The 144,179-nt window shown below is 37.8% G+C and overlaps 1 protein-coding gene across 1 annotated transcript; it reads right to left on the bottom strand.

Annotated features, from left to right (window-relative positions):
* Positions 1 to 28,744: 28,744 nt before the first annotated feature.
* LOC140171035 (uncharacterized) lies at positions 28,745 to 137,739 on the bottom strand. Its single transcript, XM_072194216.1, has 28 exons — positions 137,665 to 137,739; positions 121,241 to 121,537; positions 120,447 to 120,468; positions 107,704 to 107,766; positions 69,821 to 69,996; positions 67,180 to 67,464; positions 65,673 to 65,770; positions 46,965 to 47,057; positions 45,830 to 46,130; positions 45,254 to 45,538; positions 44,484 to 44,729; positions 43,013 to 43,381; positions 42,508 to 42,680; positions 39,175 to 39,310; positions 37,846 to 38,009; positions 37,563 to 37,692; positions 37,194 to 37,357; positions 36,911 to 37,040; positions 36,114 to 36,277; positions 35,417 to 35,543; positions 34,312 to 34,475; positions 33,928 to 34,057; positions 33,305 to 33,468; positions 33,029 to 33,158; positions 32,228 to 32,388; positions 31,527 to 31,656; positions 30,740 to 30,903; positions 28,745 to 28,756 (listed from the first exon to the last, which is right to left on the bottom strand). Exons 2-28 carry the CDS (start codon positions 121,530 to 121,532, stop codon positions 28,745 to 28,747), a joined length of 4,473 nt encoding a protein of 1,490 aa, XP_072050317.1. The 5' UTR covers positions 121,533 to 121,537; positions 137,665 to 137,739.
* Between the last annotated feature and the right edge of the window lie 6,440 nt (positions 137,740 to 144,179).

The raw sequence follows: 144,179 nt of genomic DNA, 5'->3' as shown, positions 1-144,179 counted from the left end.
TTCTAGCCAAAATAACCGGCCGATTTTTTTTTAACTTTGACTGTTGACTAGCAAATTTGCCAAAGATTCCAAAACTATTTTCCTTTTTGAAAAACTTGCATGCAAGTTCAATGGAGTTATATACAGCAAGTCCTGTAAAGCGCAGATATACTGTTGAGCCATCAACAACGTATCATATTTAGATAGTCTGTCGCTCTCATTATACGACGGCACCTTTTGACGGAGTTCGTTAAATGCTGTGTTGATCTTCTTCATTCGACATCTTTCGCGAGCATTTGCCGCCTTCCTCCGTTTCTTCTGTAGGCCTACGTATGGCTTGTACGTGGACGACACTGAGGCTGTGGTTACTGCATGCTTCAAACTAAGTGCAGATAATTGGAGTTTGGACAATTTCTTCCGACATCTTTGGAATCCGTTTCTATGGTTAATATTTGAAGTCCAGATTTGATCAGCAGTTTGAGATGAAATGTAGCAATCAGCGGAGGAAAGCACATCATGATGTGACTCAGAAATATCTATTTCTTTCCAACCATCAATAAGCAAGTACTTGTCGAAAGTCATCGTTTTACTTTTGGTAGCAATATTTTGATGAGGTGTCCCAACGACCGGTTGCAAAGTAGAAATACCACTGTCCTCGTCATTTCTTGAAAGTTTTATAGCGCCGTGAAATTTTTGACGAATCTATGATCTCATCAGGTGGTATTTACAAATGATATTGATGATTTGATCAACTGGCGAGTTTATATAATACTATTTAGGAGTCATGCATGTATTGGTGGTATCGAATTTCAAAAGTATGTTTACTCAGTCATTGAAAGCTATTGAAGATTCATCATTGCGTTAGATTGACTGATAACCAGCCCCCAGCCCTCCATGGTGTTTTATTATTAAAAGCGCGAAACAGTTGCTTTGCCTATCGGCTACAATCCACCTGTTCATCATCACTACTGCGCATGCGCTTGCTTCAAATTAACACTTCTCCTGCACGTGACATGGTATTTAAAGATGTTCATTGACGCACTCACTGGTCCTGCTAATTGTTTAACTATAATCTCATCATCATTTCATTTGGATCTTTTTAGTTAACCCTTTTAGTGCTAATTGCGTGAGATTTTTTCGGGACTACGGACGATAATAAGTAAAAATTTGTTTATGATTATTTTCTTTTGAAAATAGAAACATATTTTTTTTACATATTTGTGAGTAGACACTACGAATGAGCCGTAAACTCGGCAAATTGTACTTTGAGTTACAGTGTAAAATGTGCGTGAAGGTCGTATTCATAGGTATCTCAATTCGTTGCGACAAGCATCTCATCAGACACTGTTTAAACCAATCAATAATCCTATTGCGAAAGAGGATAATAAGCTTCTACCTATTTCTATAGAATCTTTAAATAGTTCTTGTCTTTGTTTGCTTTGGCTGTTGATGAATTAGTGTAGCTATCTACTGCTGATATTGGTATTGATGAAGTAGTGTAGCTAGCTACTGCTGATATTGGTGTTGATGAAGTCGTGTAGCTATTTACTGATGATATTGGTGTTGATGAAGTAGTGTACCTATCTACTGCTGATATTGGTGTTGATGAAGTAGTGTAGCTATCTACTGCTGATATTGGTGTTGATGAAGTAGTGTAGCTATCTACTGCTGATATGGTGTTGATGAAGTAGTGTAGCTATCTACTGCTGATATTGGTGTTGATGAAGTAATGTAGCTATTTACTGATGATATTGGTGTTGAAGTACTATATATCTACTGCTAATATTGGTGTTGATGGTTGGTGTTGATGACGAACTGTAGCTATCTACAGCTGATATTGGTGTTGATGAAGTAGTGTAGCTATCTACTGCTGATATTGGTGTTGATGAAGTAGATGAAGTAGAGTAGCTATCTACTGCTGATATTGGTGTTGATGAAGTAGTGTAGCTATCTACTGCTGATATTGGGGTTGATGAAGTAGTGTAGCTATCTACTGCTGATATTGGTGTTGATGAAGTAGTATAGCTATCTACTGCTGAGATCTACTGCTGATATTGGTGTTAATGAAGTAGTGTAGCTATCTACTGCTGATATTGGTGTTGATGAAGTAGTATAGCTATCTACTGCTGAGATCTACTGCTGATATTGGTGTTAATGAAGTACTGTAGCTATCTACTGCTGATATTGGTGTTGATGAAGTAGTGTAGCTATCTACTGCTGATATTGGTGTTGATGAAGTATAGTGTAGCTAACTACTGCTGATATTGATGAAGTAGTGTAGCTATCTACTGCTGCTATTGGTGTTGACGAAGTAGTGTAGATATCTACTGCTGATATTGGTGTTGATGAAGCAATGTAGCTATCTTCTGCTGATATTGGTGTTAATGAAGTAGTGAAGCTATCTACTGCTGATATTGGTGCTGGTAAGTAGTGTAGCTATCTACTGCTGATATTGGTGTTAATGAAGTAGTGTAGCCATCTACTGCTGATATTGGTGGTGATGAAGTAGTGTAGCTATCTACTGCTGATATGGTGTTGATGAAGTAGTGTGGCTATCTACTGCTGATATTGGTGTTGATGAAGTAATGTAGCTATTTACTGATGGTATTGGTGTTGAAGTACTGTAGCTATCTACTGCTAATATTGGTGTTGATGGTTGGTGTTGATGAAGAACTGTAGCTATTTACAGCTGATATTGGTGTTGATGAAGTAGTGTAGCTATCTACTGCTGATATTGGGGTTGATGAAGTAGTGTAGCTATCTACTGCTGATATTGGTGTTGATGAAGTAGTGTAGCTATCTGCTGTTGATATTGGTGTTGATGAAGTAGTGTAGCTATCTACTGCTGATATTGGTGTTAATGAAGTAGTGTAGCTATCTACTGCTGAAATTGGTGTTGATGAAGTAGTGTAGCTATCTACTGCTGATATTGGTGTTGATGAAGTAGTGTAGCTATCTACTGCTGATATTGGTGTTGATGAAGTATAGTGTAGCTAACTACTGCTGATATTGATGAAGTAGTGTAGCTATCTACTGCTGCTATTGGTGTTGACGAAGTAGTGTAGATATCTACTGCTGATATTGGTGTTGATGAAGCAATGTAGCTATCTTCTGCTGATATTGGTGTTAAAGAAGTAGTGAATCTATCTACTGCTGATATTGGTGCTGGTAAGTAGTGTAGCTATCTACTGCTGATATTGGTGTTAATGAAGTAGTGTAGCCATCTACTGCTGATATTGGTGGTGATGAAGTAGTGTAGCTATCTACTGCTGATATGGTGTTGATGAAGTAGTGTGGCTATCTTCTGCTGATATTGGTGTTGATGAAGTAATGTAGCTATTTACTGATGATATTGGTGTTGATGAAGTACTGTAGCTATCTACTGCTAATATTGGTGTTGATGGTTGGTGTTGATGAAGAACTTTAGCTATCTACAGCTGATATTGGTGTTGATGAAGTAGTGTAGCTATCTACTGCTGATATTGGTGTTGATGAAGTAGTGTAGCTATCTACTGCTGATATTGGTGTTGATGAAGTAGTGTAGCTATCTACTGCTGATATTGGTGTTGATGAAGTAGCTATCTACTGCTGATATTGGGGTTGAAGTAGTGTAGCTATCTACTGCTGATATTGGTGTTGATGAAGTAGTGTAGCCATCTGCTGTTGATATTGGTGTTGATGAAGTAGTGTAGCTATCTACTGCTAATATTGGTGTTAATGAAGTAGTGTAGTTATCTACTGCTGATATCGATGTTGATGAAGTACTGTAGTTATCTACTGCTGATATTGGTGGTGATGAAGTGTAGCTATCTACTGCTGAAATTGGTGTTGATGAAGTAGTGTAGCTATCTACTGCTGATATTGGTGTTGATGAAGTATAGTGTAGCTACCCTACTGCTGATATTGATGAAGTAGTGTAGCTATCTACTGCTGCTATTGGTGTTGATGAAGTAGTGTAGATATCTACTGCTGATATTGGTGTTGATGAAGTAGTGAAGCTATCTACTGCTGATATTGGTGTTGATGGTTGGTGTTGATGAAGAACTTTAGCTATCTACAGCTGATATTGGTGTTGATGAAGTAGTGTAGCTATCTACTGCTGATATTGATGAAGTAGTGTAGCTATCTACTGCTGCTATTGGTGTTGATGAAGTAGTGTAGATATCTACTGCTGATATTGGTGTTGATGAAGTACTGTAGCTATCTACTGCTAATATTGGTGTTGATGGTTGGTGTTGATGAAGAACTTTAGCTATCTACAGCTGATATTGGTGTTGATGAAGTAGTGTAGCTATCTACTGCTGATATTGGTGTTGATGAAGTAGTGTAGCTATCTACTGCTGATATTGGTGTTGATGAAGTAGTGTAGCTATCTACTGCTGATATTGGTGTTGATGAAGTAGTGTAGCTATCTACTGCTGATATTGGGGTTGAAGTAGTGTAGCTATCTACTGCTGATATTGGTGTTGATGAAGTAGTGTAGCCATCTGCTGTTGATATTGGTGTTGATGAAGTAGTGTAGCTATCTACTGCTAATATTGGTGTTAATGAAGTAGTGTAGTTATCTACTGCTGATATCGATGTTGATGAAGTACTGTAGTTATCTACTGCTGATATTGGTGGTGATGAAGTGTAGCTATCTACTGCTGAAATTGGTGTTGATGAAGTAGTGTAGCTATCTACTGCTGATATTGGTGTTGATGAAGTATAGTGTAGCTACCCTACTGCTGATATTGATGAAGTAGTGTAGCTATCTTCTGCTGATATTGGTGTTGATGAAGTAATGTAGCTATTTACTGATGATATTGGTGTTGATGAAGTACTGTAGCTATCTACTGCTAATATTGGTGTTGATGGTTGGTGTTGATGAAGAACTTTAGCTATCTACAGCTGATATTGGTGTTGATGAAGTAGTGTAGCTATCTACTGCTGATATTGGTGTTGATGAAGTAGTGTAGCTATCTACTGCTGATATTGGTGTTGATGAAGTAGTGTAGCTATCTACTGCTGATATTGGTGTTGATGAAGTAGTGTAGCTATCTACTGCTGATATTGGGGTTGAAGTAGTGTAGCTATCTACTGCTGATATTGGTGTTGATGAAGTAGTGTAGCCATCTGCTGTTGATATTGGTGTTGATGAAGTAGTGTAGCTATCTACTGCTAATATTGGTGTTAATGAAGTAGTGTAGTTATCTACTGCTGATATCGATGTTGATGAAGTACTGTAGTTATCTACTGCTGATATTGGTGGTGATGAAGTGTAGCTATCTACTGCTGAAATTGGTGTTGATGAAGTAGTGTAGCTATCTACTGCTGATATTGGTGTTGATGAAGTATAGTGTAGCTACCCTACTGCTGATATTGATGAAGTAGTGTAGCTATCTACTGCTGCTATTGGTGTTGATGAAGTAGTGTAGATATCTACTGCTGATATTGGTGTTGATGAAGTAGTGAAGCTATCTACTGCTGATATTGGTGGTGATGAAGTAGTGTAGCTATCTACTGCTGATATTGGTGCTGGTGAAGTACTGTAGCTATCTACTGCCGATATTGGTGTTGATGAAGTAGTGTAGCTATCTACTGCTGATATTGGTGATGATGAAGTAGTGTAGATATCTACTGCTGATATTGGTGTTAATGAAGTAGTGTAGCTATCTACTGCTGATATTGGTGGTGATGAAGTAGTGTAGCTATCTACTGCTGATATTGGTGTTAATGAAGTAGTGTAGATATCTACTGCTGATATTGGTGTTGATGAAGTAACGTAGTTATCTACTGCAGATATTGGTGTTGATGAAGTACCGGTAGTGTAGCTATCTATTGCTGATATTGGTGTTGATGAAGTATTGTAGCTATTTACGGCTGATATTGGTGTTGATGAAGTAGTGTATCTATCTACTGCTGATATTTAATTGTGTTTGATGAAGTAGTAGCCTATAGCTATAAATAAACATATTTTTTCACCAGGTTCGCCGTCACAAATAATAAAGGAGACAAGCAGAAAAAGTGATCCCAATCAGGAATCGAACCCAGGACCTCAGGACCTGTGCCTTAACCACTTGGCCACGGGAGCCTCGCGATTAGGCTGGTTGAAATTAGAACCTAGCGGCCACTTATCTCCTCCCCGCAAGTAGCTCATAGTAGTTCTAAATCTAATCTAAGTACAATCTAAATGCGGATAGGTGTGCGCCGTTCGGCAGCAACCTAGTTGATGCGATCTGATTGTGATGATTCACCATTGCAGCGAAATTACAGCGCTTTGAGTCCATCTAAGATCTGGAGAAAGGCGCTTTATAAATCCAAAATTTATTTATTATTATTATTATTTATAGTTAGGGCCGTAAATGCGAGAAATAAGTTGTAATCCTCCCTGAAGAAATATAACATGACCATGCCACTGTTTTACTATGTAGTAGCCTATAGCTATCTTCTGCTGCTATCGGTGTTGATGAAGTAGTAGCTATCTACTTCTGATATCGGTGTTTGAAGTATGCTGATATTGGTGTTGATGAAGTGGTATAGCTATCTACTGCTGATATTGGTGTTGATAAAGTAGTATAGCTATCTACTGCTGATATTGGTGTTGATGAAGTAGTAGGCCTATAGCTATATACTGCTGATATCAGTGTTTGATGGAAGGGTCTGTCATGCAAGGCCAAGGCTATGACCAGTTCAAGGCCAAGACTTTGACCATCAAGGCGCAGGCCCAGGCTTTGACCCTTAAGGCTCAGGCCCAGGCTTTGACCCTCAAGACGCAGGCCCAGGCTTTAACCCTTAAGGCCCAGGCCCAGACTTTGACCATCAAGGCGCAGGCCCAGGCTTTGACCATCAAGGCGCAGGCCCAGGCTTTGACCTTCAAGGCCTAAGCCTTGACCCTCAAGTTCAAGGCCCTATGACCGGTTATCATAGACGTATAATCCATGGGTGATGTTGGATATTCAAGGATGTTATGCAAGTTTGTATGCGTTTGAACAAATTTAGCTTTCATATTTTAAACATTTTAGCTTTAAATATGCAAATTTTTAATGAAAGGAGGTTAAACAGTTTTCATTTGTGATTGATAAAATTTTCCACCCACTCGCACCAAGGTTTTTCTTTCTGGTCACTCCCTTATAGAGGCATGATGCCACAACCTTTTATTCGAGTCTTCTCAATTCTTCCAATCAATCACAATATTCGATATAATTGTATAAGCCCCTTTCACTGTCTGGCTAATTACTACCTGTACAATTATGTGTAATGCTGCCCTCTAATGACTAGTAAGTTAACAAAAACGTATGCGATCTCTTGAGGGCGTCAAGTCTATTCCACATCCAGACAAACGAGTATTTTGTCTGGGATTCCATACAAACATAATGGGGAGCTTTTGTATCCATTATAAAATCTTACTCAGTCCAGGGATTCTAAAAACGTCCATGTATAATTAGATTCCCAAAATAGGCTACCACAGCTCTGAATATAATAGTCGTGAGACGTAAGTTAAAACTTTCTTATACTATAGAGAATAAATGAATTCCTGATATGCCAAAACAAACTTGAGTTATTAACGTAAAATTATTGTGGGGCATGTAACACTGCACAACTTCACCAAAACCAAGATCAGCAGTATATAAAGAATAAAACCAAAATAACTGCCCATTTGGATTTGTTGCTATATTTCAAAAAGTGTGTCTTCAATTGAAAAGATTTTTGACATGCATCATCAGCAGACTCATAGCACCAAAGACACCAATTTTATACCTGTAGTTGACTTCATGGTTGAATGAGCACACATTAAATGAAAGAGTTCACTGATTCAAAAGTTGCAAAAGTTAATTATAATGCACGTTTTCCTGATAATCCATGTGTACTTGCTAATAATGGTTCAAGTGCCCGATTATAATGCACGTTTTCCTGATACCAGGTGCTCGATTATAATCCATGTGCACTTGTTAATAATGGTTCAAGTGCCCGATTATAATGCACGTTTTCCTGATACCGGGTGCCTGATTATAATGCCAGTGCCCGATTGCAATTGCCCTATTCTGGTGAGATTGGCGGGGCATGATATCAAATTGAGAATCACTGGTAATGATTAGAATGCAGACAAGATACTGTAAATGGATACTCATTTCTGTGACTTCTGAAATCAGCAATCTCTCCATTCATGTGTGATTACTCACAGACACCTGTGGGATTAGAACCACTGAGTATGAATATGCTATGAGTCTGTAGATGATGCATGTTTAAAACATTTTCAATTGAAGACATGCTTTTTGAAATATAGAAACAAACCCAAAAGGGGTAGTTATTTTTGTTTTACGGTAATAGCTGCATCACTTCATCAACACTGATTTCATCAGTAGATAGCTACACTACTTCATTAACACCAATATCAGCAGTAGATAGCTACATTACTTCATCAACACCAATATCAGCAGTAGATAGCTACACTACTTCATTAACACCAATAGCAGCAGAAAATAAGGGGGGAAAATGACAAAAAGTTCTGGGAATGCACTAAACAACATTTCAAGTTCCATTGCATCAACCTCTAAATATATCTTATAGGACAATGTCTTTGAAGGTAAATAAGATGGTTCTGAATTTTATCACAGCATGGGCCCAAGGGGAGGTCGAGGTTGGTCTTTATAGTCTTGTTCTTAGGCTAATTTGAATTCCAGAAAATTGGTATAGGCCTAACTTAATTTGGATTTCTTTTTTGTCAAACAAAAGCTCATATTGAAGGAAACAGTGTAAATTATAGAAAAATGCTTATTTGGGCAGTTTATAATGACTTGTGATTTCTGAAGGTCATAGTCCAAACAACATGTCACAGAAAAGAGTCAGCACTGATATTTTTTGGTACACTCAAAATATACTTTGTATTAAAAATCATGGCTTATTAAATCATGGAAGAAAGTCCAGTTTTAGAAGCAGGAGGAAAGCGGAGAACCCGGAGAAAATATGCGGCAACGAGAATGGACTGAAAACCAAATGCACATAAGGTCATCACTCATCAGGAACGACTGGGGATTGAACCGGTACCTCAAAATGGTCTTCACTATTTGGCACAGTATTTTCAATGTAATGGGTATCAAAACACCATACAGTACATTATATTACATCCATTAACTTTGCACTTGGAGAGTGGAAGAGCATCATATAAACGAAATTGTGGAAAATAGACTTTAAGTATTTCACCCTATTTGTCTGTCCAAATAACTTAGACACCCGGTTTTTAAGATATATTTCGAAAAGTTTTCACTTTGGCAAAAAGTCATGAAAGAAAAGTTGCTAAACACGGTCAGACCTAACATAAATTATTAGTAAAGCGATGAAAAAATATTCTTCCTTGTCTACTTTTATTCAATTTTGACCGATTTACAGCAAGATATCTGGGTCCAGCCGAATATTCCTAATGACTTGAAACTTTTGATGGGATAATCTATTTACAGTAAGGGTGTTTGAACATTGTAATCATGCATATTGATCAGTGATTCCGCCCTTTTTTCATTGATCCTTTTACTAATTCACAATAATGGCGGTCTACTCAAATGCATTCAACAAAAGCATGTTTGCAATCTATCGCGAGAGGTCGTCTCACACACATAACAAATACACTATCGATGACAATATTTGATTGAATGGACTGCACTGTGCCATGATTTCGGTGAAGGACAACGGTTCAAATCCTTTGTTTGGAGCCAATCAATAATTTCATGCACAACCTCTGTAACTCAAAAATGTAACAGTTGGTGCATTATAACAAATGATAGGGCAAGTTACTATGCGTCTGGAGTGTATTGTGAATTATACTCCTCACCAATAACATCAGAACATTTATAGGGCATACAAATTGTATTTTCTTAGAATTGGGCCAAGCCAAAAGCATGCACAGAAGAAGTTTCATACCGCGCCGAATTGTTGTAATTGGTTGAGGGACAGCTGGGATCACTTATAGTTAATACACTCAGAATAAATATGCCAATTAGAAACACTGTCTGCATTTTATGAACTGAATTATATTTTTCATTTTTATACAATGTTTTTGGTGAGGAGTATAATTAATTTACTATTCATCCATTCACTATCCAAAATCACCATACCTACAAATCTGTATAATGAGACCTTCCAAAATAATGGTACCCAACTTCTACCGGATTATTTTTAAAGTGTTGAGAAAAACCTTCCAATTTCAATAGAATTTCTGGTAAACTCTCACTCAATGCTTTGGAAACACAAAAATCCCGTTAGGTCTCAGCGAATGTTAACACTTTTCTTTCATGACTTTCTTTAAAAGTGGATATTTTTTCAAATAAGTAACAAAAACTGGGTGTCTAAGTTAATTGGACAGACAATAGTATTAATTAAAATACATAGACACATGGATTTTTTTAAATCTTTCAAAGCCTGTGAGGGTCTTTATTATTATTTGTTGTAACACACAAAAAACATTACATATAAATGCAATACCAAATACTATAAAAAAGTAAAACAACTTTACATTACTTATAATTTCATGAACATAGCATAAAAGACACACAAGTTGACACAACCATGCCGGAATATTACAAAAACAATTTTGATGACATCTTTTGAACAAATCCTATCTTTAGATAGGTTCCCATTTCTTTACATGATAACCATATCCGTCTCTATTTTGCACAATGTTCTTTTCAACCTTTTCAATGAAAATGACCCAGTTTTTAAAATCATTAAAAGATACGGAGTATTTCTTGAACCCTGAGTATTTGCCATCATAAATACCAAAACATATTTCCCAACAGAAAATATTTACAGTAATATTTACATCAACCAGTGTGGTCTTTGCGGTGATTAGGCATGTTAGGGGGTAGAACCTCCAAATACCAAATGAGATGGTTTGCTACCTCAAGCACCCCATCCCCCCAAAAAAGAAAATTTCAACCCCCTAAAACACCCCTCCCAAATGTCAATGTTGGCCTGGTAAACACACAATTTTAAATTTTGAGTCAAAATAAATTCTGCTTCACACGCAACGATCACAGCACCAAAATGATGCCCACCTGGATTTGTTTGTCTTTGCCCCCTCAGACAACTGACCCTGATACACCAATTAAAATACTTGGACCCCCCCCCCCCCTCAAAATAAAGCCCACATTGCTCTCAACCAACCAAAAATATCACAGTGTTGAAAACAAATTTACATGACCAGATGGTTTCTTTTTTAGGGAACAAACCAGAAGTTTGATGACGTCCTATTAAAGAAAAAGTCCTTTCGTTAGGGGGGAAAAGGGGTCAAAAAGTCTTGATTGTGTTTGTACAAAAAACTAGCTGAAATATCGGTCAAAGTTGATCTTTTGGGTTGGAATTTTCAACATTTCAAACTTATGTTAGACGGAGGGAGGGGTTCAGTCTCCTAACAAAAGCATGCAGTTACTAATAAAAACTACAGAAAGCAGTCAAGTAGACTGTAAAGGACGTCATCGAACTTTTGATTTGTTCACTTACATTCATCAATTTGATAAAGAAAATTATTAGTTGGAAGCATTCTATATGATTAAAACGAATTGTGAATAGTGTGTTTTGGTATCAAGTGTACACTTATATATATGGCATAGCATAAATCAAATTCCAATTCATTTCATTAAGGGGTCTTTTAGCAACCTTTGGTAAGAGCCCATAAACCGATGTTTGTCACCCAACAAGTGACAAATTGCAGCTTTGGTTTGTTACGTAGTGTATTTTTTTAATGCAAAATTCGGTATCAACCAAAATACACAGGATGAGTGAACTGAACGAAATGCAGATATAATCTGTTCTTAGGAATTGCCGACCATGAGATATAAATATTGGCCATGCCATTGTGAAAAATGGTTCTTAATGTGAGTACAAACTACAAACCGATAGAAAACAGTAAATTGGGGGACCAAATCAAAGTGGAACAGTAATTCGTGAAAATCACTGGTACTAAAACCATACATAATTAATGTCCAGATTGTTTCTGACATTCTCCTTAAAGACATAATATACGATTTTATCATATGTATTTGCTTAAATTTTTTTAAACCTGATTTTTTGGCATATTTGAAATGTTTACTTAGGTCCCATCTTAAACCTAAATGGAATCTGCCAAATTTGTTGTGTTTGTAGGTCAAACAGGCTAATTTTGACATAAAATCATAATTATGACTTTAAGTAGGCATACACCATAGAACTCTGTGTTAAATGGCCAAAATAGCCAGTGGGGTTTCTTTCACTTTACCTTGTTATTTCAGTTTAAAATGGGTAGGAACCCTTCCTTCCCGGCAGTTATTACAAATATTATTTCAGCATTTTAGGTAAAGAATAACAAAATTAAAACTTGATGGAAATCGTACATTATGGCTTTAATGAAAAATGTGCAAATACTGATTTTTCTCCACTTTGCCACAAAAACCTTACCAGATATAACAAAAAGTTCATAAACAATAACATATTTGACATGAAACTGACCCATGCCATTTCTCACACATGATAGTTGGTCTTTTAGGTTAAGTTTACTTTTCAACAGAGGCTAATTTGAAAAAGGTCGATATGAGACCCCTTAAGGCCTGCTGCATACTTTGTATTGGCATAGAATAAGAGTGGTACATGAAAAGGGTCACTATGAGACCCCTTAAGGCCTGCTGCATACTTTGTATTGGTGCAGAATAAGACTGGTAGGCCTATATGCTATTTCAACTTGTCTTGATATTTGAGCTATTTCTGTTGAAATCCATACACCCCTAAAGGAAGACATGACTTTAATATTCCACACAGGGATTGTGAACCTGAATGGATGACTCCATTTGAAATGTACACCCCCCTGTATACATGGTATAGGGTATTAAGGCCACGTCTTCTACAGGGGGTGTATGTGAATTTCAAATTTGGTTACCTGAATGGATGACTTCATTTGAAATCTACACCCACTGTGTACATGGTGTAGGATATTAAGACCATGTCTTCCATATGGTGTATGGATTTTAACCGAAATAGCCAAATATCAAAACAAAATTACATGTACCAAGCCAACATATTTTATATAAAAGTTGTTTTAAACTCATTATATGTCATAAAACGTCGGTTCCCAATCCTTAAATCCGAAAACAATTGACAACTTTTGTAATCAAGGAAAAAAACAGTTTCTAATTAACCTTTATATTTGAGTTACACCATAAAACTTTATCAGTAATTGGGCTATTCCAGAAATTGCCCCGACGACACTGGAATTCCCACACCTTTCCCTCTGAAATGAAAATCCCATTTCATTTCACATTCAGATGGACACCCCAGAATGAGTAACATATTCTCATAGCTTTTAGGTGTACATGTATTATTATACAGACATGCCAAATAGTATGGTAAAAACGGTAGTACAGTCAACTCCGAAATACGGTATTCGATAATCTTGACCAAAATAATAATAGTCATGCCTCAAAAAGATAAACGGCTGCAGGAATAGACTACCAACTGAATTACTGACATCGTTTGACCACATCCCTGGTCTGTTAAAATTGTTGCCTACATTGTTTTTCTCCCCCACTAATTAGGTGCACGCACATTAATATTTTCATTAACCATCTAACTGCTACACATGCTATGTCTTCTGAAGATGTGGTGCAAGGGATATGTAAATGAAAATTTAAACACCTTGCAGTGTTTAAAAAGTGTTAGAGAAACCCTAAACACTTGGATTTACAGTGTATGTTTTATACGAAATGTTGGGTATTAAAGCCATATTATAACATTTGCTGAGGAGAACGCCCTCAAAAAATTTTAAATTCTGGTTTTTACACGAGTGCTGTAGTTTTGTCAAAATCCGAGATTTTGAATAAAAAGATGGAACTGGCGTTTTATTATTACGATGGAAATATTAGTCGAACACATATGCACAGTACGTACACGGCATGCGGGATACACATACACACACAATCCGAGGATCGTGACCAGTATTACAACAAGGAGTAACATGCGTGGCGCTAGTAGTAAATTCCAATTTTCTATGCTTTACCTCACTTGTTCGGCTCAAAATTAAAAGGGGCATATCTAACATTTTATGGAAAATAAATACTAATCTATTTTTACAGAAATGTTATAAAATGACTTTAAATGGGTTTGTGTTATATAAACATGGCTTGAAGTGGAAGTAAATAAGTTATATACTGTAAGAACACTTTTTAGTAAAACACTTTAACACAGAAATTGTACTTCGTATGATTTTATTTGGTGGAAAAATATAACTTTCATATGTACATTGTAACAATATTAGTTGCTTGCAAAAATAAGTCTGTGTTGTTACATGAAATCTGGTTTGGCAGACGGTCACTATGGCCATACGTAACTCAGAAGATCTGTTGAAGTTATACAAGACATACCATTATATTTTAAGGGAAACATGAAATTGTAATCTGGCAAGTCAAGAGTTTGCTCCTATATTGCACACAAAAGACACCCTATATTTGGTAATGCCCCGTCACGTTTCACTAAGGACACTAGTCAAATTGTAAAATGACATGTTGTTTCGTTTTGTAATAGTGCAAACTCTTTGAATTCACGGAATAACCCCCTGCACCATTTCCTGTAGCCCTCACCATACACGAAGAGCAATCGTGTCAAATATCATACACCAATCTACCCCGTGTGCCGTTTTCTGAAGCCCTCGCCATAGATAAACGAATGTCACTATGGCCATTACGTAACTCGAAAGACCTGCCCAATTTATAAAAGACATATCATTATATTTTTAGGGAAACATAAAATTGTAATCTGGCAAGTCAAGAGTTTGCTCCTATATATTACACACAAAAGACACCCTAAATTTGGTAATGGCCCGTCAAGTTTCACTAAGGACACTAGTCAGTTTGTAAAATGGCGTGTTATTTCGTTTTTAATAGTGCAAACTTTTTCAATTGACGGAATAATATAGTATAACCCCTTCAAATTCTGATGGTCAATCCTTACACGCCTAGTTGGCCTCCACTTTTAACAGACAGTTCATACATACTACAAACCGGCGAACCTTGTACAGACTGTTAGAAAGACTACCGATGTTTAATCTCTTTCTCAGTCATGTACTGCCATACAAAACAAATTCATACCAAATACAGAGTGTTCCTGCGCCTAACCTACAATTTTGTTAACATGGTTAAGGTGCCCGATCGTATTTAGAGCTCGATTATCGCATATATTATGAATGGTGTATTAACAAACATGACAAAAGTTGGGGCATATGACCAAATCGTATGTAAGTCAATTCGGTGAAATTAAATACTGAAGCATCGCCCGGGGGCGCTGCTTCAAAAATAGTAAACTATAAATTGCGAATTAATATAAAATTATTTTACAATAAAATATGTGCATGTAAGGTGAGTTTATATAGCGAATTAACTAAAACCTGCAGTGTATTTGTGACGTGGTATATCGAAAGCAGACACTTTTGGGCAGAATCGTAAATGGGGAAATATCTAAAAATCTGCCCGGGGGTGATTTTTTCACGATTTGGGAATATTAACTGCCATCTTGTATTTTTGAGACGTTTTTCAAGGTAATTCCTACTCTCAACATTGTCAATAATATTTTTAAAGGCCGATATCTCAATTTCCAATTTCATAATATCATCACTTACTAATTCAATATCTTCGCTTTAGAATGTCCGATTTCATTGGGGAAAACGGCGTTGTGGAGCTCTTTATGTAAAAACCTCAAAATTGATAAACTGCCCAAAAGTGACTGTTTTTGACATGATACGTCACATACTCACAATTCTTAAAATTAATAATAAGCATGGGTATAAGCATGTTTACATGTTCTAATCGTTGATGGTTTGGTGGACTGTCATGTAACATGGATGTAAGCGTGATCCTAAAAATGCCTTTCACATTTACCAAAACTAATTACAAGACCTCTTCTACAATGAGGCTGGCTTTCCCTTTTAAAGGGAATTTTTATCATTCATTATTTCCAACAAAGCCCAATTTCAGAGTACTGACTCCAAGCAAACTCACAAGTACTCCTCATATGCTCAAGGAAATTAGCCAAAAGACAGTTTATTATTTAACCCCTGTTCCATATCCAAAATTGCCTCCACATTTCAATGTCTCTTTCACAGTAAATTCCATTCAATTTGTCCTTCAGTCAATACAACAAAATGCAATTATATTGGATTGTAAGTTGATTTAACAAAACTCTAATCGCATCTTAAAACCTTCTCTGTTATGATATCTTTATTTGATTCAAACAGATCAGACATTTCATTACTATCCACTCTCACCTTTTATAACATGCTCCATCTGTTAATAAGATTATCCAAAACAATACATGCAGTACTTTATTTTAATTTATTATTATGTACGCCCCTCGTTTCTTACTAAATCGAATTTGTTATAGATGCAAACCATGTATTTTCATAATTTACTTTATAATTTATCTTCATTCTCATAATTAAATTTACCAATTCCAAACCACCATTTTGAATTTACCAGTCAATTAACAACACTAAATTCACATAACTGCAGTAGTAACTACAATTACACACAAATATAACTTTTATAAGCCACTTTGAAACTGGAGATAAAGTTCAGTTTGACCACCCTTAAAATAATACAAAATGAATCACAATTAATTTCATCAACAAATATCCAGCTTCTTTTACACATTTCCACTTTTACATTTAATGCTGTTTAACAACTAATCACATATTTGTTTCATTTTTACAGGACCAACGCCGTTCAAATATCACGAACTCCAATGCAAAATCCAACTCAAACACCCGATGCATCATCTTCCACTCAAAAGCAATCCTGTACCAAACAACCAGATATTGCAGGAATAGAAAAAAACATCCAGCTCTACTTCAATCTTAACAAAATTGATAACATTGAAACTTATGCCACTAAAAAATTAATGTTGCCTACTTTGCAATTCCTGCACAGTACGACAGCAACTTCGTGACCTCTTTTGTTCGACAGAAAATTTATACGGGTTGGTGAACACGGGTTACGTAACACAATGTTGAAATTTTAGCCGCAAACGCTTTTTATCAAAATAGCTCCAGAAATGGAAGACACGGGTCGATATTGCTCCATTCATGTACCCTGACCACAGATAAGACATCAAACATTTGTGTAAAGCAACAAATAACGTGTAAAAGTTGAATTAAATGGAAAAAAAGAAGCTTGAACATGTCCAAAGTAGCTCGGAAAATGAGAAAAATTGCATGTCACGAACACAAAAATGTTCATATCATCAAGCAAGAAAAAGCGCCGGAATCAAAAATCGGTGTCATGTTATAGAATAACTTAAGTTAGCTTGCCTGAAAATTTAAGTGAATTTTGGTTGGGGTATATTCGTAGTCGTATATTGAACATGTTGAAATGTTTATCTTTGTGCGTGACTACTGTCACGCCATATATTGTACTGCCGATGTTTTTCCTGCAAAGAAACTTTCATTGTCAATTGTCCATTGTTGGTTATTTAACTTGAAAATAATACTCCCAACGTTCAAACAATTTTAAAAGTCAGCATAAAGGTTTGTGTTACATTATTTGGACGGTGTTAATTCATTCCAGAAATAGAATACACAAGTGAGGCACTGAGTGGGAATAACATTGCTATTATTGTCACCGAATTAATCATATCTTTGGTATGGCTTAGTGGTAAATACATGTATTTGGAAGTTCGATCTTGGTTCGAACCCCGCAAGCACCTCTCTTTGATTTTTGATTTGATTTTAACTCATATTTTTAAATCCTAGTTTTCATATTTTTATTAAAGCCATAATATACGATTTCGGGCAAATTTGAAGTTTTGTCATTTCAAAAATTATAACAATATTTATAATATTAGTAAATAACTGTCAGGAAGATTTTCACGTTATATTTGAAGCAGAAGTAGCGAGATAAAAATGAAAGAAAACACTTAATATCTTGACCTCTTAACTGTGGTGTTCTATGGGGGATTGGTCTAGACAACGAACTTGGCTGATTCCAATTATATTAGGTGTAATCCGAGGTGTAAGTTGAACATTGTGTAAAAATTACAAATATGCCAAAATATTAGGTTTGAAATTGTGCATCTCATGATTTGATATGTATGCATAAAAGCTCATAAAATATGTTGCCGATAGGTGATGTGTCTAGTCCAATTAAAAAATCGTGAAAATCTGTGTTGACGTTCCTTTATTTGATAGGCCTAGGCCTATATATATTCTTGAACTTTAAAAAATTACTTAAGTTTGACATGCTTTATTTGATTATATCATATTGAAAGCTACTGAACTTAAATGCATGTAGGATTAGGCTTAAACATGAACAAGAAATAAATCATGAAAAAAGTGGGCCTTCAAGCCGACATTCATTAGGCCTATATTATTAAAGACAAAAGGAGAGGAAAAAAGAAAAGAAAAAGCGAACTGAAAAATTCCACATCATCGATAAGAAGACAAGCGAATCGAGCTCTCAACCTTCGGCATTGCACACCTTCGCTCTGTCCACTAAGCCATCGCAACTTGTTCGGGCAAAAGGTATTCTTTTGCTATCTTATTTCTCGTTCAACGTGTTCAAGGATCTCACTCAACAACAATCTTTTCAAAACTGCTTGTACTTCAGTTAAATGAGATGATACTACCTTCTTTGACGACTACAATATTTTGTTACACAATAGAGTATTTTGCATTTATAAAATATATAACAATAGACGTTTTTAATTGCTATATTAAAGGGGCATTTCGTGATCCACAGCCTCATCCCCCACTTTTCTCAAAAAAAAGTTGAGATTTTTATATCACTGGAAACCTCTGGTTACATAATGTTTATGTACAAAATATTTCTTGCAGATTAATTCGTTTTTGAAAAGATATCGTGAAATTTGAATTTCGTTCTGGTGCACCAGAACGAAATTACAACGCATTGTCTATGGAGCAGTGTAATACACATAATCATGCATAACTCATAAACGCAAAATCGGAATCAACTGAAATTTTGGGAATAGGTTTTTTTCGTGGATATGTACTGAAAAATGTCATAAAAAGAGGATGCTAGGATCACGAAATCCTCCTTTAATCAATATAACATGTATAATAGACAGCGCCGGCTGGGATCCATTTCGTGAAGCATCGTGACACTTGCAACGTGCGCTTCCGGCACGAGGACTCAAACAACACAACTTTTCAACCTACGACTAGGTTGTTCCACCGCTCATTTTCGCTGAAATTTTAATACAAGCTGTGGTTAATTAATGTTTATCACAACAGAAAAGCATTAGACCGGCGTTTCCTCAAAGCTGCAGATATAACCATTTTAGTGATCGTGACATGCATTTTCTCTCATTTTTAGGCTACTTCAAGCGCACCAAAAGCATTCATTTTTTCCACAATAATTCAACTTTTACACGTTATTCTTTGCCTTATACTCATGTTTCATATCTTATCTATGGGCTCAATATGGAAATGAAGGGAGAAACGACTCGTGTATTCCATTTTTTTGATGTTTTCTAAAAAACCGTATTTGCCACCTGATTTTCAACATTGCGTTACGTAACAGCAGAGGTCACGCCAGTAAAAATTACCGGAAGTGAGCTAAGTTGCTGTCGTACTGGCATTAAACCATAGCCTAACATTTCTTGAGGTAACATCCTCAATATTTCAGGGGCTTAATGCAACAAACATGATGCTTTGGAACCAAAATAATCCTACAAATACTGGTAATACTCTGCACACAAAGGGCTATTTGCATTTAAATATGCATTTAAAATAATGGACTTCTAAAGGCTATTTACAAACCTTCCATACAGTTTTTGTATCCCATGCAATACACGAAGTCGCTGGAGTTCCAATGCAAGCAAAGCATATTGGCTATACAGTTTTGCTCAATACATCTACATGCCCATATCTAGATAGCCATTTGTTCACTCAGCCTTCAATGTCACACATTTATTCAACAATTAATGTAATGTACTTTATTAGACCTAAAAAATGTGTTTCACTGGCGTAACATACAAACAAATTAAAGTCAATAAATTGCGATCATTTCTTTCTTTTTTCCTACTTCACAAGCGATTGCATTAGATAAAAACCTTGCAACAATTTTGTCTCCTTCTTTTAACATTTAATTCAAATCCTTTTTTTTTTTTTTCATTATTTTAAATTTCAAATTCAGGGTCAAGCCTCATTTTAGGAGCATGCAGTCATGTTACGCAAATCAAACAATTTTTAGCCCTTATTATCATAATTATCACCCTGTATATTTTCAGTAATTCCATAAGGAATTAATCCTATTTACAAAAAAAATAATCACGTGCTCTTTTTGAATGTGCTTCTAACAAACCAACCTATGTTCTACAACAATTTCAAATAATTCCATTTTCCAAATATCATGTCACCTTCTTTTAAGTACAGTTACTTTATTAAACCAAAATCCTGCAAAAACATCTCCAACTTGTAGCAAATGCTTTCAGGCCTTCTCACACTGTATAAATGTCACTAATTCCATAAGGAATTTGACCAAAAAATTCATTAACAAAAAATCATGTCCCCTAACTTAAAGAACAGTAGTTATAAAGAAACCACCATGCAGAAAAAAAAACACGTCTGTACAAATCTATCATCAATATTATCATGCTCATATGCTAAACATCCTGTATACACTTCTAAATAATATTTTCAAAGTAGACATTTTACCAAATATATATATATATTTAAGATATTACTGCTCAAATACCATGCTATGTTGTTTTAATATCAGATGAATATCACACCCGGTATATTTTTTTTCAACAAGACAAAATAAAGACTTGCAGAATAACTTCCAGTTGCCAACGTTTCCTCTCTTCACAAGTCCATTCTTACTCTTAATGACCAAATAGCATTTTCCAAATAATAATTGCCCTTTTGAGACAAGCACTCATTTGATAATTACACAAACATTCAACTTTTATACATCACACTTTTACCATGCACAGAGTCCTTCCGCAGTATGTTTTCCCTACCAGACCTAAGTCCTGTTGGCAATGGAAGATAAAGACATTAGTTGACAAACAAGAACTTAATTATAGTTGACTGGAATTCAGGATCACCAGCCCCAGATGCTGTCTTAGAATTGCTGGCCTGCAAATGTCCAAGAGTCTGCAAGATGCCTGCATATATAGTTGCAATTGCCTAGTCAATGGACTGAAGTGCACCGACATGTGCAAGGTAAAAGACTGTGACAATCAAGCAGGTGATGATGATGACATTGATGGTTACAACGTTATCCGGTAGTGGAACGGTTGCATAGCAGAAGAGCCACAAGAGGAAGGCTATGATGAAAATGAAGATGACGACTTTGATATCGAGATCTGAAAATAAAGTACCAAATTTGGAGGGTTGTAATACCAGACTACCAGAGGTGTTTTATGGCTTAAAAAGGAACAAGTCTGTTTTCGGTAGGGCACAAGTATTTGTCACAGTTCATATTCTGATTTGTGCTTGACAAATAAATAAACAAAAAATGAAACAATTTTGAAAGTATGTTTCTTATGCAGACTCTATTCTTCATGTGTGCCCAGGACCTTTTTGAAACCTACAGAAAACAGACATGTTTGTTAACCTAATCAAAGTGATTTTTGCATAATACAAGAACTATGTAACAATCAGGTCAATAAGTTACACACTAAAACTGTGTTTAACATTTAAACACATTCTTGATATCAGTATTACTTTAGAAATTATTATGTTTAGGGCCTTGCAGGTCACATTCTTGTTCACCAATTCACAAAAGGGATTATGCTTCATTAACAAGAATAATATACTTTGAAAAGTGTTGACATTGTTCAACTCAGTTTTTGCAGTGTATTAAGTAAAATTTGGAAAAGTATAACTTGATCTTAAATAATGGTATATGTAGTAACATACCGTAGTAACATGTAATTATACTACAAATGAAATAGATGAAGGTTTGATATATTACATGCAGAATTTAGCATGATAAAATAACAGGGGATAATCTTCCACATTGTACCTTTTTGGTAAGGTTAGCAACTATTTTAAACTGTTGGGATTTGGTAGTTCACAGCATCTTGCGAATGGTACTGAGCTTTGGCAAAAATAACATTGATCATTTCATATTGAGCGTGTAGAAGAATTCAAATATCACAGATATACTTTTGTAGGTCCTGTGGCTCTTGAGTTATGTTGTAAAGAGGGCTGAAACAACAACACTCTTGAAAAACGTACATAACTCATTAACAACAATAAATCAAGCACGTTTTCAAAGTATATGATTTGTAGAATGAACTTTTGCAAAACATCAAAGTGTTATTTTTCAATAATACATTGATTTAAATAATGAAAATTGATTTTTTTTTGGGCTGCTCCGACCAACAATACGTCCTGTACCCTTAAGGTTGTTTACTTTTGACTTAATAACTTTGGTTTTGGTTACATGATGTCGCAAAAAAGGGTTGGTTAAATTTGTTTTAGACTATGCACGGATGGCCAATTATTACCAAAAGGTGTTCCTGTCTTAAATAACTTCCTTTTACCATTTAGACAAAATTAAGTAGCTGAGTTTAAACATGTTTCATCTAATATAATAGTTAAGTTTGTGGTATATGTAACCCATCTCCTGACAAGTTCCCCTTTTGGATATCTTTTGTCATATTTTGTAATTTCAATTACGGCAGTATCACTTTGAAATGTATCACTTTGATAGGTTTTGTAATCAAGTACACTGCAGGTCATTTTTCTGTTACAATTAATGAACATGTTTCCTGATTGAGTTTGAACATGTTGAACATACAGGCAGTGGAAGTAGGGAGAGAGACGGAAGACACTTCCCCTGTAAGTTTTTGCATCGGGGCGTCCCCCTAAAAATCCTAAAACAAGAAAAAAAAATCAATAATTGCCATGTCCATCTTCCTCTTTAGCCCAGAAAACACAGTTTAAATTTTACATGGTTCGTGCAACCTGACCCATTGAATACAGTATTCATCTTCATTTTGGGAAATAGAAATTTTTTACAGTAAACCGGCATAAAACTGCTTGCTAAATTATTAATGCTTCCACCGCTGAACATTGGCTGAACCCTGGTCCAAGAATTGAAATCATTCACCCTTGTGGACATTTTTGGAGACAATGTTTTTTGGAATCCTTACCAGAATCTGCTTGTCTGCTAAATTCTCGATGCTTGGTGAACGTGTGGGGCGCTTTATTTTTCAAAATGGCTGCCGAAATCCTATGTAACATTATAGCTTGGCCTCTAAAGCATAACGAGACATGATTCTGGTGTCTATGTCCATGTTTTCAGGGTCAAGGAATTCATATTTGATGTTATTTTGATAAATGGACCCTTTGTTTACTCTAAAAACCAAGATGGCCACCAAAATAGCAACTAAAATATGTAATTAATTATAAACTGTGGATTCAATGCAGTTTTGCAGTCTTTCTGTTTTTGTTTTTTTACTTTTTGGGAGGCTTTCAGACCAAGGGTTTCTCATCTGATGGTTTCTTCTTTACCACTTTGGTGCCAAGAAACAAAGTTCAGAAGCGATGAAATCGAAGAGTGTTTCTATCTAAGCTAGTCTTGGCTAGAAAATAGAGTCTGAAGGTATGCTGTGGAGATTTTCAGATGAAGGGTTTTACATTCGAAATCTTTATGGGTGTGGTGGAAGTCTAAGCTACAGGGAGGTCACTACGGGCACTTGTAGGCTAGCTTGAAGTTGAACTACTTCAAGGACATCTGCAAAATACAAAAGAATGTTTGAGCAGTATAAAGTTAGCCACAACAAAGCATGTATAATGGTCAGATAAACAAATATACGTGTTAAGAAAGGCATCTGCTGAAACTAGCATGTATATACACTATAAAATGGGGTCTGTCAGGGATCATTTTGGCAATCATCTTGGATTTAAGAGTTTGTTTAGGTACCAGTAGCCTTCTTCTTGCGTATGTCAGGAAGAAACAAGATATAAAAGCCAAAACAATAAATTTCATTAAATTTCAAGCCCAGTACGTATCAACCAGTCCCTGGTGGCTTTGTCGACTTCAATCAGGCCGGAGATACCATTCGGTGGTCTATGGAGATGACAGGATGAGATGATGTGGTCGGCTGTTTGTTCCTCACTACCGACTTTTCGCATGCTGGGCTTTCCTGTAAGCCCCATTGGAACAGGTTGGCATTGAAGCGTCCAACTCCACTTCTCAGGCGGTTTAATTTTGTCCAAGCAGACCTGGGTAGGTTGAAGCCTGGGATGGTGTCTGTTGGGTCTGTAACAAAGCGCTGGAGTGGTGAGGAAGTCTGAAGCCATTGGTCTTTCCATGTCTTAGCTGTCCAGTCCTTGGATGTCTGGTTGGGCTGTGTTGTCTTCATCAAGTCTATTGCTTGTTGAGCAAACGGCTTTCTAGATACCAATCTCCTGCTTTCACCCTCACTGTTCCTAGCTCTTGACAGGGTGTCATGAAGGAGGTGTCCTGGTTCTTCAGACCGGAGTGCTATAGCTACGGAGGCTGCTTTCCTTCTGATATCCGGCGGAGGGATTCCTGCTAAAACCGGAAGCTGTTCAGTTGGAGTTGGTCGCAGACATCCTGACACAGTGCGCATAGCTTCATTTAGACCCGTGTCTACCTGGTGGGTGTGGTAGCTCCTGCTCCATACTGGTGCACAGTATTCTGCTGGTGCGTATACCAAGGCCAGGGTTGATGTTCTGAGGGTCTTGGCGCTTGCTCCCCAGCTGGTGCCGGCTAGGTGACGAATCAATGCGCATCTTGCTGTGACCTTGTCCCTTAGGTTAACCAAGTGCTGCTGGTAGGTGACGGCTCTGTCCAGTTTCACTCCTAGGTACATGGGGCAAGCCTCGAAGTTCAGTCGCTTGGACTTGATGGTTACATTGAGTTCTCTGTTGGCTTCCCTGTTGTTGAGATGGAAGGCAGAGGAGACAGTCTTAGCAACACTCAGCTTGAGCCGCCATTGGTAGAGGTAAGTATCTAGGGTGTCCATGTCTAGGCTGAGCGCTCTCTCAACTGTGTCCCAAGAGTTGCCCGACTTCAGGATTGCCAGGTCATCTGCGTATCCATACTTCTTAGCAATGGTATTGGGCAGGTCATGGATGTAGATGTTGAATAAGAGAGGTGCTAGGGCGGAGCCCTGTGGCACACCGTTCCTCAGACTGCGTGGTCTGCTAGCTTGGCCGTCGCTGGTCTTAAGAATGAAGTTGCGGTTCGAGATTAGCTGCACGATGAAGGACACCATCCGTCTGTCTGGTATGAGCTTGAGGAGTTTGCATATCAGGCCTCTGTGCCACACGGTGTCGTATGCTGCTGTCAGATCTACAAAATACAGCACCAGCCTTCTGGTTCCCTTCAAAGCTGTCTTCGATGTCTTGGGTGAGGAGGGTGACCTGGTCCACTGTTGATCTACCCTGATGAAAACCGGCCTGCTCGTGAGGAAGCTGTGGGTCTACAATCCGGTTGATACGGCTATGGATCAGGCGCTCCAGTAGCTTGTAGGGGATGCATAGTAGAGAGATTGGACGGTAGCTCTTAGGGTCATCCTTTGGCTTATTAGGTTTGGGCAATGCGATGACAGTTGCCTTGCGCCAAATCTTTGGTATCTTGCATCGTTTCATACAGGATGACAGGAACTTGCATAGCCAGTTGGTTGCAGCAGAGCCAGCATGATGGAGGAATTCTGGGTGGATACTGTCTGGTCCAGGTGCCTTACCTGCTTTGAGTAGTTTCAATCTTCTACTTCCTGCATGGTGTAATCGCTGCAGAGATCGGAGGTGGATGGCATCTTCCATAGATCGGACACTTCCTTCTTAACCCGCCTGGAGTGATCACGGTCAGGGTTGGTGAAGCGGCCGTTGTTCACGAGTACACTGGCGATGGCGTTCGCAGTTACTGGACACTTTCCGGCGTTTTTGGTGTTGATCTGCCTGTCAGGCGGTTGACGGTTTGCCAGGCCCTTCTGCTTGAGTAGGTGAAGTTGATTGATTCCACAGTCTCGATCCAGCGTTCTTTGCGTTTCTCATCCAGTCTTGTGAGGAGAGTGGAAGCGCAGGAGTCAGATTCTTCCTTCGATGGGGCCGAGGTAAAGTCTTCATACAGAGCTTGGCACTCATCGTCCCAGCATGGGATGTAGCTCTTCTGGTAACCCCTTGGGATCGACAGCTTGGCTGCATCTATGAGCAAGTTACAGTAGGCTGAGTATGTGGTGTTAATATCATCACTCTCTGGTGGTGGTAGTTTGGTAACACGCTGGTCGACCTCGGCAGAGAACTTGTCCCACTTTGCTTTCCGGAAGTTCCACCGCTTTACTGGTTTACTAGCTGTTGGAGACACCAGAGCAGGTTGGTTATCAGAGATGGTCGGTGCTGAGATCTTGGGAACTTGTCCAGGATTTTACGCACAGGGAGTTGGTTTTCTTGGCTGGGTTCAGCAAATGCCAGGTCTGGGTTGGTGCCAGTATTCCACCGTCCTGAGAAGAAGCTGTCAGGTTCCTTAGGATTGAACAAGAGGGTCAGGTTGTTGGTAGAAGCCCATTCCGCGAGCAAAGTCCCATCACTATTGCAGCGAGAGTAGCCCCAGTCAGTGTGCTGGCAGTTGAAGTCTCCTGCATATACACATGGTGCTGGATAATGAGGTAGAGATGCGTTGGTCAGGCGTACTGGAGGTGGTTTGTACACATTGATGATGTTGATGCCAAGCACTTTCACAGCGATCCATTCAGTATCAGAGTCGGGTGAGGACTGGGCCTCAAGAGACCAGTCATCTGTGTCTTGGCTGATGAAGGTTGCTAGACCATGGTGTTTGCTTGGGATGTAGCCTGCCAGTGAGAAGTTAGGTAGAGTTAGCTTTTCATTGGTTTCACGGTGTGTTTCTTGGAGAAGGATCACAATGGCTTTGTTGTTGACTGCCAGCTGCTCGATGATATTCATCTTGGCAGGGGTGAGGCCTTCTACGTTCAGTTGCAACGTCGTTACACCGTAGCCTTCGACAGCAGTAGCTGTCCGTCCTGAGAAGGACGCGAAGCTGGGCTCAGGGTCACGGCGATGCTCCTGGGTAACACTGCGTTGACTAGCGATATGTCGCTTTCTTCCTTGACTCATTGTCGACGTTCGTTCTCGTTTTTAGCGAGTTAACAGGGGAGACCACGTGAAGGTCGCCGACTCCTCCCCACCAGTAGCCTAAATTGTACAAACATTAAGTCACAGACCCCTAAAAACCTATTCAATAACTATAATTACCTTCATACCTGTGTCACCGTAGCTTAAATATAAATAATTACACACTTTAGTTGCTATTTTGATGGCAATCTTGGTTTTTATAGTAAACAAAGGGTCAAATCATCAAAATAACATTAAATATGAATTCCTTGACCCTGAAAACATGGGCATAGACACCAGAATCATGTCTCTACATGCCTTAGAGGCCAAACAAAGTAGTAGGCACATACATGTATGTGACCGTTCACGGCGAATGAGCCGTAAATTCCTCCCCCGGTCAATTTTGTTTTATTGCGTGTTTAAAAAATAAACATCATAAACTTAAAAACGGTATATCATTTGACTTCAAACGATATCCAGAAGCGGGGTTATGGTTTGTTAAACTTTGCTAACAAAATTATAGCTTTTTTCGTTTCATTGTGTCTTTTATTCCACATTGCTGGCAATAAATATCAAACAGTCATAATTGGCGGTCATTTCAAATCATCCCCAAGTCAACGAGGTTTAAGAAAGTTCTCTCATTGTTAATTGTTGGTTATGCATACCTATACAAAATACAATGCCTGGCAACCCACCACTTGAACAGGATTTACAAAGACCAGAGCTATTAAAAGTTCTATAGCCATCTAAGGTAGAAGCTTATTATCCACTTCAACAATAGGATAATTGATTAGTGTTTCACTATCTAAATGAGATCGATGTCGGGCCAGCTTAAGTTACCGATGAATACAACCTTCGTACACATTTTACACCGTAACTCAGAATACAATTTAGGGAATTTACAGCTCATTTGTGCTGCCGGGTCACATATATGATGCGATCAAGCAAGATCAGTCGGAATTCAGAAATATTAATTTGGAGATATAGCCAAACAAAGAAAATATTTCCTTTTGTTTCCTGTTGTTTTGGAAGCTCTTTAATTGCTCATATCTTTGGAACTAGTTGTTCAATTTCAATTGGGTTTTCTGCAAAATGCAGCTATGTAAATGCTTCTATTCTATAAGAAATTGAAAATGTAATATTTCCGAGTTCCGATAAATTTTGCATGATGGCATAACATATGTGGTATCTTTCTGCAATTACAACAAAGTAGACTGGTGTTTTACTTTGATTTTTTAAAAGATTTGTGACAATTAAAGAAATCATAACATTTTGTTTAAAACAGTTACCGTAAGGAATTATCGTGTCTGATGGTTGACTTGAATCACTGACACCGCCCTTATTACAAGCTGCCACACGGAATTGATATTGATTGTCTGCAGTCACGTCATCACTGATGATAAGTTTGGTTTCGGTTATCTGCTTTGTAAAATGCCAAATTATCAGTACATTATTTTATTGTATCCAACATGCAGAATGTGTCATGCAGTTTAACTTTAAATTCAAATTTATTGTCATAATACCAGTCTATATAATTAGTATATATAATAATAATATAATAATAATGTTCAAGGTTTACCTTTTCTTGGACTTTGATCCATTGTTTTAAAATTTAACAAGAAATGTCTTTAAAAAAGACAATGCAATTATTGAAGGGAAAGGGCTGGATTGGACATTTATTGGGAATAACTTTAAAAAGGGGTGTTACAAACTGCACTGTAAAAAGAAAAAAGGAAGGAGATAAAGTTTGTATTATGCTTGTTGTGATTTGTTGGTTGCACTTATATATAGGGGAGACGGGGACGTGTTCGCCTTTTTTTTTCAATCTCGCTTAGAGAAGGCAATTTTCATGTTAGAAGGTTATATTTTTTACACTTTAAAGCCGTATGCTGTAGCTAAATACTACCACATTTGTAAGAACATTGAGCTTTCAGCAACGGCAGAAGGAAAATTAAGAATCACGATGCAAGGGCTGACTTAGAAACACGGGGTGAGCAAACTTGCCCCGACGACGGACACTCCCTGGTCTCCCCTATGTGACTTTGGTATGAAAAATATGTGTGAACCTGAATTGTAAAATGAAGTACTACATGTAGTGTGGTGCAGTAATAGGAATATTTGTTTTGACCGTTTAGCACAATTTTTTTGGTCATTTCTATATCTGTGAGTTCAGATTGTGGCGGGTGCCAGCCTGGCACTCGTGAGTATTTTGAAAAAAATGACCGCAAATTGACTCCAAACCTTTATACAGAGGTTAATGTATTTCAAATTATTTGTCTATGCCCATGGATCAGTAGGACATAAATTTCAGAAACTATGTGCCCAAGGTGAAGGGTCAATTTTCAGTTTGCATAGGGGTCAAATATTAGGGTTGCTTTCATTTTCGTGGAAGTTGTAACAAATTGCTGATCTTTCAAAATGAATGCAGAACGTAATAGTTTGCACTATCTACAATGTATACATGCATACAGTTACCAAGATAATAAAGGTTAAACACCATAGGTTACCTTTAATGCTATGACCTATGCATTATTTGTCTTTGTAATTCTTCATACATTGGAGCTAATGTAAGCAATTATGTTTTTCTGAACTCCTTTTGGTAGATCAACAATTTGTTACAATGATTTGATATTGCTCATAATTATGTAATTTTAACCAATATTTGGCTAAAAAGAATGCATTAATGTTCATAATTTTTGTATTTAATATTATAATTATTGGCCTTAAATGTTGTGTAAGGAACCGTTCACAAACACTTGTAGGGGGGCCTGATGCAAAAAGGGGGGGGGGCCTGAAATTTTTTGAGCCTGAAAAAAATGACCACAAATTTTCCTGGAAAAAATGAGTTTATATGCTTTTCTATGGGGTCGACCCATAATTTTCATGTCAAAAAGGGGGGCCCTGAAATTTTTGAGGTCTGTAAAGGGGGCCCCGAAAAATGTTCATGATGAATTTTTTTTGCATCAGCCCCCCAAGTGTTTGTGAACAGTCCCTAAGTGTTCCTGATGACTTTCGGATGATGGTAAGTGTTTTCTTTACGTATATTGAGACCGTTATAATAGCGTATAATGCATCCGCAGCGTGTAATAATAGTAAATTGTCATCAAGGCGATGTTGCAATATTTTGGCCAAACGCCGGAAGGCAATGTACAGCAATTGCCTTGAGGTACTACATTGTATCATGATTGTAATCTATTGAGTAAGTTCGCTCGTCTTTCTTCCATTATGTCCATGCTTACACTCAGTATATTTGGCAAATATTGTGGCATTAAGAAAATCGGGCTTCCGTTGTACTGAGAATTAATAAGATTACCGTACAATTCCGTACCATATTGCATAGCCAGCAATAAGTCTCTACTACTCCATTCATCACATGGTAATTGATAACTTACAAGTAAGAACATCAAGGCAATTGCTGTACATTGCCTTCCGACGTTCGGCCTAACTTCGTCTTGATGACAATTTGCTCTTATTACACGCTGCGGATACATTATAGAGATTTTATAAAAGATTTAATAAATAAGTAAAGAAAACACTTACCATTATTCCAACTCTATTCTTCGACTACAAAAGTACAATTCCGGATACAACACTTGTGTCATATTATGCCCAGCAAATTCAGTATTATACCCACACTGCGGGAAAAACATTGCAATTTACCAGTCTGTACAATAAATATCAACATGATCAAGACTTTACCTTTTCCTGGACTTTGGTCCATTGTTTTTGTTTGATGTCCCATTTCTCAATGATATATCCAGTGACTGGAGAACCGTTGTCACTTGTTGGTGGCAACCAAGTAATCTCAATCTTCTTCCTGTCAATGTTCCTAACTGTAGGGGTACTCGGTGCATTCGGTTTATCTATGTGAAGGTAAATTGAATTGAGTAAAACCAACTTAGTTAAGCTTTTCAGTTAGCATTTATATTATTATTTTTCACATCTACTAATAACATTGTTTGATTTTTGTATTTAAATATACAATTTTGTAGTTGTCAAATTCTTAAACCTTTAAAATTATTTCAAGAAACAAGTCTTTCTTTTACACCGTTTAGGAAAAATACAGAAATCATCTTAAACGACATAACTGTAGTTTAAGTGGAAGACTTCACTTAATGCTGGTAGAATATGAATATCTATAAACAAAGTAGTAGTCACAAAATGTGGTACCTTTCTGCAATTATAAAAAAGTTGCTTTGTTGAACTAATATCCTAGAATTAGAGGGAGTATAGACTAGGGTTTACTTCGATTTTTTTAAATTTCATGACAAATAAAGAAATTGAAGGTACGATTTATGTCAATCATTTTGACATGTCCTATTCCCCTAGTGTATATAAGGGGCATCATCATGTTTATTTAGTCGCTCTGAAGATGGCACTCACTAGAGTTCCGAAAGCTCAGCCCTCTGTAAAGGACTTCTCTAGGGAAAGATTAAATCCTACTCAAATAAAGAAATCACTACATAACATTTTGCTAAAAAGTCACCGTAAAGAATGATCATGGCTGATGGTTGACTCCAATCACTGATACCGCCCTTATTACAAGCTGCCACACGGAATTGATATTGATTGCCCACAGTCAATTCACTGACGATAAGTTTCATATCCGTTATCTCCTTTGTAGAATGCACAAATGAAAATAGCTTTTGTTAGTACATTTATTTGATAGCCAACAGAATGTGCCAGTTTAACTTTAAATTCAAATTTATAACATTACGGCCAAAACAGATGCATTTAAAAAATCTTTATTAATTTGCTTTCCAACCATGTGGTTCAATCTAAATAATAATGTTACGAATTCCCTTGTCACGTGCACATTTGCCTCATTTAAAAACAACTCAGAGCATTTTAAAACAACATTTCATAGAGCTACAGCTTCTATCACATACATGAGTTTCACTTGCATGTTATGTGCTCAAAATTGTTGCTATTTTTTCTTGTCTCTTGTGTTAAATTGTATATATTCTGTGTAAACTTATTTTGAGGTTTACTGAGTAGGGGGGCTGCACCTTTTGGCATCAATGCTTTCCTTTATGTTATTTTTTGATTTTGATGTATGTTGTCTAATGAATAAATAAACAAAAATAAATAAAATAAAATAAATGAAATGAAAAAAAAATAAAAAATTACGATTCACCAGTTTGTACAATGATTTATTATCAACATGATCAAATGACAAAGGCTTACCTTTTCTTGGACTTTGGTCCATCGGCTATGTTTCATGTCCAATTTCTCAACAATGTATCCAGTAACTGGAGATCCGTTATCACTTGATGGCAACCAAGTAATCTCAATCTTCCTGCTGCCAATGTTCCTAACTGTAGGGATATTCGGTGCATTCGGTTTATCTATGTGAAGGTGAATTGGATTGGGAGAAAGCGGCTTAGTTCAGCTATTTGTTTAGCATATATTATTTCTTGCATTTACTACATCTAACATTGTTGCTTTAAAGCATTTGATTTTTGTTAAAATACGACACACATTAATTTCAATCTTCTTGTTGTCAATGTTCCTAACTGTATGGGTACTCATGATGCATTTGGTTTATCTATGTTAAGGTGATGAATTGGGTGAAACCAACTTAGTTCAGCTTTTCGGTTAATTAGCAATTATTTTATTATTTCTGACATTCTACTAAGACTGTTTAATTTTTTGTATATTGTATATATGTTGTTTAAATACCTCTTATATAATTTTGCAGTTGTCAAATTGTTAACTTCTAAAATTATTGAAATGAAGCAAGTCGCTTTTTCGTTTAGGAAAAAATAGAAATCTTCTTAAACGAGAGAACTGTATAGTTCAAGTAGAAGACTTCACGTAATGCTGGTAGCATATGAATGTTTAAACAAAGTTGTAGTCACATATGTGGTATCTTTTTGCAATTACAACAAGCCACTTTGTTGAACTAATATCAGAGAGGGTTCTAGGATTTTACTTATATTTTATGACAAATCGAGAAATCACATATTTTGTTTAAAAAAAGATTACCGTAAGGTATTATCTTGACTGATGGTTGACTTGAATCACTGACACCGCCCTTATTACAAGCTGCCACACAGAATTGATATTGATTGCCCGCAGTCACATCACTGACGATAAGTGTGGTATCGGTAATCTCCTATAATGCAAAAGGGAAAATAGTTTGTGTCAGTATATTTATTTGATATCCAATAGAATGTGACAATTTAACTTTAAACTAAAATTTATAACATTACGATTTACCAGTCTATAAAATAAGTGTATATCAACATGATCAAGACTTACCTTTTCTTGGACTTGGATCCATTGTTTTTGTTTCATGTCCAATTTCTCAACGATATATCCAGTGACTGGAGAACCGTTATCACTTGTTGGTGGCGACCAAGTAATCTCAATCGTCTTGGTCTCAACGTTCGTAACTGTAGGGGTACTCGGTGCATTCGGTTTATCTATGTGAAGGTAAATTGAATTGGGAGAAAGCGGCTTAGTTCAGCTTTTCGGTTAGCAATTATTTTAACATTTCTCACATTTACTAACTTTGTTTGATTTTTGTATATTGTTTAAATATGACAAACATCTTATATGACTTTGTAGTTGTCAAATTGATTAACTTCTAATATGTTTCAAAGAAACAAGTTGCTTTTTCTTTTACTATGTTTAGGAAAAAATAGAAATCATCTCAGATGAGAGAACTGTATAGTTCAAGTAGAAGACTTCATTTAATGCTGGTAGAATATGAATATGTTTAAACCAAGTAGTAGTCAAATAATGTGGTACCTTTCTGCAATTACAACAAAGCTGCTTTGCTGAACTTTGCTGAAATATCAGAGAGGGTGTTGACTGGGGATTTATTTTAAACGATTTTGACAATTAACGAAATCACATAACATTTTGTTAAAAGAAATTACCGTAAGGTATTATCTTGACTGATGGTTGACTTGAATCACTGACACCGCCCTTATTAGAAGCTGCCACACGGAATTGATATTGATTGCCTGCAGTCACATCACTGACGATACGTCTTGTATCGGTTATCTCCTTTGTAAAATGCACAAATGAAAATAGGTTTTTATCAGTACATTTATTGTATCCAACAGAATGTGTCAGTTTATTTAAATTCAAATTTATTGTCATAATACCAGTCTATATAATTAGCATATATAATAATAATAATATAATAATGTTCAAGGTTTACCTTTTCTTGGACTTTGATCCATTGTTTTAAAATTTAAAAACATTACAATTTACCAGTCTATACAATAAGTATATTATCAACATGATCAAGACTTTACCTTTTCCTGGACTTTGGTCCATTGTTTTTGTTTGATGTCCAATTTCTCAACGATATATCCAGTGACTGGAGAACCATTATCACTTGTTGGTGGCGACCAAGTAATATCAATCTTCTTGCTGCCAATGTTCCTAACTGTAGGGGTACTCGGTGCATTCGGTTTATCTATGTGAAGGTGAATTGAATTGAGTAAAACCGACTTAGTTAAGCTTTTCAGTTAGCATTTATATTATTATTTCTCACATCTACTAATAACATTGTTTGATTTTTGTATTTAAATATACAATTTTGTAGTTGTCAAATTATTAAACCTTTAAAATTATTTCAAGAAACAAATCACATTTCTTTTACACCGTTTAGGGGGAAAAACAGAAATCATCTTAAACGAGAGACCTGTAGTTTAAGTGGAACTACTAATAACATTGTTTGATTTTTGTATTTAAATATACAATTTTGTAGTTGTCAAATTATTAAACCTTTAAAATTATTTCAAGAAACAAATCACATTTCTTTTACACCGTTTAGGGGGGAAAACAGAAATCATCTTAAACGAGAGAACTGTGTAGTTTAAGAGGAACTACTAATAACATTGTTTGATATTTGTATTTAAATATACAATTTTGTAGTTGTCAAATTGTTAAACCTTTAAAATTATTTCAAGAAACAAGTCACTTTTTCTTTTACACCGTTTAGGGGGAAAACAGAAGTCATCTTAAACGAGAGAACTGTAGTTTAAGTGGAAGACTTCACTTAATGCTGGTAAAATATGAATATGTTTAAACAAAGTAGTAGTCACAAAATGTGGTACCTTTCTGCAATTATAAAAAAGTTGCTTTGTTGAACTTATATCCTAGAGGGAGTATAGACTAGGGTTTTACTTCGATTTTTTTTTAAATTTCATGACAAATAAAGAAATCGAAGGTACGATTTATGTCAATCATTTTGACATGTCCTATTCCCTTAGTGTAAATAAGGCGCATCATTATGTTTATTTAGTCGCTCTGAAGATGGCACTCGCTAGTCCTCTAAAAAGGACTTCTCTAATGAAAGATTAAATCCTACTCAAATAAAGAAATCACTGCATAACATTTTGCTAAACAAGTTACCGTAAGGAATGATGGCTGATGGTTGACTCCAATCACTGATACCGCCCTTATTACAAGCTGCCACGCGGAATTGATATTGATTGCCCGCAGTCAATTCATTGACGATAAGTTTCATATCCGTTATCTCCTTTGTAGAAAGCACAAATGAAAGTAGCCTTTGTCAGTACATTTATTTGATAGCCAACAGAATGTGCCAGTTTAACTTTAAATTCAAATTTATAACATTACGGCCAAAACAGATGCATTTAAAAAATCTTTATTAATTTGCTTTCCAACCATGTGGTTCAATCTAAATAATAATGTTACGAATTCCCTTGTCACGTGCACATTTGCCTCATTTAAAAACAACTCAGAGCATTAAACAACATTTCATAGAGCTTCAGCTTCTATCACATACATGAGTTTCACTCGCACGTTATGTGCTCAAAATTGTTGCTATTTTTTCTTGTCTCTTGTGTTAAATTGTATATATTCTGTGTAAACTTATTTTGAGGTTTACTGCATGAGTAGGGGGACTGCACCTTTTGGCGTCAATGCTTTCCTTTATGTTATTTTTTGATTTTGATGTATGTTGTCTAATGAATAAATAAACAAAAATAAATAAAATAAATGAAATGAAATGAAAAAAAATAAAAATTACGATTCACCAGTTTGTACAATGATTTATTATCAACATGATCAAATGACAAAGGCTTACCTTTTCTTGGACTTTGGTCCATCGGCTATGTTTCATGTCCAATTTCTCAACAATGTATCCAGTAACTGGAGATCCGTTATCACTTGTTGATGGCAACCAAGTAATCTCAATCTTCCTGCTGCCAATGTTCCTAACTGTAGGGATATTCGGTGCATTCGGTTTATCTATGTGAAGGTGAATTGGATTGGGAGAAAGCGGCTTAGTTCAGCTATTTGTTTAGCATATATTATTTCTTGCATTTACTACATCTAACATTGTTGCTTTAAAGCATTTGATTTTTGTTAAAATACGACACACATTAATTTCAATCTTCTTGTTGTCAATGTTCCTAACTGTATGGGTACTCATGATGCATTTGGTTTATCTATGTTAAGGTGATGAATTGGGTGAAACCAACTTAGTTCAGCTTTTCGGTTAATTAGCAATTATTTTATTATTTCTGACATTCTACTAAGACTGTTTAATTTTTTGTATATTGTATGTTGTTTAAATACCTCTTATATAATTTTGCAGTTGTCAAATTGTTAACTTCTAAAATTATTGAAATGAAGCAAGTCGCTTTTTCGTTTAGGAAAAAATAGAAATCTTCTTAAACGAGAGAACTGTGTAGTTCAAGTAGAAGACTTCACGTAATGCTGGTAGCATATGAATGTTTAAACAAAGTTGTAGTCACATATGTGGTATCTTTTTGCAATTACAAGCCACTTTGTTGAACTAATATCAGAGAGGGTTCTAGGATTTTACTTATATTTTATGACAAATCGAGAAATCACATATTTTGTTTAAAAAAAGATTACCGTAAGGCATTATCTTGACTGATGGTTGACTTGAATCACTGATACCGCCCTTATTACAAGCTGCCACACGGAATTGATATTGATTGCCCGCAGTCACATCACTGACGATAAGTTTGGTATCGGTTATCTCCTTTGTAGAATGCAAAAGGGAAAATAGTTTGTGTCAGTATATTTATTTGATATCCAATAGAATGTGACAGTTTAACTCTAAACTAAAATTCATAACATTACGATTTACCAGTCTATACAATAAGTGTATATCAACATGATCATCAAGACTTACCTTTTCTTGGACTTTGATCCATTGTTTTTGTTTGATGTCCAATTTCTCAACAATATATCCAGTGACTGGAGAACAGTTATCACTTGTTGGTGGCGACCAAGTAATCTCAATCCTCTTCCTGTCAATGTTCGTAACTGTAGGTGTACTCGGCGCATTCGGTTTATCTATGTGAAAGTAAATTAAATTGGGAGAAAGCGGCTCAGTTCGACTTTTCGGTAACAATTATTTTAACATTTCTCACATTTACTAACTGCGTTTGATTTTTGTATATTGTTTAAATATGACAATATCATAGAGGGTTCTTGGGTTTTACTTATATTTTATGACAAATCGAGAAATCACATATTTTATTTGTTTAAAAAAGTTTACCGTAAGGTATTATCTTGACTGAAGGTTGACTCCAATCACTGACACCGCCCTTATTACAAGCTGCTACACGGAATTGATATTGATTGCCCACAGTCACTTCACTGACTTCAAGTTTGGTATCGGTTATCTCCTTTGTAGAATGCAAAAGGAAAAGTAGTGTTTGTCAGTATATTTATTTGATATCCAATAGAATGTGACAGTTTAACTTTAAACTAAAATTTATAACATTACAATTTACCAGTCTATAAAATTAATGTATATCAACATGATCATGAATACTTACCTTTTCTTGGACTTTGATCCATTGTTTTTGTTTCATGTCCAATTTCTCAACCATATATCCAGTGACTGGAGAACCGTTATCACTTGGTGGTGGCGGCCAAGTAATCTCAATCTTCATGGCGCCAATGTTCCTGGCTGTAGGGGATCTTGGTGCATTCAGATAATCTATGTCAGGATGAATTGAATTGGGTGAATGGTGAAACTCACTGAGGTTAGCTTTTTGGTATGTATTCATTATTTCTAACATCTCGAGGGTTGAGAGCCAGAAAGCGTTAACTCCCAAGGGATTCCTTTGTGAGTTACGGCTTTCTGGTTCTCAACAGCCTCGATATAAATATACATTAATATATATAAAACATCTTAAAAGAAAACGGCTTTGAGTAGAAAACACTTCACTTATTGCTGGTAGAATATGAACATGTTTACACAAAGTATAGGGGCTAGTGCTGACTTGGGTCAGATCGTTGGACATAACTTATTACCGAGTACTGCATAAATGCTAGTTCCTGTTGAGTAGTATGTTCTTTGTATTCATATTTTGATATTTCATTAAGATTGGGTAATATATACCCAAGCTCTCCCTTACAAAATTTTATTTAGTATATTCTCAAAACAACTCAAACTCCGTATTCAGATTCCTTGACTCATTTCCATTTCAAAATGTAAACTGTTACATGTATATACTTTGCAACTGATTAAGTCAAGCTGAATAACTTTTCAGACATTTTGAGACTGAACACCGGACACCCATGAAAGCCTCATAGTTCAAAAATAATAAATATGTTTTCACTCTAGTAGATGGTGACTTTCCGTTCTCTTGTTTCTTTTTCTTAATTATTAATTCAGTGCAGCATTTGTTCCTGGGGAAGAAGTTAAAATTCGCTTCAATTCATGACTCCTACACATGGAAACAAGTCAAAGTTGATCACTTGCTACTATATTTGTTTACATGATGCACAGAAAAATTGTTGCTCTGATGGATATCCAAAGCAGTTAGTACTTGGTTCAGTTGATGGCCCAGTCCTAAGAAATTTTGGGATCATTTCCCCCTAATTTCTTCTAATTTTATGCAGCTCCGACATCATACGTCTAGCCATCATGATGCCACCAAAGTCACATTGGGTTTGACACCCTTAACCCCATCAGCAATAATTGGCATGATATAGTTCAGTTGGTTCAGTGAACCATGCAGATTGTTTAATTAGAATATAAGTGTGACCTTCCAACCATCGGATTTTACCATGTTCTTAGTTCGGAGGAAACGCATCACATGTTTAACCTTACAATCTGGTGTGAATTTTGACTAAGAAATTACAACACAAACTCTTACCATATGGTTCTTTAGCTGTAATAACATCTGATGGTGAACTTTCCTTTCCAACACCTGCTACATTCACAGCTCGGATACGAAATTGGTACTGCCTGCCTGGAGTCAGATTCTTGATGGCACAACTGGTCTCAAACACCTGAAAATTGTATTCAATTGGGGGAAAATAGTGAGCATTGACAGTCCGATATAATCACAAGTTGAAAATATTGGATTATATGACATCAAATTTGATATTCATGCAGTAAAGCTGATACAGCATGAAATATATGACTCTTTCATTCTAAATCCATGAATTATACCAAATTTGATTAGAAGAAACAAAATGAAGCAAGATTTTCACACAGAAAGGTACCTCCTCCTTCTTATTAGACTTCTCCGTAGTCCACTTGCCATTGTGCATATTCAGAATTACCTTTGCATTTTTAAAAACTCCGATTGTGTGCACAATTGATAGATTTTCCTGATCTATTCAGTCACCGTCGCCTCTGTTAGCTTGATACCCAAGTGGACTACTGACATTCGATTGCGGTCAAAATGCTTAACACAGGCCCCTATGGCAAGAATGTCGGATTTTTGGCCTACTAAGAATAGCATGATGTAATGCATTTCATATAAATTAACCAATTGTGATGCAGCATTTGTGTAGGCGGGCCTTACCATTTTCCCGATAGTAATCAATTTCATTTGCATTATTGTGACCTCATTTTATGCTGTTCCGTGGTGTTTGGCTCTCTTGCGGTAAAACTTCAAAGTTTGTTTATATGTGATGAACCAGTGGAAGAAATACGTTCATGCACGTGTCATGTCAGTGGTACAATGTACGTGTGTGGATAAATCCTGATCGGGTAAATAACTTCAAAAGTGTGTCTCTACCGCTGTAAAATATACCTAAATTAATTTATAAACATAATTATTTAGCTCCGCTGTTTAGAGACGGACCATGACATGGCCAATATCACCCGAGACTTCTTCAGGGAATTCTGCTGATGAGGCCGGGTAAAATACAAAAAACTGCGATTCATCATGCATTCTCACTAGGATGTGAAAATTGTAAACTGGTTCAGGAAGAAGTCCTTCATCATTCCATGGCTGGTAAAGACGTTTTCACCATTCTACTCAGATTTTTAGCAGGGGGGGCTCACAAAATGGAATTTGTTGATGACCCATTCTTTAGGTCAGAAAATTTTGCCAAAAATACCTAGTTTCCTGGATTTTAATGACATTTTTCACTTCACCTGAAATTATTGGGGGGGGCAGGGGTGAAGAGTATTCTAGCCCCCCTTCCTAAGCTACCAACTAGGCCTAGATATAATATGGGAAATATATTTTCTACCAAAGCAGCACCGTTTGCTAGGACTTTTTTTTTGGTGGGAAATCCCAGACTAGAAGAAGCACACAATTTGAGTTTACCTTGGGAAGCAAAATATGAACGCATTTACATCGATAGTTCTAGCCAGGGACAATATTGTCTTCAAGGAAAGAAATTATTTGCGACACATGGAGAACGATTGTGCGGATTATTAAATTATTGTGGTAATCATTTTTTAAAGATAAATATTTCATAATAACGGAAAATTAGTTCATGCCTCTCTTAATCCGTCTATATTTGTAGCTATTTTAGAATTTCGGACATGAGGCTCTTTCCGTCTTTCGGCATGCCATTAAATATCAAAAGCACCTGAAGTAACTAGTGTTAATTAAGGGGGCCGGCATTTTCTTCCAAATTAACAAAACATTCGCGTCAATAAAATTGCGACCCCACCCCCTATTTCGGCAACAAAATTTTATTCCTCCCCCCTCACCAATACACCTTAGCCCTTAAACAAACTAAAATTGTATTGAAATCAGTCTTTTTGAATTAAAAATAAACAAACTATCTCACCAAATATTTTATGACCCCCCTATTTTTCTTTCCAAAAATCTATGACCCCCCCCCCCTCTTCCCTAAAATAACAGAAAAGTCAACATTGTGTTGTGATGTGATCTTGCCGGCCTATTTTTAAAAACAATGTCCTGTCTCATGCCAATATTTTGCACTCAGTTGTGGGTTTGTCACCGTGTGTGCACTACACAAGTGAGGTTCGTGATACCTGTAAACAGGCCAAGATAGATGCTATATGCAAATTAGGGGTATTTTCTCCTGCTGATCGATTTTGGCAAATAAATTGCTGCACTTTCCCACGGGGATGACAAATAGTTGGCGTTGTATAATTTGACTTTTCCATACAGGTATTTCTTATTTATTTGGGTTATTATTCGATATTTATCACAGTAAATACAAAATATAATCTTGATCGATTTGTACCACCGTTGATTTTTCTTTAAATAAATTGTATTATCTTTTGCCAAATACAAGAACCCCTGTACAATTATGGACGAGACGGAAACTATTCGCTGTTTCTGATTGGTCAAGGGTGGAGCCAATTTTATTCTCATCGTAGGCGCCACTGATTTAACCGCAATCGTTTGTCCATAGTCGTATTTTTAAAACAGACTGCTAGAAAATCACTGGTAGGCATGAAGGAAGAAAAAAATCAAAAAATATTAAAAAACAAAAGTAAGGCAGGACACAAATGATCACTTAGAATGCCTACATCTTGGGCAACTAGATTTGTTTATAGACTCTTTATTACATTATAATATCGAGATTGATAACATAGGCCTATTTCTAAATTTCTCAAAATTCGACTATGGCATAGTCTACCTTCTTATAGTCTAGACATGCTACACATTGAATGGAATTCTGAAATATATCTGTGCATTATGCATTTGCTCTCACTCACTGGTGCAGATGCAATAATATTTATCCATCACATTTCTGACTGGCCACTTGTAGCTTTTAATCAGAGCCCTCATGATATGGCATAAGTCCAGTCTAGTGACTAGGGTACAAACCACACACAAACCCTCTGATCACCACAGGTCCTGAGACTGCCCGTCCCCTCTGATCGCGAAATATTTAGTGACCACTACAGGCACATCTAGAACAGCTCAGAGAGGGTAGGTCATGGTATTCACATTTCGTTTTTAACATGACAACTTTATTGAGGAATAATATCAAGGCTCAGAATCTGAGCTAGTAATAGTCAGTTGTAATGATAGCTAGTCTCATAACCAATGTTTTTAAAAGAGATAATCTTTACCCCTTGCCCAGCCACTGCGTAAACTTGCAAATTATTCTAAGCCTTGATTCGCAGGCACATCTAGAACAGTTCAGAGAGGGTAGGTAATGGTTTTTACATTTTGTTTTTAACATGACAACTTTATTGAGGAATAATATCAAGGATCAGAATCTGAGCGAGCCACTTGTTCAAGGAAAATATAAAAACTAACCTTCTTGCCAACTGTAAACCAAACTTCTTTACTGATATCACATTTCTCAATAACATATGATTTCACTTTAAACTCGCTACTCTCTTTGTTTGCTTCAGGCGGCGACCAGGTCAGCTTAACACTTGTCTTGTCGATGTTCACAGCATTAGGGGTGCTTGGTACACCGGGACGATCTAGTACATACAAAAATTATCAGACAAAGGGAATTAACTCAATTTGTTACAAAATCAAAATTAGCTTGAATGCATGTGATTCTGAAATATTTAAAAACTAACACTTTCAAGTAAAACCATAGCCACTGTCTTTTCTTTGACATTTCTCAAATTCTCAAACATTAACCTTTAAGAAATAATAAATTGTTAAGAGAAATTAAGAGAAAGGAGGGGGAAGAAGGAAAAGGTTGGACTGAAACAGAAGAAAGATCAAACAGAGAAGGAGATGGATAAAGAGGGAAGCCAATGCATCCTATAAGGATATATATAGCATTGCCTTTAATGTTTCTTACCAAATTTCACAAGTTTTTCTTCCACCTGTTTGTACTCCGCCTCATCTATCTTGGTCTTTATTTTGATATCCTCTGTATCTCCAACCACTTCCTTTGTAAGCAATGCCCTCTCTAGTTGCTTGTTCAGAGTGTTGTCTTTAATACTTTGCAAAGTAGATGTCAAGACTATGACATCTCCACATTGGACGATAAACTGGATAGAGCCATCTGGACTTCTAAGGAACTTCACCAATATACAGCCAAGAGGATTGAATGTATTGTTGACTAAGTTGGACAAGATTTGAGGCTCCAACATCCGTGAGAAGATTGTTTTAGTCAGTTTGCTGCGGTCTACTGAGGCACCTTGAAGATCCATTTCTATTTTGATGTCTGAGAAAATAATATAGAAATTAACATGTTTGTAACTAAATTAATATTGGTCATTTAAACGTGACGTAACCATTACATTATGAATTTATGGCCATTATTTTTCATAAAATTATTGCACTAAACGTATATTTTCAGTACAATAATAATACAATAAAATAAAAGCTAACAAAGACTTATACCACATGCATATCCACCCTCTAACACATGTTGTTTTTGTATCAGAAATCTGACCTAATACTGGTATGTTATAGGGCTATTTTTGTTGACATTTAATATCTCTAGAAAGCATTCCCAGGTGGCCATTTAAATACCTGTATGAAGATTTAACTGTTGGCAAACATGTGTCACCCAGTGTTAAACACAGTACTATGAAGTCCTCTTCAGATGTATTAGTTTGCATTAGATACACTCCTAGATCACATAGCAATTTGATTTTAAGAAAATACTCCGAATATATTGATAATGCTTATGTACAACACATAAAGTGCAGTGGGTTTTATAAAGCAATATATTATAACATTTGCTGAGGAGGAAACCCTCAATATTTTTCAACATTCTGATATTTATACAATTGTAATGTACTTTAATAAACTAACATACAAAATCAAGGCTTTATGTGTTGTAGTTTTGGGACAAAATCTGAGATTTAAAATAAAAGGATGCAGTATGTCATTTAATTATTACGATTGAAACATTAATCAAAAACATACAAGATGTTCATAACACTAGTATGTAAGTACATTGTGTGCGAGAAGGTCATAACACATCATCAAAGGATCGACCTCAGTCAAGAGGGGGACATATTTTGTGGAAAAGAAATACAACTCTATTTCTTAGTAAATGTTACAATTTTGCTTGAAGTAGGTCTATAGGTGTACACAACAAGAAATAAAGAACATACTTTCACTGGTTCCAATGTTAATTCAAATGAAAGATGATAATGATTAAGATCATAATGCGTGATTACACTTGGTAATGGACAAGTAGCAAATTATGATACTTGTTTAGGTCACATGCTTCACACAATTACAACTGTCATACATGTGGCCAACCTCAAGGATCCAATTGTAAAGTGATTAACAAATCATGATTATCTTCTCACCTTCAGGCTCGGCCTTCTTGGGTATCTTGGATAGAATTTGCTTGGAAGAATCACCAGTTGATATTTGTGGAATACTTTCAGCTGCTTGTTGGGTATCTTCACTTGGCTCTCCAAGCTTCTCTTGAGTTGTATCTTGAGAACGGCTCTTTGAAGCAGAGTCTTTTACTATAGCTTCTCTCACTCCATCTCCTTGTTGAGGAATTTCTTCAGCTTTCGGTTGCCTGAAATCAGATTCTAGCTTTTTTGCTGCAATTAAATATTAAAATAAGAATATATTTTACTTCCATATTTTTGTTTAGAATTACAATGTAAAAAATAAAAATGAAATGATGTTTCTGCATATAGTCAAACATTTTTGAGTAAATGTAAAAGGTCTGGATTTATTTAAAAGCACATCCACCAGACACCAAATATTATTACAATAATGAGATGAATACTTGCTTTTCATGGTTTTGTCTCTAATGTACACTACAAATTATTTAAAATTCCTATTGCGGCTGCCTGCACAGGTACACTATCGCCAAAGTATACCACCAGCAGAGTAGTTGTGCATTAGCAGCAGAGTACCTGTATAAGTATTCTGTGTGTACCTGTCAGGTACCTTGGCAATGGTGTACCTGTGCACTCAGCCACAATAGGAATCTTGCAGTGTATATGAATGCACAATATTAAATCTTTAACATAGGGCCTAATGTGACAATATAAATTCTTAGAATTATACAGGCTTCATCATTCATATAATTTTCAAATTAGAATAAGGACCTTCATACCTTTGGTAATGTCAGATTCTAGATTAAAAACTTCAATGAATAAATCGGGACGTTCTTTACGCAGAGCTGACATAAAAGCAAAGTATGCTTTTGCCTGTTTTCGTTGCATCATCTCCAACAAAGTCATAACCTTTTCCCGAACAGCTGGTTTGTTTTCTATTGTGTGCTTGTCATCCTGGATGAGCATGTGATCTTCATACATGTCATCAATGACTCGTGAGGGGTCCAAAAAGTTGCAGAGAATTTCCGTAGCTTTTCTAAGTATAGTCTTAATGTTCTCCAATTCTGTAATAAATACATCGTGAAATAATAAGTGAAATGACACAAACTAGACCTGTCATCATTAAAGAGGAACATGAGATGACTAGGGTCATGCATGTTAATGTGTCATATCACTTACCACCAATTACAAAATATAAAACTTTAATTTTATACAAGATGGAATTGCATGTCTTGCTGCCTAGTTTGATACAAAACTCTCAATCTTGATAGAAAAAAAGTGGGGATAAGATTATTGGTCCAAACAACCTCCTTAAAACAAAACTATATGCCTCCATGCAATGAATGTAAACTTACCCAGGATTGGCGTTGTTATTGCCATATCAGAAAGAGGACTTATGGGTCCATACTTGGAGCCATGCAGACCCCGTACACTAAAGCCATACTTTTGGTAGTGCTCTAATTCCTTTACAGTATACATGGTACAGGGACTTTGAGGTATTACATGCTTGTTCCAGTTGCCACCTGGCCCACCTGCTACGTACTCTAGCTGGTATTCCTGTATTACTTGTCCGGGTTCATGGGACCATTCCACTGTCATCTCTGTAGTTCCGATATTCATTTCATTTACAACAGGTTTTTTTGGTCCATTTGGTACCTGCAATGTATTCATAACGAATATGTAATTACCGCTATCATAATAACCAACCTGGATTCCAACAGACTGTCTGAAGTAAATAATGTGCCAATGTTAGAATGTTTAAAGTATATTTCTTTAAAAAAAATTTCTTTCTTTACTCAAGACTTTTATCATTTGAAAGCATATGTTTCACTAAAGGAGTGATCCATAATTATGTGTGAACGGCAAGCATTTTTAGAGACTCAGACGGGGACCAAGTATTTTTGCTTGGAAAGCAATTTTGGGCATAAGAGTTTTTGGGGACATGCACATTTTCGATATTACACCTAAACAAGATGTGAAAAAACGGTAGGATATGCTTAAATTTCCTGCTCACAAGACCCAAAAATATGGTATGTGTCAGATTTTCTGGCATTTTGAATGCACGCCAAAGATATTTTTGGCATGTTGAAAAGGAGTCCAAGCCATTTTTGACAGTCAATTTCGGGAATTCACCCCACACATCCTGGCATCAGTATGACGAAAATCTGGTCGTAACCCCGGAAGTGAAGCAGGATCGTTCCTAAGTTCATAGTTTGTCATTTCAGTGTGAGTTTTAAGCTTAACTAATGATTTTAACAGGAATTATCGTGCTAAAAATGACCTCTAATAAACGCCCCGTTTGGAAAATGCAACGCCCCCACGGAGCCTTTAAAGTGTTTATTTATGCTTAATCAAATATATAAAACACAAAACGCCAAAATCAAAGTCATATAGAAGCATATCATTACTATTCAGTTATTTACCAATGTGTAGCATGGTTAACTATGTAAAAGAACAAAAAGTGTTGACTTATAGAAGATCATATAGTACCTCAGTTTCAGTGCACAGACAAAATTGAGCCAGGTATGCCATTACACATATTTCATCTGCTTTTCCACTCTGCATATCACTTGCTTTGATGACCTATTGAGATATAGCAATGACAGCAATGTATAAATTGTTAACAACTACTTGGATTGAAATATCTGCCTCCTGATGTTCTGCCCTAGCTAAGTATAAAACAATTGAAACACTAGAAAGAGCTACAGGCAATATAACATCATTATCTCAATATTTCAACCACTGAAGTAGCTCTGTTAGTTACATCACCTCATCAGTAAATCAAATTAGCATCCTATTCCTTTCTCAACTTTGTTCGGCTTATATATAATTAGTGACAGAAAATGACAACATTGTGTATTGATATTGCGTTATGCGTGACTGGCGAGCGCTTATGTGAATTTATGTGAGCGTAAGTTGGGACTTAATTGACATAATGCGCAGTAACAAAAACAAATAATTTTCACCCATTATGAGCCGAACAAAGTTTACATGGCTCAATTCTTAAACAAGTTCTTATCAGATTCATATATCACTTGTTACAAAAATATTGCATTCTTTGATAAAAATAGAAAAACTAATCCAGGGATGGAGGCATGTAAGTAGCCTGCCCCCATGCAAAAATCGCAAAGTTGGTGATCCAGGGTCAAGTGGATTTATTGATCTCCTAAGATCAGCCCTCAGGGATGTTACTTTATAAACCCCTCACAACCATATGGTTCCTTTCATTCCGATACCTGGAATTCTTTTACTCGAAATTTGAACAGTTTCTCAAATGAATGAAAGTGCATAGGTTCATATACAGGGTGTCCCAAAAAACAAGAGGCCCCTCATTGCGCCTTCTTTTTCTCCTATTTCTGAAAAGTTGATTAAATATATTTTGGTATGTAAAGAAACCTTTAATTGTTAGCTTTAATAAACCAAAACAATTTTTGAAGATATGCCCTTTTGATTATAAGTACCCGTTATTCACTCTGTCCACGGATAGCAAACAGAGTGGTTGGGATGGCTCATGCTGTGGAGTGGCCTGCACGATCACCAGACCTCACACCACTTGATTTTTTTCCTTTGTGGCAAAATCCAAGATCTTCGCAAACGTATTACTGAATGCATTCGCCGGCGTACAAGGATGGTACTCAACGCAATTGATACAATGAGGACCAGGGCTGAAACCTGTATTTGCCAAGGAGGCAACCAGGTAGAGGGCAGAGCAGCACAGTAAACTGATTTCAGAAGAACCAAAGACAAACCAAACAGCCTTTTAGGGCTACCTTTTATCATAAAAAGAGAAAAATACTTATGTTGTAAATAAAAAAAGAAATCAAGAAGCAACAAAGTAAGAAAGTAAGAAACACAATAAAACAAAAAGACATAAATAACCACGAAAAAATAAGTAATTGCAAGTAAAGCAAAAGAAGTCTCATTCGGCATCCACTTTACCCACAAATTAATGACACTATTAACAAAATCCATTGCCCATAAACATACCGGTAAATCCCATTCCATAAATAAAGTTATTTCATAAAGTTATCATTGAGGAATGTTTGATATTCATGCATGGTATGTGTACTCCTTTTTAATCTTTGAAGTAGCCAAACCTTCTCCGTGGACAGAGTGAAAAACGGGTACATTTCTTTAAAAGAGCATATCTTCATAAGTTGTGAGCCGATTGATATAATTGTTTTGATTTATTAAAGCTAACGACTCAAGGTTTCTTTACATACCAAAATATTTTTCAAAAGCCTTGTGGAGCCATGGTACTACGAACAGTAAAGGTACTGGTATTTTGTTTCACAGTAATTTTGCTTACTCATCAATTGAACACAGTGTTGTTGATAATGATGGACGGTATATTATTGGTGATGTTAAAATTGCAGATAAAATATTTACCTGTGTTAATATATATGCTCCGACTGATGATTGCCCTCAATTTTTTCGTGAAATTGATACTAATCTAAACCATTTCCAATGTGATCGAATAATTTATGGTGGCGATTTTAATTTTGTTTTTAATTTGGCTCTTGACAAAAAAAGGTGGTAGAAAGCAAACAAACTTTAAGGCAAGATCGGAGGTATTGAAATTTATGGTAAAAAGATGCCTTATTGATATTTGGCGTGATATGAATCCAAATACAAAATGTTTTACATGGAAATCTAATGGTGACCCACCAATACTTTGCCGTTTGAAGAGGTAATACTATAAGATATTCTGTTAAAAAAGCTAAAGAGCGAAATAACGACGATATGCGCAGTAACAAAAACAAATAATTTTCACCCATTATAAGCCGAACAAAGTTTACATGGTTCAATTCTTAAACAAGTTCTTATCAGATTCATATATCACTTGTTACAAAAATATTGTATTCTTTGATAAAAATAGAAAAACTAATCCAGGGATGGAGGCATGTAAGTAGCCTGATATGAATCCAAATACAAAATGTTTTACATGGAAATCTAATGGTGACCCACCAATACTTTGCCGTTTGAAGAGGTAATACTATAAGATATTCTGTTAAAAAAGCTAAAGAGCGAAATGACTTGCAAAAATCTCTTGAGAATGAAATTACAAATTTGGAAATGTTGTATGCACAAAATTCTAACCCTGATGTACTGGCATCTATTGAAGTTAAACAAAGGGAATTGGAATCTATGTATAATTATAGGGCCAAAGGGGCCATGATACATGAGTAGAGCCAGGTGGGTCAAGAAGGTGAAAAGAATTCCAAATACTTCTTAAATTTAGAAAAACAACACTTCACAAAGAAGAGTGTTTGTAAGTTAAATGATAAGCATGGTAATGTTATTACTGGTAGTGCTGCAATTTTGGATGAAGAAGTTGATTTCTACTCTGCACTTTATACAAGTACAATTGATAATCAGGATAGTAAAAGTATTCTCGATAAACTTGGCATTACTTTAAATGATATTCCGAAGGTGTCAAATGAACAGGCCAACTCATGTGAGGGAATTATGACAATTGGTGAGTGTCTCAATGCTGTAAAATCTATGCCAAATGGCAAAAGTCCAGGGTCTGATGGCTATCCTGTAGAATTCTTCAAAATTTTCTGGAACCAAATTGGGCCTATTTTGGTGAAATCCTTTCATTATTCCTTCAATAAAGGTTGTTTGTCAGTGAGTCAACGTAGAGGTGTTATTACATTGATTCCCAAAGAAGGGAAAGATGAAGAATTTTTAAAAAACTGGAGGCCGATCTCCCTTTTGAATGTTGACTACAAAATAGCTGCCAAAGTGATTGCCAATCGAATGAAAAAGAATTTGAATTCTCTTTCTTGGACACTAAAGTCACACGTAACGCTGACGGAACTCTAAGTATCTCCATCTACAGAAAACCCACACACACGGATCAATACCTCCATTTTGTTTCACATCATCCAATCGCTCATAAATTAAGTGTCATCAGGACTTTATTTCACAGAGCTGAAATCGCGGTGACGGATCCCGAGGAGAGGGTGAAGGAAGTCGAGCATATCAAGTCCGCCTTAGGACATTGTGGATACCGCAATTGGACTTTCGGTTTGGCTAAAGCCAAGGACAAGTGTAAGAACACTCCTGACCCTCCTATAATGGCAACCAAGTAGAGGGCAAGAAATCGTCTACTTATATCACCCTACCCTACATAGAGGGGTTGTCACAGAAGCTCCAGCGTATATTTTGTTGCAACCAGCTTCAGACCGCACAATACGTTGAGGAAACTGTTAGTCTCACCCAAGGATCCCACGCCAACAGAGAAGAAATCAGGTGTAGTCTCACGAGATTCCCTGCGGCGAATGTACCAGTTCAGATATCGGCCAGACCGGTAGACAACTGGGAGATAGACTGAAGGAGCACAAGTCAACCGCCCCCAGTCAAGAAACCCTCTGCTGTCGCAGAGCATAAAACAGACTCTCGCCACAATATTGACTGGAAATCCACAAAGGTTTTAGCCAAGGATGATAGAGAGTACCCCGTTTAGTGCGGAGGCCATCCAGATCAAGAAAAATCGCCGAACTAAATTGCGATCAAGGACTGGAATTGCCAACCTTATACAACGCCCTCATTCGACCAAAAGTCGCCAATGGTCAACAAATGGGCAAGTCCATCACAACATCTTAGGACTTCTTCTGATGAAGATGTGTGTCACACATCGAAAATTCAAGGTTAGTGAATTTTGGTGCTGAAAGTCAGTTTAAACTTCTTGAAATTTGAATTCTATTATATCATGTGATCAAACAGGTTTTTTGCCAAATAGATATATTGGTGAAAATGCTAGGTTAGTACTTGATATCATTGAGTATACAGAAGAGTATAATGTACCGGGTACACTTTTCTTTATCGACTTTGAAAAAGCATATGATAAACTTGAATGGGATTTTGTGCAGAAGAGTCTCGAACTATTTGGTTTTGGAAGAGATGTGAAGAAATGGGTCAAAGTATTTTATACAGAAATAAGTAGTTGTGTTGTAAATAATGGTTATATGTCAAACTTTTTTCAATTATCTCGCGGCATTTGTCAAGGCTGCCCTTTAAGTTGTTATATTTTCATATTATGTGCAGAACTATTATCTCTATTCATAAAAATAAAAAGGTGAAAGGTATTGTAATTAATGATAACCATGTTAAAATCACACAATTTGCAGATGATACCACACTTATTTTAGATGGATCCAGAGAATCAATTTTGAATGCAGTTGATATCATTCAAAATTTTGGTACAGTTTTCGGTTTGAAGTTAAATATCGATAAATCCACTTTTCTCAAAATTGGCTCTTTGAAAGATAATGTTGATAATCCAATCCCAGAGGAAAATTATCAGTGGTCAAAAGGCCCAGTTAAATTTCTTGGGATAAATGTCTCTTTGGATAAGACTAAGCTGTTTGAGTTAAATTTTGATCCTCAATTAAGGGCTGGGGTATGAACGTTTGGACAGTATTTATTTTGGGACATTAGAGCACATCAGACATATCGAATTGCATTCTGAATACGAAGAATGTCATTCTGATATCAAATAATTTTGATTTTTTGAAATTAGCAATTTAATACACATTTTATGGCAAATCATTCAAAATTGATATTTTGATATTTAACAGTACTTGAAGTAAACTTTATAAATCTGATGATTTATACTTAAAGTGTATGTAGGTGGGATGAAAAGCCGACAATCAATTGAAAATTTTGACCTTTTCGTATTGAAGATATGGATTTTTTTCCCAAAACACCAAAAAAATTAGGTCTTTTGGGGAAAAATCCATATCTTCAATATGAACGGTCAAAATTTTCAATTGACCGTCGGCTTTTCCTCCCTGCTACATACACTTTAAGAACATATCATTAGATTTATATAATTTACTTTGAGGACTGTTATATATCAAAATTTGAAAAATATCAAATTTTTATAATTTGTCATAAAATTTGTATTATATTGTGATTTTTAAAAATGACAATTATTTGATATCAGAAAGACATGCTTCGTATTCAGAATGGAATTCGATAGGTCTGAGGTACTCTCATGTCCCACAAAAAATACTGTCGAAACGCAATAAACGCTCATTTTGGAGCCCTTAAAGAAGTTAAAAACTGTTTTGGACATCTGGTCCCAGAGGGACCTGACCCCAATAGGCAGAATTACAATTGTTAAATCACTGGCTTTCACAATTAACTTATTTATTTTCTGTTCTACCTACCCCCTCTTCAAAATACATGAAACAAGTGGAGCAAATTATTGTCAAATTTATTTGGAATAGTAAACCAGATAAGGTTAAGAGAGATGTAATGTACTGTAACAAAGAAAATGGAGGTTTAAAAATGACAAATATTTCTCATTTTTGTAATGCCTTAAAAGTGACATGGGTAAAGAGATATTTAGATGACGATAATAAAGGAAAATGGAAAACCCTTTTATACAAGGAACTTTCCAAAGTTGGTGGTAAATGGGTTTGGTATTGTAAACCAAGGTCAGTCAATGATTTCAAGTATAAGAATATTCATAACTCCTTTTTGTGTGAGGTTTTGAAGTCATGGTTTAATTTGATAAATATCTGTGTTGAAAATAATGATGATATTTTATGGCATAACCCTCATGTTAAGATAAACAGAGAAACAATTTATTATAAATCATGGTGTGAAACAGGTGTGAACTTTGTTGGAGACTTAATTTTTGAAAATCATTGGATGACAAATGAAGAATTTCAAGCAAAGTACAGTATTAACTGTAACTTTTTAAAGTATTTCAGTGTAATTAATGCAGTCTCCAAACATTATAAACATCAGCTGACCCCTACTAGCATGCTGGACCGTGAGATACAGTTGATTAACCAACTCAGAGCTGCCAAAAAGGTTTGCTCATTTGCATATCAATTGCTGTGTCAGCAAAGCACAATCATCCCAACAGCTAAGCATAAATGGGAGATTGAATCAGGAGGGTGAAAGTGCATAGGAACAATGCCGGAAACTACGTCACGCTATTGTTCGACCTAGGCTACATATTTTTAACGCATGCGTGTTCGTCAATACAGCTTTAGTCTCCTCCACCTTTGCAACATGGTACGTGGAGTATCTGGAATCTCACTGACGGCGGAGGAGAATAATAGCTGGTCAAACAGTTTAATTTTATCAAGCATATAATACCTGAACAATCACCGTCATTTGATCGATTTACTACAGAATATATTGTATATTCAACATATAATTTTAATATTGTAAACCTGTTAACTTATATATTTGTGTACTAAAGTATAAGGACACGTGAATAAAATCATGTCGAAGACAAAATGGCCGCTAATCCGCCTATTGTCTAGACCTAGGATACATATTCCGAATGAGGGCAGCAGTCTAGGATGCTTATCCCTTCGTATAGATCCCTGATTGAATTTAATTGTGAGAGGGGCATGATGGATGTTGATTGGAAGCAGGTGTTTTCAATGCCATACAGGTGTACAATTGAAACTAAAGATCACTATTTGTGTGTTTGGGTGGAGGAACAACAACAACAACACACCAAGAGATGTTCCATGTGTTTCTTGTATACAAAAAAGCAGACAAACAAAGTATTTTTGATCAGTGACACTTTCAGGATATGTAAAGTGTGTGCTAATGATGACACCTATTGTATTTGAATCGTACCAGAGATGTAGAAACATAGAAATTAATTAAAAACCAAAACACCAGTGCAGCAAAGGCATTGAACAGCTTTCCGGTCACCCAATACTGGTTGCTAATTATGTACATCGGCAACTCTTTTATCCCGACCTATCCTACACTAAAAGGCATTGCAGTGGGTGGGTATTTAACATATGGGTGTATGTTTGCCGTACTCATGATGTTTTGAGCTCTGATATGGGCGCTAGAGCCAAGATAAATCTGGCTAGATCTGTCATTTTGTCTACATACCCGGTAACACTGAGACTAGGTCACTAGATTATCTGGGAGGTCAGACTAGCATTGAACCAATCAATTTTGATCAATTCCAAAGTATAAAAGTGTCGCTGGATTTCATTGGCTCGCTCTAGAGTCGCCTGGGTTTTATACTAATTTATTGTGCATATCTCCACGCCGCCGACAGACTTGATAATTGGTTGGTAAACACATCTGACGGCACAATTCTGACCATGCATCAATAGCCTGTTTATGCATAGTGAAAGTTTGACCAATTAGCGGCGTGTCCACCTTCACAAGCAGCATGACGTAAGTTTACATTACAGCCTATTAGCATAGTGACACCCTCTCATGTCTCGAACATGTATCTGATTTTGTAATGGTAAAATTTTTCGTTTCTTTCTTCGTTCTCTGCTTGCAATGTTTTGAATTATGTTATTAGGACATTATTCAAGTTTGGTAAAGAGTATTAACTAGGATTGCCCATCACTGAGACGAAAACTTGGAAACAAGGATATATTTTAAGTCTTTCAAGTAAAGGTATAAAAATTTTCGCTGTGCAAATTTCACGTTTTATCTTAATAAATGTTCATAAAATTTTGTCTTAGCAAACGAATTTTTGTTTCATCTCTGGATCACCCCCGTAAGTTAACTAACTTTTCATTCATATGTTAATTAGAAGTAAACAAAATAGTAAATAAATTAAGAGAACCCCGGGCGAGAACCATTACTAGTAAAAATATAAAACTCAAATTTGAAGTTGATTCGCGTAGAAGAAAGAAGAATAAAACAAAAATAATAAAGAGAAATGCAAGAAACATAAAAGAAAGAAAAGAAAAGAAAAGAATAGACAGAAAGAAACCAAGAGAAAAGAAATAAAACATTTACATTCAAACAAACCATCAATTGCTCACACCGGGAGATCACCCATCGATTACACGAGTACGGGAAATCCCCTCGATCGTTGGCCATTTAAACCCAACGTGGTTGTTTGTTATGTATCGAGCACGCTGATTGGCTTAGCCATTGTTTTAGTAGTTTATTGGACCAATCAGAAAATTCGTACTTTGCTTCACTGCCAACAATTGTGTGCTGCCAAACCAGGCCGTCGCATTCATTGATTGGCTTACGATTTAGAAAAATCGTCTGTGCAACCAATCACAAAACGGGTTATGGAGCACGTCGGTATAACAATTTTGCCGATGCCATTGACAGCGTGTGTGTTTTTTTGGGAGCAATACATGAATATCGGGAGATTTATCCGCACCAAAAAGAACTAATGAACTCATACGGGGGAATTAATGGCTGCAGGACTCAAACAGGGGATACAGCACGATTAGTTTGTAAGCTTTTGCCAGTACTTGTTGCCTGTCATCATTTATAAATAACTGTAAACGTATACTTGGTTCATGAGTTGTTAAGCTTAAATTTATTAATTTTCATGATTTGATTTTGTAAAAGCCTGTAGTTTTATCATGTCATATTCACTGATTCTGTCATGGCAGGAAAAAGTGGGCAATACGGGAAGCTCATTGCAGGGAAATTTTTGGTTTTTGACCAAAAAAATAAAGAAATACATATGGGAAATATGTCATACTGGAGGGAAATTTGGTAAAACTGGAGGGAAATTCTGGATTGCTTGCAGGGAAAAAAACATTCTGTGTCTGGAACCGATTCATGGATTCGGCTCCAGATGCGTCGCCTACTAGGTCTGTTTCAAAGGCAACTCTTTTGAAATGGAAACAAGAGGAGTTGATCGATACGTACAATAGGCAATACGACTCTGACGGGATTAAGGCAGTTAAACTAAAGCTACCTGTAAAGTTTGCAACAAGTATTGGCAAAAAATAAAAACTCATTACCCATTTGGCAATTTTCGTCTCAGATAGTCATATTGCCATTTTGAAACAAAAATTTACTGAGACACATTTTCACAATGAAGATTTTGAACATTTCTGGATATATTTCTTGAAATATTATTGGTCATAAATTTTGTGAAACGGAGGCTCCAAATAAGGACTCAGATTGCACCAGAGAGCATCTAGAACCCCAGAGCTGGACCCGGCCGTGAGGACTTCAAGCGCTATGCGCTTCGTGATGTGCGCTTCACGCACATATTCGATTCTATATGAGAATCAATTGATTCTCGCAAACTATCTTCAGGAGAACCAACCTTGATTCTCCTCACCTCCAACGAGTCTCAGGCCCTGGCTCGCAACACACATATAGACCATTTACAGTTTGTAAATTAGATTAGAATCCCAAAAATTTGGCATGTTCAAAGGGGGGGGGGGGCAAACATTTTTTGGCGGGCTGAGAGGGGGGGGGGCAAGCGATTTTTGGCCAGCCGTTCGGAAATTTTACCCGGGGGGGGGCTCATAATTGGCTCAATTGGTGCATCAAACTTATCTATTTAGACATAATCAGAGCACTTTGATTTATTTTTGGATCCCCATAGAGACAAAAACATGACATTTGACCTTTTTGGTTATGACTCAAGAATGGTACGTCCTAGATAGGTCAAACTATACAATTTCTGAATGCTTGAGGGAGTCTAGAGGAATACATTGGAATGGTATTTAACACAATTTGAGCAAGTTTGAAATTTGACCCTGGGGTGCAATTTTAGGTGCTCAAAAGTTGAGCTCCTGAATAATTCCAGGAGAACAAATAATTGAGCTCCTCATATTTCTTTAAACAAAGGACTGAGCAACACATATATAATGACGGCAATTACTGACATTTTTGTATTGTCAAATGTTCAATTCATCATTTTGTCACCAACAATATTAACACAGGCAATCATTACGGTACAGATAAACTTTAACTCAAATATTACACTATCGTCCATGATGATTTTGAAGAACCATTAAAAAACATACACCATGCTGTTGTTTTAATGTAAGATGAAATATTTCTATATTATTTCTCCTAACATGCCTAACTGAAGACTAGCCAAGTATCAAAATAGTTGTCAAAATTTCAAAATTCCATTCATATTTCTATTTTTTCATGATTTAAAAGTGTAAAAAAACATATGACAATTCCAAATAGTAATAGAATTTTTGAGACATGCACTGCATTGGGGTAATTAAAAAAGTTTACACTTTTTTTCATATATTCTTTAACCATGTTAACAGTCCATGCTCATATGTTGTATTACTTCCTGAAAGGCCTGTTCAGTTATCAACATAATCCGGCGTAAAACACCTTAAAATTATGTTTTTCTTCCTATAAGTATACTATATAAGTTCTGTATTACACCTTGTAATAAAACCATAGCATAAGTCAATATCAATTGCGAAACTCGAAAAACAATCTACAATTATATTATGTTATTGTTGTATCCATTTTTAATATTTAACTCTTCTTTAAATGTTTTTGTAAACACTTTCATAGCAATTTCCAACTATGTCATCTCTCCATATTCAAAACCAAACAGTCTAATTTCCCAATATTACCAAATGCCCCACCCATCGACTCGTCCAAACACACAAGGTTCTGAACAGAAACAGTATACAACCAGCTACAACCACACACGTTTTCCAAACAATACCTCTCTCCATCTAACACCAACATCAGCTAATAACCGCCAAACCCGAGAACCGTGAAAGCCGAGAACCGCTCTAGTTTCAATTTAGGTTCATCCATAGGATTCTTCAAACAAATGAATTCTTGTTTAAAATTGGAAAAATTGAAAGTGACAGATGCTCATTTTGTAAGAAAGCTAAGGAAACAATGAGACATTTAATGTGGGATTGTCACAGTGTATCAAGGTTTTGGGACAATATTATGAAATAATGTTTTACGGGCAAAGCGAAAGGAAAACAAATTTACCCATGGCGAGAAATGGACGATCCCAATTGTGTATTGTCAGGCCATTGCTTGCTCCCTGCTGTGTGTGTTGTTGTGTTACCATGGCATGGGATCAATAGGTGTCATTGATTTTGTTAACATCTAGTGAGTGATTGAGTTGGATGGGCATTTATGTTTGTCATTTCATCAAGTGAACATCGGCAGAAAATTGCCAAGGTCAAGTCAATAAGATTTTCAAAAATGGGAGAAATGGGTCCCTTCAGCACTGGCGTTTGCGATACAAATACCAAGTATTATTGTGTCTAAGCATTTTATTGTGGGATAAGGGTTATTAAGGCAAAGACTGTGACAGTCTGAACTTAGTTATTTAGTAAGGAGCAATAATTGATAGTTGCAACCTATAGTTATGTTAGGTGGAAGCTTAAGAATGAGGCAAGCAAGACATGTAAGTCTTTTAATTTCACATTTTGAAATGGTTAAAATTGCACCAGGAAGAAGATCGCACAAAAAATGTTTTGATTCGTATCTACATAACAAGAGGAAACAGGAAAATGGTGGCGAGTCAGGGAAAGAAATTAATAACAAAACAAAAAATCAAATCACGTGTCTCTACTGATAGGAGACCCATTACTTGGTTTGGATCTCAAATAGAATCTCAAGTTACACATGGTAATTAGATGTGTTGGCAGGTTGTTTCCCATTTTCTTTCTTTTATTTTATTGCAGGCAATACCAATGACAATTTTTGATGCTGGTGGTAATAAGGAAGCCGGACCTATATGTATACGTACACCTGGACATCCATAATTGCTAGTGACTACTAGACTTTGTGTGAGTCGAAAGTAGACTGTCAGATGCACAGCGAAGCATCGTGAAAACTTTGTGTTATCTGTGAAACTGTACTTATGCACAAGCTCTAATACAGGGGAGAGCATTCATCTGTTTCACAAATAGACTGTTAGAAGTCAGAACTATTGAACCAAATAAGTTACGAAGTCGGAGTCCAGCCAATGGAAAATATAAGCTTCTCTTGTTGTATAAAACAGTATCATTTGATCAACCACAGTTGAACCTTGCACGGAAAATATTAATTTGAGCATTCTTGCAATGGCAAGTAGTGGAAGTTGGGAAGATGTGTTGTGCATGATTTTGCCGTGACCGGCACGTTTCAACATATGAACTAAGGGTCGCATGAACTTCGAGAATGCTAGAAATAAAGCTGAAAATAATGCTGAAAATAAACTTCGAGAAGACTAAAAATGAAGCAAGACATCAGGCAGAATGCTGTTATTGTCCAATGTTTCCGACGCAAATGGAATTAAATAACCCAATCACTGTGTTCCGTATGTGCGGTTGTGCTTCAGTGTACTGTTCAGTGCAATGTGTATACATATTCAGATTACAAGTTCTCTATCCACTACACGCACAACAGAATAATCAGATTTTCTGCCTGAGATAGGCGAAAAGTTTTCTTATGAAAGCGATTTCCAATGGTTGACTAAAAGTACTAAAGCAAGTAACCAGTGCGATGTTGATCATGAGATAGCTTAAACACAAATCAACTTCTTCAGATAATTGAAGAAAGAAGAATTAACTTAGAGAGCATCCAACTTTGCATGGATAATGGACTTTGGAAGTGGAAGTTAAAAGACATTTGATAAAATTTCATTGGACAAATGAATATGGGACTCGGAATATCATTAATATCTGTCTTTCTAAAAATTTGGATCGTATATGCGTTTGGGAGTAAAATCTTACAAGATGTAACAAGGTGTAATTGCATTTTGATCAATCGTGCCTTTTTTAGGCTTACGCTGTGCAGCATATTGCTTGTCGTTCTAAACTGGTTTTGATATATATTATTGTGTGTGTTAAGATGGTAAATTCAAATATTGTTCATATATCTTATTGTATGATTTTGTGAAATGTAATTGAAATCGCATTCCAAGACATTTATTGGTTCCGTACGTTGTGTTCACTAGTGAATGCGTATTGCGGTCTTTTCTCTTATTTAATTTTAGCATAATGCATATTGCATGGCTTTTTGCTTTTCTGTTCTCGAAATTCTGTTGCATTTACGTTGTGCAATATGTACTGTGTGCATTGTTTGCTTTTTGGTGTTTTATAATGTATATTTCACAGTTAATTATATTTTGATCAATCATGCCTTTTTAGGCTTATGCTGTGCAATATATTGCTTTGTCTTTTTAAACTGGTTTTATAATTGGTTTGTGTATGTTTTAAGATTGTAAATTCAAATATGGTTCATATTATATCTTATTGTATGTTTTTGTGGAATGTAATTGCAATTGCATTCTAAGGCATTTTTTGTAGTTATAATGTAGACAAATTTAAGATTATGTCGCACAAGCAGAGGGTAATTTCCTTCACAGGTATTTCCATGGCTCATCCAGGCATAAAACTTGTCTACATTAGGGTTACACCACAGCAGTTAATATCATCATACGTATGAAGTGTTATTATTATGAAATGTATAATGTAGTGTTCACATGTTAATGCGTATTGCGGAAATATTTCCCTTATTTAATATTGCATTGCACAGTCAATTGCATTATGTTCGATCTTGCCTTTTTAGGCTCATGCTGTGCAATATCTTGCTTGTCTTTTTTCACTGGTTTTTAATATATTGGTTTGCTTGCTTATATCAAGGGGTTTCCTCGAACTTTTGGTATGTTTTAAAATTGTAAATTCAAATATTGTTCTCATAATTTTACAAATGTATGTGCTTTTAATACTATGTTTTGTAATTGCGCTATATAAGAAATAAATATTATGATTATTATTGTTATGTAACAATCTATACGGTTGTGAGCACCCTGAGTAAGATATATTGAAGTGCTTTTGCGTTATGTAATAGTATGACAGGGTGGAGGTATTTGAGTAGATTACATCCGGTACGGTATCTCAGCAACACGTTTTTCTGTTGCGTATTTGAAATTCTCATGTTAAAGAGCATTCAGAAGCGTTAATAACAACAAATAGTCAATTGTGCTGGTATTGGGGCGATTAAGTCTGTTTTAACAGGAAGTAGGAATCAACTCCAGGTTGGCATGGGATAGCTAGACTTTGGGGCCAAGTACTATGCCCTCAATTTTTCAAGATTTTTTGTGAGGTTGCGCAGCCGGCTAGTTATCGCGTTGATTTCGGCCAATGTCCTTGTGAATATACAATATAGAGTTCAATGTAACATATAGCGCCAGCGCAATTAGTAGTGTTATTGCAGAGAATTACATGTATTTCAGTCAATATCCAGTAAGATATTTAGTGTTGTTTTATGCTAATGAGCAATTAGTGGCACTGAGACAATTATGGGCAAACTGTGAGGTATAATTCAATGGGCCAACAATAACATTTAGACAATATCCTTCATTGAGGCCCATTTAGATATCAGTAGCGTTATCAAACATATATGCAGATATATGTTTACGTGCAGGTACTTATGGTCAATTAACCCCTTTTTGTATAAAAAATGCAGGATTAAAAGTGGAAAGAAATGGGGGGAGTGCTCACATTATCGTGTAAATCCATGCCAGATAGGCACATGGGAGGTGCCATTCATGCATGATGGCACCCATCCAATAATGGTGAATAAAAAATGTTTACCCAAAATTACAAAAAGGGGGGAGGGGGGGGGTGTAGCAAGTTTCTAATCCAGATAGAAACTTGTGTGGGATTTTTAGATATTCCTTTCGTAAATTATAATGATACACATGCACATGTAGACGAGTAAGTCACAATAATCCTTTTATCCATTGTAACCTCCAGGTCAATTACACACCTGTTGATGGAATCCCAGGGGACAGTCACCCCCGGAGATCTTGAATTGTATGCACCAGTAGTATATATACCTTGTGGGGTCTCAGCCATGATATGTTATGTTAATCAACGGTTTCAGAGTTGTACACTCTGGAATTTAATTCTAGGGGGGTGGGTCTACCCTAGGATAGGTTTTGATCTGTTTTCAGTAGTACAAAGTGTAACACTTTACTCCAGTCGCGGTCACTGGGGTAAGGGGAATTCGATGGCGGCTGTCGTGTTCCAAATGTGTCCAATAACGTTTTTCTCTATAAGAATATATTTTGTTAATTTTATTTCGGCTGAGATCAAAGGTAATTGGTGTTAATTCTGAAACAAATCGCTCAATAAAAGGTAACTTGATGAAGTGCCATCCATGATTAGCAAAATCTTTTGTGTCCTTGTCCTTTTTGGCTTTCTCGGTCTGAGGGTAATAATGTTTTACGGGCAAAGCGAAAGGAAAACAAATTTACCCATGGCGAGAAATGGACGATCCCAATTGTGTATTGTCAGGCCATTGCTTGCTCCCTGCTGTGTGTGTTGTTGTGTTACCATGGCATGGGATCAATAGGTGTCATTGATTTTGTTAACATCTAGTGAGTGATTGAGTTGGATGGGCATTTATGTTTGTCATTTCATCAAGTGAACATCGGCAGAAAATTTCCCCACCCACCACTCCCAATAAGGGTATGGGGGCAATGAAAAGTATATATTAGTGAACACATAATTAAGAGTGATAATTCACTCTCATTAAGTAAAGGGAATAGCGAGAAGTTAACAGCTCAATAACAAACAAAAACAAAGGAAGGGTATTATGATATGTCAATTATGTTGCATTAGCATGGTGATTTCTAATTTTCCTTAGGTGAGTTAAGGCTTAGCAGCACAGGCGAAGAGGGAATCCTTTACAGAAATAGCTGCAAGTAAAGTAGTGAGGATATTATTGTTAAATGTTGTATAAATTACGTTATTGCAATATAGAGAAATACTGGATAAGCAGGAAGTCTCAATAGATCAGGAGTACAAGCAAAATGGTACAAAATTTCAGAATGTTAATTTAAATTAACCAGCTTGTAAGTGCCAAATGTGTTTATCACAGATGCCATAGGTAAGCGAGAGAAAGGCTTTCAGAAATCTTCATATAAGCACAATATCTTCAAGGATAAGGGTCACAATATAATATTGTTCCCCTTCTATAAATTATATATATTTATATATATATATGTATATATCAGTTCTAGAAAATGGAGAGCAGTCAATAATCAATGTATATGTTAAGAGTTATATGTGCAAAAATGTGGTTGCTGCTCAAGTATAGTACATTTATTGAAGATTGGGATTTTTAGATATTCCTTTCGTAAATTATAATGATACACATGCACATGTAGACGAGTAAGTCACAATAATCCTTTTATCCATTGTAACCTCCAGGTCAATTACACACCTGTTGATGGAATCCCAGGGGACAGTCACCCCTGGAGATCTTGAATTGTATGCACCAGTAGTATATATACCTTGTGGGGGTCTCAGCCATGATATGTTATGTTAATCAACGGTTTCAGAGTTGTACACTCTGGAATTTAATTCTAGGGGGGTGGGTCTACCCTAGGATAGGTTTTGATCTGTTTTCAGTAGTACAAAGTGTAACACTTTACTCCAGTCGCGTCACTGGGGTAAGGGAATTCGATGGCGGCTGTCGTGTTCCAAATGTGTCCAATAACGTTTTTCTCTATAAGAATATATTTTGTTAATTTTATTTCGGCTGAGATCAAAGGTAATTGGTGTTAATTCTGAAACAAATCGCTCAATAAAAGGTAACTTGATGAAGTGCCATCCATGATTAGCAAAATCTTTTGTGTCCTTGTCCTTTTTGGCTTTCTCGGTCTGAGGGTAATGGCTGAAATATGTAAATATCAATGTGCAGCTAACATATTTTGACATTTGTCTTGGGTGCTATAAAGATGATATAATTAAGGTTTTCATAAATATGATTATACTTTTTGCAAAAAGATACATTTACAAGTGTAGAGTTCAAGAATTAAAACTGAATTTCTCTGATTTCAAGGCGTGGTTATACTTTATGGAAAAAGTTGAGAAAAATATTGCCTTCAGTAAAGATAAATATGGTGTTCATGTCAAGAAATGGGAACCAATGTATTGGTAATACCATTATAGAAAAGTTTTTGTCGTATATTATGTAAGAATCATTGCTGGCTGATGTAATATTTTTGTGTGTTTTTGTTAATATACATGTTTGTATATTGTTGTTTTTTGTGTCACTTTAATAAAGAGGCGGCGCCAGGGTATTTTGATAGGGGGGCAAAACAATTTTGGAAATTTGTTATGCGGCGCGACAGCACTGCCCGTCGCGCTTGCGCGACGCAGGGGGGTGTCTGAGTTTGGAAAAATTGTCAAAATGAAAGCACAAATGAAGCCATTTGATGCACCATTTTCACCCTTTTTTGGGTTATTTATATATTTTCCAACCGCATATTTTTATCGATTTCATTCACTGGCCCGACTTTTGGCCCGCTGGTTTTAGGCATGGACCTACTCAATTACGTAGTAAACCCAACACCTTTTGGCAACAGAATAAGTTTATGGTACAAATGTGCATAAAGTGCGCGAAAATTTGCAATATTGAAGCTAAAGCTGGTGAAATATGGTGGAAAAGTTAAATAAAGTCGCGCGAAAAGATCCACTTTGCGAGTGTATAGCGATCTAAAAAAAACACAGGTTTTTTATGCTTTTTCAGTCAGAAAAGACCAACATTTAAAAAAATTAGGTTCTTTATGCTTTCTTGGTCAAAATTTTAGGAAAAGGTCCAAAACAGGTCCACCTTTTCAAAATCAGCCCCCAATGAATCCTGGCTACTCCCCTGGCCGTATTGGTGCAAAATTTTTACACTATTTAGTCCTATCTGAGAGAGGCGTTGTAGTATAGGTTTTGGATATACAATGTGATGAAACCCCGTAAAAGTTGTGTGATATCGGACTGAAAGTAAACTTATTTATAATGATTAATTGCTGGCATGACACACGACTTGCGTGTGTTGCCGGGGCAGGACAGTGACGTAGCCAGGATTTTTCCAAAGTATAGGAGCTTTTGGGAGAAAAGGCAAGAGAGGCCATGTGACTTTTATGGGGGAAAATTTGCCGAAAATGGGCCCAAAATATAAAAACTAACAACTTAAAAACCGCGTAGGTCAGCATTCCACAAGGGGCAAGATGTCCGAAGGAGGCGTTTCCTCTTTCTATGGCCAGGAAGAGGAATGGCTCCTTTTTTCTTCTCCCTCCTCCCTTTCTCTCCCCTCCCTTTTATCTCTCCTTCTTTTCTTTCTCTTTTTCCTTCCTTTTACCTCTTTTTTTGCAACCTGCCCCCACCCCCCACTGTGGCGCCACCCTGCCCTCACAGGCTAGAAAGATATAAAAAAATTGATCAACTTTTCAGAAATAGGAGAAAAAGAAGGTGCAATGAGGGGCCTCTTTTTTGGGGGACACCCTGTATATTATTAATGGTGCTCGGTGATTGATTGTACCCAAACCTAAAACCTAGATCTTGAACCCTATAAGCGTAACCAAGAACAGATGTAATGTGTGTACTACAATATTATACATGTGAAACCATGCATATATATTCTATTACAGTCGATCTTCAACCTAATTACATACTGTATAGGAATACTGCATACGCTAACCTTCGCTACTTGAAGCCAGTCTTCTGCTATTTTCATCGCTTCTTTTATATTCCGCTTGGAATCAATTTCTTCCCACTTTTCCCAGCCATCACATGCTCCTGATTTTAAAAAGAAAAACAAACAAGTGAAAACTTCAATGTAATTATAAAAGCTTTCCTCTAATATGAGATGTGATCACAGGAGTAAATTAGCGTGTTTATACTGAACACCTGGCATTACCGCGAATTCACCTTCACCGGCATTTCAATCCTCTCGCATTCACCGGGTCGTTTCTACTGGGCTGAAAATGCAGGGTAACGATTCTCTATGCACGTTAATACGATCAGGAAGGCGGAAGTCTCGAAAAACTTTTCGTGACTTCTGGGCTGAATTGTTGCATTTAATACAGCTCCCAGCATCTTTTTATGAGCATCAGAATTGCGTCTAGTCTTCCCATCAAAAATCTTCCTCACGACCATGTCTTGCCACTGATAAAATTAGAAACGCAACCATATTCTTTTCAGACATGATTTAGGAGCCACCACGGTCAAGTAGAAATTATAGCAATTAATATAGCAAGATGAAATTATAGCAATATAATGTATTATCGATGTCAGATCGTGATGAACCACATGAACTCCGCGCGAAATATTCGATCTGGTATGACCTTTCGCTTACGAGACTTCAGGTATCACTCGCAAATCGTCACCCGATCTGTTTCCACTGCAAACGTTACCTCGTATTCACCTTTATTAACCACCTCAAAAGGTGGTTGACGGATTCACTCGCATCACCGCGCATTCACCTTCATCCGATCTGTTTCTGCTGGGGCCGTTACCGCGTATTCCCTCGCATCACCCTGAATTCACTCGCAATGTCAAAAAAGTAATAATGGGGTGCGTCAAACGTGTCCCCAACAAAATACGAGATCAGAAAAGGCAAAGTTTGTGAAGAGCTAACATTATTTGCAAAATGACTTCAAAAAATGATCTTTAAATGACCTTTCTATGCATCCATTGATCGACATCACACATCGTTGGTCACATTACATACTGATCTATTTGACGCAACACGTACGCTTTTCGAGAATGACCACTGCTTTTGAGTTAATATAAAGGCGGTTGTAAGGTATGCTATCAAAAGCTTTTGTAAAATTCATTATGGTCAAATCAATTTGAGATGGTGGTGTGACCAGCACATAAATATACCTCCACTCCCCCTGCGAGGGAGGTAGTACTGGGTTAGTCATACCAGTAGCAAGAACATGAACTGGGAGAATACAAGTTCTTGACCGGACCTGAATTTATAAATGGTTCAACACAAGTACTAAATTGATTGTGCCAGGATTGATTGTGGGAGGATATAAGTTTAAATGACTGCTTATAGGTTTGAATTTCAACCTGCCTGATCATGAAGCTCCCTAGCTGTGGCCAAGTGGTTAAAGCGCGGATCTCATAAACCTGAGGTCCTAGGTTTGATCCAGAAGTTGCTATGTAACAAGATCACTACTTACTTTTAGGTTACTTACCTGGAGCAAGTTTATTTACCAAAGCACCAAGAGCCTTTCCATCAGTCCAGTCACTAGTAAGATTGGTGATCTTAAGCTTGTAGTCTGGAATCTGCTCCTTTACCCAAGATAGCAACTGGTCTCTTCTACTTTCCTTTGTCTGTGAAGATAGCAACTGGTCTCTTCTACTTTCCTTTGTCTGTGAAGCATCAGCTTTACTCCCAAATGTTGTAAAACTCAGAATTAGTTGCTGCATCACTGTTAGCATCACTGCTTTTTGGTTATCAGGATCCATATCTTTTTTTCCTGCAATTAATAATAATAATAATAATAATAATAATAATAATAATAATAATAATACGGTAATGACCAAGTAGCAATAATAAAAATATAAATAATAAATATTAATACTTAGAATAATAGCAATAATGATATACAAATAAAGGAGATGTACAATGTATATGATAATAGACAACAGGATATCATGGGGTACTCAAGATTGGTTTGGGTAAGGATGTGCTGCTGAGAGTTTGGACCCATCCATAAACCAAATCCTTAAGAAATGTGAACCCATTGCTATACCAGAAGCCAAAATTTCTGGTCAAATTAAACGCAAATTGCCTAAAATTGGACTAAGTGGGTAATGGTAATGGATAGTCGCCAACAAGCCGTTGTCATCGGAGATCCCATCTCTGATCCTTTCCCGCTACCTTGGGGTGTTCCCCAAGGATCTGTTAAAGGACCACTTGATTTTATTATGTATAGTGCTCCGCTGAGCGATGTCATTTATGCTCATCATGATATTCACCATCTTATTTATGCCGACGATACTCAACTGTACCTGACACTGCATGGAAGCTACCCATCATCCTCAAGATGTAAACAAGCTCGAATCGTGCATTTCAGACGTTCGCTGTTGGGCAATCCAAAACAAACTCATGTTAAATGACTCAAAAACTGAAATCATTCATTTCCATTGCAACTTCTGTACGTTTTCCGTGTTTCCGACTGTCAACATTGGAGGTTCCGATATATATCCATCAAATTCTGCGAAAGATTTAGGTGTTTTGCTTGACGATACATTGCTGTTAAAAGACCATGTTCGCAATATATGCCGGAAAGCCTCTTTTGGTATTTATAAAATCGGCTGCATTCACAAGTATTTAGATCGTCAATCTACTGAACGCCTCGTCCACGCTTTTGTTACATCTCATTTGGACTGCAACAACTCTCTTTTGTATGGTTTACCTGACAATCTCCTGTCATCAATTCAGAGAATTCAAAATTCTGCCGCCCGTCTCATTACATGTACTAAGCGCTATGATCATATCTCTCCTATTTTAGACGAACTTCATTGGTTGACTGTTGAGAAAAGAATTCATTTCAAGATCCTGCTGCTAACATACACAGCTCTTAATGGACATGCACCCAACTACATCTGCAACCTCATATCATTATCCACTAACAGCTCTCTCCGTTCCGCTCATCAGCTCGCTTTAAAACCCGGACCGCTTGTCAAAACATCTTCCTATATGGCGACCGGGCCTTTGCAGTGGCGGCACCCTTCCTCTGGAACAATATCCCTTCCACCATCCGTTCTGCTGTCTCCATTGATCAATTCAAGACAACGCTCAAAACTTTCTTGTTCAATTAATTGACTCTGTATTATTTTCTTGCTTATCATGTTCATGTCATTTTGTAGTAGTTTAAGTTGTAGTGTAAGTTGTAATTAGCGCTTAGAAACCTTTGTAATTTGCGCTTTAAAAATGTTGTTAATTATTATTTATTAATTATTAATGGTTAATCCAACGGACGAGGACACAAAACACATCAAGGATCAATAAATGATACAAGAGGATACCTTGAATCAAGTTGGTGTGCCATGCTTTTTTTCTTTTCTTTTAAAATTGGACTATTTTTTATGAAAATCTGGAAAATTTTGGAAAAAAATTACCCATACATATACTAAAATTAAATCGGCTGTATTCCATAGTGGCGTATAGTGATTTTTGGTCATTTTTTGAAAATTGGCACATATGTTTTTAATGATGTTCTCTTTCATTTTCTAAGTCTCATTAGTCAAAAGTATAGTCAGAAAGTGAAATTTTGTGTTTTCCATAGTGGCGTATCGATCATACGCCACTTTTTATACACATTAATAATTAAGAAATATCGGCAAAAATGAAAAACATTGCATGTCATAGTGGCGTACACCTCGCTACATGTCATAGTGACGTATCGTGACCTATACGCCACTATGGAATGAAGCCGACGAAAAGTAACGCCATCAAGGTCAACGTTAGGTTAGGGTATTGCATTTTGCGTGTTTTCCATAGTGACGTATAGTTTTGTACTTATTGTTTTCAGTTTGCCGGCAATATTATGTATTTATTTCTTTTGAAAAATGTATAAAAATAAAATCTATTTAGTTTACTACGGAAATTTGACATCATTTACAAAATATGACAAATGTCTGATTCACACAACTCGATTTTAAATTGGCATTTCTTCAAACCCGATTTTCTCGAAAAGTTGTTTATTCGCAGTGCCCCACTATACGCCACTATGGAATACAGCCGAAGAATTGGCCTAGAAAAGGGGGTCCTTGATATACCAAATGGCTAAAAATGTGACCCATGTTTGCCTTTTTTTACTGATTTACCTTTCTGCAACAAAACTTCAATTAAAGCAGTCAGTTTGGGTCCACCCCAGAAGTCTTCTTCCAACTGTTTGAAGTCTTTATCCAAATTGTCAATATCCTCATTGACACTCTTCAGCTGTGTGTTTGCCCATTTTGTAAATGTCCGAATCCGTATATCGTTTTCATTCAACTCTTGGCTGAAATATCAAGCATACACATCAGTCCTAAAATGTCAAACAACCTTTCACATAACATATATGTGACGTGTCATGTCAAAAGGAGACACTTTTGGGCAGGTTATCAATTTTGAGGTTTTTACATATCTTAAAAATAGAGATATTTTGATCCACAACGCCGTTTTCCCCAATGAAATCGGACATTTGTAACGAAGATGTTGAGTTCGTAAGTTATGGTATTACAAAATTGGAAATTGAGATATCGGCCTTTAAAAATATTATTGACAATGTTGAGAGTAGGAAATACCTTGAAAAATGTCTCCAAAATTACAAGATGGCGGTTATATTCTGGTCTGAAACTATCAGACAATATTTTTAACATTAATAACATCACAAATTCAAGCAAACAAACCCAAATTGTGAAAAAAAAAATCACCCGGGCAGATTTTTGGCTATTTCTCCATTTACGATCCTGCCCAAAAGTGTCTCCTTTTGACATGATACGTCACATATGTCATTATTACATGTGGGGTAGTGTAAAAAAATCATGAACATAGAAGTTGGAAAGAAACTATAAGCCAATAAATCAAATAGTGTACATGTATACTAGCAACCAATCACAACAGCATTTGCTTGTTAAATGTGCAAATGCGGTAGTTGCATTGCTCATTCAAATAGGATGTATATGGGTACGTTTGTGAAGGTTGTCCTTCGTCGTAATAATTAAATATTACATTGAACTCATAAAACTATTCACCTGGACTCACATTTGAGTGGCTACGGTATCATTGGTAAAACGTATCTATCAGCAGATATGATGCTGGTATAATATGGTTGTGGCGTGTATATACGCATTTTCGACAACAAATGTTGTGATTTTAGACAGAGGGTGCATTACTTGTCGAGACACGATAGATCGCCAAATAAATAACTTAGAAAATATGCTTGATGTCATTTAACATGTTTCCATAGTTAGCCATGGAAGGCTCACGGATATATTCTGTAAATTTAGGTCATTGATTGAGGTCAGTGACCCATTGTTGATGAGTTAAGAAGATCAGAGAAGATGAGAAAAGAGGAGATCGCTCGAACATATAATCCAATTACCCACAGTTAACCTCCATTCACTTTTCTTTGTTTGGGGTTCTTAAAACACCACTTGAAACTTCCTTTGTGGTAATCTGTTCATCCGCCACACGCTTGACTGATTTGGTAGTTCTCTTAGTGGAAAAAATATTCCACACACGGAAGTACATCATTAAATTCCCAATTTCGCAGTCAAATCATGCTTTTTTCTTAAAAAATATAAATAATTGACTGATGCCCTGCCAGGACACAGCAGATAGGCCGCCCTCTCTACTTATAATTAATGTACATTGGCAGTGAGACATTTTCGAGAGAATAAAATCATTACATGTTCAATTAGCGGCAGATCCGCCATGAGCTGTTATGGCGTGTGGTGGTGAACTCAACGACATGTAATCGTGGGTGCGCGCTTGTTCGAATCCGAACGGTTCTGATTTTTTCTCTCCTTTATTATATAATGCCAGTTTGTCTGAGCTCCATTTCCTTATTTATTATATATTTCTCAGGCATGCATCCTCTGGATCCTCGCATTTAATATTTAATGTCTCATATTGACTGATGCCCTGCCAGGACACAGCAGATAGCCCGCCCTCTCTACTTATAATTAATGTACATTGGCCGTGAGACATTTTCGAGAGAAAAAATAGGCCGCCCTCTCTACTTATAAAAATAATAATAATAACTGCAGGGTGACCATGATTTTTAAACGAGTTAAAAAGCATTATTGCAACTCCCATTAAATTAAGGGCTGGGGTATGAACGTTTGGACAGTATTTATTTTGGGACATTAGAGCACATCAGAAATATCGAATTGCATTCTGAATACGAAGAATGTCATTCTGATATCAAATAATTTTGATTTTTTGAAATTCGCAATTTAATACACATTTTATGGCAAATCATTAAAAATTGATCTTTTTGATATTTAACAGTACTTGAAGTAAACTTTATAAATCTGATGATTTATTCTTAAAGTGTATGTAGGTGGGATAAAAAGCCGACGATCAATTGAAAATTTTGACCTTTCGTAAATTTGGTTGGAAACGGTCAAGACCTGGCTGCAAAAACAGTAAAAAAGGGAGTTTCTCGGGCAATTATATAGCGGTTGTTTGTTTACGGCCTATGCCACGCGTCCACATGTCTAGCATAAACCACGCCGTCTTTAGCGTCGTCGGCGTACATGACGCGCGCCATTTGACTTACACGCACGGCGTACACGGGTCACATAGCTATCTTGCGTACGGGGTTATGGTTTAGGGACACGGGATGGGACAACGGGATTAGGCCTACGAAGACTTAAAATAAAAGGTAGGCCTACTTTGGATGGATTAAATAAATAAATAATAAAATGTGAAAAAAAGGAAGCTAATATAATAAGAACAGAATTAAATAGGCTTATTTCATGCAAACGGAAAATCACAAGGGAAATGTAAGAAAAGGCAGATTTAAATAAATAATGGCAGCGGGTTAAATAAATAAATAACATGGAAGCGGAAAATTACAGGCTAAGCAGGAAATATTTTTTTTTTTTTTGGGGAAGAAAGAAGCTAAAAAGGAAATGCAAGAAGGGACAGGTCTATAAAAAAAATGAAATTTACCTTTTCAATGAGTCTACCTGTTCAGTAATTCCTCCTGTTTGAGTGAACGCTCCCGTTTACTCATCTAGCGGGGACCCGAGCGAAGCGCGGGTGTCCTGCTAGTCTTACTATAAATAGGGGAATGTTGTATGTATCTATCTATGTATCTATCTATGTATCTATCTATGTATCTATGTATGTGTATAAAGGCTCCGTCAGTTTCGATCCAAATGTCGCCAAATTCATACGGGAGATCGAGGAATATACCGAGACGGTAATGCGAAAATTTGGTTGAAAACGGGCAAGAATTGGCTGCAAAAACAGTGAAAATATGGGTAAAAACGGGGTTTTTGTTATAAAAATCGGTTGCCAGACTACGCGTCACTGCAGCTGGCCGGCAGCACGTCGGCGCCGCGTGCGTAATGTGCACTACGCCAATGCGCGCGTAAACGGCGCAGAGCCACGCGACTTGCGAGCCAGAGACTAGTGGACATGATAATACGGAAAGAAGGAAAAATAAAGGACAAAAAGGTACATGGGCGGGTCACGGGATTATGATAACGGGTGAACACGTCCGCAGACACGCTATGAGAGGACGTAATAAATACGGGGAAAGATGTGTGTTGTATAAACAACATGAAGCGGTACTATAAAGAAAAATTAAATTAAATTGAGGATAAAAAAGGTACGAGTAATAACGGGTTAAAGTAACTAAATGAAATGGGAACGAAACAAAGAAGGAAAGAAACTAATCAGGAAATGTAAGAAAAAAGGAAGCTAAAATAATGAAAACAGAATTAAATAAAAAACATGGAAACGGGAAATCACAGGCAGCAAATAAAAAAAGAAGCTAAAAGGGAAATGAAAGAAAGAACAGATTTAGAAAAGAATGGGAACGGGGTTAAATAAATAACATGGGAACGGAAAATCAAAAGCTAAGCAGAAGAAACTAAAAAAGAAAATGTATAGAGACAGATTTAGATAAATAAAATGTACCTTTTCAATGATTCTACCTGTTCAGAAATTCTTCCTGTTATAGTGAACGCCCCCATTTAATAAAATGTACCTTTTCAATGATTCTACCTGTTCAGAAATTCTTCCTGTTATAGTGAACGCCCCCATTTACTCATCTAGCGGGGACCCGCACGAAGCGCGGGTATCCCGCTATAAATAGGCTAATGTTGTATGGAATACTGGACACTTCATCCCCTGGACACTTCATCCCCTGGACATTTCATCCCCTCGTGTGAAAACGCTATTGTAGCGTTCTTTGAACGTGACAGTGAATCAAGAATGCATATGAATATAATAATTGTTTAGAATCTTGAACTTAGAAGGAAATAATATAAGGAAATTAATCTCGGGATATTTTAAATAGGCCTAGTGTAGGGGCCTATATTATAGGCTTACCGTCTATCTAATTTATCCAATGTATGCACCGTGTTCTGTATGAGCTACCACCAGCTGATCACACGTATAATAATCGATCAATGTTGAATGGCAGTAGGGCCTATAATAGTTAATAATACATTCAATGAATTTGCCTAAATTGAACAGTTGTTATTACTGTGACAGTCTGTGAGTATTGTTATCATTATATTATTACTATTATTGCTAATATTATTAGGCATATTATTTTTATTATTATTATTATTATTATTATTATTATTATTATTATTATTATTATTATTTACTGTGGGTTTTTTTTTGTTGATAGCTGAGACTATTTATTTATTGTTATGTTATTTTAAGTGTATTCTCTTTTTCCTGTTATTTATGTATCTATTATGTATTGTTTATTTATTTATTTATATATTTATTTTATTATTATTTACTTAGTTGTGCATCTAACAAAATTAGTACATTTTTAATACTATTTATCTGTTTGTTGTATATTGATAAATCCACCAAAAAAGCGTTGACAACGTAAAAGCAGCAAGTTTAAAAAGCCCCACCTCGGCTCACTTTTTGAAACTTGGTCCCATTTGTAAAAGATACTGATTTAAACTTTGTCATAATTATCAACTTAAAACATTTCCAGAAGTGTTATGTATCTTTAATGTGCCGATGCGATATAAAGCATTCTGGAGCGATCAGAAAGGTTATTATGTTGTTCTTGGCCAATATCCTATATATGTTTTTTTATAACATTAAGTTCATGATCAATGATTGAATTAAACGAATAACAAGTAGGCATGTAAATGGCAATGATGCTATTGTTAAATCGTTAAAAACACCGATTTGCTGTTGATATTCAAAATGGGACCAAGTTTCAAAAAGTGAGCCGAGGTGGGGGCTTTTTAAACTTGCTGCTTTCTTTACGTTGTCAACGTTTTTTTGGTGGATTTCCTTTCTTTTTATGAATGTAGCCAAGCAGCTCCATAAGTACTCCATAACACGAATAAAGGAAAGATAGATGATTGAGATGATGTCATCCTTGTTTTACGACAGTAAATAATTTTATCAGCCGTTTATTTTTAAAACTTGCTGGTCACAGCTACCGCGTGACTGTAATGTTAATAGGGATACATAATATGATCAATATACATTTTAATATACTTTAATTATTCAAGGCAAGTAAGAAAATGTAAATATCAACAACACATACCCAATGTTGACGATGCCAGAGAAATGCGCGTATATGTCAAGGCTTATACTACGGAAGGGTCTAAGTGCCACGACTTAGCAAGATAATTATGTTTTAATGATTGTGGTTTTTGTAGCTATGCGGGGCAATCTAGTTGGATATCCAAATTTCGCGGTTGATAGTTCTTAGTAGCCCTGTAGGCAATCTAGTTGGATTTCCTATTAAGCGGCGGTTGTTGGCGGTCTTTCGCGGTTTGTGGTTTTAATTTCCCTCATTCATGCCCTACCCTCTATTGGGGGTTAACTTATAGATTAAGCTTGTTGGATAACTATACTTCAAGGTGTGTGGTTCTTTGTAGCCCTGCGGGGCAATCTAGTTGGATATCTAAATTTCGCGGTTGATAGTTATTTAGATTTAGATCTAGTTGGATTTCCCTATTAAGCGGCGGTTGTTGGCGGTCTTACGCGGTTTGTGGTTTTCATTTCTCTAATTTTTCAGGCCCTGGCCTCTATCGGTGGCTAATTTGTCTTTTAAGCTGGTTGGATATCCATATTTCGACGTTTGTGGTTCTTTGTAGCCCTGCGGGGCAATCTAGTTTGACATCCCTATTGAGCGGCGGTTGTTGGCGGTCTTTCGCGATTTGTGGTTTTAATTTCCCTCATTCTTCAAGCCCTGCTCTCTATCGAGGGTTAATTAAATAGCTTAAGCTTGTTGGCTATCCAAATTTCGCGGCTTGTGATTCTTTGTAGCCCTGTGGAAAATATTGTTGCACATTCCTATAGGTTGTGCCAACTTGTTCCATGTGTCTGTGGTGGGGACAGTCCCTTTGGGTATTTTTGCCGCTTTGCTAATTTGTCTTTAATGGCCTTCCATATTTGGTTGTCCCTTTTTGGATACGTTTTTATAACGTTGGTCATCGGATTTCGAACTCGAGTCCCCGGAATAGGAGTTCAATGCCTTAACCATTACACCACGGGACTCGGCTGTGGAATAGCGTGTCGATGTACAATATTTATTATATGAATTGATGTGTCGTCCGAAAAGAACAAAAGAATTGTGAAAAACTCGATTTTTTGGCGAATGGGGTTCGAATTTGTATGTATGCGGTATTTCAGAAATTGCTAGGGTATAATTGGAAGTGAATCTGAAAAAGTAGTGTGAAGGTGATAACCAGGTAGACCTGTAGCAGTGTCTAAAAATTCTGGATCAGTATGATTTGCCACTAAGTTTCGCTATGAAATACCGCGTGAAATGGAAGCAAAAATATTTGTTTATTACGAACAATGATTGACTGTAGGATTGGTGGCCCTTTTTGAATTAATGAGTTGTCAAGATATTACACCTGGAACTGTAAATAACATTTAGCATTGTTTTAGATACATTTTGTACCAAGCGAAAAATAACATCGAACAATAGAAGTCAAGTGTTTTAATGTTAGGTGTAAATATAGTCTCGCGGGAGCATCTGTTATTAGTCTTCTTTATCAGTCTTTTTTTTTTAAACTTGCTGGTCACGGCTTCCGCGTGACTCTAATATACTGCATAGGGAAGGATCATGGCAATATTTTTGTATTGTTCACTTGATGAGGTGATTAACGCAATGTCATGTTATACAATAGGAACAATAGCCGAATGGTTACAGGAAGTTGAATTCTTTTAATCATTGACTGGTGTGCTATTACCGGTATTAATCAATGGAATCAACATAATCAATCGGGAATCTATAATATAACCAGAGTCTTATCACTGATAAGGTGCGATTAAAAGGTTCTAAAAGTAGTTAAGTGCAAGGATAGTTAGAACTTATACTTGTAGGAGAATTAAATTAGTACTAAACGGTAAAGACTAAGGACTATATACCGGTACCCAAAATACTGGAATTCCAGCAGTTCAACTGATAATAAATATCTCAGTGCATTATATTTTTTCTTTTCCTTCTGTTTTTGCCTGTTTAGGACACAAAGACTGAGCTTTTCACCAAAAGACCCTACTAGAATTAAATACCATCGAGCTGTAACCCATGCCTAAGGAGGAGGTATGATAACTTGAACAATGTTAGTAGGAATGACCTTGAAAAGTGTCTGAAAAATACAAGATGCCAGTTATATTCCGGTCTGAAACTATCAGACAATATTTTAAAAACATTATTAACATCAAAAATTTGCAACAAACCCAAATTATGAAAAAATCACCACAGGGTAGTTTTATATTTCTCCATTTACGATCCTTCCCAAAGTGTCTCCTTTCGATATACCACGTCACAACTACATGTATTTGAATGGGGCTCAACTTTGTCATTACTGTGGTTTCCTCATTTTTGACAAATGTTTCATTTCGAAAATACCTAAAGGATTTGATCCGATTTGTGCATAATGATGGATGCATTATAATATTTCGGGTCGTGCTTGTACACGCCCTACTGGAAGTCAAGTTGTTTTAACCGAGTTTTTTTTTAAATTTCATGATAATTATGTGAGACTTTATACTATGGGACAAATATACTTTCTTGCTGATAAACCGTTAAATCAAAAATAGCATAGGCCTACCATTCATTTTTATACAATTTTTATAATCAAGTTCAACTTTCAATCAATCAACCCAGAACACCCTCACGGGTACGTGGATAACGACTGGTAATGTAGTCTAAGCTATTTTCATCGCCCCCCCCCTCTCCGTGCCAATGTATAATGTCATACATGTATTATAGTTAGTGTTATTTTTAATTAACCCCAAAACACCCTCCCAGGTCGGGATTTTTTCTTCGTAGGCCTGCATCATGCATTTTTGTAAAAAGTTGATTTTCAAAAATTAACATTTCATGTACATATCCTTAAAACTTTTGAATCCATGCTTTCTTCAAATGTTTTCAGCTTTGACAATAATTTCCATGGCAATTGCCATGAGCATGAAAGTTAGTCTTAAAAACACAGTGGTCAATCTGTCATCCTAACCAGCTGGACTTCACTTGGGTCACCATACTATATGCCCTCTGGCAATTCCAGCCCTGAAACTCACTCCCCTGCCCAGCTGACCTCCAGAGCACCAGGAATGTGTTGACATGCAAAAGGTCAAACATCAGCAGGTGTCGAGGTATATAAGATCAAATTATGAAATCCAATATCAGAAAATGAAACCTGTGAAACAAAATTAATTACCCTGCACTACGATCTTTAAGGACCCGTTGACGAAATGATTGATTTTCAAAACAAAAAAAAGATAACGACTGGTAATGTAGACTAACCTATTTTCAGCCACCGCCCCACTCCCCAGGGGAATGGGACGACATGTAGTTATGTTATTTTTAATAAACCCAAAACACCCTCCCCGGTCAATTATATTGTCTTCGCTTTATATTTGATCATCATGCCGTTTCAAAATAAAGTTAAGTTTTTGCACATTTTTATTTCAATGAGTGAACCTACGTGAAAAGAGAAACTTGGCCCCCGCTTGGCACTTTCGTCGTCTTAAGCCACTTGTGAGAATTGATATGGGAATATTCTAAGGATAATCCTGGGGATTAAGCCCTCTTTAGCAGCCATCTCCCTGTGCGTGTATCGACTTTAATTTGTTTCCCATTGTCATACTTGGATGCACACTGACCACAGAATGTTTTCTTTTATATTGAATTAGTTGTTTGGAGGTATTGTGTTCAAGTACCATTGACTATGACAGAATATCCAATTTAACAATTTTGAAGTCGGCTTTTCAAAAATCGCCCAATATTTAATGGAATTCGCGGGTGAGATTTTCAAAGTAGCCAAAATGTCGCGAAATCGCGGGAGCACTTTGTTCGCAATTGGGCGACTAAAACTGGCAATATAGTTATATGTATATAGATTACACTGATTGAAAGAGTTCAACTTCCTGTAACCATTAGACTATTGTTCCTATTGCATAACGTGACATTGCACTTAAATCACCTCATCAAGTGGACAATACAAAAATATTGCCATGATCCTTCCCAATGCAGACACATGTAATGCTATTATCTTTTATCACTATCTTATTAAATATAACATCATAACTATCCACATACATGTACAATAAACAGATAAATGGTTTCCATAAAAATGTACTAATTTTGCTAGATGAACAACTAAGTAAATCATAATAAATAAATAAATAAACAAACAAAATAAATAATAAATACATAAATTATAATAATTATAAATAAATAAATAAACAACCTATAGATAAATAAACAATACATAACAAATACCGTACATAAATAACAGGAAGAAAGAGAAGAAATACACTTCAGCTTAAATAGTCCAGGCTAATATCAACAACAACAAAAAACAAAGTATAATAATATAAATAATAATAATAATACATTTAAAATAGACTTGGTGATTTATTAAAGCATTATTTACAATATTGTTTCATGCAAGCCAGCCGAAGCCGACCTACACTCATCAGAATTATGCTTATCATATGAATATATGAATACAAAAGCCACCTAAGTCCATACTTCGCCAAATTGAGTTAAGCATGGGAAATTGTTGCTATACATAGGCCTGTCATATGTATGAAAAAACAACTCATATTTATTCTCTGTGTCTATTAAGGCCAGAGTAATGGAAGACACATTCGTCCACGACCGAATTTGAGATTTTTTGATATTTATCAACACTAAGATGTATTCTTTCACTTGAAACTGATAAAATACAACTTGCTAATATTTATTCGTATTTTTGCTTGATTTATTTCACTCTTTTCAACTCTAAAAAGTCACATGGCTCAAGACAGCTTAGTAAATTGGCGGAAATAATGAGTCAGAAATGCTTGCGAATCTGAAATATTGTGATTACACACAGCGTGTCGCGTCAGCGTGTGTGGCGCAACTCTGCTGGCGTATGTCCAACGCAGATCAAAGGCGCATTCGATTGTGTTGTTAACGCCAGCAAATGTGGTGTAATCAAAACAAAAATTTGCAGTCAAAATGCCACTTAGATTTTTTAATTATTTTGAATTTTGGCGCACTGAAAGCAGACAATATAGATTCATTGGTGCAAAAAGATGAATATTTAGACCATGCACCAGATACAGTTTTTACAAGTGTGAAAGTCTTACCGTTTTAAAATTTAAGGGCGTTTTGTGCATAATTTTGACATTTTTTTAATAAAACGTCGATTTCTCAGAGTTCACTTTTGACAATATTATTGATTTTTGTGACAAGATAACTTCGAAAAATATGCAAGCAAAGGGTAAACTTTTGCACTATCCTTTAGAGTACATCAAAGTCTAGGGAAGGTTTTTCATTTTTTCAAAATATTTGTTTTAAACAAAAATATACACCATTATGTGCAATTTTTAGCTTAATAGAGTGACAAAATGGCTTTTTTCACATGTTTTTTCAATATTTGAAAAAGAGACGAATTTCAAAAAATAAAAAACCTTCCCTAAGTTCATGTCTCTTCTTCATGAAAAGCTAACTGAATTTTTTTTACTCGAGCGGATTTTTTCTAAGTTGTCACAAAAAATTGGGGTAAAAAGTGAATTTTGTGATTTTTCAAAAACTTGAGAATTTTGAACAAATCTGACGTCACCATGGGATTCCTTGACTCATTTCCTTTCCAAAAATGTATAGTTTTATATACTTTGGACATACAATTCAGAAATAATGAAGCTCGAAAAGGTCCATGTTCTCTCCCATTACTCTGCCCTTAAGCATGTGAAAAATAGCATGTATGAAAGAATCACCCAATTCCATTATTTGAGTCTTGTAACACATTGATTGAAATCCAGTATGTATAAAAGTCCACTTGTAACACATTCATTGCTAGAGAGTGACTTTTGAACAAAAAAATGGGTTTAATAAAGGAAGTGTGTGGTTTATATTACATGGCAGAATGCTTATCAACATTATACATACCTGTGTGCTTTATTTTGTATTATCTTACTAGTGGTAATCTCATTCTAACATTGTTGTCTTTGTATATGATTCAAAAAACCACCTAAGTCCAAAATTTAAAATGAACCCCACGAAGTCCCTGAAATGCTAATCGTCATACCTAATACAGGTTAATCCACTCATTTGCACGTAAAACTTACCATATTAACCAGGTAAATCTAACTGAAGGAATTAAAATGATACACAGGTTTTTCTCTCAAAATCACTTCCTATGGACTTAGGTGGCTTTTGTATTCATGTATTCATATGCTTGTGATAAGCATAATTCTGACGAGTGTAGGTCGGCTTCGGCTGGCTTGCATGAAACAATATTGTAAATAATGCTTTAATAAATCACCAAGTCTATTTTAAATGTATTCCAGCTCAAGTGGGTAATGGTGAATCCAACGGACGAGGACACAAAACACATCAAGGATCAATAAATGATACAAGAGGATACCTTGAATAAGAACAACAGGAAAGAAAAAAGCAAGGTACACCAACTTGATGTGGGGAAACAAGTAAAATGCAGACTAGACAGTATGCAGGGGGACAAAAACAGCAAATGTACATGTAGGCAGAAGAAGTAGGCAAAGTTCGATAGCCAAAAATTACCAGTTCAAGGCCCACTAAGTAAGTCTTGCGGAACCTGCAAAAACAACAAGGATACAAAACTGCACTAGAATAAGTGATGAAAATCACTGTGCATATAAACAGACACGCTAAACCAAACATCCAGAGTAAGCACAAAACAGGCAAAGTTCGATGGCCAAAAATTGCAAATTCCAGAGCCCACAAAAGTGTCAGGAAAACAGTACACTGGAAGTGATGAAAATCACTGTGTACATAGCAGTCAAACACTAAACAGACAAAAAAACAACCGACGTTTCGAGCAGATAAACTGCTCTTCTTCAGGGACAGACAACAAAATATAAAAGCAAACAACAAAACTACATGCTGTAGTTTAAAAACAAATTCAAGTCAAAAACTTAAGGCAAGTTCAAATAGAACTCAGTAGCAAACAAGATAAGCTCAGAGCAAAATAAGCATGTCTTACTTCAATGAAGCACAGTTTACTACCCAAAATAAGCATGTCTTACTTCAATGAAGCACAGTTTACTACCCAAAATAAGCATGTCTTACTTCAATGAAGCACAGTTTAAGCATGTCTTACTTCAATGAAGCACAGTTTAAGCATGTCTTACTTCAATGAAGCACAGTTTACAGCTCCCTTCTTGGTTGAGCACTTTACTGTGGATGATTTACCTTACTTGGATTTATTTATTTAATAATAATAATAAATATTAATAATAATAGTAATAATATAATGATAACAATACCCCGGTAAAATAACAAAATAATAATACTTTTAATAATAATACTAGGCGTAATACTGAATTAGAATCATTTAACGGAAGATATCCGTGTACACGAACTGTTCAATAGGTAAATTCATTGCACTATTGCCATTCAACATCGATCGATTTTTATACACGTGATCAGCTGGTGAACACGGTGCATACATTGGATAAATAAGATTAATTTTAAATAAAGATTAATTTCCTTATATTATTTCCTTCTAAGTTAAAGATTCTAAACAATTATTATATTCATATGCATTCTTTTTTACTGTCACGCTCAAAGAACTCTACAATAGCGTTTTAACATGAGGGGATGAAATGTCCAGGGGATGAAAATGCGAGGGGATGAAATGTCCAGGGGATGAATATGCACGGGGATGAAGTGTCCAGTTACCGTTGTATCTATGTATCTATGTATCTATCTTTCAGTACAGAAAATTATGTTATTATCGCTAAAAGATCTTCCAGAGCTGCATTCTGTAAATTAAGAATAAGCGCAAATAATCTCATGATCGAAAAGGGGCGTCACTTCTCTCCAAAAATTAATCCAGAGAATAGAATTTGTACACTTTGTAATTTAAATAAGGTGGAGGATGAATTTCATTTTGTAATGATATGTCCTTTCTATACCCCGGTTCTATACCAACCCTCGCCAAGATTTATTATATACAATACATGAAATGTATGATATAGATGGTATGGCAGACACTGACATTTTCAAACTTTTAATGAGTGCAAGTGATTTTGACAGTATTACTTCAATATCCAAATTCGTCAAGTTAGCTTTTGATTCACTTACGAACAGGGACTTATAGATAATAACGAAGTTCCCCTTTGGGCTTACAACAGCGACCCCCTGTTATATTTTCATTCCATGGCTCAATGCACCGTGGACCTCAGCGTCACTATTAATATTGTCTATTATTATTAAGGGGGAATAATACCCTGATTTTCATCAGTACCCCTCTTCTTTTTTTCATGCAAATTTATAAAGTACATAAATATGTTCATCACCTCATGTCATGAACTTATAAAATATATCTACATACAAAGTGTTTTTAAACCATTTTAGTAAACAGAGGAATAGGCTTACGCATCATACACTGGAACATGGAAACATTCAAACATTACAACTAGCGCCGCGAGATCAAATTAATGATGTTAATCGTTATTCTTAATATATCAATATACAGGGGAAAGAAGAATTACGCATCGCACACTAGCACATTTTCTCAAGCGAGAGGTCTGGGGTTCAAGTCCCCGCACAGGCAGGTATGTCCGGAGTTTTTTCTCTGGTATATCTGCCTATGCATGTTATGTTTCCACTTGTAAATTCATGTTTAAATGTGCTGTGTGCGATGCGTAATTCTTCTTTCCCCCTGTATATTGATATATTAAGAATAACGATTAAGCATCATTAATTTGATCTCGTGCGCTAGTTGTAATGTTTGAATGTTTCCATGTTCCAGTGTATGATGCGTAAGCCTCTTCCTCTGTTTGTATGATTATATTAGGCTGGCGGGTAAGCATCATTAATTGATCTCGTACACTGGTATGTAATGTGTTGTTTGTACTGTTCACCCTTGACTGTTCATATCCATAAGTACCAGACTTGAGTCCTGTTTATCAGGGACAGTCTGTGTAGCTCAGTGGTAGAGCGCTCGCCCGACAAGCGAGAGGTCTGGGGTTCAAGTCCCGCACAGGCAGGTATGTCCGGAGTTTTTTCTCTGGTATATCTGCCTATGCATGTTATGTTTGCATTTTAGTAAGTCATTTTAGCCCTATATATTTTTTGTTTACTGTATCCTAGTAACTGAGATGTGTGTTTCATAACAAACCATAATTTATTCTATTGAACATGTCCAAGTAGAATACATGAATAGAATACATTAAATCCTTTGTTATACTATCTATAGAAATGTACTCACTGATTATAACACTGAATAAATTAAATACGCCTAATCTCTTCCACATAGACAATTTAATACTACACCATGTATGTATCTCCTATAATGTGTTGTTAGGAAAAGAGATTAAAAAAAGGCTATAAGGTCATCAAAGGTCAGGTTATAGGTCAATTGGTTCAGGTCAAATTCAGGCATCAATTTTGAATACATGTGATAGTCTGTGATATCATACATGTCATAATGAGGCATCAATTTTGATATTTTGTCTGTTACTGGATATATAATGGAAATGTGTGAGGTGGATATACTAAAATACCTTGGGATGTAAATGGTGAGTACAATTTAGATTGCCTAGTTGAGATGGATTGGGCAAATAGATATAAAATAGTTACCAAAATCACAAAAATGAAGCTTACGGAAAACTACCTAATATGGTGGTATAGGTGACAAAAATACAATCTTTTTCAACATTGCTGTAGTGTGGTTGTGGTAACCTGTTACCTATGGCTTAATTAAGTTTCAGTGAAATAGTGTAGCAAGTTCAAAATACAAAATATAGCTCAACATTGAAAATAGAAGCATTTTAACCGGTTCGTTTTTTGATAGTTGTGGAGCACCAAGTTCATGAAGTCATAAAAGAAATCAGGGACCACTTATTCCCATTTTACATATCAACATTATTAGCAACACATATCCAAAATTTTAACGAAATCCGTTGATAGTAAGCTTTCCAAAATGAAGTGAATTTAAAACACCAGTGATGTACCACTTTTTGGCTTATACCATTAGAAGTATGTACGCGTCATTGATACTGATGCCACCAATTGAACGAGAAGATTTGCCCCTTCATTTTGCATACCACTTTGTCCAATTTCTTTTTCTCATTTCTTCCCAAAATGCAAAAAAATGCAAAAAAAAATGCAATGGGTGTAGTACCCCCTTAAGACTATTATTTATATTTCTTTTATAATTGTAAATATTTGTACTTGTAACTTGTAAGTTTAAGGTTACAACTTCAATTGTAAACACTTGTATTTGTAACTTCAATATTAACTATACCAGTTTGTTTGGTGAATGTTAATAAAATATTGATTGATTGATTGATTGGAACAATCTATCTATGTATCTATCTATGTATTTGGATAAAGGCTCCGTCAGTTTCGATCCAAATGTCGCCAAATTCATACGGGAGATTGAGGAATATACCAAGACGGTAATGCGAAAATTTAGTTGAAAACGGTCAAGAATTAGCCTCAAAAACAGTGAAAATATGGGTAAAAACAGGGTTTTTGTTATGAAAATCGGTTGCCAGCCTACGCGTCCCTGCAGCTGGCCGGCAGCTCGTCGGTGCCGCGTGCGTAATGCGCATTACGCCAATGCGCGCGTAAATGGTGCAGAGCCACACGACTTGCGAGCCAGAGACCAGTGGACATGATTATGCGGAAAGAAGGAAAAATAAAGGACAAAAAGGCACACGGGATAACGTGAACACGTCCGCAGACACGATATTAGAGGACGTAATAAATACGGTGAAAAGATGTGTGTTGTATAAACAACATGAAGCGGTACTATAAAAATTAAATTCAAATGAGGACCAAAAACGTACGAGTAATAGGCCAACGGGTTAAAGAAACTAAATGAAACAAGAACGAAACAAAGAAGGAAAGAAACTAATCAGGAAATGTAAGAAAAAAAGAAGCTAAAATAATTAGAACAGAATTAAATAAAAAAACATGGAAATGGGAAATCACAAGCAGCAAATAAAAAAAGAAGCTAAAAGAGAAATACAAGAAAGAACAGATTTAGAAAATAATGGGAGCAGGGTTAAATAAATAAATAACAAGCGGAAAATCACAAGCTAAGCAGAAAAAACTAAAAAAGAAAATGTAAGAAGAGACAGATTTAGATAAATAAAATGTACCTTTTCAATGATTCTACCTGTTCAGTAATTCTTCCTGTTATAGTGAACGCTCCCATTTATTCATCTAGCGGGGATCCGCACGCGTAATTACTTTCTGCAACCATAATGGGTTGCAATAGCTTGAAACTACACAAATGAATCTTATATGTGTTAATTATATACGCTAATTTAATGGTACTGAATATTCATTAGCAAAAAAATTAATATGCTAATTACCATCATAACCATGCATGTCCACTATCCCTCCCATGTGAGATATGCATCCCGACCCTCCCTACCATCCTGACAATCCCTAGCACGATAACCATCCATGACCGCTACCCCTCTCATTTGAGATATGCATCCGACCCTCCCTACCATCCTGACCATCCCTAGCACGATAACCATGCATGCCCACTACCCGTCCCATATGAGATATGCATCCCGACCCTCCCAACCATCCTGACCATCCCTAGCACGATAACCATCCATGAACGCTACCCCTCCCATATGAGATATGCATCCCGACCCTCCCTACCATCCTGACCATCCCTAGCATGATAACCATGCATGCCCACTACCCGTCCCATATGAGATATGCATCCTGACCATCACTAGCACGATAACCATCCATGACCACTACCCCTCCCATATGAGATATGCATCCCGACCCTCCCTACCATCCTGACCATCCCTATCACGATAACCATCAATGAACGCTACCACTCCCATGAGATATGCATCCCGATCTCCCTACCATCCTGACCATACCTAGCACGATAACCATGCATGCCCACTACCCGTCCCATGAGATATGCATCCCCACCCTCCCAACAATCCCTAGCACGATAACCATCCATGACCACTACCCCTCCCACATGAGATATGCATCCCGACCCTCCCAACCATCCTGACCATCCCTAGCACGATAACCATGCATGCCCACTGCCCGTCCCATATGAGATATGCATCCCGACCCTCCCAACCATCCTGACCATCCCTAGCATGATAACCATCCATGACCACTACCCCTCCCATATGAGATATGCATCCCGACCCTCCCTACCATCCTGACCATCCCTAGCACGATAACCATCCATGAACGCTACCCCTCCCATATGAGATATGCATCCCAACCCTCCCTACCATCCTCACTATCCCTAGCACGATAACCATGCATGCCCACTACCCGTCCCATATGAGATATGCATGCCGACCCTCCCAACCATCCTGACCATCCCTAGCACGATAACCATCCATGACCACTACCCCTCCCATTATGAGATATGCATCCCGACCCTCCCTACCATCCTGACCATCCCTAGCACGATAACCATCCATGAACGCTACCCCTCAAATGTGATATATGCATCCCGACCCTCCTGACCATCCCTAACACGATAACCATCCATGACCGCTACCCCTCCCATATGAGATACGCATCCCGACCCTCCCTACCATCCTGGCCATCCCTAGCATGATAACCATCCATGAACGCTACCCCTCCCATATGAGATATGCATCCCGACCCTCCCAACCATCCCTAGCACGATAACCATCCATGACCACTACCCCTCCCATATGAGATATGCATCCCGACCCTCCCAAGCATCCTGACCATCCCTAGCACGATAACCATCCATGACCAATACCCCTCCCATATGAGATATGCATCCCGACCCTCCCTACCATCCTGCCCATCCCTAGCACGATAACCATCCATGACCGCTACCCCTCCAATATGAGATATGCATCCCGACCCTCCCTACCATCCTGACCATACCTAGCACGATAACCATGCATGCCCACTACCCGTCCCATGAGATATGCATCCCCACCCTCCCAACAATCCCTAGCACGATAACCATCCATGACCACTACCCCTCCCACATGAGATATGCATCCCGACCCTCCCAACAATCCTGACCATCCCTAGCACGATAACCATGCATGCCCACTACCCGTCCCATATGAGATATGCATCCCGACCCTCCCAACCATCCTGACCATCCCTAGCATGATAACCATCCATGACCACTACCCCTCCCATATGAGATATGCATCCCGACCCTCCCTACCATCCCTAGCACGATAACCATCCATGAACGCTACCCCTCCCATATGAGATATGCATCCCAGCCCTCCCTACCATCCTCACTATCCCTAGCACGATAACCATGCATGCCCACTACCCGTCCCATATGAGATATGCATCCCGACCCTCCCAACCATCCTGACCATCCCTAGCACGATAACCATCCATGACCACTACCCCTCCCATATGAGATATGCATCCCGACCCTCCCTCCCTACCATCCTGACCATCCCTAGCATGATAACCATCCATGAACGCTACCCCTCCCATGTGATATATGCATCCCGACCCTCCCTACCATCCTGACCATCCCTAGCACGATAACCATGCATGCCCACTACCCGTCCCATATGAGATATGCATCCCGACTCTCCCTACCATCCTGACAATCCCTAGCACAATAACCATTCATGACCGCTACCCCTCCCATGAGATATGCATCCCGACCCTCCCTACCATCCTGACCATCCCTAGCACGATAACCATCCATGACCGCTACCCCTCCCATATGAGATATGCATCCAGACCCTCCCTACCATCCTGACCATCCCTAGCACGATAACCATCCATGAACGCTACCCCTCCCATATGAGATATGCATCCCGACCCTCCCTACCATCCTGACCATACCTAGCATGATAACCATGCATGCCCACTACCCGTCCCATATGAGATATGCATCCAGACCCTCCCAACCATCCTGACCATCCCTAGCACGATAACCATCCATGACCACTACCCCTCCCATATGAGATATGCATCCCGACCCTCCCTACCATCCTGACCATCCCTAGCACGATATCCATCCATGAACGCTACCCCTCCCATATGAGATAGGCATCCCGACCCTCCCAACCATCCTGACCATCCCTAGCACGATAACCATCCATGACCGCTACCTCTCCCATATGAGATACGCATCCCGACCCTCCCTACCATCCTGACCATCCCTAGCACGATAACCATCCATGAACGCTACCCCTCCCATATGAGATATGCATCCCGACCCTCCCAACCATCCTGACCATCCCTAGCACGATAACCATCCATGACCACTACCCCTCCCATATGAGATATGCATCCCGACCCTCCCTACCATCCTGACCATCCCTAGCACGATAAGCATCCATGCCCACTACCCGTCCCATATGAGATATGCATCCCGACCCTCCCAACCATCCTGACCATCCCTAGCACGATAACCATCCATGACCACTACCCCTCCCATATGAGATATGCATCCCGACCCTCCCTACCATCCTGACCATCCCTAGCACGATAACCATGCATGCCCACTACCCGTCCCATATGAGATATGCATCCCGACCCTCCCAACCATCCTGACCATCCCTAGCACGATAACCATCCATGACCACTACCCCTCCCATATGAGATATGCATCCCGACCCTCCCTACCATCCTGACCATCCCTAGCACGATAACCATCAATGAACGCTACCCCTCCCATATGAGATATGCATCCCGACCCTCCCTACCATCCTGACCATACCTAGCACGATAACCATGCATGCCCACTACCCGTCCCATATGAGATATGCATCCGGACCCTCCCAACCATCCTGACCATCCCTAGCACGATAACCATCCATGACCGCTACCACTCCCATATGACATATGCATCCCGACCCTCCCTACCATTCTGACCATCCCTAGCACGATAACCATGCATGCCCACTACCCGTCCCATATGAGATATGCATCCGGACCCTCCCAACCATCCTGACCATCCCTAGCACGATAACCATCCATGACCGCTACCCCTCCCATTTGAGATATGCATCCCGACCCTCCCTACCATCCTGACCATCCCTACACAATAAACGTCCATATCCACTACCTCTCCCATCACAGGTTTTTCCCTGTAATACGCTCTATAGGATTAATCTTTTCGCTCTTTAAACATCGCCATCTATCGGTATAAACGATTTACGTCTAATTGCCTTCAATCTATAGTTAGTGGTCGTTCATGATTATAACTGCGTAGAACCTTTTGTTACCTAAGGAAAGTGCTCTATAGGCCTATGTGATTGATTGCAAATCGATAATTCGCGGCTTGGCGACTGATTGTAGATCACTATGAATCGGAGGAGCCTTTTGTAAGCTATTTGACCCCGATCTTATTGTTAGAATACAATAGCTACCTTCTGATTACGTTTCCATATCAGGCCAAAAGGATGTATGCTTTGTGTCAGATGTATGTACTGTACTTCTTTTGTTGTGGTATGAAATTAGAGACCAAAAGTCCCGAAGCTTTATTCTAAAAAGTACAGATAAAACGCACTCTTCTTTTGGATTTTTGAGACAAGAACTATTTTGTGTGCAAGATAACACAGATAGATTTTCTTTTGAGACTTTAAATTCCTTGTAAATCGTCAGTTTTACCGAGGTTTGTTGTAATTTTTTGTTTCCATGAAAGTGGTCAAGAAAAAGTTCAAAAATATCACATTTTTGGCCGGCAATTAAAAATTTTATTCAGGCTATCTTGCAGCTTCGACTTTAAAGTAAAGATATATGTGGGACATTTCATATTTCTTTGAGGAGTTTTCTGAATATTTATGTCAAAAAGATCATGGTTCAATACAAAACAATCACCAAAAATATCCACTTGCCAACTTGATATCATTTATTTTGAAGACGGTCCCTGCATGCATGCATACATGGGTGTAGGCAGCTAGTCTCTGTCCGAGACGATAAGTATCTATTAAAGTTGCTTTATTTATGTTCATACAAATGGGATACAAACAGAGCAAGAAAGTTTGGTATTTGTAATTTCTTACAACTAGTCCAAAGATTTCCACTTACTTGCAGACGTTTGAAAACTGACAGTTTTCTTTATCGATGCTATTGTTGCAATGACGATCTGTGTACAGCTGATGATTTCTGCTGCTTGGCAACGGAGTTGCCAGTTGATTTTTCACTTATCAGATCGTCTTCGGATTCCTTCTTACTATATATTTTATTTCAAGGTGTTTAGTAAACATATGTTATTCTTAATAGCGGGCTTATTTTCAAATAGTCAAGTTTTATGTCGCAGTTTTGCAAACATTTCACATTAAATCTTTTCAAAAACGAAGAGAGACTTGTTTCAGTCTATAATTTTATTTTTTTCAATGCATTAGGGACGCACCATTTGATATCAAGGTGGGGGGCTAGGTCGTGACAATTTTTTTAGTAGGCCTACCTCGGTGAAGCAATTTTTAGCACCTCGATAAAGCAAATATAGTTTTACATTTTGTAGCACCTAAATTTAACAAAAAAAAAAAAACGTTCTTCTTATGTTAAAATGAGTTCATATCAGGGCGTAGACAGCTTTAGTGGTCAGAGGTGAAAAGACAAAATAATCATCAATTTGAACCGGTATTATTGATGGGATATGTACATATACCGATTTTTTAGCGAGACTGTAGGGCCTCCAAAAACAGGGCCAAAAGCGTTTTTATTGAGACAATGCGCAGCAAAAAAATTTGGTATTTTACATTCCTATTGGTCATTTGGTGCATGATCGGGGTAATTTTGGTGGGAAACAGACTCCTTGCCCCTTTCTTTTCCTATGCCTTCCGATTTCTTTCATTTTTGATATCACGGACACTCTTTTCAGGGAGCACTCTGCCCCCGCTGGTTAGTACGCTTCTGGTTCAAATGGTGAGTTTTAGCATGTTTTTTTTTTCATGAATTTTTTCAAAAGATTATTTTCTTCAAAATAATAGATTCATGTGAGGATATCTCACCAAAACCATACTCGGATCCATTCCCACATATGGCTCCCATCATCACGTGGCATAGATTTCTTTTTGACTTTGGGGTGGACTCTGGTGAAAATCTTTGAAGTGGGTGAATTTTCGCTCACAGAATAACTTTTCACAAACAAATGCGAACAAAATACTTGCCAGTTTGAAGCTAAAATAAATATATCTGATGAAAAATGGAGCACCCTTGCCACCAAATCTTTTTTCTGGTCCGAGGTGGAGCAATTTTTTTTTTTTTGGGGGGTCTGAGGTGAAGCAATTTTTTTTGATCAGATGGCACGACGTGACAAATTTTTTCCAAAAAACTATCCAGCCCCCCCCCACCTTGGTATCTAAAGGTGCTTCCCTTATATAGGTTTATACAAGACATGTAGTGTTGTATTTTTTTTTATTCGACATCGAATTGATTACATAACTTGGGTCACGGCCGGGCGTTCGTTGCATCAATCAAAGAAGTTTAGTCAGACTAATTCGGGGGGGGACCACTCCCACTTTGGAGGTGACGCGTACTAGTATGTAGGGCTGTTAAGACCCCCCCCCCCCACCTTTTCAGCATCGCTGTCACCCAAAGACCCTATATTTTTACGAGCACATGCTCTGTCACCCAAAGACACCCTATTGTTCCATTCGATCTGTCACCCAAAGACCAGTGCCGCACCGGGATGAGGTGCAGGGGAGGGGGTGATGCAATACTTATCCCAGGGTGTTGAATTATAGGGGGGAGCGCTTTTGGCGGGACAAGGGGGAGCAAATATTGGCACAGGTATAGGTACTATTTGCACCGTTTCGATATTGCGACCTAAAATGTGATGTAGAAACATGTCAGGATAGGCCTAAATTCAAATGGTATAAGAGGGAATATTTTTGGCATGTCAAAATATTTTGATGCATAGGCCTAATAGTAGCCATGAATGATCTTTACCTATTATAACCAAAAGGAACTGTTTTTGGGTCACTATATTTGAAAAAATCGTTTTGATTAACGAAAGTTGTAGCTTCGAAATACTAAAAATGCCATTTTGCGAATTTAATAATTGCGAACCGGGCTGGAACAAGTAAAATGGGGACTTTTGGAGTTGCGAACAGTCAAAATCAAGGGTCTTTCTTGGCTTTTGGTTGAAAATCCCAGAAATATGAGGAATGAGCAATTTTGAGGTCTTTTAGAGCTAACTTTATCAAAATCAAGGGTCTTTTCGGAGTTCTATTTTGGTAAAATATGGAAGGTCTTTCGGAGCTGCGAAATCCTAAAAGGGGGGTCTTTCCGGGGGAGCATACCTGTATGGTCATTTGTGTTAAGTGCCCTTCCCCCCGTGATTACAATGCATTTGCCATTTCCGAAAGGAACTGCATAGTAAGAGGCAAGGTTCATTATTGATTGGAGATTCAGTAGGCCCTATAAAGAGACAAGTACGGTAATAGCATTACGGTGCATGCGCTTTTAAAATTCCGTAATCAATAAGAGCTAATAAGTATAATGAACAAAATCATTTCTGACAGAACGACGGATAGCACAGTAGTATAAGCGCTCGACTGTGAAACCGGAGGTTGAGGGTTCGAACCCCAGCAGAATTTTAATTCAGATAATTTTCTTTTTCTTTCGTGAAGAATAATAATAATTGAATCCGTCTTATAAAATTTAACATAGTGTAGTAGAATCATGGATAGGCCTATGTGTTATCAGATAAGATCTTCTGTAGATTACCATATCAAAAGAATTTCGTAGTTTTATCAAGCAAGTTTCTAAGTGTGCCCCTAATCGTGGTTTGTATAGAATTGAGGCTATAGCTTTGTTTGCTAGTAACCAATGACAGAGCCGCTACGATATTAATTGAAAACAGGTCACCGCTAGAGGCGCTGCATTTAAGATGCAGCCTAAAAAGTTTATTACGGGACAAAACAGATGTGCCATATGCGATATGCATCCCGACCCTCCCTACCATCCTGACCATCCATAGCACGATAACCATGCATGACCTCTACCCCTCCCATATGAGATATGCATCCCGACCATCCCTACCATCCCTAGCACGATAACCATGCATGACCACTACCTCTACCATAAGATATATGCATCCCGACCCTCCCTACCGTCCTGACATCCCTAGCACGATAGCCATCCATACCTCTCCCATTATGCGATATGCATCCCGACCCTCCCTACCATCCTGACCATCCCTAGCACGATATGCGCTTTTTGTACAGAAGCGCGTACACATTAACACACATTGAAAGCCTCTTATAAACGTCACTAGTTATCAAAATCCAAATTTTTACTTTTTTAAAGTAAGCTAAAGACAGTTTCTAGTCATTTTGCAAGATTTCATCCTTCTGCGACATTCAGTTCGGAAGAAATGATGTTCTAAAAATCAGCTCGGAATCGCCAAAAGACCCAAATTTCAACATGTTTAACAACATGCAGAGTTTTGCAGAGGTTGAACAGAAAATTGAATGTTTGATGCCAAAAGGTACTTTCTAATTTTAATTTTTTAGTTGTGAAAAATACAAAATGTGACTGTGTATTGTATTCATGTTTTATTATCTTCAATATAAGCCTATTTACATAAGTATGTTGAAGTAAACCCCCCCCCCCTTCACTTTCTGTGTCTTCAAAACAAGGCCTACTGATATTGGCAATTTAAGCAATACGAGTTTTATGAGTTATTCTGGTCTGGTATAAATATATAGCAAAAACACTCACCTTTCATGCTTTTCTTAACGTCACAGATTTGTATTTTTGGAAAAATTTTAAAAAAACATATTACTAAAATTAATCACAAAAGTCATTTAAAGCATTTGCGAATGAAATAAAATGATTTATTAAAATGTCTGCCCTTTTTCTATGCGCTTTTTGTACAGAAGCGCATTACTCCTCTTTTCGCCATACGCCAAGTGTTTCTAGAATGCTGCTAATACCCCTCGTATTAATTGTCTGCATGCGCTTGAGAATTCAACAATATTAATAATGGTAGCTCTATTATAATACACATTAAAGTTTAAGCAGATAAAATTCCAAAATATGGTACGTTTTGTGTCTTTGCTTGTCACGTGGTATGTTGAAGTAATGAAGTTGCGATTATATGTTCAACTTTCCAAGATGGCACCAACAAGTCAGGTGGCCGAGTGGTAAAGGTGCTGGTAATATGTCGATACTGTATACATGATAGCGGCGCAGTGCAGCGTGGGTTCGAGCCCCACCTCTGCCGAACTGAATTTCCTTTTATTTTTAATTTCATATTATGTTAGGGAAATGTGGCTGGGAGAATTTATGTATGACGAAGAGTGGTGTGGAAGCGCGTACACCCCAACACACATTGAAAGCCTCTTATAAACATCACTATTTACAAATGATTTATCGCAATCCAAATTTTTACTTTTTAAAGAAACAGTTTCTAGTCATTTTGCAAGATTTTCATCCCTCTGCAACATTCCGTTCGCAAGAATGATGTTCTAAAAATCATCTCGGAACCCAAATTTCAACATGTTTATCAACATGCAGAGTTTTGCAGAGGTTGGACAGAAAATTCAATGTTTGATGCCAAAGGATACTTTCTAGATTTTAATTGAAAAGTACAAAAATATGTGTATTCAAGTTTGAATATCTTCAATATAGGCCTATTTACATAATTATGTCAAAGTAACCCCTCCCTTTTCTTTCTCTGTCTTCACAACATAGCCTACTACTGATATTGGAAATTTAAGCAAAAAAAAGCGTAATTCCGATATGGTATAAATCTACAGCAACAGCAAAAACACTCACGAAATAGTAGGGTACAGAATGGAAGTCCCGTTCTCGGGTCTTCTACAAGAAGTTTTGAAGGTGTTTTTATATAGATTTGAGGACGCTGAATACAATGAGAGGGGTCTGACCCATCGAAAAGTGTGGGAAACTCTCGCTAGAGGGCGTTTTTCAAAATGGCCGCCAAAATCCCTTAAAATCGCCATACTTGGTCAGAGAAGCACCCAGCAGCACGATTCATGATGTCTATACCCATGTTTTCAGGGTCAAGGAATTCAATAGAGTCATTTACAATAGCCTAGGACCTATCATTTCAAGATGGCTGCCAAAATTTCAAAACGGCCACCAGTGAAAATTAATTTGGCTATATCTCGGGTGCAGAAAGTCCTAGAAGTATGATTCTGGTGTCTATACCCATGTTTACCATGTTTACAGGGTCTAGCCTCCATTGGACTAATCTAGAACAGCACAGGACCTTAAAATTCCAAGATGGCCGCCAAAATTGAAAAATAACCACCACTAAAATACAGAATTTTGCCTATATCGTCAATCTTTTCTGTGGTTTAGACAGCCTTATCCGAGGTTTACGATCCTTACCTGGGGCTAAGATGCCTTAACCTTAGCATAACGCAGTCTAAACCCCAGATAAGGTATCTTAACCCCAGATAAGGCGCCGTAACCCCAGATAAAGGGACGTAAACCCCAGATAAAGCAGTCCCAATCCCAAATAAGGCACCTTAACCCTAAATAAGGAACATAAACCCCAGATAAGGCATCTAAACCCCACGTAAGATGCTCTACATAAGGGTTGTAAACCCCAGATAAGGGTTGTAAACCCCAGATAAGGCATCTAAACCCCAGATAAGGCGCCTTAACCCCCAGATAAGAGAGGTAAACCCCAGATAAGAGACGTAAACCTCAGATAAGGCAGTCTAAACCCCAGATAAGGCGCCTTAACTTCAGATGAGGGACGTAAACCTAGGATTACAGTCTAAACCCCAGATAAGGCATTAAAAAAACCCCATATAAGGCGCCTTAACCCCAAATAAGGGATGTTAACCTTAGATAAGGCAGTCTTATTCCCAGGTCCATTTTTAGGCATCTAAACCCAGATAAGGGACGTAAATGTAGGATAATGCAGTCTAAACCCCAAATACCCAGCAAACACAAAACGTTTTAAACAGGTTATATTTGGGGTTTTGGTTTTGGTAAAATCGTTTTAATAACATTAAAATGTTGGGTTATATAAAGGTCATGGAAATATTTTTAAATATTTCCATGACCTTTTAAAAAACATTATGTATATGAAAACACACTACAAAACTATTTTTAAAATGTTTTCAACAAACAACATTTTGTTAGAATATTTATCAAAAATGTTTTTTAAATGTTGTGAAAACGTTTTATACCCTTTATACCCTCTATATAACCCGACATTTAAAAACGTTTTCTGGCAACCTTATCTAACATTTGGCGAATGATGTCGAAAACAGTTTGTGTTTGCTGGGTAAGTTGCCCTAACCCCTGATAAGGGACGTTAACTGGGGATAACACAGTCTAAACCCCAGATAAGACATCTAAATCCCAAATAATGCGCCGTAACCCCAGATAAGGGACGTAAGTTTTAGATAAGGCAGTTTAAACCCAAAATAAGGCACCTTAAACCCTAGATAAGGAACACAAACCCCAGATACGGCATCTAAAACCCAGATAAGGCATCTCAACCCCAGATAAGGTGCCTTAACCACAGATAAGAGAAACTCCAGATAAGGCAGTCTAAACAATAGATAAGGCACCTAAACCCCAGATAAACATCTAACGCCAGATAAGGCCCCTTAACCCCAGATATTACGTCCCTTATCTAGGGATAAGGCACCTTACCCAGGGTTTAGATGCCTCATCTGGGGTTTACGCTCCTTATCTGAGGGAAGGCGCCTTATCTGGTTGTTAGACTACCTTATCTGGGCTTACGTCCCCTTGCTGGGGTTAAAGCACCTTGTGTGGGGTTCAGATGCCTTGTCTGGGGATTTAGACTGTATTATTCTTGGTTTATGTCCCTTATCTGAGGTTAAGGCACCTTATCTGATGTTAGACTGCATAATCTGGGGTTTACATTCCTTATCTGCGGTAAAGGTGCCTTATCTGGGGTTTAGATTGTGTTATCATATATTAATGTCCCTTATCTGGGCTTAAGGCACCTTATCTGGGGTTTAGACTGCATTATCCTAGATTCACGTCCCTTATCTGGGCTTAAGGCACCTTATCTGGGGTGTAGACTGCATTATCCTAGATTCACGTCCCTTATCTGGGGTCAGGGTGCCTTATCTGGGGTTTAGACTGCATTATCCTAGATCCATGTCCCTTATCTGGGGTTAGCTAGGGCACCTTATCTGGGGTTTAGACTGCATTATCCTAGATTCATGTTCATTATCTGGGGTTAGGGTGCCTTATCTTGCCTTATCTGGGGTTTAGACTGCATTATCCTAGATACACGTCCCTTATCTGGGGTTAGGGCGCCTTATCTTGTCTTATCTGGGATTTAGACTGCCTTATCTGGGGTTTGTGTTCCTTATCTAGGGTTTAAGGTGCAGGTGCCTTATTTGGGATTTAAACTGCCTTATCTGGAGCTTACATCCCTTATCTGGGGTTACGGCGCCTTATCTGGGGTTTAGATGCCTTATCTGGGATTTAGACTGTGTTATCCCCAGTTAACGTCCCTTATCAGGGGTTAAGGCAGCTTATTTGGGGTTTAGACTGCATTAAACAACATTTATTTCCATTTTAGACTTTTTTATAGTCTATATTTTCTTCATTTCAGCTTAATTTAGCAGTTGTCATGGTTGTGTGCAAATTCCTATTACTATTAGATACGTTGTAATAAAACATGATTTTAAACATTTGTATATTACTTTTCTCTGAGGGCTTGCAGCAAAATTGATATTTTATTTTCCTTGGTATGGGTTTGTGGCTAGTAGTCAGGTAATGATGATGATATGATGATGATGACGATTTACGGCGACGACGACGCCGATTTACGCCCGAATTTACAGCGGCATTTATGATGATAATGATGACGATGACGATTTATGATGATGATGATGATGATGATGATGATGATGATGAACAAATCAAATCAAATCAAATCAAAGATGATAATGATGACGATGACGATGATGGTGATGATGATGATGATGATGATGATTAATTCACAAACGAAAAAGAGGAACAAACATGCCTAGCATGTAATTCTATTTTTAACATGGAAAAATTTGACCCCTTATCTACTCGCAAACTGAGATTATGCATATCTTATCTCTTCAATAAACATTGTACAAGTCGATTTGGCCTTGGCACGGGCCCTTGCTGTAAATATGTCACATGTTGTTCGGATTATAAAGACACAGTTTGTTGACTCTATAATGTTTGTGCACTCATAAATTGACCTCTGAGTGTATTGGGTATAAATGCATGTCCTTCTATAACAACAGGTTAACTTTCTTGTTGAATGGAGGCCTCGAGGTCACTGAACTGTGTATTTGGAGATGATGTATTTTTGGGTCATAGCACACGTGTTAAGCAAAAACATATACTGTGACTGATACCATAGAAACGTGCTCTTTGTTTAAACATTGCAAGTAACATGAGTGGCAAACATTAATGTTTCATATTGCTAGTAACCCCCCCCCAAAAGCAATGCAATGTTGGAGCCAATACTAGACCAATTGTCCGCTCCTGTCTCAGTATCAAAACAACATTGACTGGTGGGTGCGGAGAGGGGGGGTGAGAATTTCATACTAAATTAAATCCTCATCACTGCCATCATCGTCACCATCACGACTCTAATAATCATCTGACATCAGTTGTATTATCCATCATCATCATCATCATCATCATCATCATCGTCATCATTATCATCATCATCGTCATCATCATCATCATCATATCATCATCATTACCTGACTACTAGCCACAAACCCATACCAAGGAAAATAAAATATCAATTTTGCTGCAAGCCCTCAGAGAAAAGTAATATACAAATGTTTAAAATCATGTTTTATTACAACGTATCTAATAGTAATAGGAATTTGCACACAACCATGACAACTCGTAAATTAAGCTGAAATGAAGAAAATATAGACTATAAAAAAGTCTAAAATGAAAATAAATGTTGTTATTAACCTATATTTACATCCCTTTAATATCTGGGGTTAAGGTGCCTTATCTGGAGTTTAGACTGCCTAGTCTGGGATTTAAGTCCCTTATCGGGGTTAACACGCCTTATCTGGCCTAAAGATCTATGCTTAAAGAATGGATCTGGGATTTAGACTGCCTTATCTAGGGTTTACATCCCTTATTTGGGGTTAAGGCGCCTTATATGGGGTTTAAATGCCATATCTGGGGTTTAGACGGTGTTATCCTAGGTTTACGTACCTCATCTGAAGTTAAGGCACCTTATCTGGGATGTAGATGCCTTATCTGTTTTTTAGACTGCCTTATCTGGGGGTTTACGTCTCTTATCTGGGGTTAAGGCACCTTATCTTGGGTTTAGATGCCTTATCTGGGGTTTATGACCCTTATCTAGAGTAAAAGCACCTTTCGTGGGGTTTAGATGTGGTTTATGTTCCTTATTCAGGGTTAAGGCGCCTTATTTGGGGTTTGGCCTGCTTTATCTGGGGTCTACGTCCCTTAATCTGGATTTACGGCGCCTTATCTGGGGTTTAGATACCTTATCTGGGGTTTAGACTGCGTTATGCTAAGGTTAAGGCATCTTAGCCCCAGGTAAGGATCGTAAACCTTGGTTTAAGGCCGTCTAAACCACAGAAAAGATTGAAGATATAGGCAAAATTATGCATTTTAATGGTGGTTATTTTTAAATTTTGGCGGCCATCTTTGGATTTTAAGGTCCCGTGCTGTTCTAGATTATTCCAATGGATTTCTAGACCCTGTAAACATGGGTATAGACACCAGAATCATACTTCTAGGACTTTCTGCACCCGAGATATAGCCAAATTAATTTTCACTGGCCGCCATTTTGAAATTTTGGCAGCCATCTTGGAATGATAGGTCCTAGGCTGTTGTAAATGACTCTATTGGATTCCTTGACCCTGAAAACATGGGTATAGACATCATGAATCGTGCTGCTGGGTGCTTCTCTGACCAAGTTATGGCGATTTTAAGGGATTTTGGCGGCCATTTTGAAAAACGCCCTCTAGCGAGAGTTCCCCACACTTTTCGATGGGTCAGACCCTGCTCATCTGTATTCAGCGTCCTCAAATCTATAAAAAAAAAACACCTTCAAAACTTCTTGTAGAAGACCCGAGAACGGGACTTCCATTCTGTACCCTACTAAAAGTGATTTTTTCATGCTTTTCTTAACATCACAGACTTGTATTTTTGGATAAATTAAAAACAAATATTCCTAAAATCACGAATGTCATTTAAAGCATATGGTAGGGGTAGTGGTCATGGATGGTTATTGTACTACGGATGGTCAAGAAGATAGGGAGTGTCGGGATGCATATCTCATATTGGAGGGGTAGTGGCCATGGATGGTTATCATGCTAGGGATGGTCAGGATGGTAGGGAGGGCCGGGATGCATATCTCATATGGGAGGGGTAGTGGTCATGGATGGTTATCGTGCTAGGGATGGTCAGGATGGTTGGGAGGGTCGGGATGCATATCTCATATGGGAGGGGTAGCGGTCATGGATGGTTATTGAGCTAGGGATGGTCAGGATGGTAGGGAGGGTCGGGATGCATATCTCATATGGGAGGGTAGTGGTCATGGATGGTTATCGTGCTAGGGATGGTAGGGAGGGTCGGGATGCATATCGTGTATGGGAGGTGTAGTGGGTATGGATGGTTATCGTGCTAGGAATGGTCGGGATGTTAGGGAGGGTCGGGATGCATATCGGGTATGGGAGGGGTAGTGTGCATGGATGGTTATCGTGCTAGGGATGGTCAGGATGGTTGGGAGGGTCGGGATGCATATCTCATATGGGACGGGTAGTGGGCATGCATGGTTATCGTGCTAGGGATGGTCAGGATGGTAGAGAGGGTCGGGATGCATATCTCATATGGGAGGGGTAGCGTTCATGGATGGTTATCGTGCTAGGGATGGTCAGGATGGTAGGGAGGGTCGGGATGCATATCTCATATCGTCGGATGCATCACATACTGGTCTATCTTCAATTTTTGACTTTTCTGAGAAAATTGGTATTATAGTTTCTTTTTTGGAGCTCTTCCAATTCAACAAATTACAGACCTCAATTTTTCCTAAATAATTAGTTATAAAATGTTGAATTTGAACTATTTATGATTTTTACAAAAAACGCATTTCACATACTGAACTATCTCGGGAAAACACGCATTTCTAGAAAACCGCAATTAAAAATCTTGGTATTAAGCTTACATTTCTATAATTTAATTAGACTATGGATTTTCAAGAAATTGGTTTTAAATTAAAGCATATACTTAACAGAATTATTTAAGTTGAATCTTGAATTATATTTACGTATGCAATATTGACCAAAAATACATTAAAGTTGTAGTTCTGTATGTGAAATGGTAAATTTCCCGATATCATATTTAAAGTGCATTACATACAGGTCTATCTCGAGATAGACCAGTATGTGATGCGCCTAAAGTCGCATCACCGTTCAGCGAATCGAGAAGCTTCAGATAGCCCCAAGATAGACCAGTATGAAATGCACTTTAAATACGATATCGGGAAATTACGTATTTCACATACAGAACTACAACTTACGTGTAGTTTTAAGCAATATTGCATACGTAAATACAATTCAAGATTACACTTACATAAATCTGTTAAGTATATGCTTTAATTTAAAATCACTTTCATTAAAATCCATAATCTAATTAAATTATAGAAAGGTAAGCTTAATACGAAGATTTTCAATTGCGATTTTCTAGAAATGCGTGTTTTTCGAGATAGACCAGTATGTGATGCGTCTGACGATTTGGGAGGGGTAGTGGTCATGGATGGTTATCGTGCTAGGGATGGTCAGGATGGTTGGGAGGGTCGGGATGCATATCGCATATGGGAGGGGTAGCGGTCATGAATGGTTATCGTGCTAGGGATGGTCAGGATGGTAGGGAGGGTCGGGATGCATATCTCATATGGGAGGGGTAGCGGTCATGGATGGTTATCGTGCTAGGGATGGTCAGGATGGTAGGGAGGATCGGGATGCATATCACATTTGAGGGGTAGTGGTCATGGATGGTTATCGTGCTAGGGATGGTCAGGATGGTTGGGAGGGTCAGGATGCATATCTCATATGGGACGGGTAGTGGGCATGCATGGTTATCGTGCTAGGGATGGTCAGGATGGTAGGGAGGGTCGGGATGCATATCTCATATGGGAGGGGTAGCGTTCATGGATGGTTATCGTGCTAGGGATGGTCAGGATGGTAGGGAGGGTCGGGATGCATATCTCATATGGGAGGCCTAGCGGTCATGGATGGTTATCGTACTAGGGATGGTCAGGATGGTAGGGAAGGTCGGGATGCATATCGTGTATGGGAGTTGTAGTGGGTATGGATGGTTATCGTGCTAGGGATGGTCGGGATGGTAGAGAGGGTCGTATACATATCGCGTATGGGAGGGGTAGTGGGCATGCATGGTTATCGTGCTAGGGATGGTCAGGATGGTAGGGAGGGTCGGGATGCATATTGCATATGGGAGGGGTAGTGGTCATGGATGGTTATCGTGCTAGGGATGGTCAGGATGGTTGGGAGGGTCGGGATGCATATCTCATATGGGACGGGTAGTGGGCATGCATGGTTATCGTGCTAGGGATGGTCAGGATGGTAGGGAGGGTCGGGATGCATATCTCATATGGGAGGGGTAGCGTTCATGGATGGTTATCGTGCTAGGGATGGTCAGGATGGTAGGGAGGGTCGGGATGCATATCTCATATGGGAGGCCTAGTGGTCATGGATGGTTATCGTGCTAGGGATGGTCAGGATGTTTGGGAGGGTCGGGATGCATATCTCATATGGGACGGGTAGTGGGCATGCATGATCATCGTGCTAGGGATGGTGAGGATGGTTGGGAGGGTCGGGATGCATATCTCATATGGGAGGCCTAGTGGTCATGGATGGTTATCGTGCTAGGGATGGTCAGGATGGTTGGGAGGATCGGGATGCATATCTCATATGGGACGGGTAGTGGGCATGCATGGTTATCGTGCTAGGGATGGTCAGGATGATAGGGAGGGTTGGGATGCATATCTCATATGGGAGGGGTAGCGTTCATGGATGGTTATCGTGCTAGGGATGGTCAGGATGGTAGGGAGGGTCGGGATGCATATCACATATGGGAGGGGTAGCGGTCATGGATGGTTATCGAGCTAGGGATGGTCAGGATGGTAGGGAGGGTCGGGATGCATATCTCATATGGGAGGGGTAGCGGTCATGGATGGTTATCGTGCTAGGGATGGTCAGGATGGTAGGGAGGGTCGGGATGCATATCTCATATGGGAGGGGTAGTGGTCATGGATGGTTATCGTGCTAGGGATGGTCAGGATGGTTGGGAGGGTCGGGATGCATATCTCATATGGGACGGGTAGTGGGCATGCATGGTTATCGTGCTAGGGATGGTCAGGATGGTAGGGAGGGTCGGGATGCATATCTCATATGGGAGGGGTAGCGTTTATGGATGGTTATCGTGCTAGGGATGGTCAGGATGGTAGGGAGGGTCGGGATGCATATCTCATATGGGAGGCCTAGTGGTCATGGATGGTTATCGTGCTAGGGATGGTCAGGATGGTAGGGAAGGTCGGGATGCATATCGTGTATGGGAGTTGTAGTGGGTATGGATGGTTATCGTGCTAGGGATGGTCGGGATGGTAGGGAGGGTCGGGATGCATATCGCGTATGGGAGGGGTAGTGGGCATGCATGGTTATCGTGCTAGGGATGGTCAGGATGGTAGGGAGGGTCGGGATGCATATCGCATATGGGAGGGTAGTGGTCATGGATGGTTATCGTGCTAGGGATGGTCAGGATGGTTGGGAGGGTCGGGATGCATATCTCATATGGGACGGGTAGTGGGCATGCATGGTTATTGTGCTAGGGATCGACGGATGGTCAGGATGGTAGGGAGGGTCGGGATGCACATCTCATATGGGAGGGGTAGCGTTCATGGATGGTTATCGTGCTAGGGATGGTCAGGATGGTAGGGAGGGTCTGGATGCATATCTCATATGGGAGGGGTAGCGGTCATGGATGGTTATCGAGCTAGGGATGGTCAGGATGGTAGGGAGGGTCGGGATGCATATCTCATATGGGAGGGTAGTGGTCATGGATGGTTATCGTGCTAGGGATGGTTGGGAGGGTCGGGATGCATATCTCATGGGACGGGTAGTGGGCATGCATGGTTTATCGTGCTAGGGATGGTCATGATGGTAGGGAGGGTCGGGATGCATATCTCATATGGGAGGGGTAGCGTTCATGGATGGTTATCGTGCTAGGGATGGTCAGGATGGTAGGGAGGGTCGGGATGCATATCTCATATGGGAGGCCTAGTGGTCATGGATGGTTATCGTGCTAGGGATGGTCATGATGGTAGGGAGGGTCGGGATGCATATCTCATATGGGAGGGGTAGTGGGTATGGATGGTTATCGTGCTAGGGATGGTCAGGATGGTAGGGAGGGTCGGGATGCATATCGCGTATGGGAGGGATACTGGGCATGCATGGTTATCGTGCTAGGGATGGTCAGGATGGTAGGGAGGGTCGGGATGCATATCGCATATGGGAGGGGTAGTGGTCATGGATGGTTATCGTGCTAGGGATGGTCAGGATGGTTGGGAGGGTTGGGATGCATATCTCATATGGGACGGGTAGTGGGCATGCATGGTTATTGTGCTAGGGATCGACGGATGGTCAGGATGGTAGGGAGGGTCGGGATGCACATCTCATATGGGAGGGGTAGCGTTCATGGATGGTTATCGTGCTAGGGATGGTCAGGATGGTAGGGAGGGTCTGGATGCATATCTCATATGGGAGGGGTAGCGGTCATGAATGGTTATCGAGCTAGGGATGGTCAGGATGGTAGGGAGGGTCGGGATGCATATCTCATATGGGAGGGTAGTGGTCATGGATGGTTATCGTGCTAGGGATGGTTGGGAGGGTCGGGATGCATATCTCATGGGACGGGTAGTGGGCATGCATGGTTTATCGTGCTAGGGATGGTCATGATGGTAGGGAGGGTCGGGATGCATATCTCATATGGGAGGGGTAGCGTTCATGGATGGTTATCGTGCTAGTGATGGTCAGGATGGTAGGGAGGGTCGGGATGCATATCTCATATGGGAGGCCTAGTGGTCATGGATGGTTATCGTGCTAGGGATGGTCATGATGGTAGGGAGGGTCGGGATGCATATCTCATTATGGGAGGGGTAGTGGGTATGGATGGTTATCGTGCTAGGGATGGTCGGGATGGTAGGGAGGGTCGGGATGCATATCGCGTATGGGAGGGGTAGTGTGCATGGATGGTTATCGTGCTATGGATGGTCAGGATGGTAGGGAGGGTCGGGATACATATCTCATATGGGACGGGTAGTGGGCATACATGGTTATCGTGCTAGGGATGTTGAGGATGGTAGGGAGGGTCGTGATGCATATCTCATATGGGAGGGGTAGTGGTCATGGATGGTTATCGTGCTAGGGATGGTTGGGATGGTATAGAGAGGGTCGGGATGCATATCACATATGGGAGGGCATGGTTATCGTGCTAGAGATTGATAGCATAAGTTTTTTTTACTGATTTGCATAAATGAATATTCATAATATACAAAATACATATATATGACTCATTTGTGCTGTTTGGAGCTGTTGCGGCCCATTATGGTTGCAGAAAGAAATTACGCGACCCGCGTGTAGCGCGGGTATCCCACTAGTAATATTAAATATATTATACTACCGGGCGCCTCCCGCTAGTCTTACTATAAATAGGCGAATTTTGTATGTATCTATGTATGAAGATCGAAAGGCTCCGTCAGTTTGGATCCAAATGTCGCCAAATTCATACTGGAGATCGAGGAATATACAGGAAATGGATTGGACTTTATTTGGTTGAAAATGGTCAAGAATTGGCCTAAAAATCTTTTTTTCGGACAAATATATAGCAGTTGCTTGTTTTACGAGCTATGCCAACCAACGCGTCCACATGTCTAGCGGAAAGCGCACCGTTGTTAGCAAGTCGGTGCAGCGTACACGCCCACGCACGGGTGCGCATAGCCAACTTGCGTAAGGGTTATGGTTTATGGTATATGGGATGGGATAACGGGATTAGGCCTACGAAGACTATAAATACCGTAAAGTTACGGGAGGAAGGAAGCAAGCAAAAATAAGGAAGAAAAAAATGGGAACGGGGTTAAATAAATAAATAACATGAAAACGGAAAGTCACAAGCGAAGCAGCAAATAAAAAAATCTAAAAGAGAAATGCAATAAAGGGCAGATTAAAAAAAATAGGAACGGGATTGAATAAATAAATTACATGGAAACGGGAAATTACAAGCTAAGCAGCAAATTTTTTTTTTTTAAAGAGGGGGAATAGGCTGATGTAGATGAAACTGAAAAGAAAGAAGCTAAAAAGGAAATGCAAGAAGGGACAGGTCTAGAAAAATAAAATTTACCTTTTCAATATGTTCAATGAGTCTGTTCAGTAATTTCTCCTGTTTGAGTAAACGCTCCCATTTACTCATCTAGCGGGGACTTGCGCAAAGCGCTGGTGTCCCGCTAGTATGATCAATATTGGATATTTGGATATACCTAAAAGTTTTAGTCATACATACCTATTAGATAAGCCAGATTGGTCCAAATTCTGATTTGGAGCTCCATCAGGAAGGTCAACATAACTAAATTATATAAAAGAACAAAAAAATAACATAAATAGAATAGGGAAAAGGGCTTACACACTGTATATAGTCTAGGTCTGGATTTCCAAAAGTGCTCTAGTTTTCGAGTTACCTTCACTCACATACTGGAAAGATGACTTAGTGTTTTTAGTTAGAGACCACCAATTTATATTAGGTTTGAGGGATATTAACTTTAATCATGTGTGACAATTCTTTTCTATAGCCACTTTTGTGATTTCATGGTGTGCGACAAAGGGGTCATTTTTGACCGCTTTTTTAAGGGGTAGGGGGAAGCAATTTTGTCAATAATTTCAAAAAATTGTTTTAATGCTTATGGAATTTTCGGAATATATAAAATAGGTATGATTTAATATATATATATGTGTGTGTGTTCTGTTTGTTCATAAACTGGCCATAATATGGTCATTTAGGTCTAAATAAGGCATATTTGGCTCAATTTAAGCAAATTTTTTTGTATTTTACAGTTTGAAGTCCTCTTTTTATATATTATATGTAATGGAATGAGTCAAATTTGCTTTTGGTAAAAGAAATTATCACTGGGCAGTTATGGGGAAAGTTTCATAACCCAAGCACATTCACTTTTTTAATTATTGATCACCAACTGCAGGTTTTTTTCCCCAAAAAAACCTATAAATTTATGATTTTTAGCAATGAAACGCATGGGTACAGTATATTAACCGACCGAAGTATTGCGTAAATATAATGGAACAGTGGTTATCATTATTTCTTAAGATGTATCTGAAGTTTCTGTTATATTGTAACATAGATTAAGCATTTTATTCAGTAGTTTCAAAATGGTTGCCATGGTAACATGGTCTTTTCATGGTGTCTGCCCAAGGGTCACTTTTGACCATTTTTGAGGTGTAGGGGTAACAATTTTGTCCATAAGTTTACAAATTTAGCATCAGTGCTTAAGAAATTGTCAGACTATATGAAACAGGTAGGCTTTTATTGTTTGGTACAGATGTATTATATGTGACCAGCTCCAACAAATCCCAGAACAAGTCACCAGACATGTTTTTTAGTTATAGGCCTTTAAAGATGACACTCCCATAAAAAAGAATGAAATTCTGAAATTCTTAATTTCATGGTATTTGACCTTGGGACCAAGTGGACTTTCAAATCCTTGAAAGTACTTATTAATAAAAATTCCTTTAAAAGGAATAGGGCGGGCAAATGAAAAATTGTCAAGAGAAATGAAAGAATGAGTAAGTCAAGTTCACAATTAAAAACAGGAAAATATGACACAACATCGATTTCCAATGGGGAATAACACAAAACGTATAAACAAAGTTAAAAGAGTTTTTAACTTTATACGTTTATCGTTTGTTATTCCCCATCGGGAGGTTGTGTCATATTTTCCTTGATTTTAATCTTATCTATTGCTTATCCTTTGTTCTCTGCTGGTCAGTTGGAACAGATTTTCCCTGTTTTGATATTAACCCTTCACATCATAACAGAAGACGTTTTATGTTAACATTTTATATAAAACATTGTTATAAAACTTTTGTAGATAATAGTTATTTAAAACATTTCCGTAATCATACCTAGAGTTTTTTTTTTATCATCAGATAGAAAGACTTCTGCTCATCTTCTCTGGTGAGACAACAGGGCTGGGGTATCTTTCCATATCAAAGTTTAAAAATCTGTCATATCAATTTCCTCAATATGTTGTTTTGATACAACTTATGAGGGGAAAAGTTTGATTTTACAATATTTCGATATTATTTTTTAACTTTGTAACTTTATTATGATTAACATAACTGTATTTCAAAGCGTCAAACTATATCATTATTTTGCCCCAACAAAAATAATCCAGGGAATAAAATATTCATTCATATGTTTATTTATTTTATTCAACCTGGGCCATTTCTAGGCCTACTGGTGCACATGCATTCTAATAATTTGTCTATAATACCTTATACAACTAAGCATCAGCAATTAGCACTATTTGTCACAAGATTTGAAAAGTAAATAGCCTATGTACACACTGAACACAATGCACATACAAGCTGTATTTAAGTACATGCCGAAGCTATCAGTATAAAATGATATATATGACCTTCACGATGCTATTAATTTAGCCCAAAGATTAGGAAAACTAGGAAAACTGGTGAACTGGTACTGTTCAAATAAAAACATCTGCAAATCTTGCTGCAATTTCCAAATAGTATTTCTATTACTAAAATAATTATTTTTGTTATTTCTTTTAATACAAACACATTACTGCCTATGATGACTTTATCGTATTACTTACATATCAAAATCAAGTAATAATTACAAAACTCGCCAGTAAACTATCACCTCTGTGGGTGTTTGGGATATAACCGCACGAATATTTTCTCAACACTGCGGCATGTGAGAAAGTAGGTCAATAGTCAGAGAATACAGGGCGGGTGCGGCACGCACCCCCAAAAAGAGGCTTATTTAATCAATAATTGACAGCTCAACTATGATATTCCCTATTCAATCTTGTGTAAAGCAGAAAATGAATTAGCCCATTACTCGAATAGCAATTGACCAAAAATATCTAGGTATCATTTACAAAATTATCCATATCTTGAAAAGTATTGAAGCTATGGGTCTTTTTATCTTTTCAGTTTTCATAAGTCTATTGTTCAGAAACGAAAACGTAAGGGATTAAGTGAGTTGATCTGTAACTTGAATTCATTGTTAACTTTGAAGTACCAATCAGCTTATTTCAATAGAGGTGGAAGCCTGTGTCAGTAAAGGCTGGATGAGACAAGATTATGGAACACAATTGTTTTTAATGGTCTAGTGCCCTCTCGTCTTTGATGTTGTTAAATTGATTCACATTATGTGACAAAATGCCAATCCAAATGAAAAGGTCCACTTTTTTGGGCGAGAAACGCAACGCGTTTCTCGCGCTATTGCACTGGGTTTTGACATACATATTGCTCACAGCGTTGCAGAAAATATTTGTGCTGTCTATATACTCAGGAAACTACAGAGGTGATAGCGTACATTTAAATTTGTAATTAGTACTTCATTTTGATATTCAAACAGTGCTATAATGGAATGAGTTTGTATTAAAAGAAATAATTGTTATACAACTTGGATGAACTAGAATTACTTGTATGCAAATCCGAAAATTGCAACAGATATTTTCATTTCTTTAAGATTTAGCGGTATTGCCAGATTTTATGTACAGTTGGGCTACATTAATAGCCTCATTATAGTTTTATTAATACTGGCAAAATACTTGCTTGTATGTGCTTGCTGTTTTATCTAAAGCGTATATAATCTGTTAATGATACGATACCCCATAGCCTCGTTATAGTTTTATGAATACTGGCAAATTACTTGCCTCAATGTGCTTGCCTGCTTTGTTTAGCATATATAATTTGGTAACGATACGAGACGCCCTCCATGGACGAAAAAGAACAAATATTAGTCTGTGACGCCCTCACTCAGGTTTGCTGGTTTAATGAGAATCCATTAATCGGTGTAATGAATAACTGGAGCTAAAAGGCGCAAGGTACCTTCGGAAGTAAATTAATGTAATGAGGGATCCAATACTGATAAGGAAATATTCCTAGTAGGCCTATAATATCTGGGTAAACGTGGGAGTTAACTTATAAAGAAGTTAAGAACGTCATTTGTAATATGAAACACTTAAGGCTAAAGATAAAAATTACATCTTGTGAAAATGTTATTCGGGTCAAATTTATTGTCAGAACACGGAGATAAAATAGCATTGAAATAGAAATAGATGTATCAAGGACGTTTATGAACATTAAGAAATAGATGTATCGAGGATGTTACGTTTATGAGCAATAACAAACAGATGTATCAAATTGTTATACGTTTATGAACATTAAGAAATAGATGTATGGAGGATGTTACGCTTTAATATGAACATGATTTGCAACATTGTTAACAATTGCTAGTATGTCAACAAATGAAAGTTCTGTAATTTGATTAAATTCTTTAATACTAAATTCTTTTGGATGTCATCAAATTGTAAATCTCTACTCAAATTTTTGATGTATTAACAACTAGCTATGTATCAAAGATGTTAACTCATGTACAAAACATTAACGCTCTTATCTTGTAAACATTGTATACCCATAGCTACTTTAATTAACAATAAATGTTCTGTAATTGTTCTTTATCCTTCATTTCTATTAGACTTTCAGTGTATTAGCAAGTAGATGTATATGTATAACAGATGTTATTCGTTTGTAAACACTTTTTTTCATAAACATAGGATACCCAAACCTACTTATTATGCTAACAATGAACGTTCAAGGGAAGGGATTACCTGAAGAAGTCAGGAAAATGTGCCACTTGAGAAGAAAAGCCAGAGTCTTGATGTTAAACAACCCCTCAGCTCCAAACAAGAACTGCTATCGGAAGCTGAACAAAGGGGTCAAATATCAAGTGAAGCAGTGGAAAAGAAAACTTCTTGAAAAAGACGTTCAAGAAATGGAAGAAGCCCATGCAAAGAACATAAGCCATGATCTCTTCAAGAAAGTCACAAAACTAGCAGGTGATAAAACCAAAGTTCAAACTGCAGCCAAAGACAAACAGCCCCAGAGGAAGTAATGAAGTGCTGGGAGGAATACTTCAGTAAACATCTGAATACAGAATTCCCCAGAGACTGTAATATACTTAACTCCATCCCGGAGCCTGTCAACCCCGCTACAGCAAGTTTGCCCTTTTCAATAGAAATTTAGAAATCTCATCAAGTTCTTGGAAAGAGCCAGAAAGGTCAACCTGAAGATCAACAGATCAACGAGGAAGTCACAATACAGTACGACGCATCAGAAGGTGGCCTTGGTGCAACACTGCTTCAGCATGGTCAGCCTGTGGCTTTTGCATCACGAGCATTGAGAGCAGCAGAATGCAACTACGCACAGATAGAGAAAGAGTGCTTAGCCATTGTGTTTGCATGTGAGAGGTTTGATCAATACCTGCACGGCACAGATCTCGTAACTGTCCATTCTGATCACAAGCCACTTGTTCCAATCTTTAGAAAGCCTATGCATAAAGCACCTAAGCGACTGCAACAAATGTTGTTGAGACTGCAGCGATACGCCGTACAAGTAGAGTACCTGCGAGGACCTGAAATGCACATAGCTGACTGGCTGAGTCGAGCGTACCCGACAACAGAGCCTCAGGAGAAGATTCCTGAGTACCCGATTTTCAAGATACGGCAAGAGCAGCACCTGTATGAAGACATTGAAGCAATGAACCAGATGGAGTACCTGAGAGTGTCTGATGCAACCAGTTTAAAGATACAGAAAGAAACACAGACAGACACAACACTGCAGACATTGAAGACTGTTGTGCTCCAAGGATGGCCAGAAGATAGAAACAAAGTGCCAGCAAATGTCAGAGAATACTACAGCTGCAAAGAAGATATCACATTGCAGAATGGAATACTGTACAGAGGGATGCAAGTCATAGTCCCCAAAGCACTTCAGCCAAATATGCTGAGAAAGCTACACACTAGCCACTTAGGAATTGAAGCAACACTGCGAAGAGCCAGAGATGTATTATACTGGCCAGGAATGGCAGGACAAATCAAAGACATGATAGCCAAATGCAGTGCTTGTAACGCCTACCAAGACAAACAGAAATCTGAACCAATGATGTCTTATGAGATACCCAGTAGACCACGGTGTCTTGTATCACAGGACCTTTTCTCATACAGAGGAGCAGAGTACCTGATTACAGTAGACCACTTTAGCGACTTTTGGGGACTCGACCATGTAGAAGAAACTAGATCAGAAGTAATCATAGAAGCAACCAAAGCACATTTTGCACGACATGGTGTCCCTGACAAAGTTATTACAGACAATGGACCACAGTTTGTGGCCCAAGACTATGAAGACTTCGCAAGACAATGGGAATTTGAACATATAACATCTTCTCCCTATCATAGCAGGGCAAATGGCAAAGCGGAAGCGGCTGTAAAGATTGCAAAGAAGATGATTAAGAAGACAACAAGTTCAGGACAATTAAGATCTCTATCTAGCAATACTGGATTGGAGAAACACACCCAGTGCCGGAGAAACACACAGCAGCCCAGTACAGAAGCTCATGTCGCGGAGGACAAATACCTTACTTCCAACACCGCAAGGGTTACTACAACCACAGGTTGTAAAAGGAGTTCCGACAGAAATCAGACTCAGAAAGCAACAAGCGAAAGTCCAGTATGACAAAGGAACGCAACCGCTACCCGAACTAGAAATAGGTCAACAAGTTAGAATGCAACCAAACAAGCACCACAGTGAATGGAGTTTAGCAAAATGCGTAGCAAAAGTTGGACCGAGATCCTACCTCGTAGAAAACGAAGAAGGGCAAAGGTATCGGCTAAACAGAAAATTTCTGCGCACAATGCAAGAACAAGACAGTCAACCAGTTATTCCGCAAGATTTGTCACCACCACCACCAACAGAGAAACGCACAAAGAAAACGCAAGAATCATCTGCTGCAAGTAGACCAATACCACCAGCTGCAGAAAAGGTTCCAGAGAAAACACCATCAGCAATGGTTAGCACACCCAGAACAGACAACAAAGCACCAACTCCAATCAAGTTACCAGAGAAACCAGCATCACCAAGAAAGTCAACCAGAACCAGAAGAGACATTAAACCATTAAATATGTCGTCTTGAGCCAACATCACGTCTGAATGAGTCCGCTATTTATGAGGTCATTTATACCCCTTTATGGTGCCTTAACCTGGCTAATATTACCCTCCTGTCAATCCCGGGTAAAGTATTCTGTAGGATGGTTCTTAACCGAATTCAACAGACTGTAGATAACCATCTGAGAGAGGAACTGTTCCAGAGGCACCTCAGATGCGGTATTTACAGTACGCCAAATCTTCGAAAAGGCTAAAGAAAGACGCATTCCAATACACTGGAACTTTGTAGACTTCAAAGCAGCATTTGACACCATATGGAGGGAGGCCCTTTGGAAATGTCTGCGATCCGTAGGAGTAGACGCCAAACTGGTGAACCTCATTGCAAAAATGTATGAGCAAACCAAATGCTCAGTCGTGGTAAATGGAAAGATCACCGATTGGTTTGAAGTCCTAGTTGGTGTTAGACAGGGATGTCTTCTCTCACCATGCCTCTTCTTTAATCTATATCTGGAGTTTGTCATGAAGGATATCCAAAATCTAGGCTCAGGTGTGCAGATGGGTGACATGTGCATTAACAACATCCGATATGCAGATGACACCACACTCATGGATATAGACTTTGAGAACCTGCAAATCTCCACTAATGAATTGGAAAAAGCATGCAGCAGCTGGGGAATGAAAATTAACCCCACAAAATGCAAGATCATGTCTGACGATCCAAGAGATATCATGCTGAACCAAATGCCCATTGACAAAGTAAATAACTTTGTCTTTCTGGGTGGTAGTAGTAGTAGTAGTAGTAGTAAAACTTTATTTATTCAGGGTAAACTCAATTCAGTAATACAATACTGGTCTCCCATGAGACCCTGATACAAAACAACTTTAACGAAAAACATTTTACAAATATGATTTTATAATTACATTTTTACTGTAACTACAAAGCAATCTAGTATTATATTTAATACTGTACATTATGATTCACAATGCTATTAGCTTTAAACTGAAATAAACTTAAAGTTGGCAAACTAATGCGTATATCAGATGAAAGTTTGTTCCATACTGTAGCCTCTATAATGGAATGTACGCTTCCCAGGATTTATACTCCATGAAGGAATAGCAAGAGTATTGCATGATTGACTGCGAGTTCTCTGAGAGTGAACATCATGAGTAAAGATGAACTGAGAATGCAGGTACGATGGTCCATCATGCTTGAGGCATTTAAAAATCATGAGAAGGAGATGGTTTGTCCACCTTTTATTCAGTTTATTCCAGTTGAGGGTATTCATTAAATCACAAATTGGGGTTCTGATATCAGCAGATAAGAGCACACAAGCAAGTTTATTTTGGAGGATTTGGAGAGTATAACAGTTTTCAGCATTGCAATTTGACCAAACAGGACTACAGTAATCAAAGTGAGGAAATATCAGTGCTTGGGCTAACATTTTCAAAACATCCGATGGTAAATAAAATTTAACTCTACGTATTACTCCAATACATTTAGAAATTAAAGAAGAAATGTAATCAACATGTTTACTCCAAGATAGATGTGGATCAAAGATGACACCCAGGTATTTGAATTCATCTACGGTACTCGTTCAATAACATTGTTTTTGTAAGTAAGAGAGATATCAGAAAAGTTATTTAAACTATGTTTGGTCCCAAATACCATAAATTTAGTTTTCTTAGTATTTAAAGTTAATTGATTTGATTCAAACCAGTGAGCTATTTTTAGCATGTTACAATGCATTTGAGAAGTTAGGTCAATTGGATCTGCGGAACTGAAAAGAAGGGTGGTGTCATCAGCATACATTACACATTTACAATTTACTATAAAATCAGGTAAGGTATTTACAATAGATAATAAACAAAAGAGGTCCTAAGATTGATCCTTGTGGAACCCCGATGTTAATTGCATTAAAGTTTGATAGTATTGAATTTACATTTACAGCTTGAATTCTACCATGTAGATAGGACTTTTAAAAACCAAGTCAGAGCATTACTAGTAATGCCATAGCTTTGAAGTTTTGCAAGAAGAATTTTGTGGTTTACAGTGTCAAATGCTTTTTTAAAATCAAGAAATAATGCTCCAGTGATTTTGCCATGATTCATGTTATTTAGGATAAAATCGGATACATCAAGAAGGGTAGTGGAAGTGGAATGGTTTTTCCTGAAACCAGATTGACATGAATGCAAGATGTATTTGTTTGTCAAATATTTATACAGTTGATTGTGTACAGCCCTTTCAAGGATTTTAGAGATAATTGGAAGTACAGAGATGGGCCTGTAATTACTTACATCATATTTATCATCATTTTTAAATAGGTGTCACTTTAGCTTTCTTCCAATCAGAGGGGAAACAAGATGTTTTAAGAGATAGATTACAAATATAAGCAAGAGAGGTACAGATGATTGGAGCAGCTAGTTTCAAAAGTTTTACACTAAGATTGTCAAGACCAGATGACTTATTATTGTTCATATTTATACATAATTCATCCAATACAAATTCTGGAGTAATCAAATCAAATTCAAAGTCAGAAGAGTCATGAGAGTTAGGAGAATCTGAAATTGTGGTAAAACTATGGCCAACATCATTTGAGATATTATCTTTAGGAAATTTATCAGCTAGTTTATTACCAATAGAAGTAAAGAAATCATTAAATTTGTCAGCAGTTTCTTTATCATCATTAGTCATACCATTATCCGAGTAGTGTGCCCTCAGTAGAAGAGGATATTAAACGTCGCACAAAGTTGGCAGCCTGGGCAGTTGGTAGATTGAAAAATACCATCTGGTCTAACCATGACATCACCAGATCGCTGAAAGTAAGGATCTACCAGTAGCTCATCCTCCCTATTGCCACCTATGGGTCAGAATCCTGGGCGTTACGTGAATCCGATCGACACAGACTGGATGTTTTTGAAATGTGATGCCTTAGGGCAATGCTTGGAGTTTCACTACTTGACAAAATCCGCAACAATTCCATCAGACAGAGTCTCAACATCACTAGCTCCATCAATGATGTTATCTGCCGGAGACGTTTGAAATGGGCTGGGCATATCTTCAGGATGCCTCTACATCGGCTTCCCTACCAAGCCTACATTAATGACTTCAACAAGAAAAGACCACCAGGTCGTCCACCAACCAGATGGAAGGACCAAATTCAGAGGGACTTGGGAATGACCCCACATGAAGCAAAGACACAAGCAACAGACAGAACTGGATGGAGGAGGCTTACTCAGCAGAGTGCAAGGGGCCACACCGGCCTGTGCAGTTAAGTCAAGTAAGTCAAGAAAAACATAGGAGAGTGACGGTATGTACACACATGAATTATGTTTACCTAATGTATGTGATATATTTTTATTTGGGGTCAAAGGTCATTAAGGGATCACTTCCGGTCCAAGACAAAAAAACATTCAAAATGTCCCTTCTGTCACAAATAACATGGCAGAGTGATACTATGTGCACACATGCATTGACATAAGGCAATGCCTGTGGGGTTTTCGTAGATTTTGGGGTCAAAGGTCATTAAGGGGTCACAACACGGCTGTGTTCGTGGTCTTAGATCACAGCTAAGTCTAGTCTTCTTCTTCTTCTTCTGTCAACCATTGCATTTGCTCTAGCACTGACATGCTTACACCGATTTTGACCTAACTTGGTCACAACCATCACTGACCATGCCCCTACATGTCACATGAAACCTGTGGGGTCAAAGGTCACGTAGGGGTCACAGAGGTCAAAAACGTGATTTCAACTCAAAATGCTTCTTCTCCCACAAATTTTGCAGGACAGTAACGCCACTTGCACACATGCATTGTCATTACCCAGTGTCTATAAATCATACACAGATTTGAGGTCACAGATTTGAGGTATGTGTGCACATACCGTCACTCACCTATGTTTTTCTTAGCTAATAAAAAAATTTAGAATGAATTTGGTTTTATACCGGAAGTGACCCCTTAATGACCTTTGACCCCAAATAAAAACTACCGCATATACAATAGGTAAACAATATTCATGTGTGCACATACCGTCTCCTATGTTTTTCTTAGCTAATACAATTTTTTGAAGTAGTTTGGTTTTAGACCGGAAGTGACTCCTTAATGACCTTTGACCTCAAATTAGGAGAATCAGTGCATGCATGTGAGTGCTGGAGCAAATGTAAAGGTCGGCAGAAGAAGAAGAAAGAAGATCCTGTAAGAAAAAAGACACAGGCGTGACTAACGTCACGGCTGTGTAAAAAGACCTTTGTATATAATTTTGGTATCATTTTAAAGCTTATTGTCCAGTGCTTACATTTTTATTCAAATTATGAAATGTCAAAAATGCCACCTGTTCCTGGTTTTGTCACATAATTTATGGGCACATTAGGGCTAACAAGGCATTTTTTGGGTCAATTTAAGCATATATTAAAAATAATGTTGGTGATTTAACGTGCGCTTCATCTAAGTATGACTTAGTTATCAGCCCACTTCAACAATTATTCCGCTGCCATTAGGATATATCAGAATCATTTCTGCTTCACAAAGTCCGAGACTGATGCGCAGGTACTCTCAGTGACTTCGATTGTGATTATCCCCAGCAGCTCCCCATTTTCCCCCTGGGTGGAGTGAAGCAATTGGGAATAAAGCTATCTTGCCCTAGGATGCAACACACTGGCCGTGGGGCACTAACCCGCAACCTTTTGATTATGAAAATATTTGGTATTTTGCAGTCTGAAGTCCCTTTTTCATAAATTGTAGGCCATGGAACAAGTCTATTTAGCTTTAGATAAAAGAAAAACACCATCAGGCAATTTTGGCAAAAGTTTCATAACCCAAGCACATTTAGTTTTTCAATTATTGATCCTCAAATTCAAGTTTTTTTTTTTTTTTTGATCATCAAATTCAAGGTTTTTCCCCCAAAAAAACCCTGAATTGATGATTTTAGAATGGAAAAGCATGGTGCCATAATATATTAACCGATGTATTGCTTAAAAATATAATGGAACAGTTAGGCCTACTAAATATTATTTATATTTATGTAACAATCAGGAAAATTAAATTGAGCCCCCTAAATTTATTATTATATCTAATGTGGCAAGCATGCCAGGCCTACTCAAAGTTTCTGTTTTTTTAATATATCTGATGAGTCATAACTCCATCTAAAAGTTTTGGTGTTTTTTTATGTCGAGCATAACTAGGTATTAACAGCTGAAATCTAAGAGATAACGTCCCCCCCCCCCGCCACCCGCCCAGCATCTACCTCCTTTTTTGCATGTCATGCTCACCACGATCAAGGAATTGTCGGATTTCATCATAAATTTAATAAATATTTTTCCATACCCTCTACGAGTGTGACTTTATTATTATTTTTACTAAGTTTGCTATTTTTATTATAGCTATTGTTATTTATAGCTATTAGGCCATCTTAATTTAATAGTTTGTCTCAAAGCCCCCGTGCGCATTAATAAAGTTGCCCGCTTTTTGCTCGCTATTCCCGCTGGATTAAGTCAATTTCATTTTTTCCCTCTGATTTAATTTTTTTCCAAATCCAACACATAAATTATCTCACATCTGACAATGTGAAAATAGCCTAAATCATAAATCTCAACAAAAACCTTCATATCAAACACAGTGAAACCATCTTGAGAGATGAAAGATGGTCTATTCTTGAGATTAAAAAAATAAAGGTGGAAAAAAATCCTTAAAAAAATGCATTCCGCATTAAGTTTTCAACTTGGGAACAGCTTTGAGACAAACTATTAAATTAAGATCTATGGCCTTATTACTTACAAATTTAATAGCACATTTTACTATTGTTAAAAGGAAATAAAATGCAATATATATACATAAGGCGACATAAAAAAACCTGTTTTTTATTTTCTTCTGAAAGAGGCTAATTGGCCCAACAAAATCACAGAAAGCTTGAAAAATCTGAACAATGTTTGCAAACATATTTTGGAAAAAAAAGTGGTTGAATTTTTAATTGCATACAGCTTAAAAAACAGAACAAGTTTTTTGTTTGTTTTTTGTCGCCTAATAATACATTAAATTTGCTCAACTCACCTAGACTGAACAGCGGGTGGTTCTGCAGAAAAAATTGGGAACAAAAGACAATTAGATAATTTAGATAAAAAGATTAATTTCTCCATCACTGTGTTGCACATAAGATTTATATGGTTAATAATGTGCATTACTTTGTACAATTTCACTCCCAAGTGATACACATTTATTAACCTATGAATACAGAATTGTGAAAAAAAACCTAAATCATCAGTACAACTGATTGGTAACACGATATACCCAATCTACTGAAGTCATTAAATATTATACAGAATAGTGAAAATAAACCCCAGATAATATGATGGTACTTTTGGGACACCCTGTACCATCAGTACAACTGAAAAATAGTGAGCTTGACTGCACTTCACTCATTATTTTTTACATTTTTATAACTTTTAACACATTATTCACTGATATTTCTGAATTTAATGAAGTTAGGAGTCCATCAAACCCTAAGCATTTCTATACTTTAATACTTGTGGTTAGATACACATTCAGGTTCAATATAATACAGAGACATGTGGAAATGTCTGCAGCTAATAGTGTGGACAGCAATGAACTGGGAAAAGGTGGAATGGAGGTCTCACACCCTGGACAAAATCATTTAAAGGACCAACAAAATCATCCAAAACATAACAAGCTAAAATATTCAGATCTAGGATCATGTGTTTAGGAAATGCATGGAAGTTCAAGTGTCCAATTAATGATATTTTGTCCTCAATCCAAAAATACAATTTGTTTAAAAATGTCTAAATTGGGTCTTATTAAAAAGACAAGAAATAAACTGTATACTTAACTGTAATTGTGTTTTTTCTCTATGTCCTTCACTTCCTTATGGAGATGTTTATCTACTTGCTCCAAAGCCTCCATAAATAAAGCATACTTGGATTCAGGCTTGCGATGTAGTTTATCCAGTAATGTTATAATTTTCTTTGCATCTGTTTTTTCACATGTTATTTCCTGGACATCACCTTCATCTAGTACACCTTTCTGTTGCAGGCAGGGCAGTATGCTTTCCGGTTTCAATTTATTACGTAGAACTTTTGTGGCTGCTTGAAGAACAACTTGCATAGGCTTTAAATTTGCCATCACCTCTGCCATCATGAAAATAATAATAATAATAATAATAATAATAATAATAATAATAATAATAATAATACCGGTAATAATAATAATAATAATAATAATAATAATAATAATAATAATAATAATAACACTAATAATAATAATAATAATAACTAGAAGGCTATATATTTGTACACAAATACGGCTATACCCGCATGTTATCGGTGTACCCAAACTTACAGTCCTTATTTGCTGAGGACTTAAAATAAAGAAATTGTAAAAAGTCGCCCAATTGGGCAGAAAATGTGTAAAAGTGAAAGTCCAAGTCACAAGCTTTAATTGAATGTAGGTTGCACTGTCGTAGCACTTAAAATAAAGAAATTGTAAAAGGTCCCCTCCCAGGGGAGTCGTCTCTCTTACTCTCCATAAGTTGCTGTTGTCAGTATCTCTTACTCACAGTGAGGCTATGCAATATGATCAGGGGGAAACTATTCCAGAGGGAGTATGTAAATTAAATGGAACAGCCATTTCAGAGTGAGTATGTAAATTATACGGAACAGCCTTTTTGGGGCCAGGGAGTATGTAAATTAAATGGAACAGCCAATGGGTATGTAATTTAACTGGAACAGCCTTAACGCTTCACGCTGGTATTAAAAAGTTATATCATAATTTCCAATTATGATATAATACGATCTGTCCTACATGTGTGTGGGGTGGATGGGTGTGTGGGTGTTAGTAACAATATAATTCTCAGGTGCTATCTGTGTACATATAAGCTGCTTTCTTTGATGAGAAACGGCCGGCCCTTTGTTTTAACATTTGGGGCCCTGGGGCCCAATATATATGACTTATGGGGCTCATGTACATATGTTAAAGTATAATTCTCAGTACTCAAGCTGGGCATTGTAGCTGCTTTATTTACTGAGTAACGGCCGGCCCTATGTTTTAGCGTTTGGTGCCCTGGGGCCCATATTATGTGACATATGGGGCTTATATATACATATGACAATATAATACTAAAAGACCTATCTGTGTACCAAATCTGAACCCTGTAGCTACTTTATTTGCTGAGAAACGGCTGGCCCTTTGTTTTAACATTAGGGCCCCTGGGCCCCCATCCTTGTACATCTGGGGCCAAAATGGGCAAAAGGCACATCTACAACTTAGGGCCCATACATATGCCACATATGAGCCCTAGTGATCTTGTACTTTTAGAGCTAGGCTTGTCAATCTGTTGCACCATATTTTAACATTTGGGCCCATGGGGCCCATAATGTATAACATATGGGGTTCTTGTATATTTGTAAATATAGAGTACCCCTAGGGCTATCAGTGTACCAACTCAGAGCCCTGAGGCTGCTTCATTTGATGAGAAATGGCGTGCTTTGTATTTTCACATTTGGGCCCCTGGGGCTCGTGACCTTTGACCTCTGGGGCCAAGATAGGCAAAAGGCACTTCTACGGGGTAGGGCCCATAAGTGTACCACACATGGACCCCAGGGCCTTTGTAGTTTTAGCGCTAGCCTTGACAGAATGATGTGTTTGATGAAGGAGAAGCAGAAGAAACCACAGAATGGCAATATACCCGTCCATGCTTTACATGCGGGTATAATAATAATAATAATAATAATAATAATAATAATAATAATAATAATAATAATAATAATAAAAATTTCAGTGAATAGATTCATCAGGTTCAAATGAATTGGCACAGACCCCTGGCTTTTTAATATAGCACTACCACAGACATACTATTATACCCGCATGCGAAGCATGGACGGGTATATTGTTATCCTGTAGTTATACCCGCGTGCGAAGCATGGACGGGTATATTGCCATCCTATGGTTTCTTCTTCTTCTTATACCCGCATGCGAAGCATGGACGGGTATATTGTTATCCTTATACCCGCATGCAGCGCATGCAGGGTATCTTCCCATTCTGTGGTTTCTTCTCCATCTCCTTCTCCTCCTTCTCCTTCTCCTCCTATCAAACACATCATTCTGTCAAGGCTAGCGCTAAAACTACAAGGGCCCCAGGGTCCATATGTGGTACACTTATGGGCCCTACCCGTCAGATGTGCCTTTTGCCCATCCCGCCCCAGAGGTCAAGGTCACGGGCCCCAGGGGCCCAAATGTAAAACACAAACCATGCCGTTTCTCATCAGATGGAGCAACCTCAGGGCCGTGAGTTGGTACACTGATAGCCCCAGGGGTACTCTATAAATACAAGTATACATGAGCCCCATATGTTATATAGTATGGGCCACAGGGGCCCAAATGTTAAAAATAAGGGGCAACAGATTGACAAGCCTAGCTCTAAAGCTACAAGGGCACTAGGGCTCATATGTTGCACATGTATAAGCCCTAAATTGTAGATGTGCCTTTTGCCCATTTTGGCCCCAGATGTACAAGGCTAGAGGCCCCAGGGGCCCAAAGGTTAAAACAAAGGGCCGGCCGTTTCTCAGCAAATAAAGTAGCTACAGGGCTCAGATTTGGTACACAGATAGGTCTTCAGTATTATATTGTTATATGTATATATGAACCCCATATGTCACATAATATGGGCCCCTGGGCCCCAAACGCTAAAACATAGGGCCGGCCGTTACTCTGTAAATAAAGCAGCTTTAGGGCTTAGAGTCAGTACACATATTGCATCTTAAAATCACATTGTTATTTGTATATGTGAGCCCCATATATTACATTATATGGGCCCCAGGCCACAAACGCTAAAACATAGGGCCGGCCGTTACTCAGTAAATAAAGCAGCTACAGTGCCCAGCTTGAGTCTACTGATAACACTAGAGAATTAAACTTCAACATATGTCCATGGACCTCATAAGTCAAATATTATGGGCCCCAGGGCCCCAAATGTTAAAACAAAGGGCCGGCCGTTTCTCATCAAATAAAGCAGCTTCCGGGCTCAGAATTTGTACACAGTAGCACCTGAGAATTATATTGTTACTAACACCCCAATACCCCCTCCCCACACACGTAGGACTAAACAGTAATATCCGTATTATAATTATTAATATAATAATTGGAAATGCCAGCGTGAAGCCTTAAGGCTGTTCCAGTTAAATTACATACCCATTGGCTGTTCCATTTAATTTACATACTCCCTCTGAAATGGTCCCAAAATAGGCTGTTCCGCTTAATTTACATACTCCCTCTGAAATGGCTGTTCCATTTAATTTACATACTCCCTCTGGAATAGTTTTCCCCTAATCATATTGTATAGCATCACTGTGAATAAGAGAGACTGACAACGGCAATCTATGGAGAGACAACTCCCCTGGGAGGGGACTTTTTACAAGTTCTTTATTTGCACGAGAGTGGAGCAAATAAGGACTGTAAGTTTGGGTACACCGATAACATGCGGCTATAGCCGTATTTGTGTACACATATATAGCCTTCTAGTTTGGTTTCTTCTCCTTCTTCTTCTTCTTCTCCTCCTCCTTCTCCTTCTCCATCAAACACATCATTCTGTCAAGGCTAGCACTAAAACTACAAAGGCCCTGGGGCCCATATGTGGTACACTTATGGGCCCTACCCAGTAGAAGTGCCTTTTGCCCATCTTGGCCCCAGAGGTCAAAGGTCACGGCCCCAGGGGCCCAAATGTGAAAATACAAAGCACGCCGCTTTCTCATCAAATGAAGCAGCCTCAGGGCCCTGAGTTGGTACACTGATAGCCCTTGGGGCACTCTATATTTACAAATATACAAGAGCCCCATATGTTATATATTATGGGCCCCAGGGGCCCAAATGTTACAATATGGTGCAACAGATTGACAAGCCTAGCTCTAAAAGTACAAGATCACTAGGGCTCATACATGGCATATGTATGGGCCCTAAGTTGTAGATGTGCCTTTTGCCCGTTTTGGCCCCAGATGTACAAGGCTAGAGGCCCCAGGGGCCCAAATGTTAAAACAAAGGGCCGGCCGTTTCTCAGCAAATAAAGTAGCTACAGGGCTCAGATTTGGTACACAGATAGGTTTTTAGTATTATATTGTCATATGTACATATGTACCCCATATGTCACATAATATGGGCCCCTGGGCCCCAAATGCTAAAACATAGGGCCGGTCGTTACTCTGTAAATAGAGCAGCTTTAGGGCTCAGAGTTAGTACACAGATTGCACCTGAAAATCACATTGTTATATGTACATGTGAGCCCCATATATTACATTATATGGGCCCCAGGGCCCCAAACGCTAAAACATAGGGCCGGCCGTTACTCAGTAAATAAAGCAGCTACAGTGCCCAGCTTGAGTCTACTGATAGCACTAGAGAATTAAACTTCAACATATGTCCATGGGCCTCATAAGTCAACTATTATGGGCCCCATGGCCCCAAATGTTAAAACAAAGGGCCGGCCGTTTCTCATCAAATAAAGCAGCTTCCAGGCTCAGAATTTGTACACAGTAGCACCTGAGATTTATATTGTTATTAACACCCACATACCCCCCTCCCCACCCTACACACGTACATGTAGTAGGACTAAACAGACATATCCGTATTATAATTATTAATATAATAATTGGAAATACCAGCGTGAAGCGTTAAGGCTGTTCCAGTTAAATTACATACCCATTGGCTGTTCTATTTAATTTACATACTCCCTCTGAAATGGTCCCAAAATAGGCTGTTCCGTTTTAATTTACATACTCCCTCTAAAATGGCTGTTCCATTTAATTTACATACTCCCTCTGGAATAGTTTTCCCTTAATCACATTGCATAACCTCACTGTGAATAAGAGAGACTGACAACAGCAATCTATGGAGAGACAACTCCCTGGCAGGGGACTTTTACAAGTTCTTTATTTTAAGTGCTACGAGAGTGCAACCTGCATTAAATTAAAGCTTGTGACTTGGAGTTTCACTTTTTACACATTTTCCACCCAATTGGGCGACTTTTTACAATTTCTATATTTTAAGTCCTCAGCAATTTGTACACAGATAGCACCTGAGAATTATATTGTTACTAACACCCACGCACGCCCCCCCCCCTCCACCCCACACACCTACGACTTAACAGACCGATCCTATTATATCATAATTTGAAATACCAGCGGGAAACGTTAAGGCTGTTCCAGTTAAATTACATACCCATTGGCTGTTCCATTTAATTTACACACTCCCTCTGAAATGGCCCCCAAAAAGGCTGTTCAGTTTAATTTACATACTCCCTCTAAAATGGCTGTTCCATTTAATTTACATACTCCCTCTGGAATAATTTTCCCTTAATCACATTGCATAACCTCACTGTGAATAAGAGAGACTGACAACAGCAATCTATGGAGAGACAACTCCCCTGGCAGGGGACTTTATACAAGTTCTTTATTTTAAGTGCTACGAGAGTGCAACCTGCATTAAATTAAAGCTTGCGACTTGGACTTTCAATTTTTACACATTTTCCACCCAATTGGGTGACTTTTTACAATTTCTATATTTTCAGTCCTTAGCAATTTGTATACAGATAGCACCTGAGAATTATATTGTTACTAACACCCACACACGTACCCATCCACCCCACACACGGAGGACTAAACAGACAGACCGTATTATATCATAATTGGAAATACCAGCATGAAGCGTTAAGGCTGTTCCAGATAAATTACATACCCATTGGCTGTTCCATTTAATTTACATACTCCCTCTGAAATGGCCCCAAAAAAGGCTGTTCCATTTAATTTACATACTCCCTCTGAAATGGCTGTTCCATTTAATTTATATAAGTTTCCCCCTAATCATATTGCATAGCCTCACTGTGAGTAAGAGATACTGACAACAGCAACCTATGGAGAGTAAGAGAGACGACTTCCCTGGGAGGGGACTTTTTACAATTTCTTTATTTTAAGTGCTACGACAGTGCAACCTACATTCAACTGAAGCTTGTGACTTGGACTTTCACTTTTTACATTTTCTGCCCAATTGGGCGACTTTTTAGAATTTCTTTATTTTAAGTCCTCAGCAAATAAGGACTGTAAGTTTGGGTACACCGATAACATGCGGGTATAGCCGTATTTGTGTACAAATATATAGCCTTCTAGTTCTCCTTCTTCTTCTTTTCCTATCAAACACATCATTCTGTCAAGGCTAGCGCTAAAACTACAAAGGCCCCAGGGCCCATATGTGGTACACTTATTGGCACTACCCGTAGAAGTGCCTTTTGCCCATCTTGGCCCCAGAGGTCAAGGTCACGGGCCCCAGGGGCCCAAATGTAAAAATACAAAGCATGCCGTTTCTCATCAAATGAAGCAGCCTCAGGGCCATGAGTTGGTACACTGATAGCCCCAGGGGTACTCTATGAATACAAGTTTACATGAGCCCCATATGTCATATATTATGGGCCCCAGGGCCCCAAATGTTAAAGTAAGGGGCAACAGACTGACAAGGCTAGCTCTAAAACTACAAGGGCAGTAGGGCTCATATGTGGTACATGTATGAGCCTTAAGTTGTAGATGTGCCTTTTGCCCATTTTGGCCCCAGATGTACAAGGCTGGGGGCCCCAGGGCCCAAATGTTAAAACAAAGGGCCGGCCGTTTCTCAGCAAATAAAGTAGCTACAGGGTTCAGATTTGGTACACAGATAGGTCTTAAGTATTATATTGTCATATGTATATATATAACCCCCATATGTTACATAATATGGGCCCCAGGGCCCCAAACGCTTAAACATAGGGCCGGCCGTTACTCAGTAAATAAAGCAGCTACAATGCCCAGCTTGAGTCTACTGATAGCACTTGAGAATCATACTTCAACATATGTACATGAGCCCCATAAATCATATATATTGGCCCCAGGGCCCCAAATGTTAAAACAAAGAGCCGGCCGTTCCTCATCATATAAAGCAGCTTTATGGCTCAGCGTTTGTACACAGATTGCACCTGAGAATTACATTGTTATATGTACATATGAGCCACATATATCAAATAATATTGGCCCCAGGGCCCCAAACGCTAAAACATAGGGCCGGCCGTTACTCGGTAAATAAAGTAGCTACAGTGGCCAGCTCGAGTCTACTGATAGCACTAGAGAATTATACTTTAACATAATTATGTACATGGGCCTCATAAGTCAAATATTATGGGGCCCCAGGGCCCCAAATGTTAAAACAAAGGGCGGGCCGTTTCTCATCAAAGAAAACAGCTTGCGGGCTCAGAATTTGTACACAGATCGCACCTGAGAATTATATTGTTAGTAACACCCACACAACCATCCACCCCATACACGTAGGACTAAACAGACAGAGCGTATTATATCATAATTGGAAATACCAGCGTGAAGCGTTAAGGCTGTTCCAGTTAAATTACATACCCATTGGCTGTTTCATATAATTTACATACTCCCTCTGAAACGGGCCCCCAAAAGGCTGTTCCGTTTAATTTACATACTCCCTCTGAAATGGCTGTTCCATTTAATTTACATACTCCCTCTGGAATAGTTTCCCCCCTAATCATATTGCATAGCCTCGCTGTTAGTAAGAGAGACTGACAACAGCAACCTATGGAGAGTAAGAGAGCGACTCCCTGGGAGGGACTTTTTACAATTTCTTTATTTTAAGTGCTACGACAGTGCAACCTACATTCAATTAAAGCTTGTGGCTTCGACTTTCACTTTTTACACATTTTCTGCCCAATTGGGCGACTTTTTACAACTCCATCAGCAAATAAGGACTGTAAGTTTGGGTACACCGATAACATGCGGGTATAGCCGTATTTGTGTACAAATATATAGCCTTCTAGTTTCTTCTCCTCCTCCTCCTTCTCCTTCTCCATCAAACACATCATTCTGTCAAGGCATAGCGCTAAAACTACAAAGGCCCTGGGGCCCATATGTGGTACACTTATGGGCCCTACCCCGTAGAAGTGCCTTTTGCCCATCTTGGCCCCAGAGGTCAAAGGTCACGGGCCCCAAATGTGAAAATACAAAGCACGCCGATTCTCATCAAATGAAGCAACCTCAGGGCCCTGAGTTGGTACACTGGTAGCCCTAGGGGTACTCTATTATTTACAAATATACAAGAGCCCCATATGTTATATATTATGGGCCCCAGGGGCCCAAATGTTAAAATATGGTGCAACAGATTGACAAGCCTAGCTCTAAAAGTACAAGATCACTAGGACTCATATGTGGCATATGTATGGGCCCTAAGTTGTAGATGTGCCTTTTGCCCATTTTGGCCCCAGATATACAAGGCTAGGGGCCCCAGGGGCCCAAATCTTAAAACAAAGGGCCAGCAATTTCTCAGCAAATAAAGTAACTACAGGGCTCAGATTTGGTACACAGATAGGTCTTCAGTATTATATTGTCATCTGTATATATGACCCCATATGTCACATAATATGGGCCCCAGGGCCCCAAACGCTAAAAACATAGGGCCGGCCGTTACTTTGTAAATAAAGCAGCTACAATGCCCAGCTTGAGTCTACTGATAGAACTAGAGAATTATACTTCAACATATGTACATGAGCCTCATAAGTCAAATATTATGGGCCCCAGGGCCCCAAATGTTAAAACAAAGGGCCGGCTGTTTCTCATCAAATAAAGCAGCTTTAGGGCTCAGAGTTAGTACACAGATTGCACCTGAAAATTACATTGTTATATGTACATGTGAGCCCCATATATTACATTATATGGGCCCCAGGGCCCCAAACGCTAAAACATAGGGCCGGCCGTTACTCAGCAAATAAAGCAGCTACAGTGCTCAGCTTGAGTCTACTGATAACACTAGAGAATTAAAACTTCAACATATGTCCATGGGCCTCATAAGTCAAATATTATGGGCCCCAGGGCCAAAATGTTAAAACAAAGGACCGGCCGTTTCTCATCAAATAAAGCAGCTTCCGGGCTCAGAATTTGTACACAGTAGCACCTGAGAATTATATTGTTACTAACACCCACATACCCACCCACCCCACACACATAGGACTAAACAGACAGATCCGTATCTTACTATAAATAGGGGAATGTTGTATGTATGTATGTATGTATGTATGTATCTATGTGGTTTATGTAAAAGGCTCCGTCAGTTTCGATCCAAATGTCGCCAAATTCATACGGGAGATCAAGAATATACGGAAATTGCCTCGACTTTATTTGGTTGAAATCGGTCAAGAATTGGCTACAAAAACAGTGAAAATATGGGTAAAAACGGGTTTTTTGTTATGAAAATCAGTTGCCAGCCTGCGCGTCACTGCAGCTGGCAGGCAGCGCGTCGTCGGCCTTGAGCATAATCGCGCACTACGCCAATGCGCTACAGAACGGCGCAGAGCCACGCGACTTGCGAGCAAGAGACCAGTGGACATGATAATACAGAAAGAAGGAAAAATAAATAAAAATTAAAGGACAAAAAGGTACATGGACGGGTCACGGGATTATGATAAAGATGAACACGTCCGCATACACGCTATGAGAGGGCGATACGGGAAAAATATATGTGTTGTATAAACAAAATGAAGCGGTAGACCTACTATAAAGAAAAATGAAATTAAAATGACAAAAGAGGTACGAGTAATTAGGCCAACGGGTTAAATTAACTAAATGAAACGGGAACGAAACAAAGAAGGAAAGAAACTAATCAGGAAATGTAAGAAAAAAATGAAGCTATAATAATGATAACATAATTAAATAAAAAACATGGAAACCGGAAATCACAAGCAGCAAATAAAAAATGAAGCTAAAAGGGAAATGTAACAAATAAAAGATTTAGAAGAAAAAAATGGGAACGGGTTTAAATAAATAAATAACATGGAAACGGAAAATCAAAATGTATCTTTTCGATGATTCTACCTGTTCAGTAATTCTTCCTGTTATAGTGAACGCTCCCATTTACTCATCTAGCGGGGACCTGCGCGAAGCGCGGGTATCCCGCTAGTTATAATATAATAATTGGAAATACCAGCGTTAAGGCTGTTCCAGTTAAATTACATACCCATTGGCAGTTCCATTTAATTTACATACTCCCTCTGAAATGGCCCCAAAATAGGCTGTTCCATTTAATTTACATACTCCCTCTGAAATGGCTGTTCCATTTAATTTACATACTCCCTCTGGAAAAGTTTTCCCCTAAATCATATTGCATAGCCTCACTGTAAATCAGAGAGACTGACAACAGCAATCTATGGAGAGACAACTCCCCTGGGATCGGGGACTTTTTACAATTATTTTACGTGCTACGAGAGTGCAACCTGCATTTTTTAATTGAAAATTAATTGGAAATACCAGCGTGAAGCGTTAAAGCTGTTCCAGTTAAATTACATACCCAATGGCTGTTCCATTTAATTTACATACTCCCTCTGAAATGTCCCCAAAAGGCTGTTCCGTTTAATTTACATACTCCCTCTGAAATGGCTGTTCCATTTATATACTCACTCTGGAATAGTTTCCCCCGATTCATATTGCATAGCCTCACTGTGAGTAAGAGAGACTGACAACAGCAACCTATGGAGAGTAAGAGAGACGACTCCCCTGGGAGGGACTTTTACAATTTCTTTATTTTATAAAGTGCTACGACAGTGCAACCTACATTCAATTAAAGCTTGTGACTTGGACTTTCACTTTTTACACATACAATTTCTTTATTTTAAGTCCTCAGCAAATAAAGAGTGGGTACACCGATAACATGCGGGTATAGCCGTATTTGTGTACAAATATATAGCCTTCTAGTTTATGCTGTATTTGTGCAACTCTGACTCACCAAACTCTACTACGGACCCCCTACTTTAAGATTTTCTGCAAGTTCGGAGGTCCCTGCGGACTCTGGAGTGCTTAGTTCTAGCGCTACCCCTGTTCATCAGATCTGAGCATCTGATCCACTTTAACTTAGAACATCCCCTCCATCAGACAATAATGCAAACCCTATTTGACAGTTTGTACAGCATGATCACTGATGAAGATGATAGAGCAAAAGAAGAAACACCTGTGTGTGTAGCCTTTAGAAAAATATGCCACTATCCCGATTGGGCCATGGACAAAATGCATCAAAAAACAAAAGCAGATGTGAAACCTAGTGCAAAGAAAGATCTCAAGAATGAGGACAAGAGCAAAGGGTGGTAGTGCTCCTTTATGCATCTGATACCAAGTTGGGTATCAGATGCAACCATCAGACTTAAACTTGAAAGGGATGAGGCCAAAAAGCGGTACTCCATTTCAAAGTCTCGTCAATCCAGAAAACACCAGCCTTAACAACTCTTATAAATCTGATGAGCTTGCTACCCTCAATAAGCAGATGGAAGACCTGAAGCTGGCCGACGAGATGGGGAATTATACCACCACCTGGAAAATTATACACTCGCTTTCTGGGAAGAACTCAAGGAAAGGGGTGAAAGTCAAAAAGAGAGATGGATCAGCTCCAACCAGTGACCATGAACTGCTTGAGGAATGGAAGGAATATTTTAGCTGACTCCTTAACAACGACAGTGGCACAGCAGCTTCAGAACTTCCTGCACCAGCTGTTGAAGATCTTCCTATTATCACTGAGCCCCCAACTCGTGAAGAAGTAGTTGAAGCAATAGCTGCCATAAAGACCAACAAGGAAGCAGGATTGGACTGTGCTATAACTGCAGAAGCATTTCATGGAGGAGGGGATAGCATGATTGATATGATTCTCGAATTCTGTATGGAAGTATTCTCAACGCTGACACCACCACGTCAATGGGTTACTGAATGTAATCATTCCTCTACCAAAGAAAGGTGACCTCTCTCATGACAAACTACTGTGGTATTTCGCTTATGTCCATTGCCGCAAAAGTGTACAACAAGATCCTTCTGAACAGGATCTGACCTCACATTGATCCTTTACTGAGAAGCAACCAGGCTGGTTTTAGATCGGGTCGCAGCTGTGCTCAGCAAATATACATTTTGAGGAGGATCATGGAAGGCTTCAAGGAGTACCAACTTCCCTTAACAGTCACTTTTGTGGACTTCAAAAAAGCCTTCGACTCCATCAACAGGTCCGTCATGTTTTCAGTGCTGCGGCATTATGGAATACCAAAGGTTGTGGTCAATGCCACCAGGTGCTCTACAAAGACTCCAATAGTGCCGTTATGGTAGATGGCAGTATCTCAGAGCCTTTCCAAGTAACAACTGGAGTGCTTCAGGGTGATGTGTTGGCACCATTCCTGTTCATTAACCTGGTAGACTACCTTCTGATGAAATCAACTTCTGGAATTGACGCTGGAATTGTTACCTACCCACGTCGGTCAAGCAGGTATCCTGCCAAGATGCTGAATGACCTGGATTTTGCTGATGATATTGCCCTGCTGGAATCTTCCATAGCCTGGGCCCAGTCACAGCTTAATACTAGGACTGCAACTGCAGCAGCAGATCTAGGCCTTGTCATCAGCGCACCTAAGAAAGAATATATGACTGCAAACTGTAACGCCCAACCAGCACTTGAAGTCTATGGTAGTACCATCAACTATGTCACAGACTTCAAGTATTTGGGTTCCAAGATGGGCTCTAGTGTTGGAGACGTAAAAAGAAGAAAAGCACTAGCCTGGGCAGCTTTCTGGAAACTGGAACGCCTTTGGAGAAGCCCGTCCCTGCCAATCGAAACAAAAATCAAGCTGTTTCAGACAACGTGTGTTACTGTCTTTCTGTACGGGTGCGAGTCATGGGTAATTACCAAGGACATGGAAAACAAGATCAATGCATTTGCAACATCTTGCTACAGAGTCATGTTAAACATCAAGCGTGTGGATCGGATTCCAAATGAAACCATCTACAACCTGACCAACACCACTCCACTGGTTGCCAGAGTCAAGATTCATCAACTCAAATTTCTCGGCCATATACTGCGTCTTGAAGATGGCGAGCCTGTGAAAGAATATCGCTTTATATTCCACCACATGGGAAGAGGAAACCGGACGGCACAAGCACACTGTACTTACAGTATGTCCAGCACCTCCTGGGAGATACTGAAGGGATGCTGCAGCCAAACAAAATTGTTTAACTTGCCCAAGATCGCATTAGTTGGACTGACCGCAGCCGACTGATGATGATGTGAATGGAACAAGTCCAAAGAATGTTCAAGAAACACAAAGTTCTGCTCATGTCGCAATCCAAAATTTATTTATATTTATTAAGTTGGTAGCGCAATGAAACCCCATCAAACCCATAAAAAAATACTGGTCCTCCCAAAGACAAGAGAGACGAGCTAAAGACAGGCAATTGATATATGAGATCGGCTGCCAGAACTGTGATCTCAGTTACAGGGTGTCCCAAAAAAAAGAGGCCCCACATTGCGCCCTCTTTTTCTCCTATTTCTGAAAAGTTGACCAAATATATTTTGGTATGTAAAGAAACCTACCCTTCAATCGTTAGCTTTAATAAACCAAAACAATTATTTCTATCGGCTCATAACTTTTGAAGATATGTCCTTTTAAAGAAATGTATCCGTTTTTCACCCTGTCCACGGAGGAGGTTTGGCTACTTCAAAGATTGGAAAGTGCATATACCATGCATGAATATAAAACATTCCTCGATGATAACTTTATAAAATAACAACTTTATTTAAGGGAATGGGCTTTACCGGTGGGCTTATGGGTTATGGATTTTGTTAAGTGTCATTAATTTGGGCGAAATTGATGTGGGATGGGACTTCTTTTGCTATACTTGCAATTACTTATGTTTTTCTCGTTTCTTGCTTTCTTTTTATTGACAACATAAGTCATTTCTCTTTTTGGAATAAAAGGTAGCCCTGAAAAGGGCTGTTTAGTTTGTCTTTGGTTCTTTTGAAGTGAGTTTACTGTGCTGCTCTGCCCTCTACCTGGTTGCCTCCATGACGAATACAGGTTTCAGCCCTAGTTCTCATTGCATTAATTGCGTTGCGTACCATCCTTTTGGCCTTTTGTGCCGGATACTTGCAAATGCAGCAGTAATATGGGGTTGCGAAGATGTTTGAAGCTAGCTGGTGATCCTCGCTTATAGTGAATGCTTTCCCAAGACTAATGCTATTATCTATCCATGTCATTAACCATGTGTTTCGTTTAAATCTTTGATGTAGCCAAACCTCATCCGTGGACAGAGTGAAAAACGGGTACATTTCTTAAAGAGGCATATCTTCAAAAATTGTGAGTCGATTGAAAGAATTGTTTTGGTTTATTAAAGCTAACGATTTAGGGTTTCTTTACATACCAAAATATATTTGATCAACGGTTCAGAAATAGGAGAAAAAGAGGGCGCAATGTGGGGCCTCTTTTTTTTGGGACACCCTGTATGTTGGAGAGACCTCTCGAATGTTGAATCAAACAGAAGTTAAGAAAGCAAACAAGAAAAGTTTATTTGGTCAGAACGCAGGGCATCTGAGCAAGAACAAACTAAGTCAGCCATATCTGCTCATGTCGCAAGGGTAAATCACGACGTTAATTGCATGGGAGCACTCCAAGCCCAGGACTCTAGGGAGCATGTCAGAAAGTCTAGAGAAGTACGGGAAGCGATCGAGATCAGAAAGAGGGGGACAAAGATAGAGAGGAAGGCACTTATTTCTTAAAGGAAGTGTCCGGCAATCACAACATTATGTCTTATATGGTAGAAAAATAATTATCAAGCACGAATCACATGGTTTTATTTGAAACAAAGTCATATTAACCATGAAAACGAATAAAAACAGCCATCTCTCAACACGCGATATTCAAAATTCCCGCGCCAAAATTTTCTAGAGCAATAACGTCATGGTTATTTGTGCTCTATTGTCGTCAGGCTTCATTGAATTATTAGGACATCATTGCTCTAGACAATTTAGTAAAGAAGAAAATAATACAGTTACATGTAAAAATTATAAAAGATAAGAGCTAACAAAATAATTGCACAAAAACAAAAATATAAATGGTGCCGATTGCAAATTAGACTAGGATGTTTAATTCATTAACCTTATGTAAACTTCATTGGGAAAAGATGCAAATTGAATAAATAAAAAAGCAAATAATATGTATAAATAAATAACCAAATGCATGTAAATACATGAACCAATTTAAATATCAATGAAAATATTAATATTTGGCCCAAATTTGGGTTCCCAATTTGAGCTACATCCACAGTTATGTCACAATAAATGACAAATATTAAGGTTAATGTATACAAGTTGTTCAAGGTTTCATAAACTTTTGATTTAGGAACCATCCACAATTTTCTTGAATGGTGATTGATCCAAATATCCAGACCAGTTACACCATGGAAAAAATTTTCTTCCATGGTTACACTGATCTACATTATATTGCTAAGTTATTATTATTTAATTGGATTCCGCGTTCTACAGTCGAGTGTTAGCTGCAGAATTTAAATATTGGGTTCAGTATTTTCACTTGCGCTCTGGAATCCTATTATTGGGATTGGGATTCATGTTCCTCAGTCGGGTGTCGTTGAAGAAAATTGGGTTGAGCCTTTTCGCTCTTTACTTTGGAATCTCCCCTTTTTGTCTGATTTTATTGGGTTGTGCGCAAACCCTGTGCTTTTATGCTTAATGGCTGGAATCTTTAATTGATGATTATATGAAATAAAATTATTGTCTATCCTGATGGTCAATAAGTGGTCCCAAAAATTTGTGTTCCGTGTGTTTCCTTGTCTCTTTCTGGGGTTAACTGAAGCATCAACTTCCTACGAAAAAGATATATCTTTCAGGAAAGTTAACAAAAATAACAAGCTACAGTATGTAATAAAGCTAAAACTATGACATCCACCAACTCAAAAAGCCTATTCAGTGATTTGCTCATCCAAAGGCAAGATATTTTTGGCACATATTCATGGGGTACCTTTTAAATGTGCTGTATAAAAAATGATCAAAATTCAGATTTTGGCACCTCTGTTAGTGTCATGGATGTGGTAACATAACCTGCTAGTACCAAACGCCATGTATTAAAGACAAAATAAGACATTTTACATGAATCATGAATTTCTCTACTTTTAAGTAGAGAAATTAGCAACATGTATTTGAATGGGGCTTTAACTTTAACTGTTTTCTGTGTTTTTTGGCCAAATTTTTCATTTCAAAAATACGCAATTACAATTTTAATGACTTTTAATCTGTTTTAAATTTAATATCATTCGCTTTTAGACAATTTATGAACAATTCTGATTTTTCACACTGGGATCACTGAATGAGCCTTTAAATTAATAACATCTAAAAGAATAATATTGACAAATTGTCAAGAACATACCTCTTGAATGTTAACTCCCACAGATCTAAAATAAATGCATGACCAGTTTCACAATCCTTTGCCTCTATTATAGATATGTTACCTTCCACAGGTCTACAAGGAAAACTGAATACTAGGCTACACGCAGCTGTATTTAAACAAACATGAATCTGTACTGGCTTCAATGGTAACGCCCACTATATATGGTGCCTGCATTAAATGAATAGAAAATAAAATTATGTACAAGATAACATGGTTAACAGGTTCATGTAGAATAACAAAAAATGCTCATTACCTGTGACTTCAGCACTAAATGTGACCCGGCAGCACAAACGAGCCGTAAATTCCCTAAATTGTATTCTGTGTTACGGTGTAAAATGTGTACGAAGGTCGTATTCATCGATAACTTAAGCTGGCCCGACATCCGTCTTATTTTGATAGTCAAAAACTAATCAATAATCCTATTGTTCAAGTGGATAATAAGCTTCTACCTTAGATGGCCAGCTATAGAACTTTTAATAGCTCTGGTCTTTGTTTGCTTTTGCTAAATCCTGTTCAAGTGGTGGGTTACCAGGCATTGTATTTTGTACAGGTATGCATAACCAACAATTAACAATGAGAGAACTTTCTTAAACCTCGTTGACTTGGGGATGATTTGAAATGACCGCCAATTATGACTGTTTGATATATATTGCCAGCAATGTGGAAAAAGAGACACATGTAAAAACGTAAAAGCTATAATTTTGTTGAAGGAGCAAAGTTTAACAAACCATAACCCCGCTTCTGGATATCGTTTGAAGTCAAATGATATACCATTTTTAAGTTTATGATGTTTATTTTTAAACACGAAATAAAACAAAATTGACCGGGAGGAATTTACGGCTCATTCGCCGTGGGCGGTCACAAATCGTCGCTATAATCACACACAATAATGAGAATTTGTGCTGTGGTAATGATAGTACCAACTACTTGAAAAAGTCACTTATATTTCCAATCACATCCAACTGGTATACAGTGAGTTCACTTTTATCTGCTGATTTATTAAGGAGTTGTTTGGAATGGCAGGTGAGTCAGGGGTCAAAAACAAAATTGTTACCTTTTTGACCTCAGCACATGTGTATGTATGATGTGCCATACAAAAATTAACAAAACAATCCCTTAAAGTATCATTTTTTAATGTTTTTGTCATAATCACACCTTTTCATAAATGACATCTGTTTGTACCGGGGTATACCGTGGGCGTGTCTGTTGTCAGGTCGATGACAGCATAGACACACGTTACAACCTTGAATAATAATACAGAATAATATTGTGACGTTACCTTCCGAATAACATTCTGTCCTAGGGTACTACAGAGCACTTTGCATGCTTTTACAGTAAAACAGGTGATAGGTATGAATGGTTGTGGAATCGATCTAGAGGCTTGTCCTCTGTCATCTTAACCTATCTTAGAACTGCCCTCCAACATTATTATCGTACGCCATGGAATAGAGTAAAGATTATAAGAACGCTTCCGTCTGAAGATCCGTCCTTCCTTCATTGTGAAAAATGATAGGCCTATCCAAATTCTCATATTGTGTTTGTAGTCGCTATTATTTATAAACTGGAATAAATGTAATAGAGTTGGTATCATTGTGTGACGTTTTTGTTAAAGTTTGTTCAACAGAAAAATTATATCGGATTATGTTTTACTTTTGATGTTATATATGTTTGTTAATTGGTTTTAATGGTTAAAGTTTCTTTTAGTAGAGAGAAACTGTAAAACTATACCATTGATTTAGAAACACTGTATAAAATTGTTCCTGATTTTTCAATTGAGTACACACTCTGTGTGTACAGGTTATTAGCACCTATTGTTATGTCTTTGACTAATATACTCTGAGAAAATAAAATGAAAGCTATTAAATACACTCAATTAGGCCAGGCAAATTTGTTGGGGAAATTGTAATATATAATACACCTACCCATCGTGCAGTAGGAGTTTTAATGATATTTTGCCAAATGTAATCATCACCTGCACCAAACAGTCGTCACTTTAATCAATTTGCATTGTGGGATATGATGCCATCAATCCCATGTCTAGCCACTAATCTACACTCATAAAACTAATATCATTAGATTAAATGGCCATTAAAACTGATAAAAATCTAGATATTTGGGTTGCCTTCACTTGGAAATGGTCACAGTTCATGAACATAGAACGTTATACATGCAATGTCAAATTGGGGGGGCAAGGGGTATCATTTTTTCAATCAATTTAGTATCCTTTGTGTCGTTATCATTATAGAATAAAGAATGGGGCCCCCAATGGGAGCTTTGATGTGAGATGCTGAAATCCGAGGGGGGGGAGGCACTCCCACTGTGGAGGTGACGCATATGTGTAGGGCTGTTAAGACCCCCTTTTCACCATCACTGTCACCAAAAGACCCCATTACCAGTACATGCTGTGTAAACCAAAGACCCCATATTTTTCTTTTAGATCTATCACCCAAAGACTTGAAATAACAAAGCCATTTGAAGTCATTTAGAACTAAAAATTCAATTTTCGAGGCTTCTTTAGGCTCTCACACAAAGACCACATTAAAAAGTCATTCTCACCCAATGCCCCCCCCCCCCATAATTTAGATCCAAATGGATCTACTCTCTCAACCAATGACCCCATATTCTGTACATTTTGGTCTCCCTGAATGCCAAAAACCATGCTCTTACACAACGTTATAGGCCCTACATGTAATGTAAATTGGGGGGGGCAAGAGGGTATCATTTTTTCAATCAATTTAGTATCCTTTATATTATGGCATTGTGTCGTTATCATTATAGAATAAAAATTCCTTTAAAAAACAACAAAAAACAGTAAAAATCCTGTTGACCCTGGCGGAGAAAATTATAAACAACTGCAAATTAGTCTATGAGTAAATTGTAGGTCAATGAATTATGCAAACCACACAAAATAATGTTGCACAAGCCAGTGATCTCCTTGCAATACAAACCACACAAAATAGCGGTCTACTTGTTTCAATTGTTATACTGTTCTGGTTGGTTCATTGCATATACTGTATAGAGATTATGCAATATGACGTCGAGCATGACAGAGTCATCCTCATTCAAATAAAATTCAGGTATCCGTAAGGTACCACGGATCAATTCGCACAATAATACAATAAAACAAATGAAAGGTATGAATGGTTGTGGAATCGAATTGCAGACCTGTCCCTGTATCACCTTAGAACTGCATCTCGTAGGCAATGGTATAGGTAATAAACCAAACGGAACAGTATGACAATTGAAATAACAGCATGTCTTGAACTCAATTCAAATTTGAAGATGTGCAATTTGGACACACATGAGAGACTGGACAGCATTAAGCGGGCTTCAGACTCCGAGTATTATGCGTACAATATTGTATGTACAATATATACGTTATTTAATCTATTGCCATTCTATTTCCAGTAATGTTTAAGTTCTAACGAATGTTTGATGACGAAAAAATCGATAATATGTTACATACAATATCTAGCAGAAATATATTATCGATTTTACGTCATCAAACATTCGATTAGAACTTAAACATTACTGAAATAGAATGGCAATAGATAAATAACGCATATATTGTACATACAATATTATAATTGATACAATAAAAAGTCTGTATACTGCTTTAATCTGCATTTTTGTGAAATAATTTATTGGGGTGTTGTAACACCACTCCACGGCATACATAAATTCTCCCAGTCACATTTCCCCAATTAATATGAAATTTAAAAAAAGTAAAATTTTAATTTTACTTTTTTTAAAGTTTGACAGAGGCGGGGTTCGAACTCACGGCGCACCGCTTTGGATGCTCTATAAGTCTAGCGCCTTAGACCGCTCGCCCACTTGTCTTGTTGAGATCCATCTAAAACTTATTTGAACATATAATCGCAACTTCAACATAGGCCTACCACGTGACCCGGGCACGTGACAAGCAAAGGCAGAAAATGTATCATATTTTGACATTTTATTTGCCTAAAAACATTAATGTGTATTATAATAGAGCTACCATTATTTATATTTTTGAATTCTTAAGCGCATACAGACAATAAATACGAGGGTACTATGATACACATAAATCGATTTTGATTTCGGCCACATGCTCTGCAGTACATCGCGTCGGTTGCGAGGTATGGCCAGTCAGTCAACCATTTTTCTTGTATACATGTTCGATGTTTTTATCAATTATTTAAAAAATCCACATTAGACGCCATTTTTTTTTCAGGAAATAAAAGATTAAATTACCATAAAAAGGAAACAGTAATCTTTGGTGGGGCCTAATGTAATTTTTACATAGAATTTTCAATGTTTTTTCTATCCTTATTCTTGCTCAATTAAAAAATATTTTGACCTATATAAAATTGAAATAAAATTCTCTGCCTCTTAAACAACATCAAATGTGCCACAATTTGGTATTACGAATCGTTATATATGATGTGTAGTAAATATTCATATATTCTTTTATACATATAGGATGCTTCAATTTTGACACAAAAAATATTTCATTGAAAACCCTCACACTCGGCTATTTAAATAAGGTAACCACGCTTCCCTAAAATATGCAATAAATTAGCATTAAAAGTTTTCTTATTTTAGCAGCATTCTAAAAACGCTTGCCGTTTGACGAATAGAGGAGTAGGGTGTTTTGAGTAACTTTGCAGAGTTTTAAAATACAGCGGAATATTGTTTGTGGTAGTATATAGACGTACATTGTACAATGTACCTGGTGATGAGTGTGTGAGTGGGGACTTGTGTTAGGATGTGCTTATGTGTGATGTAGGCTTTGTGTGATAGCACCTTTGCGAAGTGGAGGACTTACATTTCATTTATTATTTTCTATTAGACAGACATGTATAGCAGAAGCAGTTTCACCTTAATTTACTGGTCTTCCACATGATAATTATGTATACAGGAATGTACAACATTTAACAACATAATGTGAAATTCTTGTCAAATTTGAATCTTGAAAGATGATAAAATAATGTACGTAATAAAATTTTAAGCTGAAATGATGAGGTAAATGAAATAAATAAATAAATAAATAAATAAATAAATAAATAAATAAATAAATAAATAAATAAATAAATAAATAAATAAATAAATAAATAAATAAATAAATAAATAAATAATCCTCTATAAAAACAACAAATTTATTTGAGTCCAATAAGGTGCCAGCTGGGGCATGTGCAAAAATTACAAATATGTAAAAAAAATAGGTTTGGGAAATACTAATGTTAAAATTTCACGTTAAAATGTCGTCACTTTATACCTTCCAAATAATGTACATTTTCCTGATTTTTGCCCTTGCCTTGTGGCATTATTTTCATAAAGTGATTGAGGTTAAATGTTTCAGTGAATTAAACATTCATGCAATATGAAGGTATATGTTGAAATGCATAATTTTTATTGGTTTCTGTCTTTCTTTTTGTTCACAATGTTAATGATAAAACTTAATTAATATTCAAGACAGTGTCAGTAAGTTATGGGTTACAGGCCGATATTCTTGAGGTCATTAATCCAAAAACCCAGTAATTTTGTTCTATACCCTATACCCTAAACCTCACCCCAACCATATCCCTAAACTTCACCCTAACCTATAACCTAAGCTTTAATCCTAAACCTAAACCTAGCCCTATAACCCCAAACCTTAACCCATGACTCTCTGAATCCTAACTCTGACTTCTAACTCCTCACCCCGCAACCCTTAATACAAAGTACACCCACCCCCACACCCCATAGCACCCACATCCACAAATCCATGTGCCATTGACTTCAAACATATCCCCATATCCCCAAATACCTCACTCTGCACTAACTCCTATTCTACTATATAATAACTCGTCATTAAAAACTCAAAAAAATAATTACATGCTACTGGAATATGGACTTTTAGTTGTTGTTTTACGTACTAAAAAGGCTTACAGAATTTTTGCTCCTCCTACTCATTGGCTGATTTATAGTTCAACAGTTCCTCAAAGCGATATCACAAAGCCGCTATCTCATTGTTCATTGACCCGCAGTATGCGCTCGTCCCGGGGGCACTCATCTTTAGAATTGATGGGTGTATGTGCCTACAAGCGTCACGAAGTAGGGGCATATCGGTACAAAACATTGCGGTGTTTGAGGCAGGGGCGTAGGTAGGGATGTTCCCCCCTCTAATCATCAAAGACCCGAAAAAATCCACTTTGCGAGCGCAGCGATCGAAAAAAAAATGCATTTTTATGGTTTTTCGGTCAAAATGGTCCAAATTTGCCCAACTGCAAGCGTATTTGCCCAACTGCAAGGAGTATTTTTATTGGCAATTCAATGCTGGGATCCTCCTTATAATATTAGATCCCCTGGTGGAGTCGAGGGCAAAGCCCCTGGTCCAGGGGCTAGAGCCCCAAGCTCACAAGTTCACAAGTTTTTACATTTAGGCCTTTTCAAAAAATCACCCATTTTAAGTGATTAATTTTTGACCGTATCAGTCAGTCGGTAAATTACTGGTTAATTTACATGGTAAATTA

Source organism: Amphiura filiformis, chromosome 15 (genome assembly GCF_039555335.1).
Source record: "Amphiura filiformis chromosome 15, Afil_fr2py, whole genome shotgun sequence".
Classification (NCBI taxonomy): domain Eukaryota; kingdom Metazoa; phylum Echinodermata; class Ophiuroidea; order Amphilepidida; family Amphiuridae; genus Amphiura; species Amphiura filiformis.
Note: the sequence above shows the minus strand (reverse complement) of the source record. Positions and strands in the feature narration are given on the sequence as shown.

Excerpts from the sequence above, each read along its gene's own strand:
- LOC140171035 (XM_072194216.1), bottom strand. The coding sequence starts at position 121,532 with ATGGCAAATTTAAAGCCTATGCAAGTTGTTCTTCAAGCAGCCACAAAA. Across the intron at positions 67,465-69,820 it reads TGAAGTTTTGTTGCAGAAAG|GAAAAAAAGATATGGATCCT; the intron begins GTAAATCAGTAA and ends TATTAATTGCAG. Across the intron at positions 38,010-39,174 it reads TACAGCTAAAGAACCATATG|ATTATCTGAATGCACCAAGA; the intron begins GTAAGAGTTTGT and ends ATCCTGACATAG.